This window comes from Poromitra crassiceps (genome assembly GCF_964638095.1).
Source record: "Poromitra crassiceps genome assembly, chromosome: 6".
NCBI classification, from domain to species: Eukaryota; Metazoa; Chordata; class Actinopteri; order Beryciformes; family Melamphaidae; genus Poromitra; species Poromitra crassiceps.
In genome coordinates this window covers 16,543,514-16,687,692 of record NC_139627.1, presented here as the reverse complement: position 1 = coordinate 16,687,692, position 144,179 = coordinate 16,543,514, and the positions used below count along the sequence as shown (strand labels likewise).

The following is a 144,179-nucleotide window of genomic DNA, read 5'->3' as shown; positions in this document are numbered from 1 at the left end:
CAAGGACCCATAATTTAGTCCGCATTAGACCCATGGACCCCTAACTTGATGCCATTTTGTCTCTGAAAACTCAAATCTGAGATTTTGTCCAGAATTCCCTGTCTGTATTGTAGATCGAGACATAAAAGTGATCAAAACAGTCGTTCCTCGAGGATGTAGATCTCTACCTGCTTTGTGCGAACTTCTTGTAAACTACATTGTTGAAGTTGAACAATCCATCAATTTGCTGAGGACCCCCTGGAACCCCCTCGAGGATCCCTGGTGGTCCCCCGACCCCACGTTGAGAACCTCTGTTCAGTCAGGCAGTGTGACCTATCACCTACAGAGCTCCAGCTAAACATTTGACTTCATATTCTGCAAACAGGTAATGTCACATACTGGCAGCTTTACAAGATCTGTAACCCAGAGGAATTTGAATCAGATGGGTCTTGGCTTGATGTGAGCTACTTGCACACAAGAAAGAGGGGTTATTTTATTTTAGTTAGGTTTAGTTTAGTTTATTGCACATAAGAAAAAAACAATATGGAATAGATGAAAAAAATATATATATATATTATAGAGATCGGGAAGTGAAAACAATAACTTAAAGAATGTGCAGGAGCAAAAAATGGCTTATTGGGAGGCCGTCCTATAATGAAAAACATTCAGCATAAAAAACTAAAGTGATACAAACAAATACATGACACAGCTAACAACAAAACAATTTTACGGTGTTAAAAAGAATGGTTAATATAATAAGGGAGTGATTATGACAGTGGCTTTAACAGTGACTCCTATCCCCTTCAGTTGCTCCTTCCCAACATGGCTGCCACAGAGCTCAGTTCGCACTGTGTGTGGAACGCGGGCCTGTTGGCTCTGAGATGACCCGGGCCATGCACATCTCATCCACCATCCCACTGCTATCAGATCAGTGTCACAGGCAGCTGCAGCTGTGAGCTGGACAAACCATCCCACTGCTATCAGATCAGTGTCACAGGCAGCTGCAGCTGTGAGCTGGACCAAACCCAAACCTGGACTGAGAAGCTCTCTGAGGAGAAAGGAAGGCGATGGAATCACACCGTCCATGTGACTGAGGTCCATGTCTGCGCTGGAGGCAGTGTGGCGGAGGCAGCGGAACAGATTTAGTGGGTAATGGTTTCTGGCAACGACGGGGCCCTTAGTCCTGTTCATCGGAGCTTCAACATCCCTCCGGGGGATTCATTGGCAGTTAGAGTTAGAGGAGCGATCGTTTCTCTTGTCTGGATGTGTGCATGTCGTTAAAGGGGAAAAGTTATGCTTTACGCACTGTACTCCAAGATCTAGGCTACTCTATGTCCACTCAGCAAAACAGCGTTCTTGTGTACTGCTAATAGTTCAACGCAGAATGTGAGATAACCAAATTGGATCCTTTCAAATCAATAAATGCCATCAGAAGCTGCATCTGTACTCACGCTGTCTCGTAGCCACAAACGAGCTGGCAAAATGTTCTGTACATTACAGTGATAGACCCTTTTCACGGGGGGCATTTTGTGTCAAAAAGGCAGAATAAACAGGTGCAAGCAAAACACTAATGAGGGTTTCCAAATTCCAATCATGGAAGTTGGAAACCCTCATTAGTGTTTTGCTTGCGCCTGTGTTTACCCTGCCTTTTCGACACAAAATGGCCCCCGTGGGAAGGGTCTATTGTCAGGTAATAGGCCACAGACCGCCCCCCAATTGGAGAAAGGATGCTGCTACAGAGAAGGGTAAAAAAGGGGGGAGGAGAGAGAGAGAGGGGGGTCTTCTCCGGGGGGATAGGGTGTTTCACTTTGAAGTGTGTGGAGGGGACCCCCCCCACACCCCCACCCCCTCCCCCCTCACCACCAATCCTCAAGTCGATTTGCCTTTCTTTTCGGTGATGTTTGCTCATTAGGTTTTCATGGGCTGTTTGGGTGGATGCTGCTGTAGGATCTCTGAGCCCAGGAGAACTCCACACTCCTTTGAACCCCATCTTGAGGTTTTGCTATTGAGATCCCTTCTTCTGTCTGTGTTCTTGAAGCCTGATAAAGACCTCGTTTGTTGCCATTATTTAGTTCACATAACGAGCCTCGCAGCTCGTTTGCCCACATGAGCTGCGTCTTCAAATCGGCCTTGACAGAGGACTCCTGCCTCCTCGCATTCTGTTCACATTATGTCACACTAATGACAACCAAGAGATCGCTTAAGTCACCTCATTTTTTAACGATACTACGCAGACGTTTCGTTTTCTCTAGAACAACTGCGTCTGTCGGGAGTCGTGTCAGAGGAATATCGGATATTGTCTTGACGCTTTCCCTTTCAATGACTGTCTTCGTTCAGTTGAATATCCATCAACAGTGCTGGTATAACGAGACTCAAAAACGTCCAAAGATACTAGACCACTACACAATTAGAGCCTACATGTTTCCCCCAGAAACCACATTAACATAACTGATTTGTTTTCTAGGCCTGTTTTCTTGACTATTTTTGTCAGAATGACTTATTGTAAACGTTGTTTGAATGTAAGTATGCAGTGGATTATGAATTTGCACTAGGCCTATAGAGACAAGAAACATTGTGAATGGGGAGTTTGCTCTACAGTCATGGCAGCTGATTGAGTCCATCTGATGCAGCTCTGTTTGAGCCGATACACAAGAATCTACCTGGACTACCTCCGTAATGAGATGCATTAAAACCGAGTGGCACAGAAATCCAATACAGCCAGCCATCATCTCCACCCATCCACCGTCGTCAACTAGGCCATAAACTGGGCTACATGTGCTGGAGTCTTTTGTCTCTGTCAGCTAGGAAATCTTATCGTTTTACTTCTGAGACTTGTCAACAGATGGAAAATTGATGTCTCATCAGATGATGTTCTTTTTTTGTTTTGAGCGCGATTCCATCGATTTCCCCACACTGCCAACCCGTCCTTTCTCTTTAGCGAGTGTGCCCTTCCTGCCACGCTGCTTGTCACTTATTTCAATATGGCTGCTTCATGGCTAGATGATAAAGCCATTATCTAACCTATTCAAAAACTGTCACACATGGCGGGTAGCAATTAATTTTCTCCAGTGACTACGCCTCAGCCGCTCCGCCTGGACCCAGATTAAATTTCTTTGTCAATTTTTATTTGAAAATGTATATTTCACAAACGGGTGTGCCATTCAAATTGGCACGCGGAGGAGCTGTGCTCAGAATCCATTTGATTCCCCTCAGCGGGGCCCCCGAGCTGTCAGCCGGTGAGTCGGTGGGATGCTGACTGTGGATGGTGACAAACTGCAGCGGATGACAGCTGGAAGATGATGGGGAGGGATCGCGCTGCACTGTTGGCAGAAGGCAATGTGGCGTTATAAAAGAGCGCCATCGCTTAATTCCACATACATGTAGATGTGTGTGTGTGTGTGTGTGTGTGTGAGAGAGCATGGTTCACGGCTCAATTATAGATGATGGAGGCATGGGCAGTGTAGGAAATTTAAAAAGTATTTTGGGGGCAAATTTTGGCACACTGCTAATCCGTGGAGAGGGGATGACATGTGGCAAACGACCACGGGTCGGATTCGAACCCGGGTCGGCCGCGCGAAAGACTGAGCCCTCGTCGCACGTGGTCCACCAGGTGAGCCACCAGGACGCCCGTAATTTGTGGTCTTGAATGCATATAAAAACTGTATACAAAATATGAAAATTCAATTATACTTCAATAATAAAAAAATCTATTTGCATTTTTTGGCAGTTTGAAAAAGGAGAGGTAAAGTGGGAGGCGTTATCTCAGGAGATTGATCTTACACAAAATAGCCAGATAGAAATGAGCTTGCAGCACTGTGACAACCAACCCCGGTCTCCCCTACTACAGTATGTACAGTATCTTGTCCCTATTCTTGTTGTGGTGCTGTCGTACAAACGCCACAGAGCCCAGTCCATAGCAAATGGTCTCAGATGAGTTACTTCACATTCTCACATTGCTCGGTGGAGGAAAAGTTCTTGATCTTCCCCAAAATCCTCTGAGTCCACGCATCGACAAAGCTGGTGGGGAGAAAACATTTTTCTCTATGAAATATGCATGGTGTGTTCAGCGCAAAAAATATGTCTCCACTATCTAACTGTGAACTGCATTCCAGGATCCTTCTTTTATGAAAAATGCATGTGTTGTGATGTGTTGTGATGCCGGAGAACTTCATCAGCGCAGTAAACTTCAGTTCGATTAGGCAGAAATCAAAGGCTGGATCTTCAGTGAGGAATAATTGTGCAGAGTGAGAGTTCTTCCCGTATCGCAGAGCTCAGAACGCGGATACCGAAAACAAGGCTACCACACACAGTAAAGCTAATAAATCACACTCTGTGTAATAACTATGGGATTGGCTCTGAAAATACATAAATAAATCTATGATTACAACACAAGGGGAGGAGTTCAAATTTCTAAATGAGGTTCAGAAAGTAAAAAAAAAAAAAACATAATATAAATTTAGATAGAGAGGCATCTGGGTGCTGGACTGTCTGTCTTTCCTTGGGAAGTGTAGATTTATAACAGAGGTAGATCCTGCGAAGGCCTTGTCCTCCACTTCACAGACACCTATTAATCACCTACACCCGGATTAAAGATGGCTGAATGGCTGTAATTAATAACCATAAACCTCTGATCATTTTAAGCCCAGACACCCTATTTCTCGGGGGGGAAGATTGGACACTGATGGACAACCCCACCTTAAAGGAATAGTTCACCCCAAAATGTTCACCCTCGTGCCAAATGAAGCGCAGGTGAAATGTGTTAGTCCATATAAGACACAGGGGGGTTGCCGGCACAACTTCGTAACAGCCTTCCCCAAAACAACTGAAGTAGATGCGGCGCTGTTCTTTAGAGTTCCAATTTCTTACAAAACAAACAAACAAAAAACAGCCAAACAATCACAAAGTGAATAAAAAGAGAAAAGACATATACACCATTATTTGTTGCAAATAAATCAGGTGTAGATTTGCACTAAATTATGGTGTAAAATATAGGTATTTTCTTTAACTCTGAAGAACAGGTCCCCACTGACTTCAGTTGTTTTTGAGAAGGCTGCTATGGAGTTGTGCTGGTAACCTCCCATGTGTTATATGGACAAACTTCACCTGTGTTTCAACTGGCATGAGGGGGAGGAGATGTTGATTTTTATTTATTTTTTCATTTTGCTTTGATTAATGATCAATTGGCTATTCTCTTCCTCTTTCTGGGCTTTGCTTCTTTGTCGGTTTCTCAGCTTCTGACGCACTTTCTGATACAAACACACTGCTGGGATTAGCCTTTCTACTGTTAGTCAAATGCATTTACAGCCCGCCACCTGTGGGCGGCGCTGCCAGCAATTGAACACACACATGTCCTCCACCACTGATCACAGGACTCAGACGAGTATGACAATTAGGACAATGGACTAGACAGAATGAGGCCCTGTGAGTATTCACTTACACAGCCCTCGCTTCCAACACACACACACACACACACACACACACACACACACACACACACAATCCACTAACCTCCAATCCGCTTCATGTATATCTAACATTTCAGATATCCACAACATCATTCTTCAGAGGACAAATAAATTACATAATTTGCCATCCATGTGTATGTGGTTTCTCAATTACAGATATCTTAAATTGAGTTTTAACCAGTCATAATTCAATTGTTGATATCTGAAAGTGGAATTACAACTAGTCATAATCCAGTTGCAGACATATGCAATGTGAATTGTATAGGTTATTGATGAGAAATGAATGATGAGAAATGAATGAATTATTCATGAGAAAGCTCGTACACATGAATGGCAAAAGTGATGTCATTTGTCTTAGGAAGAATGATAATTGCGGATATCTGAAATGACAATTGTGGATAGGAAGAATGTCATTGTGGATATTTCAAATGTTCTTTTTTTACTAGGAAAAATTACGTTACAGATATCTGGAATGAAAACTCTGACTAGTCACAATGTAATTTACGACTATTCAAAATGATGTTGTTAATTAATCCAGTGTTAATTCCGGATAGGCAGACTTAAATGTTAAAACAGCTTGCCATCATCTGACTCCCTTCCAGCAGGTTGTGAACACTGCAGCTCCTTCTGAGATGACACCCATCTATCCGTTATTGATCATCCTCCCAAAAACAGTACATTCAAATAGTGTAAAGTAGAGCACAATGGAACACCAATCCACCAAACCTCCACAAAGGTCCCTCCATAGAGAGCCAAAGTGAACGTCACTTCCTGCTTCAGCACTGTACCAGAGATTTTCATCTGCCATTTATTTTCCCATAGACATTTCGTAAAATGCGTATAAAAATAGTTTTACTTGTTCAAACCAAACGTTTCAGATATATTTAGAAACAGGAGAGACCACATAACATTTCACTCAGACCAAAACGCAAAAGGATTCCGAATTTAAAGAAAATATTTTTTTCTATGTTGTTTTTATAAGTTTTGGTCTGAGTGAAATGTTCTATGGTCCCTCCCAATTCTAAATATAGCTGAACCATTTGGTTTGACCAAGTAAAACTAGTTTTATAAGCATTTTATGAAATGTCTATGGGAAAATAAATGGCGGATGAAAATCTCTGGTACAGTGCTGAAGCAGGAAGTGACGTTCACTTTGGCTCTCTATGCACAGAACAGCTGTAGACATGAGTTATTTGACATGGCAGCATGTGTCTGAGGCAGATGACATGTTGTTGCTCTAATGCATATTAATGATGGCGGGGCTTCAGGGTTCAACTTCCATTCTGCAAGGACAATAACAAAAGCCCTTTTTGCTGTGGAATGTGAAAGCTGACAAAATATTCATGCAGATAGGCTACATTTTTGTTTGCAACCCTAGTCGTCTCGTTCCAGCTTTGTGTTGTTTTTGCTCTCGCCTGTTGGAAATATCATGCACGTTATTAATATGCTTTCTGTCTCATCCCGAGACATTCATTTGGCCCGCTGCCAGCTTTGGCAGCAATCACTGGAATGATCGGGCTTAATGTAGCCAAGAGATCAGTAGAGCACGGTGAAAAGCATTGCACACACTCGCCCTCCTTCTCTCTCTCTCTCCCACACACACACACACACACGCACGCACATGCACACACACGCACACACACACACACACACACGCACGCACACACACACACTCACACATGGATCCAACAACATCTGTGACAGACTAAACAAAGGAGCAGAATGCTGGCTACACAAGTGTCAAAACTGGATCATCAACACGACACATAGCCGCACTGGGCTGTTACCCGGATGTTTGCTTTCAGTTCAATAGCTATAGGAACAATTGGCGTCCTCCATTGGTGTTATGTTGTCTGTCTCAGTTCTCAGAGTCTGCTCTCTTATTACTCTCAGCCCTCAAACGCAGCTGTGATTTGATGGTAGGCGGCTGACACAGTGAAAAGAGCCATAGGGCAGTGCTGCTGTGAAAAGAGCCTAGGGCAGTGCTCTTGTAGGCATCATAATATTTTTCTTAATCAAATATTTAATTGATTTACATTTTTACGTACAACAAGAAAAACATAACCACAAACAAATTTACAAAGAACACAAAATACATACATACATACATACAGTACATACATGCATACATACATACATGCATACATACTGTACATAAACACAAACAAACTCACTCAGGATAACCCCCCTCCCCACAGGACACCCCCACCCATATCCTGGCCTGTCAGTCACTGGTCTGAGCCGTGAATAAAGATTCAACAAGTGCTTACCTTCTCTATATGTTTTCCACATGGAGAAATATCCATTTGTCTGCCTGCAGAAACTCTCAGCTGGTATGAGTCGTTCAGGCTCTCGATGCGATTCTCTGTGGATGTGTACATACAGGGGAAAAAAGAAAAAAAAAAACATTAACAGCCACTCTCAAAGTCATCCTCAAGCAACATCTGTTCACTTCTGTGTCCAGAATGTCCAGAATGACATGTAATGCTTTATTCTTCTGAAGTGCCTGGAATGAACTGCAGAGCTCTCAGTGCAGGAAAACATGAAGAAAAGGTAAAGGCTGCCCATCTGCATATTACTGACCTTGTAATCAGGCACGTGCACAGAACATTAGAGGGGCAGGGGCTCAAATTCATAAAAGGGCACTACAGCCGCCGTCCGGAGGGCGGCGGCGGAAATTTGAGGCAATTTGAAGGCCAATTTAGGGGTATAACTCATTTTAAATATTCAGATTTTAACCAGATTTAGAGGAATATCTCATTTTAGGATGAGACTTGTCACGGAAAAATAACTCCATAACTGAATAATATTAGTATATAAAAGTTGCATGCTGTTGCAATACTGTTGTGAAATCATTTAAGCATCAATATTTATTTGCTCCTTTTCGCCCTTTAGGTTGTTGTACTACAACAGATAGCAACACAGGCAGAAACATTGAACGATACTGAGTGAGGCTTGTAATATACCATGCATGTTAACCATAATTCTAAAAAGCAAGACAGAAGATTTAGATAAGGTGTATTAGATTTATTTTTATTTTTTGCTGATTCAACAACACAACATCCCTTTCCAATAGTGTAAAGTAAAAAATATTTTCAAGAGCAACAATTCTGCATTTGTTCCCTATATTTTGGTTATTTATTTATTGGGTGGTTTATTTATTTATGTATTTATTTATTCATTCATTTTTGGGTTCATTTTTGGGTTGGTGCCTTCAGGGGCGGTTTAGAAAAACACTGCTCCATGCAGAGGCCTATTACAAATGGTGCATTCAAGGCCAAGAGAGCTCGGAAAAGGCATTTCTCTTTGAATGCTGCCTTCAGTGACGGCATGGAAAGGGCAATTTCCATACAAAGCACCATTAGAAATGCATTCATGGTCAGGAAAGGGCACTTTTTATTTTATTTTTTCCTGTGTCTGAGCTGTTTGTTTTGTTCATGTGTTGTTGGAATGAAAATGAAAAATTTATTATTAAAAAAAAAAAAAAAAAAAAAAAAAAAAAAAAGGGCACTTTTTACAGACTGAAAAAAAAGGCAGGGGCTCAAGCCCCCTTTCATGTCTATGTGTGCACGTGCCTGCTTGTAATGATACAAAGCGGGTTGAAAAAATGTGTTTGTACCGGACTATTATTATGCATGATGGCTGTGTGTCTAACTCATGTAATGTTAGAGATAAATATGAAATCATACACATATCAAGGGTCAAGGATGGAAAGATATTCGCAAAATAAAAATATTTGTGTGAGTTATTCTTTTGCCATATCGCCTATTTTGTGCAGCTTTACAATATCAAATTAGAGGAAGACACAATTCATATCCATGGGCAGTGTGTGTGCTCGCTCGCGTCATGTCATGGTGGAGATAGCGATCGATGGCCTTGGTATTTCTCCCTGGACCTATATCTGCAGGAGCAGTGTTTGCCCCACAAGGATGTTACTGTGCAGCCCGAGGGACCGCCCTGCACACAGACCTGCAGACATCACACAAGGTGAAAAGGTGGTGCTGATGCTGCGAGCTCCGCGCTCAGCCATGCCGCTCACGCTCAGCGCAGGGAGACAGAGGGACGGGCAAGGGGAAGGCCACCGGCTCCTTCAGCTCAACCCCCAAATGTCATCGAAGGGGCAACGCAATATCGCCATGGAAACCCGGCTTCAGCGATATTTGATTTTGATCAACAGCGAGGCTCTGATGAGATCTCGCTCTCTCCCCTGGTCTCTGCTCTCCAGCTGACTGGACTCCAGTCACTCCACAGATGGGAACCATCCAGTAGGGCATGGCAATATATCAACATTAAATCGATATCGTGATATGAGACTGGATATCGTTTTAGATTTTGGATATTGTAATATGGTGATATGACATAAGTGTTGTCTTTTCCTGCTTTTAAAGGCTGCATTACAGTAGAGTGATGTAAGTAATTTTATTATTTTATTTTTTTTATTATTATTTAGTAATGTAATTTTCTAAATTTATCGGTTTTAACTTGACAACAAAAACATTCTAAATTGAACCCCCGCTCACTTCCTGTTGCAGTGTTTGCTATGGACATAAGAGAAAAAAAAACATTCAAGTGCAGGACTGACCATTCCGTGAAAACCGTCTATACAGCTGAGCGGCGAAAACAAAAGTAACAATGTCGAGTGAATATTTCTGCAGTTTGCCAAATGCTGAGAAAAAGGAAGTGCTGTGGGGTTGCGCTCTGGTGAAAACCGTCTATATCCACATTATTATTGATCAAAATATCTAATTGCGTAAATATTTTGTGAAAGCAGTCATCCCTATAATATTGTCGCAATATCAATATTGAGGTATTTGGTTAAAAAAAATGGTGATATAGCAAGCCAAAGTGAACGCCACTTCCTGCCTTTCACTTTGTACCAGCGTCTGAAAAAATATGAATGGTGGTGTACGGTGAGAGACGATACCTTTTTGATCCCGTTTGAATTGTGCCACGGGAGTACACGTCACGTTTGTCAATGTAAAAGAAAGCTCTGCGAGTCGAGAAAGTCGCAGTTTGTGGTAAAACTGTGCCACTATAAGTTATAAATCGGAAAGACTACGCACAACCAGTCGCGTAAGTGACGTCTCTCCCGCCAGTCCATGTCGTCGTTGATGGTGTGACGTATAATGTGCGACACGAGGACGTAGTCGATTGACAAAACTAAACCTTACGTTTCAGTTTCAGGACAAACTGCGACTTTCTTGACATGTGTAATTATCTTTTAAATTGACCAAATTTAACATGTGTACCCCTGTGGCACAATTCAAACAGGATCAAAAAAGTAACGTCTATCTCCGTTCACCACCGTTCATAATTTTTCAGACGCTGGTACACAGAGAAAGGCAGGAAGTGACGTTCACTTTGGCTCTATTGATTTTGTCCGATATCGCCCAGTCCTAGCCTCCATACTGCAGCCAAGAGCACTCCATCTTAAGTCTTCACATCTTCTACATCCAACTCTCTCACACATTTCTCCAATATAATAATATCATATATTCATAGGTTCAGCTCGCCATAAAATGAACACAACACACAGAAACCCAGGGCAATTAGTTTCAGCGATCAGAAAAATGCTGCTTAATGGGATGATTTCCACAAAGGAGGAGGCCTCTTAAATAGGCGGCGATATAGAAAAACAACACAGCCGAGTCATGGACAACATGAAGATGACTGTATGTAACACTGCACACAGGCAACATGAAGCCTCCTGTCTAGACACACATTATTCGCCTGGACCTAAAACAGTGGAATCAATACCATTCCAGGGAGCCATAATGGCCCAATTACTGTTTGTAGGTTTGTCAATGCCACGTCTCTGAGGACGTCTAAAGGCCCCACACACACACACGCACGCACGCGCACACACGCACGCGCGCGCACACACGCACACACACACACACACACACACACACTGAGTGCATTCGGAATGCCTTACATTACATTTATAATTTGTGTGTGTGTGCGTGTGCGTGTGTGTGTGTACTAGCTCATATTTCTTCACTCTCTACCACGGTGACATTTAAGAGAAAAAGGTGAACTAGCTATTGTGTGTTCACTATATTGTCTAGATATTGTTGCACTGGACTTGAAGCAGTGATGCACAACAACTCCACAGCACATTTGCTATGCAGTCAGTTCTGTGTAAGATCATGACTATAAGAACTAAAGCTATAGTGAAAGTCAAGAGTTATTTTGTTAGTCAGGTCTATCGCAAGACAGTCTATCTCTTCGACAATCTTCGAATGCTCCAGAGGACAGTCTGTACTTCAGTCCATTAACATTTGGACAGAGGAAGTTGTCATCTTCCTAAGAAGGAAATGCTTCAGACCGGAAGAAGGTTGGTGGTATTCGTCAATTTGACCAATCATGAATCTCGGAAACATAAACGAAGTAGGTAGGTGATTAAAGGAAACGAGCGGACGACCGTCCCTCCTTATTTTGCCCGGACATCCTGCCTTATTTTTTGAGAGCTGCGAAGTACAGAAAGGTAGGTGGGAGTATTTGTAAATTGTGGGAGTCAACGCGTCTTTGAGAGACGAGCGTTTTGCCGATCAATTAAATACACTGTGTATAATCTGTCGATAATACACTGTGTTAACTGGGTCATTTTCAGTTCTTGAAGCGGATTCTGTCAATACAATCTGTGTTATTGATTTACTTAAATCATATAATCAGCAGCTATGGCGCACACACACACACACACACACACACACACAGACAGACACACACACACACACACACACACACACACACACACACACACACACACACACACACACACACGATACTAGTGCTCTCAAGCAATAACATTCTAAGTGTAATTTATCCCATTAGCTCTTACCATGCCTTGTTACTGTACGGCCTAATACGTTCTTGCAACTTTACCAGAGGGCACTGTGGTATTTGTGAATGTCATTCTAATAGTTGTTCTATAATGTATGAACTTGAGCCATTTGATTTTGCATAGCTTAATTAGTGTTGTGTGTGTGTGTGTGTGTGTGTGTGTGTGTGTGTGTGTGTGTGTGTGTGCACGTGTGCGTGTGCGTGCATGCATTTCTTTGTATTGGAGCTTTATTAGCCTCCATCCCTCATCATAGCTGTGCTCTCCACCTTCAGCAGGCCGTGAAGAATGGCCTCATAGAGAACTACATCAATCACCAGCAGCAGAGTAGGTAGCCACCTCCAACTGAGACGTGTTTGCTACAAAGAGGGAAGCTCTGTCTGTCTGTCCGTCCTTCTGTCTGCAATGCATCCATTTTTCTCCTCAACGGCTTGGCCAATCAATCTGAAACTCACTGCACATGGGCATTGAGCATTAAGGCATGGACTGACGAAGCCGATTTTCCATTTTCCCACATTTAAGCTGTTCATTAGCATTTTGGGCAAGTCTGCGTGGATTTGTGCAGACTTCCGGGGACGCGCGCGCCCCCCCGTGGATGTGCGCGCGTCCTGCACACAGTTGGGGCTTCAACCTTTTCACGTCACGTAACAATTTCTCAAAACGCCACTGAGTGACTGAAACACGTTGCTATAGCTAACATGTACAAGTCACGCTGATTTCAATGCTGAAATGTGTTTCCTGCTTAGTTGCTGAGAAAATTGTGTTTTTTCCCCATTAGCAAGCTAACTTGCTAGCTACCCCATTGTAATCTAGCTAGACTCACACAATGTTTTTTTTTTTTTTTTTTTTTTTTTTTACTTTTACTGCTCAGTTGCTCGCGCACATCGCCAGGTATGGACTCACTGTGGACTAGATAAGCGATGAGAGGGATGGAAACAGGAACAGGATGAAAGCAGTGAAACCATTATCCTCTAATTGGTCATAACGGAGTATCTCACCCGTATTTAGCGGATTGCGAGGGGGAGAGATCAGGCATCAGTCTCCCGCCCCGCTCCATGGCCGAGCCTGGTCTCTCTGGAGGTCTGCGTGACTCTGAGGGAGGAGGGGAAGAAGAGGCAAATTGAATAGACAGCGCTGTAAGAGGCTTCTTTTTGGGGCCATTAGTCAAAGGCGGGGACACTATCAAGGCTTTGATTACAATGGTGTCGAGTATTCCCCCGTGGGCCGCTCTGCTTCATTCATATTCTGCTCTTTAAACATCCCATTCATCAATTACCACCACTGCTGCAGCCCCATACACCGCTATTGTTCCTGTACATGCATACGCATGTGCACACACACACACACGCACACACACACACACACACACACACACACACACACACACACACACACACACACACACACACACACACACACACAGAGTTCTTACACAGGTACAGTTCAATCATTCTAGAGCGACTTGCTTCAAATGTGCAGCTAAATGCAGTTCAATTCATTACGCACAGGACATGCCACCTACAACACACTTACATGCAGACCATAGACAATTATGCAGCTACTCTGCAGGGCTTAATAGATACATACATACACCCACACACACAGCTAATGTTTGCTGTTGTCCTTTTCATCACAAACCAGTCTCTCTCCCCCTCTCTGTCTATCTGTCTGTCTCTCTTTCTGTCTGTCTGGCTGTCTCTCTTTCTGTCTGTCTGTCTCTCTTTCTATCGGCCTGTCTCTCTGCCTCTCTTTCTGCCTGTCTGTCTGTCTGTCTCTGTCTCTCTTTCTATCTGTCTGCCTCTCTGTCTGTCTGCCTCTCTTTCTGTCTGTCTGTCCGCCTCTCTTTCTGTCTGTCTGTTTGTCTCTCCCCCTCTCTGTCTGTCTGTCTCTGTCTCTCTTTCTATGTCTGTCTCTCTTTCTATCTGTCTGTCTCTGTCTGTCTCTCTTTCTGTCTGTCTGTCTCTCTGTCGGTCTGTCTATCTTTCTGTCTGTCTGTCTGTCTGTCTGTCTGTCTGTCTATCTTTCTGTCCGTCTGTCTGTCTGTCTGTCTCTCTTTCTGTCTGTCTGTCTCTCTTGCTCGAAAAGTAAAAGGCCGACGTTTTTGTTTCAAATTTACGTTGAGATTCTATCCGTGGATTGCAGAAACATACAATGCACTTTATTCTGGCGATTGGGTTGAAGGCAGGCTAAATGGATGGAGGGAGTGTGTGTGTGTGTGTGTGTGTGTGTGTGGGAGAGAGAGAGAGAGAGAGAGAGAGAGATATAACCTGTGTAGAGGAGAGAAAATCATCACCATTGTGTACAGTCTGGGTCCAGATGGGGAATAAAACATGTATGAGTCGCTCGCAGCTCCAGAAATAATTACAGTCATTTAGCAGGGCTACATACCGCATCTGACCCAGTCATCAGCTCTCACACACACACACACACACACACACACACACACACACACACACACACAGCATATATATAGTTCACATAAATAATAGACAGACACCTTCACGCACGCTGCATACCAAGCAGAAGGGGAAAAGACAATGACCAGCTACTATGTATTCGAGAGAGAGTAAAAAGAGACAAAATAGCCTACAGACTGAGTGAGTTATTGAAAAAGGGGAGACACAGGAAAACCTGGTTCCCTGCAGAGCAAAGGCTGTGCTGTCAGCTGAGACAGAGCTACACTTCCTCATCAAATGTCAACAGTATAAACATGTTAGAGAAGCACATTTTAAAAAGCGAATTACAGTAATAATAAAATGTGTTCTTAAAGCGCCATTCTGTAGTTTTCTTCTATCTCTTTGTATGTCCATCAGCCTTATTTTATAGTTTATGCTTGTCCTCTCTCTACTTTGCTTACCTTTCTGCAGTGTTTAGAACTGGTTCACAAATATTCTTGTCTCAACTTGTTTCAGTGAGAGAAAGAAGCTAGTCATGCCACTAATCAAGCTAGCAAGCGAAACACGTTTCGCTTCCTATACGTACTTCACAATAAAAGTATCCCGTTAGTCAGCGGAAAATTTTAATTTGAATGAGCTGTGCAGGCAAAAGAGTTAAAAGTTCCAGGCAACTTGGCAATGTGCCATCAAAATCTCTCCACCCTATAATTGGAGAGGGATCCGGCGAAGTGCAGGCCAGTTGAGCTGCGGGCTCGGCCACGTAGCTGTGTATGTGAGCCCGCGCAGCGGGTGAGGCCGAGCTGCATCTGCGAGCCCCTGAAGTGGACAAGACCCGGAGGGGAAACCAACGAGGGACGGTCGAAATGAGCGATGAGGAGGAGAACGGGAAGGAGGGCGAGGCTGCGCCGCAGCCGACCTGCGTATGTCGAGGGGAACCAATGAGGGACGGAATTAAGGCAATGACGAGGACGACAACGACGAGGCAAGAAAGGCGCGCGCCCTGTTTCTAGTGATTATAACGTTGTAAAAAAAGCAGAGGGGTCCTGATCACCTCCTGAAGGCGTATGAAGGCTTATTATATGGCTACTTACTAAATCAATAGGCAACTAGGAGAGGCGCTCCCGTTGTTAATTTGAAGCAACAAAATTTACCGACTTTGACTTCTTTCAAAGTCTTTTTTTCCTGATGCCTATCGCTGTAGGGCGCCAGCCGTCCGCGCCGCAGGCAGTCTGAACAGTCTAATCTGTTGACAAGTGCGCGGAAATGAAACTGACTTCCATGCTTCGCGTCACTTCTGCATCCGTGTGTGATCAGAACTGCGTGCATAGCAACAGTCTGTTATATAGCAATGGTATGATAAAACAGAAATGGACTGTTCTACAAAAATAATAGAGCGTAGAATGCCCTTATTGACGAATCAGAATCGAGTATTCAAAGCCTAGTAAAGCACAGTTCAGTCGGTGACAACTCTCGCCAGAGGGAGGCTGCTGGCTGCCATAGGAGGCCGTTATACAAGGACAACACCGGCCAAAGAAGACAGACTGTGCTCTCCCACTGCCAACTGCAAGGATAGAAACAGTCACCCAGGGCCGCTGCTGGCCATTTGGGTGCCCTAAGCGTAATTGTTTTGTGGTGCCCCCCCCCCCCCCCCCCCCGCAAAACTTTCAATAACTGTCAAACGAAAGACTGTAAAATCATTAATTATGAACGATACTAGTGTATCTCACATTACATTACATGTGGCAAACAAACAATTGTTAGAATTACTACATGTCAGCAAACAAGCGATTGTTAAACTGTACATGCAAGCAGGGGCGGACTGGGATCATTCAGGCCGGGCATTAGATACCAAGCAGGCCAGGCCGATACGGGCCGACGTGCGTGCCGAATGGCGGTGGCGAACAATTTGGGCTGTTTGAAGCCCAATTTGGGCCGTTTGAAGCCAGATTTGGGCTGTTTGAAGCCCGATTTGGGCCATTTGAAGCCCGATTTGGGTCGTTTGAAGCCAGATTTGGGCCAGTTGAAGCCAGATTTGGGCCGGTTGAAGACAGATTTGGGCCGTTTGAAGCCCGATTTGGGCCGTTTGAAGCCCGATTTGGGTCGTTTGAAGCCAGATTTGGGCCAGTTGAAGCCAGATTTGGGCCGGTTGAAGCCAGATTTGGGCCAGTTGAAGCCAGATTTGGGCCGGTTGAAGACAGATTTGGGCCGTTTGAAGCCCGATTTGGGCCGTTTGAAGCCAGATTTGGGCCAGTTGAAGCCAGATTTGGGCCGGTTGAAGACAGATTTGGGCCATTTGAAGCCCAATTTGGGCCGAGTCCAATTTTACAATGAGATGCACCCACTTTAACCCTGAATAAAGTAATGAAACCACTAGTAAACCAGTAGGCGGCGCCTGGCCTGCTGTTCAGTGAGTGGCCTGTTGGTGGGCACCAAAAAAAAAAAAAAAAAAAAATGTTTTTTTGGTGCCCTCAGTCACATGATGCCCTACGCAGTCTGCGTACTCTGCGTATAGGGTGCGGCGGCCCTGCAGTCACCTCATGCAAACCTGTAGAAATAGTATACAGTATTACAAGGAAACCAGAGTTGTGTGTCTGTGAAACGTTCCATCAAACCAGCTACTGACAAAAAAAATTGAGAAAAGCTTCAGGTACGAGTGGGGGGAAAATGTAAATACTGTAAATGAGGCATCATTGTTACTGATTGATTGATTGATTGATTTTTATTCAATGTGCCATGCACTTGACAGTGCCCAGACCTCATGGGCTTACAAGACACACAAAGTATACATTGTACAGTACAACATACGCCAACACCGCAGTAATAAAACTAAATCACAGCATGACATACACCACAGCAGCAAAGAAAAAAAAAACTACATAGTCACCTATGGGATGAATGCCAAAATGGACAATGTCTGCCAATGATTGACTATATGAGGTTATAAAGGTGCTGGGAATATTCAAGCCAAACGATGGGGGTACATTTCTTTCTCACGAGATAGCCCACCTGGGCGCAGGTATGAACTTGCTATAGGTTGACGAACGATTGTGCTATCAGTATTTAGTATATCAGTACTGTATCATATTTGCTGCTAAAATATGTATTTATTTATATGAAAATGTTGTGGATTATCACTGAAAGAGAGCGAAAAATCCGGAATGAAGCTCAAAGAGACACTTTCTGAAGTAATATGCTTTTTCTGTTCACTCCAATTGTGTTGACCTTATACTTTCCCAAATCCAAAGTTTATACCTAAGACATGGAAATGTGTAAACGTAGCCACAAGCTATTCATTCACCGTATGTGGAAGTCAAGATTGCATGCATTTTTCTATCCAGAGCTGTGAGGAGGCCATGCAGAAATTAAGTGGAATCTAATGCTCTGAGATTTAATTTCCACCTTTGGGGACATAATGAGTATATAAGTGGAAAATTCAGAGGTGAGAATTTGATTGCAGGCGCTCCAGTGACGGGGACATTTACATATGCATGGGTGTGTACAGGAATATAGAAGCCCAGGAGTGCCTTTGCCTCATGTGAAATTAGTATACATTATGTGTCACATCCCTCATTGGTTTTGCAAATTGGATTCTGCAGGAGCTGTGGCTGCAACTGGGTCTCTCTCTCCCTCTGTCTCTCTCTCACACACACACACACACACACACAGACACACATGGACACACGCATGCACACGCACACGCACGCACGCACACGCACGCACACACACACACACACACACACACACACACACACACACACACACACGTTTTGTTTCAGCTATTTTCAAAGAGAATAAAGGAGGTGAGTGTGTTTGTAAAATATATTATAACAACATGGCTGGAGGTGGCTGGTGGAATGAAGTAAGAGCATGCAGCTGTGTGTGTGTGTGTGTGTGTGTGTGTGTGTGTGCGTGTGCGTGTGCGAGACATGAGAATGTGTGTGTGTATGTGTGTGCTTGTGCGTGCGTGCGTGCATGTGCGAGTGAGACATGAGAGAGAATGTGTGTGTGTGTGTGTGTGTGTGCACGTGCGAGTGAGACATGAGAGAGAATGTGTGTGTGTGTGTGTGTGTGTGTGTGCTTGTGCACGTGTGAGTGAGACATGAGAGAGAATGTGTGTGTGTGTGTGTGTGTGTGTGTGTGCACGTGTGAGTGAGACATGAGAGAGAATGTGTGTGTGTGTGTGTGTATGTGCACGTGCGAGTGAGACATGAGAGAGAATGTGTGTGTGAGTGCGTGTGTGAGTGAGACATGAGAGAGAATGTGTGTGTGTGTGTGTGTGTGCTCGTGCGTGTGTGAGACATGATAATGTGTGTGTGCTCGTGTGTGTGTGAGACATGAGAGAGAATGTATGTGTGTGTGTGTGTGTGTGTGTGTGAGTGCGTGTGTGAGTGAGACATGAGAATGTGTGTGTGTGTGTGTGCTCGTGCGTGTGTGAGACATGATAATGTGTGTGTGCTCGTGTGTGTGTGAGACATGAGAGAGAATGTATGTGTGTGTGTGTGTGTGTGTGTGTGAGTGAGACATGAGAGAGAATGTGTGTGTGTGTGTGTGTGTGTGTGTGAGAGAGTGCGTGCGTGCATGCATGCATGTGTGAGTGAGACATGAGAGAATGTGTGTGTGTGTGTGTGTGTGTGTGTGTGCGTGTGCGTGTGTGTGTGTTGTGTGTGCGTGCGTGCGGGCGTGTGCAGCCAGGTCGCCACAATAAAATGTTGGCATTGCAATGTTTCTGCCATACATGTGATGGTGTAGTTGGCAGTCTAGCCCAGATGCCAAAATGCCATCAAACCGCAAACTGGTATGGAATTAAGTACTTTATTGGTAGGCCTATCTTTCTCATTTTCAGGGTACTATTAATTATTGGTAGTGGTATCATACTTTTTTTTAAGGTAGCCCGATGCTAGCCTGGGGTAAACCCAGCCACCACGTGACCTCTATGTGCTATCACTCACTTGTGACTGATAGCACATAGATGCAGCCTATGTGTGCCAAATCTGAGCATGCAAGCAGCCTCACGGATGGAGGTAGTGGGTAAAAAACAGATGTCTCATACTGTACTTGATCAGAATTTGTGCCTGTATCACAATAGCAACATTATAATAGATGGTCTAATTTGATCCCTGAAGCTGTGTGTGTGTGTGTGTGTGTGTGTGTGTGTGTGTGTGTGTGTGTGTGTGTGCACTCTTATTGAATAATGGCTGAAATGTCAGCAGGAAAGGAGCAGAAAGATGTAGAGCAGCAAAACTCTGTGCCTCAGCACTCCTCGATTAGGACTATTCTTTTCCTCATTATTTTCTTTTGCTCCTCCCCCTTTCTAACCACATCTCATTCAGTCTCATGCACGCCTCCTCTTCCTCGGTAAACGCTGATCTCGTCCTCTCTCCCTCCTGCTATACGGCAGTCCGATTGGCTATCCTCCTCTTCCTCTCTAGTTCTCTAATACCACTTTCAGACCAATGACCAGCGTCGGGCAAGGCTTACTTACTGGACCCATGTTCAACCCTTCTTCAATTCACAGCAAGTCAGTCAACACGGCTTCATCCCTGAAGTTCACAATTTCAGATGTATTTTATTCATGCATCAAAAAGGAGCATGCAGATTCATAGTTGAGAACAGTACACAACATAGGGCACATGAAAGGGAGACCCCAAAGAAGCAAGAAACGCTTATAGTAAGGGGACCCAAGACATCAAACAACAAACAGACAATACAGCGTAAGCACGTGTGTGTGTGTGTGTGTGTGTGTGTGTGTGTGTGTGTGTGTGTGTGTGTGTGTCTCTGGCTGTCTGTCTGTCTGTCTGTGTGTATGGTCATATAATTGTCACCCCCATGGAGGCTATATAAACCGATGTGTATAGAGTGCCGCAGGGATGAGGTATTTTTGTAGGCTTTATCCAGAAGTCGCTGCCATTTGGTTCTTCAGTGGAAAAGTCTATGGGGTTTTAGAATGGGGATTTCACTTAAATGCATAAAATAAGGTCTGTGGTTAACAAAAGTTTATGGGAACGCGAATTTGGGTTCACCATGATACTCTTCACAAACGTGAATAACTTTTATGGCTTTTGAAGCATTTTCTAAAAATCTAGTAAAAAAAAATGCATTTACGTTCCAAAAGTCATTAGTTATTCACGTTTGTGAAGAGTATCATGCTGAACCCAAATTCGCGTTCCCATAAACTTCCGTTAACCACAGCCCTTAATTTATGCTTTTAAGCGAAAAGCCCATGTTAATCGATTTTTCCTCTCACGAACCCAGAAGTATACTTCCGGACTCATTCCTGTGGTTCTCGATCATTATTGAGGTTGATATATGGTTGAACCCTGAAAAAATGATAAGGGCTTTTCAATGGATACTGGTACAATTGGGCATGATAAAAACATTTAAAAATAAATCCAGGAAAATCTTACTTCCAGAAAGGGGTCATTCATTTTCAAGATGGCATCACAGATGGGTGCCAGGAGATTAAAATGGCTATACCTCAATTATTATTCAACCTAGCAAGGTGGTTTTGGTGTCTAACTCTACTTTTTAGGGCTCAAGGAATGTAATTGAACCAGTGAAAATACCATCAGTTACATTATCATTACAAAATTAAACAAGAATTCTGAACTTGCACTCGCGTTGAACTGTTGCAATGTGTTCCAATGGTTTTTACAGAGGGAATTTTGGATACCACTAGGCATCTCGCTCGCTCGATTCCTAGGCTCGCCCGTCCTGCAGCTCACATTCACAGTTAAACCGCTGCATGGCTTTGCCCGCAGCTCAGCTGCTGCGTTGGGCAGCTGTTAGACCAGTAGCTCATGAACTGTACCTTCAGTAGTCATAGCCCTTTTCTCAGAAGGCTTCAGTGTCACTCGCTTGTGAGTGAATTTATGACATTACTGATGATGTCATTTATGACATCACTGATGATGTCACCATGCCTATGTATGACATCACTGATGACATCAGTCACGTATGATGTCATCAGTGACATCACTGAGTAATTCACTGATGATGTCATTTATGACATCACTGTGGGACAGGGACAGACAGAGAAACAGACAGAGCCCCAGCTCCCATACTGATGATGATTTGTATCACTCCATAAATCAGAAAATACTGTAAACAGTCATAAAATCACTGATGATGTCATAGACATTGTGACATCATCAGTGATGTCATAAATCCTTCCCTGCTGAGGTTATACATTGGACGACTCTTGGCCATGGGGATGGGAATGACTAAATGAGCAAACCCAGTCTTTAAGATAGGTGAGTGTGAAGATCTCTGGGAGCTTCAACATGAAGTTTTATGTGTTCCAGGTTAATAATGGCAGTACACTGACATTTGACATTGAGTTTGCTGTCCAAACTGTGCTGGAGCTTAAAAATGCCATCCAGGTAAAATATAAGATTGCAACGCAACACCAAGTCCTTGTTGTCAATGGAGGGGAGTGTATGGCTGCAGAGAGGCGAGTCTGCAGCTACAGCGCTGGCACTGACACCAACCCCATATTCCTATTCAACAAAGAGATGATCTTGTGTGACCGAGATCCAACAATCCCCAAAACCACCTTCTCGATTGAGAGTGAGATTCAGGTTAGGGTGGAAGAGTCTCTTATGATGCCAGCTGCCTTTCACACCGTTGCCTCGCGGACACAACTTGCTGTGGAAATGCATGAAGTTGCAGAGAAACTTTGCTCTTCCTGTGTATGTTTGGTTCATGATGAACACCTCCAACACCAAGGCTGGGCTGCTCTGATGGCTAATCTGGATGACTGCACCCTGTCTTATCAGAAGTTGCTCAGGAAATTTGACACTGCATACACAAATTACCAACACGACTTGGAGGGAATTAAATTGAAACTCTCAAAGCTAGGGACGGCAGTCTCTGTCATGGCCAAGATACCCATGCTGGAATGTTTGATAAGACATAGTTATAGCATTGAGAGGTCTAGCTCAACCCCAGGAAAGGACTCAGATGAGACAGAGGGGGAGAAAACCACAGACTCTGTGCTCTGCACTGCTGATATACAGAGGACCATTAAGTTACCTGCATCTTTCTCTGCTCTGGGTGCAGCCACATCTGAACTGATTGAAGAACCGGACACAAATGAAATGACTGACAATGGTGGGCTGAGGGCTGCCCTCCAGGAAGACGACACTCCAGAGCTGGCCAACCCTCCCTCCTTTAATGTCACACTACTAGACTGGATCAATGTACAAGACAGGCCCAATGATGTGGAATCAGTTGTGAGGAAATGTTTTGATTCCATCAACAGGCTTGACCCAAGCATCATCCAGCCCTTCCTGGCAGATTGTCGAGACACAATTGCCAAACTAGATGATCAAAACATGAAAGCTATGAAAGGACTTGAGGAAAAGATGTGTCTTCTAGACCAAACGATTGCAAGCTGTAAGAAGTTGGTGAATGAACAGAATGAACTTGCTCAGGGATTTTCGACCAATCAGAAGCGAGCTGAAAATCTGAAGGATACATCTGTTCTGCTTGACTTGTGTCTGAGTCACACTTGCCAGCTCACAGTCATGCTAGACAACCACAAGAAGCTGCTGGACAACAAAAATAAATGCACCACTGCCAAACAAGAACTTGCAAAAAACCTTCAAGTCCGACTCAAATGGTGCTGCGACGTAATGGTTCATGCAGACCAGCATGGAGAGCAGCTTCAGGCTCTACTCACGCTACTGACCGAGCTAATGGAGAGAGTGAGGGTTGTGGACGTCCTCAGCACTGTGCCCCAGATGTATTGTCTGGCAGTGGTGGAAGTCGTGAGGAGGAAGATGTTTATACGCCACTACAGAGAGTGGGCCTGTGCACTTGTGAAGGATGGGAAACAACTCTACGAGGTTGAAAAGTTCAAAAGGGAAACGTTTGGGAAACTCTTTAAAATGTCTTTCCTCAGAAATCACTTGTTTAGAGGACTTGATTCATGGCCTCCCACATCGTTTTGTACACAAAAGCCCAGAAGGTTTGACTATGAGCTTCCAGACATTTCACTTGATGACTTGCAGTACCTGAAGTCTTGTTGTCCTGCAGAGGTGCACCCTTTCCTCGTGGTTCCCACACTGTGTGACTTCGAGCCCTTAAATCAGCATGTAGAGATGCTTCACCATCTAGTCCAAGCTGCACAGAGTGCGGATGACATGTCTCAAACCATATATAGACAGAGTGCTCTGAGATCAAACGCGTTTACCCCACAGTCTGAACGTATACCTGTGACCACAACCCCTGTCTCTTCCAAAAAACCCTCCTCTCTCAGCCTTCATGGCTCCACCTGCCAGCCCCTACATGTACCCATCGCTGCCCCTTTAGAGGATTTGTCCCCAGGCATCATTGATGCACAAGCCTTTGAAATCACCAGCTACCTAAACATGGACGCAGTCCTTCAGCAGGGCTCCCTTGACCTCGAGTCTTTGTCAGAGAACCCACAATCTGCCGTTAATGTGATTGAAGAGACCTTGACATCCCCCAACCCCATCAGTGACCCTACTAGTCCTGAAATGATAGCAGAGTCACTGTATTACTCTGTCATGAATGCTATTGACAACAAGCGTGCGCAGGATACCAGAACACGAGAGAGGGGGAACTCAAAGATGGCTGTTCTGAAGCAGATTTTCGAGAAGTACCGATCTGCTGCAGATGAGTCCCAGTCCAACTTAAGAAGTGTCAAGGATGACCTCTACCACTTTAGAGGTCTGGTACTGAAGGAACATCGTGACTTTGGCTTTGCCCTCAAGGCCATGACCATTGAGGTACACAGCATTCTGGACAATATCCACCAATCCCATGAACTGGAGATGAGGGAGCAACACCAAAGTGAGCTCCTCTCCCCTCGACAATGCCTCCAGGAGCAGGTCCAAACCCTGACAGAGGAAAACCAGGTCAACCAGAATATTGTCAAAGATATGCAACATGCTATGCTGGAGCTGAAAGGGCTTCTGGAGCACAAAGAGAAAGAACTCATTCAGATCGAGAGGGAGCGATGGGTTGAGGCAGAGACTAGCCAGACAGAGAGGATTAAAAACCTGCACCTGAAGATCGACGATCAAGCTGAAGAAATCAAGACTCTCTCAACCTCCAGAGACTCCCTGACCAGCCAGCTTGAGAATTTGCGCTTTGAGATTGAACGTGGCCAGCAAAAGATCCGGCAGGATTTGGAAGGGGATGAGAATGTTGAGAGGAAACATACTGAGCAGCAGCAGAAACTCCAGTGGGACTTAGACCAGCAAGCGGCTGCTGTACGTGAAGAAAAAGAAGAGCAGTTCAGGAGTTTCAAGGAGCGGGAGCAAGATTTGAGGACTGTTATCTGCAATTTGCAGACAGAAAATGACCTGCTCTCTAACAGATTAGAGCTGGACAGACAAGCAGTCCAGAAAGGTTTAGTGGATAAATATGAGGCCTTGAAGGTTGCATTACCAGATGTCTTTGAAAAGTTAAAGCAACAAAAGGAGATGGAGAGGAGACTTTTAGACAAAATTAGAGAACTTGAAAATGAGCTTCACGGGAGACAATCCTCAAAAAGGGAGGAAGGGTTGTACCTGCATGCGGAGGGCCATGCAGAAGCCTCAGCACCTTTCTCTCTGGATTCTGCCCTCCAGGAGCTGCTGCAGCAGGAGAGGGCCTCCCTGCAGACCCAGATGGAGCTCCTGGAGAAAAGGAAAAATGAGGAGATGCAGAACCTCAAGACATCATTCATAGGCGAGCAGCAGACTAATTTCAACACTGTTCTTACCCGAGAGAAGCTGAAGAAGGAGCAGATCATCAATGAGCTCACAGAGAAGTTGCAGATAGTTACCCAGCAACAGGACAATGACAAAGCTCTGATAGAGACTCTCTCAGATGATCTAGCTTGCGTGATGCAGCAGAAGAATAACCTAGAGGAGGAGCTGAACCACCTGCACAGCACCGCCCTGGTTTCCTCCGGTTTCCTTACTCCTGCCTCCACAGCTCAAGAGGCCTCAGAAGCTGGAGACAGTGCACAACTGTTAGCTAGGGCCGTGTCTGTCGCAGGGGCCTGTTCCTCTGAGTCCCTATCTGAATCGTACAGACTGGTCTCTGTGGCAGCCATTCGTGATGATGAACATGTTGAGTCAGTAGTGGAGGCTAACATGGTGACAGTCCCTGATAACATCTTTATGTCAGAGGAGAAACAGCGAATACTCTTACTTGAGAGGAATTTACATATGAAGGAAGAAGAAAACAAGCGCCTCACTCAAAGACTGATGTCTCAAAGCATGTCATCTTTGTCATCACGCCATTCAGAGAAAATTGCCATCAGAGATTTCCAGGTAGGCGATTTGGTCCTCATCATTCTTGATGAAAGGCATGAGAGGCATGTGCTGTTCACGGTCGGTCCCACCCTCTACTTCCTCCACTCAGAGTGTCTCACTGCACTGGACCTCAAACCAGCATCAGGGACCTCAAGACAACCATGGGTTCTTGGGAAGGTGATGGAGAAGGAATATTGCCAGGCAAAAAAGGCACAGAACAGGTTCAAAGTTCCTTTGGGAACAAAGTTCTACAGAGTGAAAGCTGTTCCTGTTACATGTGACATCACTGATGATTTCACTGATTATGTCACTAATGATGTCACTGTTGACATTGTGACAACATAACTGTTACATCTGACATCACTGATGATGTCGCCAAAGGGGCCGCGGCAGACTCCTGAGCAAAAGGGGATGCTGCAGACTCAAAACGCAGAGCCAAAGGCGATTCTGCAGACTCAGAAGGCGGAGCCATAGGGGACTGTTGCAGACTCAGACGACGATCAGATTATGGATTGATAATCATGATTATTTTGATCAATATTGAGATCATGATTATTTAACATGATTACACTTTGACTTTGGGAACATCATGAATGAATTAATTTATTAAGACAGTTGTTAAAAATACAAATGAACAGATAAAATCCATACACTGGTATTAAAATTGTCGAGGAATAAAACACGATAAACTCCATGACTTGTTTCCATTTTGGTCCTCATTATGCATTTATTGAACTTAAAAAATAAATAAAATAAAATAACACTGGATTTCTTTGAACTGTTATCTTCTACCAATTGGAAGGTTTAAACATAAATGGAAGAAACGTCCATCTTTTGTTTTGTTGTTTTATTTTCTATTCTGTTTCCGGTGCTTGTTCCCGTTGTCAGGGGGGTCTGAAAAGTAGCTAAATATAGCGACAAAGTCGCCAAGTTGGCAACACTGCTAGTTAGTGTGACCTAGCAAGCTAACTTATCCTGAGTTCCCAAATTCCATACAAACCACATAAAAACACAAAGCTGCACCTTGTTAGCTCAATATAGTTGTAACTAAGAGTAAAAAAAAATCCAACCACAGATTTAACTACTACATCAACAAACTTTACATGTAGCTTTAGCTAATCGCTTCCTGCTAACATGAGTTCCTGTTGCCAAATCTCACGAGAGTGTGTTACTGAGACAGAGACAGGTCTTGAACAAGTTTAACTCATTGAGTGCCAGCCACTTTTGGAGAACGGACGCTCCCAGTGCCAGAGTTTTCAGAGCGTTTTCAGTGATTTCTCGAGGCCCACAGAATATTGTGTGATATTACTATGTAAACACCGAACACGCACAAAGAACGAGCTGGCTCTATTGTATCATCAGCAAAAAAAGTTTATTGATACCATTTTCCGTTCTTTAGTTATGAGCCGGAGAAGATAGGTCGTTTTGAGCAAATACAGGCGTTTCAAATTATTAGCTGAGATATTCCGCCTTTTGTGAAATGAAGCATTTCAAGCACATTCACTGAGTCTGAAGATAATATTTTCTGATGTAGTGACGTGGTGTAGTTGTGTGATGCCCTGCGTGCCCCACCCCCCTCCCCCCCCCCCTCCCCCCCTCAGCTGCAAACTCCTCCCCACACTAACACACAGCCAACACGCACCCACTCTATTTTCAGAGAGCTCCGTTTTTGTTCCCAGCACGATACGGAAATGCCAAACCGGACTGCAGGGGAAGGTTTGGCCCTTCGGCGTCGGGTGCTGCCTTTCTGGCGGCTAATCGTGTAGATAAACTATGCAGACAGACAGACAGAGGCAGAGGGGGGGCTCAGTTGTGTGCGCGGATTGACTGCTGTTCGCAGCCGTCAGCTGCAGACAGAGCAATCTATATGGCTCTGGCTGCAGCATGAGCGGTTTCTCTTTGATCACGGGGGTTTTTCCAGCTGTTTTCCGGACCTTTCTCTAATCTGGAGAGCACTGTCGCCACCTAATGAGTCCGTAAAATAGGTTATACACCTTCAATAGCTCCCATATTGGTACAGGAGATGCCTGAGGCTTTGATCCACGTCCCACCGTCAAAAAACGCATTTGACGTCGATCGACGTCCTTGGCACTCTACGTCACTATTTACTTTGACGTCGATCGACGTCCTTGGCACTCAATGAGTTAATTATCTCCTGATCTGTCTGTGTGAAAAATGCCATTTTATTGTCAGAATGTTCAGAAGATATATGGCTTCGGAAAACGGGCCCAATATTTACTTTGATGACTAAGGGAGCAAAATAATCTGTCATAATCTGAGATCACGTTCACTCCTCCCATTGACTCCAATAGACTCAGGATGTGCTGCAAGTCTCCTAAGTGGGCATGGCAGTGGAAAACCATGGCCAAAACCCACATGACGCAGAATACAGGAAGGGATTGAAAGATGGGGTGTCTCGCTTTGATATCCCATTGTCTCTGGTCTGGTCACTACTATGTGATGTCATAAATACTCTGATAATGTCATACCTACTGATGGGTGGTGATGTTATAAATCTCTGAAAATGTCATACCTACTGTTGATGTCATAGACATTGTAACATCATCAGTGATGTCATAAATCCTTCCCTGCTGAGGTTATACATCGGACGATTTTTGGTCATTGCCTTGGAAATGACTTAATGAGCAAACCCAGTCTTTAAGATAGGCGAGTGTGAAGATCTCTGGGAGCTTCAACATGAAGTTGTATGTGTTCCAGGTTAACAATGGCAGCACACTGTCATTTGACATTGAGTTTGCTGTCCAAACTGTGCAGGAGCTTAAAAATGCCATCCAGGTAAAATATAAGATTGCAACGCAACATCAAGTCCTTGTTGTCAATGGAGGGGAGTGTATGGCTGCAGAGAGGCGAGTCTGCAGCTACAGCGCTGGCACTGACACCAACCCCATATTCCTATTCAACAAAGAGATGATCTTGTGTGACCGAGATCCAACAATCCCCAAAACCACCTTCTCGATTGAGAGTGAGATTCAGGTTAGGGTGGAAGAGTCTCTTATGATGCCAGCTGCCTTTCACACCGTTGCCTCGCGGACACAACTTGCTGTGGAAATGCATGAAGTTGCAGAGAAACTTTGCTCTTCCTGTGTATGTTTGGTTCATGATGAACACCTCCAACACCAAGGCTGGGCTGCTCTGATGGCTAATCTGGATGACTGCACCCTGTCTTATCAGAAGTTGCTCAGGAAATTTGACACTGCATACACAAATTACCAACACGACTTGGAGGGAATTAAATTGAAACTCTCAAAGCTAGGGACCGCAGTCTCTGTCATGGCCAAGATACCCATGCTGGAATGTTTGATAAGACATAGTTATAGCATTGAGAGGTCTAGCTCAACCCCAGGAAAGGACTCAGATGAGACAGAGGGGGAGAAAACCACAGACTCTGTGCTCTGCACTGCTGATATACAGAGGACCATTAAGTTACCTGCATCTTTCTCTGCTCTGGGTGCAGCCACATCTGAACTGATTGAAGAACCGGACACAAATGAAATGACTGACAATGGTGGGCTGAGGGCTGCCCTCCAGGAAGACGACACTCCAGAGCTGGCCAACCCTCCCTCCTTTAATGTCACACTACTAGACTGGATCAATGTACAAGACAGGCCCAATGATGTGGAATCAGTTGTGAGGAAATGTTTTGATTCCATCAACAGGCTTGACCCAAGCATCATCCAGCCCTTCCTGGCAGATTGTCGAGACACAATTGCCAAACTAGATGATCAAAACATGAAAGCCATCAAGGGGCTTGAGGAAAGGATGTGTCTTCTAGACCAAATGATTGCAAGCTGTAAGAAGTTGGTGAATGAACAGAAAGAACATGCTCAGGCTGACTTGGGCCTGAGTCACACTAGCCAGCTAATGAAAATGCTGAACAACCATGAGAAGCTGCTGGACATCAAAAAGAAGTGCACAACTGCCAAACAAGAACTTGCAAAAAACCTTCAAGTCCGACTCAAATGGTGCTGCGACGTAATGGTTCATGCAGACCAGCATGGGGAGAAGCTTCAGGCTCTACTCAGGCTACTGACTGAGCTAATGAAGAGAGTGAGGGTTGTGGAGGTCCTCAGCACTGTGCCCCAGATGTATTGTCTGGCAGTGGTGGAAGTTGTCAGGAGGAAGATGTTTATACGCCACTACAGAGAGTGGGCCCGTGCACTTGTGAAGGATGGGAAACAACTCTACGAGGTTGAAAAGTTCAAAAGGGAAACATTTGGGAAACTCTTTAGAAAGTCTTTCCTCAGAAATCGCTTGTTTAGAGGACTTGATTCATGGCCTCCCACATCATTTTGTACACAAAAGCCCAGAAGGTTTGACTATGAGCTTCCAGACATTTCACTTGACAACCTGCAGTACCTGAAGTCTTGTTGTCCTGCAGAGGTGCACCCTTTCCTCGTGGTTCCCACACTATGTGACTTTGAGCCCTTAAATCAGCATCTAGTCCAAGCTACACAGAGTGGGGATGAGATGTCTCAAACCATATATAGCCAGAGTGATGAGAGATCAAATGCATTTATCCCACAGTCTGAAGGCATGCCAACCGCTGTCTCCAAAAAAACCTCGTGCCCCACCTGCCAGCCCCTAAATGTACCCATCCCCGGCCCATTAGAGGACCCAGACAGCATTGAAACCTTTGAAAAAATCAACTACCTAAACATGGACCCAGTCCTTCAGCAGGGCTCCCTTGACCTTGATTATTTGGCAGAAAACCCCAAATCTCAATTCATGTCTGCTGTTAATGAATTTGTGATTGAAGAAAACTTGACATCGCCCAACCCCATCAGTGACCCTACTAGTCCTGAAATGATAGCGGAGTCACTGTATTACTCTGTGATCAATGTTATTGACAAGCGTATGCAGGATACCAGAACACGAGAGAGGGGGAACTCAAAGATAGCTTTTCTGAAGCAGATTATCAAGAAGTACCGATCTGCTGCAGATGAGTCCCAGTCCAACTTAAGAAGTGTCAAGGATGACCTCTACCACTTTAGAGGTCTGGTACTGAAGGAACATCGTGACTTTGGCTTTGCCCTCAAGGCCATCACCATTGAGGTACGCAGCATTCTGGACAATATCCACCAATCCCATGAACTGGAGATGAGGGAGCAACACCAAAGTGAGTTCCTTTCCCCTCGACAAAGCCTCCAGGAGCAGGTCCAAACCCTGACAGAGGAAAACCAGGTCAACCAGAATATTGTCAAAGATATGCAACATGCTATGCTGGAGCTGAAAGGGCTTCTGGAGCACAAGGAGAAAGAACTCATTCAGATTGAGAGGGACCGGGAGCGATGGGTTGAGGCAGAGACTAGCCAGACAGAGAGGATTAAAAACCTGCACCTGAAGATCGATGATCAAGCTGAAGAAATCAAGACTCTCTCAACCTCCAGAGACTCCCTGACCAGCCAGCTTGAGAATTTGCGCTTTGAGATTGAACGTGGCCAGCGAAGGGAGTTGGAAGAGGTTGAGCATGTTGAGAGGAAACATACTGAGCAGCAGCAGAAACTCCAGTCAGACTTAGACCAGCAAGCGGCTGCTCTATGTGAAGAAAAGGAAGAGCAGTTCAGGAGTTTCCAGGAGCGGGAGCAAGATTTGAGGACTGTTATCTGCAATTTGGAGACAGAAAATGACCTGCTCTCTAACAGATTAGAGCTGGACAGACAAGCAGTCCAGAAAAGTTTAGATAAAGATGAGACCTTGAAGGTTGCATTACCAGATGTCTTTAAAGAGTTAAAGCAACAAAAGGAGGAGATGGAGAGGAGACTTTTAGACAAAATTAGAGAACTTGAAAATGAGCTTCACTGGAGACAATCCTCAAAAAGGGAGGAAGGGTTGTCCCTGCATGCTGATGGCCATGCAGCAGCCTCAGCACCTTTCTCTCTGGATTCTGCCCTCCAGGAGCTGCTGCAGCAGGAGAGGGCCTCCCTGCAGACACAGATGGAGCTCCTGGAGAAAAGGAAAAATGAGGAGATGCAGAACCTCAAGATATCACTCATAGGCGAGCAGCAGACTAATTTCAACACTGTTCTTACCCGAGAGAAGCTGAAGAAGGAGCAGATCATCAATGAGCTTACAGAGAAGTTGCAGAAAGTTACCCAGCAACAGGACAAGGACAAAGCTCTGATAGAGACTCTCTCAGCAGATCAAGCTAGCATTATGCAGGAGAAGAAGAACCTGGAGGAGGAGCTGCACTGCCTGCACAGCACCACCCTGGTTTCCTCCACTTTTTTCACTTCTGCCTCCACAGCTCAAGAGGCCTCAGAAGCTGGAGACAGTGTCCTACTGTTAGCTAGGTCCGTGCCTGTCGCAGGGGCCTCTTCCTCCGAGTCCCTATCTGAAATGTACAGACTGGTCTCTGTGGCAGCCATTCGTGATGATGAACATGTTGAGTCAGTAGTGGAGGCTAACATGGTGACAGTCCCTGATAACATCTTTATGTCAGAGGAGAAACAGCGAATACTCTTACTTGAGAGGAATTTACATATGAAGGAAGAAGAAAACAAGCGCCTCACTCAAAGACTGATGTCTCAAAGCATGTCGTCTTTGTCATCACGCCATTCAGAGAAAATTGCCATCAGAGATTTTCAGGTAGGCGATTTGGTCCTCATCATTCTTGATGAAAGGCATGAGAGGCATGTGCTGTTCACGGTCGGTCCCACCCTCTACTTCCTCCACTCAGAGTGTCTCACTGCACTGGACCTCAAACCAGCATCAGGGACCTCAAGACAACCATGGGTTCTTGGGAAGGTGATGGAGAAGGAATATTGCCAGGCAAAAAAGGCACCGAACAAGTTCAAAGTTTCTTTGGGAACAAAGTTCTACAGAGTGAAAGCTGTTCCTGTTACATGTGACATCACTGATGATCCCGCATATGATGTCACTGATTATGTCAATGGTGATTTCACTGATGATGTCACTGTTGACATTGTGACAACATAACTGCATCACTGATGATGATAGGAGATGCTGCAGACTTCTGCAGTAAAGTGGCTGCTGTAGACCCAGAAGGCGGAGGAGCGGGGTTCAATTCCCGGCAGTGATACTTCCGGCTTGGTAAGACGTTCCTACAGACCGTGTCTGCGGGTGGGACAGTGGGGTATGGGAGGCGGTAATGCAACATAAAGGATGCCAACTGCCGTAAAACACCACAGAGGAAGAAGAAGGCGGAGCCATAGGGTTATGTTGCAGCTCAACGGGCAAGGGGCAGGACAGACCAGATGCAGGACGTACAGGCAGGGTATCAACCAGAGCCTACACAGGGTCAGCAACACAAGTGTTCATAATGTCTTTCAGACTAGGCACAAGTTCTAGCAGCCATGGCTTGGAAGAACCAGAAGTGAGTGCCAGAGAAAAGGCTGCATTCTTCTACTCAATACTGGAGGTCTCTTGGCGGTAGGTAGTTAATCGCTCCCCTGCTTACAAAGGTTAATTCAGCTCCTTCTACATGACTGCTACATCCATGTTCGCCCAGGTCGTATTGTGACGATAGGATCCGTCAAGAGATTAAAGGTCAGTTCATGAGCTATTGAAAACAGCTGATAACTTATGATGAGGTCATGTTGCGCGGGGGAAAACGGTTAATTTCAACACCTTGCCGCCTTTCCATCGTTAAATTAAAAGAAAGCAACTTTAATAACTTCGGTATGTTTAGGCAAGTAAAATAGTGTAAACAAACTGGGTTAAGGTTAGCATTATGGTTTGGGTTGGGCTTAAACAACAACAAAAACGTTAAATGTGGCTTACGGTTGAAACGTAGACTTTGAACACGCTGGGGATCGAACATGGCCCTCGTGTGAAAGCAAAGTGTTTCCGCCCTTCATCCATCCCGACCACAACATCCTTACTGGCCACTAAATGTTGATATACATGTATATCTACAAATGTGACATGCAAGATATTTTTGGTTCACAAATGTGATATTACATTACATTACATTACTAATTTCTATGATATTCTACGTATCCGTGGTTTGCAGAAACAATGGCAACATTTTTATTCTGGTGCCCAGGCTGGGAGCAATGTGGAACATCTGCATCTATTCACCATATTGTTGTGTTACATCCCTGCTGCAGGTTGAGGTGGCGTGTGGGGCTGTGAGAGGCGTCAGGGGGTGTTGACTCACCACCCATGAGAACGCGTGTCGTCTCTCCTTTGGTCTTCCGGTCACTTCGGCCTGTGTCTCTGCGGTCGCCTTCTACATCTGACAAGCCCACACCAAAGCCTTGTTTCATCCTCTGCTCCTCAAGCCGGGAATAACACTTCAGGTAAAGGAGCATGCATGTGATGAACAGAGAGCGAGAGAGAGAGAGGCAGGCTCTATGGTGTTTTCTCACCCTGTGGGCAGTGAGGGAGATCAGAATAGAGAGATCAGATCTGAATAGTGTGTAGGTCATAAAAGATGGAAAGAATATCATTTTGCTGACCAGAAAACAACAAAAAGCTATGTTGAAGATTGAGACAAAAGTAGGCCCTATATCTGTGTAGTTTGTGCTTATCTTACATTTCTGCTTGTGGAGTGGCGTGTTTTGTATTGATTTCTGAAATTGGCAGTGTAATTACATGGTTTATTTTTTGGGCATTTTGCCTTCATTTCCATAGGACAGTAGGCAGACAGGAATGGTGGGGAGAGAGAGGGGACGACACATGGCAAAGGACCCCGGGCCGGACTCGAACCCGCGTCGGCCGCGCAAAGGACCGAGCCCCCGCCGCACGCGTGCCACCAGGTGAGCCACAGTGCAATTACATTGTTGGAAACAGAATAATTAATATGAATGAATAATAATTAATTAACAATCTATTGGGGTCTTTATTTCATGAGCAGTCTACCAGCTAGGGACCTGTTCAGAGAGCATACAGACGTCAATGTTACCAGGTAAACCGTAAGCTGGACTGCAGGTAAGTTTGGTGCCTTAGATGTTTAGCCTATACAGTATCACCTCCACTGCTAGTCTAGACATATAGTCAGGAAATTGGTATTTTTCAACCTGGACCCTATTTTCCTATCTTTTTTAGATTTGGTTACACACTAACAAACAAACTGGATCAAGTGAAATGTAAGGAAAAACATTTTATTTCTCTGTAGGGTCCTTTATATAATGTCAGACACTTACAATAACAATCAACCTGTCAGCATGCATTGAGCGCACATGCCCTATCAGATTACATTGCAGCCTGTTTTGTGACTGTCGGCTGAAACCCTCACTCAATAGGAAAAAAAAGATTCCCCATATGTCACGGGGTGTATTCACACTTAGCTCGTTTGGAGCAGTTGTTTCAAAACCGGGAGCGTCTCCCCGAAAGATCGGTTTGTGTGGGCATATGTGAACACAGCACTCGCACTCGGATGCGGAACAAAACAAGCAGGCCGAGATCACCAACGTAGCGTCGGAGTGGGTTTCGATCCGGCGATCTCTCGCACTGCAGGTGTAACCGAATGAATGTGAGTCCTCGTGAGTCCCGAGTGGTAGCGAGTAGCTTGGTTAAACTCACTCCCCCAGTATAAAGGCCCATTAATCAGCTCCGCCAAGGGAGCTAGCTCTCTTGGTGAAGTGGTTAGCGTGTCCGCCTTACAAGCCGAAGGTCGGCAGTTCGAATCCACCCCTGGGCAAGCCCTTAACATGGGTTGCTGCAAGTACTACCAACACAACGCAGTTACACAGGCATCCGCCATATCCAGTCGGAAAAAGCGCCAGTCAAGCGGACATGTTGGAGCCGAGTGTTACAGTTGTCCAGTCTTTATAGAAGCTCGCCCATGCACGCCAGAAGGGCCGGCTCAACTCAGTGGACTTCCGCAACCTCCACGTGCCACACACCACAGTGAGACCACACACCACAGTGAGACCACCCCCTCATGGTATCATGCTGTGCATCCCACGCCCCCAAAGGAACGCCTATGAAGAGCTGGAGCAGGACAATCCCGCCGCTGCCACCAATGTAGCGTCCGAGCGAGTTTCGATCTGGCAATCTCTTCCACTCCAGGCATCCGCCATATCCAGTCGGCTAAAGGGCCAGGCCCGCTAGTCAAGCGGACATGTTGGAGCCGAGTGTTACACCAAGAACACAAAACGATGGGAAAATACGGTTCAGGTTGAAAAACACAGAAGTTTCCTTTTATGTAAACAGTTCCTTTGAAGTTAACAGTACTTCTACTTGATTGAGACATCCTAGTAAGCTTTCCACCACTGGAAAGTTCCCACTTGGCCACTTGATAACCCCAATGACTGTCCGTGCTCTCACCACCTCTCTCCTCTAACCTCCAAGCTCAGATTTTACATCATGTTCTCGCGCTAACACAAGGGAGAGTTCAGAACAGACCAGGGGCCCTATCATCGTAAAAGCGGTCAATTAGTGCTTGCGCATTTCTCCCTGCCGCGCTAAATGCCTGTGCGCTCGGCGCAAAGCTCCAAATAGGCGCGTTTAAGTCAAGAATTATTCACAGGTGTGGCCTGGCAATGCCTGGGCGTTACATCAATCAAACCAATCAGATTCCCGTCTCGCATTCCCTTTAATACAGTTTGCGCGATGCATGCTGTAATTCTCTCTCTCCATGCGTAATTTGGACATCTCACAACAACCATCGCATCATATACCTGTTAAAAACATCTGATTTGCAGCTTTTAATTGATGCAATTCGGGTTCTTTGGTTGACTGAAAAATAGAAACGTGTTTGCAACGGGGAAACAGGGACATTTGATTGACAATAATATTGCAAGTAGGCTACAATGTCCAAGTTTTCTCAATTAATTTCCCATTAACCCCTCTTTGTAGCCTATTTGTTCCCGTTCGTCCACAGAAAACCCGGGTCTGGTTTGGGATAATTAATTTCAATAGAATTTATTAATTTTCTCTATCACTGAGAGCGAGGGCATGTGAGTGACATAGCCGATGGATTCATCATAGTCAGATGGATTCATCTGACACATGAATCCATCTGTCAGATGGATAGCTGACAGATGAATGAATGTAGGCTACTCAAAGGGGGGAAATAATTGTAGACTAATATTATAGTAGGCTATTAATTATAGCATTGGTGATTAATTAATCTGGGCGATGCAGTATGATGTGCGTGTGTGTGTGTGTGTGTGTGTGTGTGTGTGTGTGTGTGTGTGTGTGTGTGCGTGCGTGCGTGAGGTTTCGGAGATAGAGAGAGAGAGAGAGAGAGAGCGAGAGAGGGAGAGAGAGAGGGGGTAGATAAACAATATCAACAGCATGTTTGTGGCTAGTTTTTCAGTGAATAATAGTTGATTGCCTCATTGAATAATCTGCTGTTCTGCAATTTTTCAGCAGCAGAATTTGATGTCCTGGCGTTTATATTTTAATTGGACATCCGTGCGTAATGACGTATCCAAGAATTTCCCCTGCACTGCACTGCACTGCACTGCACTGCAATGCACTGCACTGCACTGCGCAGCGAGGAGAATAATGGTGCGCTCAAGCGCAGTGGGTATTTTGACCTGCTTTTCAGAGGTCTAACCGCAAAGAGTTGTGCGCATAGGGGCGTTCGCAAACGTGAGGATTTAGCGCAGCCACGCCCGGTTTAGTGTACGAGGAATCAGCGTGACACAACAAATCACCGCAAAACACCGTGGCAGTTAACTAGTAGGCTATTAGTTGTGCCAAACAAACGTTAATATCTCAAAAACTATACATGACATTGCTTATATTTTGACATTCTGAGTGAGAGCAGAAGTAGCCCAAGAGTTTGATATATGCATGTCGTGTTAAAGTTGTGTAAACTGTCACAGTTTTTTAAATGTACACCGCACAGCTGGGGCTAGAGTGAGCACTCAAAGCTAGCTCCATAGGGTCCCATTGAAGTTTCCACCCGGAAACGCGGTTTGTTTACCAAAATGCTATTTGGCTGATCCCTCGCATACGGCACACCCACAGCTGTGCTGAGGCAGAAAATCCAGCGTAAAAGTGCCTGCTATAGCGGCCAGAGCGCAAAATGGCAGTCTGCGCTCGTCCACGAGAGCATAGACACGGCGTTACGGTGCACAAACAAGGGCGCAAGCGCAAAAATCAGGTAGCGCTTGACGACGATAGGGCCCCCGGTGTATTGGAAATATAACCACCTTAACAGGTACGTATACAGCATCAAACATTAAAGCTACTAAGTGCAAAGCAATGTCCAAGATATCACCTCTTTCTAATAAGCTGTGAGATGGTGGATCTAGTCTGGTTAAGCTCATTAACCCCGCCCCCCCCTCACCCTAAAATACAATAAAAAGTTAATAGATGCCCTCTGGTAAAAATGCCTCTGCTTTAACAAAGGCATATAAATGAACTTATCAATATATTAATGTTCATTTAATTTTTCTTCATCTGTCATAAATCTTACAGTGGATCTATTACACTGAGCGGCGAGGAATTATTGCAGAGAGGTTGAACATGATCAAGAGGGGCAATGTTGATATTAAATCCAGGCCTTTGCTTTTTGTGTGCTAACGAGTTGGAGTGAAATGATCTCTTAATTCTATTGAAAGCTGGATTCCCGGGCTCGTTAGGCAAGTTAATAAATGGAGCCCATTAATCATCTGACAGCAACGGTGTGGAAAAGCGCCGCTCTGGCACAAGCTGCGGCGGTATTAATTAGTATTTAATTATAAACCCCGGCCATAAATATCAATAAAAGTGGAGGATTCATCTTTTGCATAATATATTCTCTTGGGAGCAGCAGGTAAAGAGAGGAGAAAGGACATCGAGGAAGAGAAGGAGTCACATTCTAACCCCAAGGGCAGCCATCTAGTATTTCATTAAAGGACATACTCATAAATGTGTGCACTCTGAAAAACCAGGGTACCAAAACAAATGCACCACATGAATCTCTGGCCGTGCTTAAGTGTTAACAAGGTATTGCTTCTATCTAATAAGTGTTCAGATCTTTGAAGTTAGTATTCACATCTGGAAAGGGGACAGTGGGGAGATGAGACTTACCATCACCACCACCACTTGTTAATGCCAATCAACAAGCAGAGAGGCCCGCTCTGTTGCTAGGAGACTGGGGGAAATATATTCCAGCCCAGGGAGACTCTGATTGGCCTGCCATCACTGCCCCCCCTGGTGTAGCTGACCATGGGTTTAATCACTCGTCATATGACTGAAAATAACCATCTCTGATTCAAATAAATTGCACAAATTGCACGAAACGGCTGTTGGGAGCTACAATTGTAAATCTTGATCAACCGGATGTTGAAGTGAGGAATCCAATTTTGGGGGGTGCAATGTCATAAAACACACAGCAGATAAAGATAGACATTCATAATTCAAGTCAAACTTTTCTGCTATGCTCCGTAACGCATCAAAACTGATCAAACTGAATTGATCAATCTTTTTTGAATTTGTGAATTTATTTATTTTTGAACAGAGACAATGTACAAAGAACATTAACCTTGTAGAGAGATGTAATGTACTAGGTTGTTAGCAAAATGCTATTTTCCGCCCGTAGTCCCTGGGCATTAAAATCAAGAGTACACAGACACAATCATTAAACATTAAAATAGTAGAAAAATGCAAATAATCAATACGAATATACAAACACAATCATCCTCAACATCCAACCCTGCAACAGCCCCCCCCCCCCCCAACAACACTAATTTACAAATGCGTGCAACCTTTTTGTGTGAATAACCAATGTTAATGCTGAACGTAACAAGAAGAAATATTAAAATAACTATTGCTTATTGAAATGGAAATCACCCAATGTCCTGCAACCTACAGTACTGTTACAGTTAGTTCAAGTCATGTTAAATGCAAATGTTTCCACATGGGGGTCTCTCATGCTGTGCCTAAAAACACGAATTTTGTTGTGGCCTTTCAGAAAATACCTAATAATTTCTCTCACTGTTGACATTTATGAAAGCTTTATGGACAGCAATTGTTCCTGCTGGTGACATTTTGGATTCCCTTTAAAGCTGTGAAATGGGAGCTTTTCTACTTTGTGGGCCACGGACCCCAAAATGAACATGACAGCAGCTCCCATCAACCAAGCCTCTTCGGCACAGATGAAAAAGGGGGATGAGAGCAGGAAGGGGAGAGAATCAAAGAGAGTGGTGGTGCTTTCATCCTTAAAGAAAAGGTCATAAATATCCTGATACACAGCGATGCATATCGAAAGATATTTAGGAGGATGGGGAGAGACTCTCAGGTCTTGTTTAATTCCACAGGTTTGAAATGCGGGGGGAAGGGGAGGGCGCTTCCTCTTTGAAGTGTACGAAGAAATATTGAAAAGTTGAAATGTTTCTTTTGTTGCTTTAAGTTTTCAGTCACAAGTGCATTAGAGGTTTCTTATAGAGCTGCAACCATTAATCGATGAGTTTCGTCGTAATTAATCGCCAAATATTTTGAGAATCGATTAATCCGTTTGAGTTTTTGGTGTGTGTGAAAATTATCTGAATTCTGATTCCAGCTTCTTAAATTTGAATATTTGATGGTTTCTTTACTCCTCTATGACCGTAAACTGAATATCTTTGGGTGGTGTACAAAACAAGACATTTGAGGATGTCATCTTGGGCTTTGGGAAACACTGATTGACATTTTTCACAATTTTTTGCATTTTGAAAGAAACAACTACTCGATTAATCAAGAAAATAATTGACAGATTAATCGACAATTAAAATAATCGTTCATTGTAGCCCAAGTTTCTTCACCTTTGCACAAAGGCACGTTATGAGGATTGGATATACCTGTTCTTTATGTTGAATAAATCTGCTTTTTGCCAAGAAGTTATCAGTTAAATTATTCTAATCTTGTGTGCATGTGTTTAAATCTGTCATACTACATTTCTTATCATGTTCTTGGCTGTCCTTTGACAAATGATTTTAAGTCTCCTCTCTCTCTCATACGGTATAAAGACAGGCAGACAGCAAGAGCCAATATCTGATGAAGGGCACCCGCATAAAAGTCACACTTCTAGCTTTACATAGGCTAATACAATATTTATGTATAGATTTATGTCCGTCTACGGTGTTTTGGGGTGATGGGGACAGGATGGCACAAATGGCTTCCAAACTCTTAATACGCAACTGCCATAGATACAGTTGGTCTGTGTGGGAAGGGCCACAAAATGTTACTATGGCTGGCGCGCGCGAGTGGCGTAAAAAAAACCATATATCTCAATGGGCTGACTCACCAAAGGTTGGTGCTGCGGCTCTACACTACAGGATTGGGGATTCTCGAGCGGGTCCATAGACGTCAGATGTGTGTTTACTGCGGTGGTTGAATAAAAGTTAGCTAAATGCTAACTATACTGAATGGGGAGAACGGGAGGATTTACCCCACCCTGACCACGCCCCCAGCCAGCTACCCCAGCGTCTATGACGGGATATTGACCTGTATCTATACCAACTACCACCAAACAATGCAGTAACATGATTACAGAACACTGCCAGCACTGAGGATTGTAATGTGATGTGGATGTGTAGTTAAAAGCTGCTTGGGCTCTAGCCAGAAGGTGTTGCTGGGCAGGTGGACAGAGGCACCTCCCTGCAGTCAGCCCACTGCGCCTTCATTTACATGCTGGATCAGATTATCATTACATTATGTATTCCAAGGACAGGCCTGAGCGTGATGGATGATTGGTGCAGTCTAGTAATCTTCAGCAAGGTGCTTTGTCCAACCTCGTATTTCTTCCTAGAACCTTAAGGTGATGATGATCTACGGCTCTGCCTCTCCAGGGTCAGAGTTTGTCAGAGTCCATCTCTCTATTCAGGGCTACTGTACAGACTCGGGAATACTGTGGGCTTCTCTGTTGTTTTTACACTTTTGTAAGATCACACGTCGCTCAATCCAGATTGGGTGTTGCTGAAAAACCAACCCAGTCGCCAGAATAAAATGTAGGCAGTTTATGTTTCTGCAAACCACGGCTTACGGCGAGGCGACGTTCAACGTTTGTGAACACAAAATGAGCTGCATATCTTCCAACGTACATTTGAAAATGTCGGTTTTAAAATGTCACAGATTTTCCAGTCAATCTGAAAACATTACACAACTGAAACAACTTGGTTAAGGTTTGGGTTAGGCTTAAATAACGATAATGTTAAATGTGACTCACGGTTGAAATGTAGACTGTGGAAACCCTGGGGATCGAACACGGCTCTCTACAGTATGAAAGGCAAGGGCTTACGCCCTCCATCCACCCTGGCCACTAGTGATGCGCGGGTCAGAGTTTTTTAAGGCCCGCCCCAACCCAACCCGTCATTGGAGCCAGCCCGCCCCGCCCAGCCCGTTAAAATATCTGAAAATTCCAAACCCAGCCCAACCCAGCAGCCCACAACAGCCAATTTAATGTAATATGTCTCCGGACTCAGGAGGAGCACGGAGCTTCCAAGGTGTGCAAAGTAGCTAATAACTCTGCCTCTCTCCCCCCTCTCTCTCTCTCTCTCTCACACACACACACACACACACACACACAGACACTCACATGCTGCCTGCGCAACAACAGTTGTAGCCTAGGCCTGCTCTGGATGAGTTGCGCTGCTGCTTTCATGTCGGTCTTTCTTCAATTAATCCATGGTCTTCAGCGCGACCGACTACGCTTCCCCAAAGTGCGGATGGCGTGGACGCAGTGTTTCAAATGGAGGTAGCAGGTAGAGGTAGGCACTAGGCAGGCTACAGAAACAGTTATTATTCTTCCCCATTTATTTAAATTACCTCATGCGCTCTCAATTGGCCATGTTGCAGTAGTAGGTTACGTAGTAGTGCAGCAGGTGCGCACACGGCTTGCAGATACGGCTAGACTTGCTGTCTGATTTATTTTAATTACTTCATGCGCACTCAATTGTTCACAGCCTACTGACGTTGCAGTAAAGTTGACAAATAGATCACAGTCGAGTCCACAACAGAAAATCTGCGGTGGCATTAGTTTTATGGACACTTCAAATAATAATTACAGCGAATAATCCTTCCAAAATGTTTGTTTTGAGAGCACATAGGCTACCTCATTGAAGCGTTTCTTTACTCCATGTAGGCTATAGAGAGTGCAGCAGGAGTCTGTCTGATTGTGTGTACCTACGTGTGAGAGAGAGTTCACGTCTTTAAGGTTAATTACTCTGCGTGTTTCACTGCTCTAAATTATTTAATAATGGTGCTTTGTCACGTTCTGAGCCTGCCCCGCCCGCACCCGCGATATTTTCATAATTTGCCAACCCAGCCCGCCTGCGGGGCGGCCCAGCCCGCGGGACCCAGCGGGTTCTGGGTGACCCGCGCATCACTACTGGCCACACAATGCCCTTATAGCCAGTTTGGCCACCATGCTATTTCAATAGCAGACTCGATGACATGTATAACGTTGATGTGATGACATCTCTAGAAATGTTGATATGCAACATATTTTGGTGAACAAATTATAAATGATGAGGGAAGCCACTGTATAATGCAAAAAATACTTTTTAATTTGGCTTAAAAATGTGCACCCTTTACAGCGTTTTGTAGGCTTTCAAACACAAAACAGGCTTGATATACGTGCAGACCACTTGCAACGCCTTTCGAGTATAAACTCTTCCTCAGGCAGCATTGCATATTTTTAAGGCATTAAAAAAGTATTTTTTGCATTATACAGTGGCTTCCTTGGACAGTGGCCTTTTTGGGAGCCCTATTAACTTACATTAACTAACAAATGTTGACATCCTCCTTGGTTTGCAGAAATGTAAACTGCCAACGTTTTACTCAGGCAACCAGGCTGTGCAAAATAACAAGAATATTGATTGTAGGAAAGAAAGGCTGTCCTGTTCCACAGCACAGAGCCTGTGAAATCAAAGCATTATAAGCACTTGGAAATGTGAAAAGTTCATAGGTTGCTGAGTACAAAATACCAAAGCTTTTACACATGTAGGAAGCACAAACAATAGACTACTGTAGCCTATAAATTGATTGGATGACATCTAAGGATGAATTGGGGATGTGGGGGGGAGGAGGGGGAGAGAGAGAGAGATGCAAGTTAAATATAGTGGTAAATATTGGCTAGGGCTTGTCTGTGGCGGCGGTGTCTGTGGCGGTGGCAGTCACGATTGTGATGTCATCAGTGATGATGTCATCAGGGATGTCACTTGGGCAATTGTGATGTCATCAGTGATGTCACTTGAGCAATTCTGAGCAATTGTATGTCACTCAACTCGGGCGGTGTCAGTCACGATTGTAATGGTGGGAGTATAAATTAGGGAGAAGAGGACAAGTGTCGCATCATCTCCAGAGTAAGTGATGGGAGTATAAAGCCTGGATTATGCTTGACGCTTTGGCCGGCCGCACGGAAATGAGAGACACGGAATCCTGACGAGGAAACGTGTGGAGCTTTTATACTCTGTGTGGGTTTCTGCTCGCGGAATAGACCCTTCTCGCGGGGGCCATTTTGTGTCGAAAAGGCAGAATAAACACAGGTGCAAGCAACACACTAATGAGGGTTTCCAAATACCAATCATGGAAGTTGGAAACTCTCATTAGTGTTTTGCTTGCACCTGTGTTTCCCCTGCCTTTTCGACACAAAATGGCCCCCGTGAGAAGGGTCCATTGAGCGCGAGTCTTGAAAACTCCACTTTGTCCGCCCAGCCGCGTCCGCATAGTTACAAAATTCGGGGTGCGCATGGCCGGTCGAAAACCGTCCGCACGGAGCCTTGCGGAGGGGCGTGTCTGCTGATTTGACGTCACTTTTCCGCGCGGACACGCGTTCCTCGCTGATGCGGAAAGCATAATGAGACCTTAAGTAGGGAGAAGAGGACAAGTGGCGCATCATCTCCAGAGTCTCCACCCTAGGAATCCTAGTAATTGTAAAGTTGCAAATTCAGTTTAAATCTTTAATGTGTGTGAAAGAGGAGTGTAAATGACAATAATGTGTTTAATGTGTTTAAAGATCTGCCAGATCCCTGATAAAGGATCAAAGCAACTGTTGCAACACAACAAAACGCGAGGCTGCAAAGGCCTGTTAACACATGGCTTTTATAACATTTCCTACATCATTTCCTGCCAAGAAAGGAAGTGGGAAGGAGCCAGTCACCCACCATGACTCTGCTTAGCGGAATGAATACTCGTCTGCCTCGTGCATCTAAAGTGCTTTTTTCCATCAGGAGCCGGGGTGAGAAGGCCTCCAAAAACCCGATATTTGATATTCAGCTTGGTCAAATACGATTTGTGACCTCCCACAAGCCGGAGATGCATTTAATTTGTCAGTGAGCTCTTCAAACGCAGCGTGGAAGATTGTCTCTCTGAATGCCGGGATTTGATGCTGCTCTGCTCAACAGATGTCCGGACGGAGCGATCGTCATGTGTGATGCATGGATGATGGAGTCTACTGGCATCACCGGCCGGCCCACCCAGGACATGTGTGATAACGCTGATAGGATTGATCTCCACAGTGCCAGTTACACAGATGGGCTTACAGAAATAATCTTCTGCCTGGATACAGGATACACTCCGATTGACGTAGATACTGTTCTGTTCTGGTTGTGTCTGTGTGTGTGTGTGTGTGTGTGTGTGTGTTAAAAATGTCGTCCCAAAACAAAATGGCTCGAAGTAACAAATGGCATCTAGGTCTAAGTGGAGAGATGGCAGCCTGATCGCCCGAATAAAATGTTGGCAATTTACGTTTCTGCAAACCATGGATATACAACAGCATGAGTGAATACTGGATTCTGATTGGCTAGCAACAGTGGTAAATAGGCCAACAATCTACAGTTCGGCTCCAACCGCAGTATCACTCCGCTCCCTGATGAATGAAGAACACCTGTGCTGACTCCGCCCACTGTTAGCCTGTCAGTCTACAAATCTCTAACAAGGAAATGTCCGATTTCGTAGTAACGTCACCAAAACGGGCTGCTTTAGATAACTGTTTAAATAACTGTACTTTTACAGGCAATGTATCAATAACTGTGAATCCCGTTAAGGAATAGGTTAGTTGTTTTTTGGCTCAAAGGCAACTAAATGTTTAGTGCAATCATTGATCTTGTGTATGGAACTATATTCTGTGGCGGAAGGATAAATGTATTCTGAAACCAGTAATGATTGTAAATAAATGAATTGAATGTTACAATTGTGTATTTTTTATATTATGTGGTAGCTATTGTAGAAAAGAAATTTACCACTCGGCTTCGCCTCGTGCCACAACCCTGTACCAGTGGTAAATGTGGCCACAACCCCCTTCCTCTCGTGGTAAATTTCTTAAATATACATTGAATGTCAACATTTGTGAACCAAAATACGTTTCCTATCACATGTCTAGAAACGTGTATAATCAACGTTGTACACATCATAAGAGTCTGCTATTGAAAGAGCATGGTGGCAGTAAGGGCAGGGCGGGCGGGGTGGACGGAGGTACAGAATGTTTTGGACACCTCTCTGGAGCTTGACTGCAAAACCTTTTCAGAAACTCAATGATGTGTCGTGTGCCAGTTTTTGTCTTGAGTATGGATAGACTCACAGATTTATGTCCATAAGGAAGTCATAATTTCTCCCACTGCTTATTTGACTTCCCGGGAAGATGGTGATGGAGTTGGAAGCTTTCCTTATCGCTCTTCCGGTCTCTCATTGTCAGCAGCAGGCAGGAAGCTCTGGGAAAAGGACGTTTTGTTAATGAAACAAAGCAGCAGTGAAGGATGGATATATGGTCTTATAGCTAAAGATAAGTGTGTTGTCTTTAGTTGACTGATTTGCTGTCAAGTTATTTGATGCACTGGAACACATTTTCAGTGGTGGAATGTAACAAAGTAATAATACTTGGTTACGTATTTTGTGGGACTATCTGTATTGCAGCAAGCAACAAAAACAAGATAGCAGCCATTATGTAAAACAACTTGGCTTATGTTTAGGAAACTAAAAAACAGCTTGGTTAAGGTTAGGGGGAGGCGAACCGGGTCTCTCAGGACGAGACAGTCGAGGACATTACTACCCGCTCCGCCAATCCCACACCTTTGCCCTTATGTGTCACTGGGCTATTTCAATATCAGAATGTCATTACGTAAACGACAGCCAGAGGTCGCAGCTACTTCCTGGGTACAGCCCCCGACTCTGGCGTGACGCGTGCACTTACTCACACGCCAGCAAGAGGTTGCATTCGTAAACATGGGTCTTTTTTTCTGATTTTTACCATTTTCTCCATAGTTGTGCTTAGCCAACTTCCCCCCTGCTGCCCTGGTCTCTGCTCCACTCTCTGCCGATCTGGGGAGAGGCGAAGACTAGCACCATGCTTCCTCCGACACATGCGCAGTTGCCAGCCGCTTCTTTTCACCCCACAGCGGGGAGCTTCATCGGCAGGACATAGCACGTGGGAGGATCACGCTATTCCCACCAGTTCCCTTCCGCCCCAAACAGGCGACCAGAGGAGGCGCTAGTGTAGCAACAAGGACACATACCCCCAATCTGGCTTCCCACCCACAGACGCAGCCAATCGTGCCTGTATGGATACCCGACCAAGCCGGGGGTAACACGGGGGCACGAACCTGCGACCCTCGTGTTGGTAGGCAGGAAATCTACCGCTACACTACCCGGACGCCCAAACATTTTAACCCGCTTGAAAATCGACCAATGTTGTGGTTTTCCTTGTGAGGACGGCTTGCAACAATGAATTGTGAGTCCAATCATCCTCCTATAGACCAAATCAGCGGGGATGTTTAAATTTACTTCCGGTTACCCCTGGTTCCGGTTACCTCCGCACAAACTGACGTGTTGAAGACAAAAACAGACAAATAAGACAAAAATGGTTTGTTCGTGTTGTGTTGTTGGGTGTCCAGTGATCATAAAGAGCGGGTCAAGATTTGGATTATTCAGAATTGCCTCTGCAAAGGACAAACATGAGCAAAGAGAACTCTGGATTCGGCGGCACAGGCTTACTACAGCTACAACATCCGGGTTCCGAGCTGTATCCGAGCGGCGTCAGTAGCCTCTGTCTGTAACCTAACATTAACGAGTCTGCAAAAAAACAGCGAGTTTGACAGTTATAAACAAACGTTATTAGCTAGCTAACACTACATAAAACAAACACAGAAGAAAGGCTAGATACGTCAGACAAGCATGTTTACCAACCGTTTGAACATTTAAATTGAAAGTAGTCGGCCGAAAACAACGAGAGTTTGACAGCATTTATTTGACAACACGCAAATTTAAACCTGCCGCCTTCCCGAAGTGGTACCCGGAAGTAAATGTTGTTTACATGGTGACGTCACGCTGATTTGGTCTACCCTCGTTGTCTTTCTCTCACTAGATACAGTAGAGAAACTGCACGTCCAGACACAATATCATTAAGATTTTGTTTGATTTAAGATTTGTCTTGTTTGAAACATATTCATGAATCTTCATGAATCTAATCTAATGGGAATGCTACGGCAAAATTATGAAAATACGATGTCCTGCGCCACAAAGTGAAATACTTTGTATAAACAGCGGTGCCTCAGGAGGTCCCTGAAGATCATCAAAGACACAAACCATCCCCACAACAGCCTGTTCTCCCTGTTACCCTCAGGGAGAAGATACAGGGTTCCGAAAGCACGCACAAATCGCTTGAGGAACAGTTTCTTCCCGCAGGCCACGAGACTCCTTAACATACACAAATAGTGTAGTAGCCGTACTGTACCGTACTGTAGCTGCTACCATTACGTATGTCTAATGTTTAATTGTATGTTTAATAAGGAATATGCTATTTGCACCTGTATGTCAAATACGCCGAATTTAAAACGCCGAGTTTAATTGTATGTTTAATAAGGAATATGCTATTTGCACCTGTATGTCAAATACGCCGAATTTAAAATGTTTAAGCACGTCTAAAGTATGCACACGACATGTGCACCTACAGTATGTGCAGTGAATATGCCACTGTCTCTGACTTGTCTTATCACTATACTGCCTTATTGCTTGTTGTGTCTCTTGTTGTTTTTGCACTCATATGCCCTGTTATATTTGTACTATGTTGTAAACGGAGTCCACAGCACAATAATTTCACACGTGATACTTGTACCATGGAGTGACAATAAAAATCTTGAATCTTGAATGATCTCTGCCGATATAGTTAGAGGAACTGAACGTAACGCCATACACAGCAGGAACAAGGATATAAAGCCTAAAAACAACAACAACAACAAAGTATCCCTGGAGTAAGAAGTGCCATCCCTTCTGATTCGGTCTGGACATTCCTCTTTCTATTCACAATAATTTATGCAAATGTTTCTGTGGCGTTCTGCAAGAATATTGGTATTCATCGAGGAAGGATGAGAGAGCAGACGGCCTGCCCACTTCCCACTTTGAGAATTTATCCTTTGGGAATTTATCTATTCTTCCATCCTATTTCCAGACACAGCAGATCCCTCCCTTGACCTAAATCCAGTGTTGTCATCATACTCACATTTCCACAGATATCAAGTCCCTCGCTCACACCATTTCCACAAATTTCAAATCCGGTAGATCTAGGATGAAATAGGTCCCATGTTCAAACCCCATGCTGTGCCCCTCCCCCCGAAACACATACAGGATCACAAATTCATTTCTAAAAGTATTGATTTTGTCCAATATGGCATCAGAGCCAGAAGTGCCAGGGGTAATTTTGTCTTCAGTAGAACTTAAATCAAGTTTTCCGACTTACCAAAGAAAAAGCAGGTTTCGAATCTGTAGCCTATTGTAGGTAGAGAGATAACAGTGAAACTATGATCAAAACAGTCATTCTCCTACATTCTCTAATAGACCCTTCTCACGGGGGCCATTTTGTTTTTGAAAAGGCAGGGTAAACACAGGTGCAAGCAAAACACTAATGAGGGTTTCCAACTGCCACGATTGGAATTTGGAAAACCTCATTAGTGTTTTGCTTGCACCTGTGTTTATTCTGCCTTTTCGACACAAAATGGCCCCTGTGAAAAGGGTAGGACTATATTTATTCACTTAAAGTAGCCTAAATGAAGTTTAACAATGCTGAAGTTGAACAATTCATCCCTGGAGGTCCCCAGACCCCATGTTGAGAACCACTCACCTAGACACAGCCGGATGTCCGCTCCCGGCTTATTACAAACTCTGTCATTGGCTCCGACCATGTCAATCAGAGCGGCTTCCGCTCCCTCCTCCCTGTGTGTCACTGTAAATAGTGCCCTGCCGCCTCAGTGAAAACAACAACGCTAACTAGCTAGCAAGCTAACGGCCGAAACCTACACGCTAGATCAGGGGTGCCCAAATTATTTCCCATGAAGGGCCAAAACTCAATCTGGCTGGAGGGCCGAGGGCCAAAAATAAACGTTGTGGAATTACATTAAAATGTATTGTGTTTTATAGAAAATTAACATTCTAAATCTAAAATAACATTTCAATATAATAATCTACTTTTTATCTGTTTGGTAATTGTAATAATTTGCAATTGGTTATATATATTTAAAAAAACATCTGCATTTGTGGGGAGCTTAAACATTTAATCAATAAACACCCAGTTAAAAACAGTTGTATTTTCCACCTTTGTAATCAAGAGAGAAATTTGACTTAATTCACAACTTGAAAAATCCTCAAGGTACTTTGAAAATCAGTTTCGTAGTGGCGACGTATATTGTACTCTTTCAAAACAGCCACTCTCTGTCTGCAAATGAGACAAACCGCTGTTGAATTTACTAAGGTAAAAAAATACTCGTCTTGCACCGTCCTAAACTTTCTTTTGTCAGTGTGCCACTGCCGTGGTGATGATCTGTCCATCTTGCTGAGCTGGTGTAAAGCCAGTGACTGGGGAGGGATCAAATATCAGAGCTCACCCCCCAACCAGGTGATTCAGCCAACCAATCAGGAGCAATCAATCCTCAGATAGCAATGCCTCACACCCGTGTGATAAGAGTCGGGGAGAGAGAATACCAGCTGCACAAAATTAACGTTAATCGTAGATAAAAGAGTCCCGACATCTCCATTCAGGATAATGCATAATTGGGCACGTCGGGCAACTGCCCGGTGGCCTGGCCTGCAAAAAAAAAAGAAAAAAAAATTCACCCCCAAATCCGTGGCGGGCCAAACTTGGCCCGCGGGCCCCAAATTGGGCACCACTGCGCTAGATCATTGCTACATGCTGAAAACGGCAAGTTTGATTGTTGAAAACTATTTTCCAAGGGCACTGCCGCTAAGCGCTGCCCATCGCAATCCCACTATGGAGACCTGGGTGCCAGACTCCTCGGACGTTAAGGAGGCTGGCCAGCGAGACTACTACCTGGGTAACATGGCTAGAGTAACTTTCCAGGTATTACAGGGTGCCTGGGTAACATGACTAGAGTAACTTTCCAGGTACATTACAGGGTGCCTGGGTAACATGACTAGAGTAACTTTCCAGGTACATTACAGGGTGCCTGGGTAACATGACTAGAGTAACTTTCCAGGTACATTACAGGGTGCCTGGGTAACAGGGCTAGAGTAACTTTCCAGGTACATTACAGGGTGCCTGGGTAACATGGCTAGAGTAACTTTCCAGGTACATTACAGGGTGTCTGGGTAACATGGCTAGAGTAACTTTCCAGGTACATTACAGGGTGTCTGGGTAACAGGGCTAGAGTAACTTTCCAGGTACATTGCAGGGTGCCTGGGTAACAGGGCTAGAGTAACTTTCCAGGTACATTACAGGGTGTCTGGGTAACATGGCTAGAGTAACTTTCCAGGTACATTACAGGGTGTCTGGGTAACATGGCTAGAGTAACTTTCCAGGAACATTACAGGGTGCCTGGGTAACATGACTAGAGTAACTTTCCAGGTACATTACAGGGTGCCTGGGTAACATGACTAGAGTAACTTTCCAGGTACATTACAGGGTGCCTGGGTAACAGGGCTAGAGTAACTTTCCAGGTACATTACAGGGTGCCTGGGTAACATGGCTAGAGTAACTTTCCAGGTACATTACAGGGTGCCTGGGTAACATGGCTAGAGTAACTTTCCAGGTACATTACAGGGTGCCTGGGTAACAGGGCTAGAGTAACTTTCCAGGTACATTACAGGGTGCCTGGGTAACAGGGCTAGAGTAACTTTCCAGGTACATTACAGGGTGTCTGGGTAACAGGGCTAGAGTAACTTTCCAGGAACATTAAAGGGTGTCTGGGTAACATGACTAGAGTAACTTTCCAGGTACATTACAGGGTGTCTGGGTAACAGGGCTAGAGTAACTTTCCAGGTACATTACAGGGTGTCTGGGTAACATGGCTAGAGTAACTTTCCAGGTACATTACAGGGTGCCTGGGTAACATGGCTAGAGTAACTTTCCAGGTACATTACAGGGTGTCTGGGTAACATGACTAGAGTAACTTTCCAGGTACATTACAGGGTGCCTGGGTAACATGGCTAGAGTAACTTTCCAGGTACATTACAGGGTGTCTGGGTAACACGACTAGAGTAACTTTCCAGGTACATTACAGGGTGCCTGGGTAACATGACTAGAGTAACTTTCCAGGTACATTACAGGGTGCCTGGGTAACATGGCTAGAGTAACTTTCCAGGTACATTACAGGGTGTCTGGGTAACACGACTAGAGTAACTTTCCAGGTACATTACAGGGTGCCTGGGTAACATGACTAGAGTAACTTTCCAGGTACATTACAGGGTGCCTGGGTAACATGACTAGAGTAACTTTCCAGGTACATTACAGGGTGCCTGGGTAACATGGCTAGAGTAACTTTCCAGGTACATTACAGGGTGCCTGGGTAACATGGCTAGAGTAACTTTCCAGGTACATTACAGGGTGCCTGGGTAACAGGGCTAGAGTAACTTTCCAGGTACATTACAGGGTGCCTGGGTAACATGGCTAGAGTAACTTTCCAGGTACATTACAGGGTGCCTGGGTAACAGGGCTAGAGTAACTTTCCAGGTACATTACAGGGTGACTCAATGAAAAAGACTTGCAAGAACAGGCTTTTGGTGTTCTCATCAAGGAGTAGGCCAAGCAAGATCAAGTATAGACTTCATCGTCTCAAAAAACTAATTTTAATCAAAACAAAAAGTTGAATCATTAACAAGTTTATAAAACAGTGATTTAGTTACATAAATAAATTCATATTTGTGTATCAAATCTGAATTTCAACTTCATGAGCATGTTGACATGGTTGTACAATCATTCACCTTTAATATAATAAATAAAATTAAGCATATTTTTCCGTTTCTAAATGAAGGAGCTAATAACAGACCCCTAATGAGGGCGGGAACAAGAGACACAAGACAATGAGTTCTCACTGAAAAACACATAAAGTAGCTTTTAAAGCACAGATAATACAGAGCCATTAAAAGAAATTAAAATGAAAGACACTAAGGTTGTAACCAAAATCGGTTGGCTTTTTTCATTTTAATGAACAAAGTTTGGTAGTTAGAACTCCCATTTGGTTATTTTAAAGCATTAAGACAAGGCAAGAAAGAAGGCTGTTCTTGTGTGAGGAATTCTAGAGAAAAACACAAAAAGTAAAACAATCGAAAAAGGAGAAAAAAAAAACATAAAACGCGTAAAAAACTGGAACAGTCGAGACCGATTTAGCAACTTTCTGTCCTGCACAAAGTGGGCATGTCAGCAGAAGAGGCATGTACATGTTTCTTGGGTAATTTTTTTTAGTTTTTTGTTGTGGGAGGAGACGTGAGGCATGGTCAGCCCAGACGTTACTCCACCTCAACCTAACTTTGTGCCCATTAGTAGAGTCTAGTAGAGGATGCTCTGCAGTTTTGTAAGCAATGGGCCCCAAAGCTTCCAAGAAGTATCTTTCTTACTGGTGCCCAATGCACCTTTGAGTTCACTGGAGAATACATATATGTCACATGACTATACAAAATACACGTCCGACTCAGTTCCCTGTCTTGCCATTGGCCGGTTTCTGCGGTGCAGCTCATTGGATGCACCTGCACAGTCCCTGTCTTGCCATTGGCCGGTTTCTGCGGTGCAGCTCATTGGATGCACCTGCACAGTCCACAAACCAGCCGGCACGTCCGGCCATGCCCCTGATGCGACGCAAGGCCAACGTCTGAAATCTTCTGATATGTTTTTTTTCTTGTTTGTTCAAAAGAAAAGAAAAAAAAAAGGTACTGCAGCTTCAAGTATTTTGCATCACATAGAATATTCTGTCATAAATTAGTTAATGTATACATTTGTTTCAATATTCAGACATATACTATGATATATACAGTACAATAAAATGTTTTTTTTTGCCTTAGTTTTTTTGTTGTTGAAATCCCTGAGAATGTATGTTGACAGTCGCTAAGTTTCCACAAGCGCGAGCACTATGACAGTTTGTATTGTGTTTCTGTAAGACTGCGTCTTCAACGTAAGCATACTGGATGTTCTGTTGACGTGAGAAGTCTGCATGAACAACACTGCAGAGCCAAAACAATCAGCCGGGAGATGGCGATAAGAGAATCACTGTTAAGAGAGAGTCACTGTTGAGAGAATAAAAACAAATCTGAAATATTGACTCAGAAACTGAATTCCGAATTGTTGACACACACTTGAACTCGGTGGAGTAGATGGGTGAGGAGTAAAGCTGGATAAGAGGTACTTGTCACGTCAGATGGAGTTGGTTCCATTTGGTTGAAGCCGTTTCTCGTCTCTTTGAGGCTGTGAGCGTTAGCAGAGGGGAAAGAAGTGCAAGGTGGACGTTTCGCCACTGGACAACATTAGACTCAGTGTAAACCAAAAGAGTTTGTTTTTCTCTCACTTTCATACATAGGAAAGGAAACACAAAAACCTCCACGATGGGACAATTTTCTCTCTTTTTTTGCAAACTAAATAAACTTTTTATACATGTCAATACAAAATGTGGCTTTTACTGTCATTTTACAGTCATTTTACATTTTCTTAAATTGTTTCTTCCATTTTAACTGTCATTCTTTTCTAAGAGAAAATGTATCCTAAAAACATATTTCACGTCTTATTCCTATGATCTTGTCCAGTTCAGGTCAAACCTGTGACTCTTCCAAAGCTAGAATCTGCCAATTCAAGCATCTGTGATGTGTTCATGTGACACTTTATAACACTGATAATGCATAGGAGAGTGATGTCCATTCATCACTGTCAATCTCCAATTCATTATCAATGAATATCACTGTAACACCACACATTAAGAGTCTTAACTCTAAACTGTTTAGCTTCAGGAGAACTTGTTCATACTCACAAAATTACACCCAACAGTTTGAAATAAAAGGAATTCGATTTGTGGGGGTTTTAGGGTGGATTTTCGCTTCAAGTTAAAAAGGAGTAAAAAAAGGAGACTCAAGTAAGAGGGCGTATTTGTCCGCCGATTGTTTTCTCAACCAAACCTCTCTCGAACAAGCATCATGAGTTTCTTCTTGCCCTTGTAGATCTGTTTCAGGTTGTCTATGAACTGTGTGAACTGGATGTGTCCGTCGTGCGCCATGAGGAACGTTTCTCTGGCTTTGCTGAGGAACTCGATGAACTCGCTGTAGTGGCGCGGGCTGATGTGCGTTAGCCGAGAATGCGTAGTGTTGATGTAGGCCCCGATGGTGGCGTCCAATAGCTGCCTGAGGGGAGCCTTGTCCAGAGACATCAGCTTCCCGGAGTTCCTGCGACTGTGCAGCGCCACCATGCCCGGGTTTGTCAACGTGCACCGCCGCAAAATGTCCGACAGCACGGTGGCGCATTTCACACTCTTCACCACCAGGGGGATGACGGCGGCCAGCTCGGTTTTCCCCAGCGAGTGGCTGAGAGCGCACGCCCAGAGTACGTCGTTGATGGCCGGGTGGGTGTCTTGGTTGTAGCTGAGGTTCAGGTGGGCCATGGCTAACTTCGCTAAATTGTACGACCGCATAGGATAACCATGGTGCTCCATGTAGCGCGCTATAGTAAACAGCTGCGTGTAACTCATCCCTGTCGCCGCGGCGTCCAGTACAATTTGATAGGCCGTCTCGAAGGCGATAGGGGCCTTCTCGCAGAGTGTCAGGGCGGAGAGGGCACAGTTTTGGGGGTCCTTCATGGCACACTGTAGGGCAAGAGTGCGGGCCGAGTGGGCCAGGTTATCCTGCTGATGGCAGTCCAGGTGCAGGCGGACGATGGTGCTGTTGGACATGACGGTGGTAGCCACGATGCTGGTGGCTTCGGTGGGGGTGAAGAGGGTGAACCAGCTCTGCATGATGCTGTCCAGTGCATACACACCTAGCCGAGGAGGAAAAGAAACAACCGTTATTATTATTATTATTTTGCATGTTTTTACCGGGGGGTTCCTATCTGGAGGAAACCCCAGGGGAGCACAGGAAGAACATGCAAACTCCACACAGTTAAAAATCTTGCATTCTGTACCAAGCAGAAATGAATGGACAGATTTAATTGACTCAATACTGTATATACGATGGAGAGAATAACATTCAGACTAAGAACTCAAACTGATGGCACGTATAAATGAGTTTGCATGTGGGTGTGTACGATGGATATGTAAATATACCGTAGGTACATGTAGATTTCATTTGTTGCTTATGAGAAAGATCCTCCCCTTGCATTTTTGTTTGTTTTGTTTTGATTTATTTGTTTTCTCTTTATCTTCTAAATGAGAGTTCTGTACTCGATTGACATACATGTCTCAATTGTCTGTGTCCTACAACAAAGTAAATTACATATTACTTCTAGATTTGAGAAAATAGATGACAAATAACTATTCTTTAATGCTGACAAATGAAATGCTAATTTTAGACGCTATAGATCATATCAGTGGTCCTCAAACCATTTCATTTCAAGGACCCCGAAACTGACCCCCATTTGATAAGATTTGAGCTTTTAGATGTTTTATTACAGAAAGTGTATGAAACCATGACCAAAATAGTCATATGTTCGGTCATTGTGTTGGCTGTGGATAGCATTATAGTTCAAATACATTATATCCCTTTTTGCTGGGGACCCCCTGGAACCCCCTCAAGGACATGAAACAGATCCATCGTGTCTCACTTAATCTAAGTGGATGTCCAGTTACACCAAAGTCATTTACACAAGTCACACAATGATGCACAGGGTTACACAAGTCAGTTACACCAAAGTCATTTACACAAGTCACACAATGATGCACAGGGTTACACAAGTCAGTTACACCAAAGTCATTTACACAAGTCACACAATGATGCACAGGGTTACACAAGTCAGTTCCACCAAAGTCATTTGGTTCAAAACCACAGCTTCATCTTTGGTCTTAGCCTTCATTTGACATCCAAGGCAATATCCAAAAGAGCAGCTTTTCATTTTAGAAGTGTCTCCAAGATCAAAACAATCCCTCTTCTGTTCCACTTTCATCTTTATCTTCCAACTACAAAATATTACAGCAGTGGACTATGCCTGCCCCCACTCAATTATCAGAAACATTCAACTTTGTCAGAACTCGGCCAACAAAACCCCTTAACCCATTGATACCTGATGCAGCATTTGTGTGTGTATCCCTTTAAGACCGCGGTTCGTGGTCTTAAAGGGATACGCACACAAATGAGGGATATACACACAAATGCTGCATCAGGTATCAATGGGTTAAAGCAGAAACGTGTCACCGCAATGGCCTCCAGCCTTTCACTGGATCACAGTATTGGAACAAAATGATTGCAAATTCCGGTGGTCTGGCCCCGCCCACACAGCGTCACAGATTGACGTGTTCTCTGCGAAGCCGCTCTCTGCTCTCTGCTCACAGAATGGAGGAGTCCTCGTCATTCATCTGGGAGAAGAGTTTCTCCCTCCAGAGCTCACTCCCTCTGGCACCAGCTTCCTGTCCACTTCAGGGAGTCAGCCATTGTGGCTCAGTATTCAAGTCCAAACGTAAGACTCACTTCATCAGCGTAGCCTGCAATCTTCTGTAATGACTAGCTTTCCACTCATTCCTTTCCCTCTTCCTCCCCTCCCTTTGAGGGCCCTCTGAAATCCAATGTGTAGGTCTTGTGAGGTTTGCCCTGGTGTTTCTCAGGGAATCTCTCACATCTCCCACCTTATACAGATCCTTTCCAAAAAATTTGAATATCATGGAAAGACCATGGATGACCGTGGGCTTCAGCGGATTGTCGAGCAAAGACGATTCAAAAATGTGCCGGAGATTCAGAGGGAGTGGACTGAGGCTGGAGTCAGTCATAACTGAGAAGTAACTGCTGATTTTCTTCACATTATTCTAATTTCTTGAAATACTGTTTTGGGGGTTTTCTGGAGCTGTAGGCCAAAATTATGAAAGATGAAACAAAGGCTAGAAATATTTCACTTTGTGTGTAATGAATCTATAATCTATGAAAGTTTCCCTTTTTGAAAGGAATTATGGAAAAAACTAACTTTTCCATGATATTCTAATTTTTTGGACAGGATCTGTATATCTTGTAACTGTGATACGTAATTTAGTTTTTTTGATTGATTTCAAGTGAATTGTTCGGACCTGTAAGAAGTGCTTTGTAAATTAATTTGATTATATATGATTAGTCTTAAATGACTGATGTAACCAATGACAAAGTGGTCTCATAGAAGGTTAACCCACCAACTTCAGTAGCACAAGTGACCAGCCATCGCACCATCTCTCTTCTCCGCCAGTTCAAGGTAGACAGGGTCATTCTCATCACCTATGGGAGACGAAAGATCAGCTGATAGAACAGTGCGCTTGACATAGACTGCATAGGATAGATTGTGTGTGTGTGTGTGTGTGTGTGTGTGTGTGTGTGTGTGTGTGTGTGTGTGTGTGTGTGTGTACCTGAAGGCCCAGCTCCAGGGAGACTTTGAGCAGTGTGATGTCTGGCAGGCTGTCCATGAGTGTGGCGATTTTGAAGGCATCCTGGGCCAGTTTGAAGATATGGGATGAGGAGTGGATGTTCTTCTGGATGGACTCTAACACTGTTTCTAGCTTACGGGCATCACCTGGTAATACAACAAACGAACCAATGAGAGAGCAGCAGAGTCACTCCCCATCTTCCGGTGGAGGCTGAACTCATCTTTCTACTAAATGATTTCCCTTCTCTATTTACATTCCAAATAATCCCTTCTTCTTCTCTCCTTAAACTGGTTTTATGCTTACGCGGAATCACCTGCGCCGAGGGGTCGCCGCAGCTGGCCGTCCTATCGGCGCAGCTCGGCAGAGGGGGTGCGCAGCTCCTCGAAAATGTGATTCCGCGGCATCAACGCGGACGTGACGTGACCAGCACGAGAGCTATGATTGGCTGTTGCCTTGGGCCTCGCGCGTATCCGCTGACATACTTGTTGTGAGGAATGAGGAAACACCATTTCCTCATTTAACAGTGCTTGTCCCTCATCTAGCAAAGCCTTCTGCAGGCTCACCGGAATTAGTTTTGAAATGGGAGGACAATAAAATGTCCCCCCACCGACATGATTGCAAGTTCTTGGTCAACAACACGATAGCGTCATTATGTAATGGACATGAGTGCACCACAAGCCACCTAGTGTTTCAGAGGTATACTGCAGCCGAGTTACGTTCGAGTATGCACTCGAGCATGTCTCGCTGTCGCCGCTAGTCGGCGGCAAGGCTCCAAGTCGAGGCTGCGCAGAACCCTGTCAGCGCCTTTAGCTCCTCTACTATTTAGCAAGTACAGGGTTGCTTGATGGCCACACAGCAATATTGGCATTACAGCCCTGGTGTTTGCACTGCCAACTTCTAAGTCACTCTGGAAAGGAGTGTCAGCTATCTGCTTCAAATGCAAATGCAATGTAAATGTTAACTGTTATGTAAATGTGACATTTTGCACTGTGATAATAGATGGAGTGAGAGGAAGCAGCTTATGGAAAGACACAGACCTGCAACCATGAGTCAATGTGTGCCTACCTTTAGCAGCGGTGAGCATGGTGGAGGCCAGTTCACATTGCTGGGACTCGATGTGGCTGAGAGTGAACCAGCGCGGGTAGCGGTTGGGCACCACTGATACTATATGGTGAGGCCTGGACAAGTCACCGGAGGGGGCAGTGGACTCTAGGACCGGTAACCTGAACACGGGACAGAAGGAAACTGTTATTATTTCACCCAGGTACAGATCTCTGCACTCACATACTGAAAGATACCCATGAATACAGTCATCAGAGTGCAGTGTTCTTTTTATAGATACCCATACAGTCATCAGAGTGCAGTGTTCTTTTTATAGATACCCATACAGTCATCAGAGTGCAGTGTTCTTTTTATAGATACCCATACAGTCATCAGAGTGCAGTGTTCTTTTTATAGATACCCATACAGTCATCAGAGTGGTGTTCTTTTTATAGATACCCATACAGTCATCAGAGTGGTGTTCTTTTTATAGATACCCATACAGTCATCAGAGTGCAGTGTTCTTTTTATAGATACCCATACAGTCATCAGAGTGCAGTGTTCTTTTTATAGATACCCATACAGTCATCAGAGTGCAGTGCTCTTTTTATAGATACCCATACAGTCATCAGAGTGCAGTGTTCTTTTTATAGATACCCATACAGTCATCAGAGTGCAGTGTTCTTTTTATAGATACCCATACAGTCATCAGAGTGCAGTGTTCTTTTTATAGATACCCATACAGTCATCAGAGTGCAGTGTTCTTTTTATAGATACCCATACAGTCATCAGAGTGCAGTGTTCTTTTTATAGATACCCATACAGTCATCAGAGTGCAGTGTTCTTTTTATAGATACCCATACAGTCATCAGAGTGCAGTGTTCTTTTTATAGATACCCATACAGTCATCAGAGTGCAGTGTTCTTTTTATAGATACCCATACAGTCATCAGAGTGCAGTGTTCTTTTTATAGATACCCATACAGTCATCAGAGTGCTGTGTTCTTTTTATAGATACCCATACAGTCATCAGAGTGCGGTGTTCTTTTTATAGACCCAAATCAATGGTTTTCCTTTGTGTGCCTCCACATCTAAACACAGGTGAATCTTCGCCTTAGGCCATTTGTGCCGAGAATAACGATGGTGTCAGAAAGAACGACTCGATACCTTTTTCCTCCCGAACTACACACACAGATCCGGCTGCAATACAGCTGCTGTGACTTTCAACATCTTTCACCAGTTCAATTTCCCCGATTTGTAATTCTTACATGATGTGTAGTTCTTGCAAAGAACTTTTAAAAGATTTACATGTCATAAAAATCAAAGGGGTTTAATTCGGGCGAGAGGAAATAAAGTTTCATAACACCCTCGGCGGTCAGGGAGAAAACTAACACCACATATTTATTATTCACACATTTTTATAAAACTCCTTTTCAGCAGCGTTGAATTATTTAGCAAGGATTCCAGCGAAAGGAGGCTTTGTGATTAAACATGTGCCCCAGATAGCTCCTAAATCTGCTTCTCTCTCCATTTCTCTCTCTCGTCCTCTCTCTCTCTCGCACACACACACACACACACACACACACACACACACACACACACACACACACGCAAACAAAGTCACACAAACCAAAAATATGAGACTCAGAGGAGAAGCTAGTTAAAGTTAAAAGCGTTCTCTGATCCAGGGCAGTAACTCCTCAGTGTGGGGTAAATGACTGTCTCCCTCTCACCCGCTCTCTGTTTCCTCCTCTCACCACCACATTCCTCCCGCGACAAAGAAGAGGAGATTTGTTGATGCGAGGTTGGGGCACTAATGGCTCAGTTATACTCCATTTTCATACGTAAATAAATGTGTCCGTTCCAAACGGTGTAGTTGTCACTGCCCACATACTTCCATGCGTCTTTGACGTTGGTATCATGTTAAGCAATACATTCACCAGTGGACAGTAGAGAGTCAAATGTGTGTGTGTGTGTGTGTGTGTGTGTGTGTGTGTGTGTGTGTGTGTGAGTGTGTGTGGTTTTTGTCCGTTTCATGCGTATCCGTAAGCTTTCAGAGGGCGGACAGAAAACGCACGAAATGAACGCAGAGTACGGACAGAAGGCTCTGCCCGTCTCCGTCTTTAACGTACAGTATAATTGGGCCTGAACTCACCTCATGGCCCTCAGTGCAATCTTGTACGCCAGTTGGGCGTCGTGAGGTAGCAGGGAGGTGAAGAGATACTTGGCAAAGGTGTGCATGGGGATGCTTTCTCTGTAGAGCAACTCCCCCAGACCACTGTAAGGACCAGCTAGAGGAAACACAGAAACACAGACCACTGTATGGAACAGCTAGAAGAAACACACAGACACATACTTCGGTCTAAAAGTGACCAAGCCATTTAGTTTAGCCGATAGACCGACTGTTTATTGGATGAGCTGTGAATGGCTGGCGATATAAATAGCACAACCGCTGGAAACCCTTTGATGACTGACGTCAGTGCTTCCGACAGGCTGAAATCTGACTTTTTTTAATGGTTAATTATTTTAAATCGTCTTTACATTGTGTCCAATGGAACCCAAATAATGACCCAAAAGAAAGCACTCCTAGTATAGGATCAGAGACGATCCGTTTCCAACATTTAGTGCACGAGCGTCAAGTCAACCAGAATGTAAAAGTAGCTTTCAAAATAAAACCCGTATTGTAACGTTAACCTTAATATTAATTTTGAGTAATGCTTTACAGCCACAGTTTCACGCCATATGTAATCGTAACATCAGAACTAGTATTTTGCGGTTTCGTTCATTGAAATACCTCTTTTCCCCCTAAAACGTGCATCAATGAGGCCATTTACTTTTAATTAAATGACATTGTTTTGAAAGTTCGGAAGTTTAGGAGGTGAGGACTGACTATCGCATGGAAACATTCAACCATCCATGCTGGTTCCTGTGTCTGTGGATACTGTAAGGAGGTGAGGACTGACTATCACATGGAAACATTCAACCATCCATATGGTCTGAAGCAACAGAACTGAAGCTGATCATCACTTCCTCCATGTGTGTGCATCAGAGCTTGCCAGTGACTCTGCATTCACTGCATGCATGTAAATAACAAGCATGTGTCTGTACGCATGTTCTGAGTTTCCTTATACTTCTGAGGAGCAAAACCTCACAAGGGTAGAAGGGTGAAGAAAATCATCCAGCGTGAGTAGATTTTGTCTTCATGGGGCTAGTTTAGGACTAGCATTTAGAATTAGGTTTAAGGTTAGAATTAGGAGTAGGTTTAGATTAGGGTTACGGTTATTTTAGGGTTCGGATGTGGGAATACGGTTAGAATTAGAATTAGGTTTAGGTGGAGAGGGTTATGGTTAGGGTCATGGGTTAGGGAGTAAATGCACTCAATGAAGGTCCTCACAAGTGCAGCAATACAAACGTGTGTACATCGACATTTCACACATTTCACTCACCCTCTAGCAGGAAAGCGGCTTGCTTGCGGAAGATCTTCACCAGCATGTCGTTTAACTCCACTTCCTGAAGCTTGGCCAATAGCTGCTCTTCGTTGCGACACACTTTCTCCTGGGCGTACAGGCCGTCGGGCATCACTCTCTGCTGCCCTAAGCCAATCAGAGCCGTCTCTACGGCGAGCGACGCAAACGTTTCGCCCTCCTCCAGGAAGTGCTGCGCTGGGAAGAGGGGATGCTCCGCCCTCTTCACTGGGCCCAGGGAGCCTGGGGGAGCAGTGAGAAGGATGGGGATGACAAAAGGTAGCAGAGAGGATGCGGGGCAAGAGAGAACGAGAGAGAAACGAGAAGAAAATTGTCCCTTTGGGCTGTGGATTGATCCGAGTATTGATAAATCTATTGATCTATTTGTTCTGTCTGGTGTTCTTTTCCAGGGTGTGTATTCTCCTGACGATGATAATCATGTATTTTAATGGCTTAATGATGCCTGGGCAGGCCACACAGTTCATCCCAGGAGGGTTAACAGTCCCCAATGAAGCCGCACATGCACGAACACGCACGCACGCACACACACACACACACACACACACACACACACACACACACACACACACACACACACACAGGGGTAAAAACACTGCAATCTTCTTCTTATAATTAGAGAAGTGTCCGTGTGTGTGTGTGAGTGAGCAGAATTTTTTCCATGCCGTTTTACGTGCGATCGGGCTGAAACTTTCAGGGGCTGTAAAGAGCACCCGTGCGGGTGACCTGACGGAGACAGATTTTTTAATTAGGTGATTGCCCTGATTACCTAATGATGTGGTGTCAGTGATGATGTCATCAGTGATGTCATTCTTCCTGGCTGAGGCTAATTAGTTCAGTGATGCTGTCATCAGTGATGATGTCATGTTCCAGACTAGGGGGGGCCCTAACTCACAGGGGGGTCCCTCCACGGGTCCGCTAGTGCCATTAGTCTTAATTGAATATTTTCACGACTCTTAGTTCTTCTCTCAGAGTTCCCACACATTCTCATGGATCAAATTTAAAAACATTTCCATGACTTTTCAAGGATCCATAATAGAATTTCCATGTAATGTGAGGTGGTGACTCTGAATCAATACCAGAAATTATTACTACACTGGACAAATAGGACACACCTCTTTATATTGGATTTTAGTGCTTTAGAATAGACATCACTGGATCACATTACATGGAAGCTATGGAAATAAAACATGAATCTTCCATAAACATATGAATATAAAATACTATTTGTCCAGTGCAGCAATACATTTCTGGTAGGCTATTGATTTGGAGTCACTGCCTCACATTACACGGAAGCTATTGGAAAAAAAAAACATTTTCCCTACAAATATAAAATACAAGAAGCACTAAAATCCAATATAAAAACAATGTGACAAATAGTGAAGAACACAAGAATTCCAGAACTTTTCCAAAACTCTCAAGGATTTTACTAATTCCTTTCCAGGTTTTCCACAATCCGTTAAGCGGAGTACCTTCAATCCAGCATGAACAGCTCATTGTTTACCTACTTTAGACTGGTGACTAAATACAATTGAGGGTGTGAAGTGGCTGTCCTTTCTCCTAGCCATGTGAAATCGGTCTTACTGAGCTCCCTGCATATTTAATGTGTTTTAATTGGAGTGTTTTTCCTGCTGCATTTCTTATTCATGAGCTGTTATTGGAGGATGACTGGAGGCCAATCAGCACGTCCGTGTCATCACTGCTGATTGGAACCTGCGGGCCGTGGCTGTACCAGAAACATGCAATCACTGCAGTCAGTGCAGTGTAGCTGCTCCAGTCAGAAGCACACTCAGAGGTGTGTGTGTGTGTGTGTGTGTGTGTGTGTGTGTGCGCGAGTGTACCTGAGAAGTCTGTGAAGGCTGTGCCCCCCTCCTCGCCGCCCCGCCCCGTCTCCATGAGGGTGCTGAACAGCGTGCCGATGGGGTCCAGCGGGTGGCCCACCCAGCCCTCCAGGTTGGTGACTGACGTCATGCCTTTATGGAGCAGCTCTAGAGAGGCACACACGCATGCATGCACACACACACACACACACACACACACACACACACACACACACACACACACACACACACACACACACACACACACACACACACACAGTAAATATACAAATACATAGTAAATCCAGAACTTGCTTACATGTATGTTTGACTTTCTGCAGGTTTTAAAGGTTTAATGTCCTTAAAAGTAATAACAATAATAACACAAAAAAGGCCAACGAACATTACCAAATATTTTTAAATGACATTCTCAGCATTATAATGCAGGTTTGGGCTGGGGTTTAAAATTAGTCCTAAGATTTGAAATAGGCCAAAAGCTCTGTAGCTTCATAGTGCAATAAATAAATAGCGTGCCAAAGTCACGCCCTCTTCCGGGTTCGGCAGGGAACCTAAGGGATTTCACTCCCCATTCATTTTTCCATAGACGTTTCGGAAAATCCTCATAAAAACATGGTCAAACCAAGCGATTTAGCTATATTCAGAATGAGGAGAGAATGTAGAACATTTCACTCAGACCAAAACTAACAAACAAACAAAAAGTGATCTCCCTCCTGATTTTGTTGTTGTGTTCGTTTGTGTTTACCAGGTGAAATGTTCTATGGTCTCCCCTGACTCGCTTGGTTTGACCAAGTAAAACTCTTTTTATAAGGATTTTTCTAAATGTCTATGGGAAAATGAATGGGGAACGAAATCTCTTAGGTCCCATGCCGAAGTCAGAAGAGGGCGTTCCTTAGTATGCAGTATAAATACATAAATGAATGAATGAATAAATGAATGAATAAAAATAAAGAAATAAATAATACTGTACCAATTTCAATTCTTGATAACTCTGTTAGTTTGAATATTTTGAAGTTTTTTATCCTTACATGTTTTTGTGGACCCATACACAGAAAAGCTACAGAACAAAAACAAAACAAAACAGAGGTGAGATGATAAAAGAAAAGGACGAATAACAACATAAGGTAGCACTACTTTCTCTATGGTTCAGAGCTATAAAGCAGCACTGCTCTGCATTACAGCATCAGACCAATGAGCAGAGACAAGGCCCACCTTTCTTGTGAGTGCGAAAGAACTCCAGCTGTTTCTGCTGTTGCCGCCGCAGTGTGTTGACGATAGCGATGGCTAGTCGGAGCGCCTCCTTGGGGTAACCGTGTGACCTCAGCGCATCGACCCGGGCACACGCAGTCGGGACATGCTCTGTGGGGGCAACGCAAGAAAAATAGCTCCGTACATTTCAATTCCTCCTTGCAATTTATTTCCCTTATTCATTTGACAAGTCTCTCCTCGGCCGCTCCGTCCCCCCTCTCACCGTGCCACAGGGGCCACCCTCTGGTGTCGAAGAGCGAGCTGTCGTGGTTGTCGTGGTGACAGTAGTTGATGTAGAGGTCTTGGGTGATGATGTGCTGCAGGTGGGAGTCCTGCCAGTGCAGGTCGCAGGCCTCGATCGCCCGCGTGAACACTGTCCGGTGAGGCCGCGCCAGAGAGTCTGGGAGAGAGAGAGAGAGAAGCACACCCAAGTCAGATAGTGTGCGGGTGTATGTAACTTTTTTATATTTAACACATTCACTGCCAGCCGTTTTTTCAATACTGTAGGTAGCTTCTGCCAAGTTTTTTTTTTGAGGATTCTGGCTCATCTTTCAAGAGCCGAGGATTCTTTTCTGTTAGGATTTTGTGAACACAAAATATCTCAAAAGAACTAATAGAATGTGTGCTTTCTCTGTCTAAAAGAGTTAGTTTGTAGAGTTAGTAGTTATTTAGGCATTAGCAGTTGAATACAGCATGGTTTCAGCGTCTGAAAATTTAAGCTGAGATAAATGGCTTTTTGTGAAATTCGATAGAACAGTCACTTTAACCATTTATTTTTGGCGTAAGACGTCAGACATCTAAACAATAGTTTTGAACAGTAATTTCCTCCATAGCAGCAGGAAACCCCCCTCTCCTTCAAACTCCTCCCTCCGTGTGTGTTCTCCTCCCTCCGTGGCTGCAGCGGTACAAGCGAGGCTCTGCCTGTCTGTGCTGCTTGGCTGCTGGCGGCCGCTCTTTGGGCGAGTCTGCATGGGGCTCGTTCGTTTCGGTTGTGAGCTCAGCTGGAATGAAGCTGCGTGCGATTGTGGGCTTTCTGCCGGTGTTTCAAAGTGTGTTGCACCCATAATCTATTATGCAAATTTGCAATCCCCCACCGCCAGCTCCCAGCGCGAAAGCGAAAGCGTTTTCGCCAATCCATTTTACAGTATGAGAATGGTTTCCTCGCGCGTTCCCCTGCAGTTTTGGCTCGGCTTTTTCTAGTCTGGAGAGCACTGTCGCCACTTAGTGGGTTGGTGGAATGGGTTGTACACGTTTGGTGGCTCTCATATTTTTATAGGAGATGTAAAAGGGTTAGATCAACGTCCCACCGTCAATTTTTTTTTTTTTTTTTTTTTGACGAGTTGACTCGCCATTGGCAGTCAACCGTTGGTTTCTGCTTGACGAGTTGACTCGCCAATGGCAGTGAACGTGTTAAAATATATATTTTTAATATATATATTTTTCTATTTTCTATTTATTTGTTTTATATATATTTTTATATTTGTAATAGCGTCTTATCTTATAATTCATAACTTATTATATGTTTTTGTCATGATCTTTGCCTATTTTATTTTGCCATTTATTTTGAAGGACATGAGTCTACCTACACCTGTCATATGAAATGTGCTATATAAATAAACTTGACGTTGTGTGTGTGTGTGTGTGTGTGTGTGTGTGTGTGTGTGTGTGTGTGTGCAAATGTCCACCGCCTTGTAGCAGATGCAAAAAACGTCAATACAACAATTCAGTGCCATTACTGATAAAAAAACACACAGTGTGTTTTCTACCTGAGCAGGCTACCATCTCACACAAAACAGTGCTCCTACTGCCTAATAGAAATGTTAAGGCGGCGTCTATTTTTTCTAATTTAGCGCAGGCACAGACAGGGGCAGAGGCCAGTAATAGCTGGAGGACCTCTACTGTGTTATTGGGATCATTCTATTAGCTACACGCAGGGGCGCCGTATAGGGGGGGAAAGGTAGGACGATTCTAAGGGCCCTTGAAGCTGACAGGGGCCCTGTCAGCTTCAAGGGCCCTAAAAGCTTGGACACTAGGCAATTTTTTGCAGTATTAAATTATTAACCTATTGTAATGAATATACTATTTTATTCAATGTACTAGTAAAACGAATTGCTTCTTTTTGGCAAAAAATAAAAAATCCTCTTGCATACACACCCCCCTTCGATTTTCAAGAAATGGTTTCTCCCTGCCCAACACTGACAGGAAAAATAGGCACGCCTCCCATCCAGGCAGCGTGGGGCAGCAGCAACACTACGCAGTACGCGCTGAGATCAGATGAGAGGAGAGAGCAGAGAGGAGACGCAACCAGCAACATGCCAAAAGCAAAGTCAGGTTCCAAAAAGAGAAAGGATAGGCAAGAAAGAGAGCAGAGAGAAAAAAGAGCACAACAGTGCCTCACGCAGTTTTATAGGAAGGCAGGTGAGTGAGCTGGACTGGTGCAGCTGTCTGCCTGTCTCTGTGTGAGGCGAGGCAGATAGCCTACGCTACGTGAATCACTCTGTTAACCTAGAGAACTGTCTAGTGACAGACTAGACTCTAGTCTGTCTGGCGCCATCTGAACATTTATTCAACTTTTCTTAACTACTGGAAATTACCCTGTTAGACCTTAGTGAAATATGCTTACTTCACAGAGTGTTTACATTTCCCTCCTGTCCTGTCTAGCAAACATTTAATCAATGCAAACAATTGTTTGCAAGCCGTTCATATAAATCAGTTGTCCCTGCCTGGCTCTTGCCTAACACAACAGATGCAGAATCAGACACAGCCCCCCCCCCCCCCCCACACCGGCACCTTCCAATGAACCAGTCCTCCTAACTGATGAAGGAGGTGAGACACACACACACAGGAGCAGTATTGTGTTGAATGACATGGTAGTTGGCACAATTGCAGTGGGTCTGTGGGGATTTATTTGTAATACTAATAATAATAATAATAATAATAGTAATAAAAAAATAAGAAGGATCAACACAATTTATTTGTCCACATAATGACCATTATATGAAAGGAAAAGCAGCCCACAAATGACAGCCAATGAGAAAAGGAGAACATAATGATATTAAGACTGAATAATGATATCACAACAGTCTCATGCTAAACACTCCTGTTGGACTCCACATGTGTATCAATATTATTTCTAGTCATTAGTTGATAGTATTTCTTTGTTCCCTCTGGTGTATTCAGAGCAGAGAGAGAGTATGATGATTCAACAGGGATGGTGGTGAGATGAAGGTGGGTGAGAAAAGGAGCAAATATTGATGGTTAAGACTGAATAATGACAACACTACAGTGTTATCCTAATATAATTTAAAATGCGATATTATCCTCTAAATCAGCTTCAAACAGCCCAAATTTTTCGCCGGCGCCCTTCGGACGCCGGCATCAGTGGGGCCCATGCTATGTCCTGTCATGGGGCCCAAAATCCCTGGCGGCGCCCCTGGCTACACGAAAGCTAATAAGAGCAACTCGCAGGCACAGAGATTGCGGGCGAACGAGACTTGATTAAAAGAAAGAGGGGGAGGGCGGAGAGAGAGAGAGAGAGAGAGAGAGAGAGAGAGAGAGAGAGAGAGAGAGAGAGAAGGCCAAAGAAGTGGAGTTGAAGAAGAGGAGAGGCAGCAGGAGAGAGTGGAGACAACAGGAAGGGAGCAGATCAAGAGATGCAAGGATGGCAAGTGTTGTCTTTTCCTGGTTTTAAAGGCTGCATTACAGTAAAGTGATGTCATTTTCTTACCACACTGTTCTAGCTGTTTTATTATTTGTCTTTACCCACTTAGTCATTATATCCACATTACCGATGATTATTTATCAAAAACCTCATTGTGTAAATATGTTGTGAAAGCACCAACAGTCAGGGAAGGAAACCCTGTGTTTGCATCTTATTTTGATCAGTCTTGTGTTGTTTGTGACATCTCACATGTAGCTTTGACTTATAACTGAACCTTTAGTCCACTTTGTAGAAAAGACAGAGAGATTTATAGAGAGATATATAGAGAGATACTGTATATAGAGATATATAGAGAGATATATAGAGAGAGATTTATAGAGATATATAGAGAGAGATATATAGAGAGATATACTGTATATAGAGAGATTTATAGAGATAGAGAGATATATATAGAGAGATATATATAGAGATATATAGTGTATCGCCATTAATCCTAAAAATACAAAGATATGATTTGTGGCCCACATGGCCCAGCCCAAGAAGATGATGTGTGGCCCTGTGAGAAGGGGAGATTGAAGGAGTTTGGAGGTAAAACAGTGTGTGTGTGTGTGTGTGTGTGTGTGTGTGTGTGTTTTTGGCCATGGGTGTCGTCTCACCTGGGCTGCCCGGGGGGCCCTGGGGCAGCGCGTTGGTCAGGTTGGTCAGCTCGTTGCCATGGTTACCGTCCTCCAAGGGGCAGACGTCCACGCCGTTCCACCTACGGAGCTGCCGGAGCCAAAAGCCCTTCTGCTCCGGCTTACAGTGAGGGTTCAACACAATGCACATCCACAGGGCCCCTGCACGCACACACACACACAGAAAGGCTTACAGTGAGGGTTCAACACAATGCACATCCACAGGGCCCCTGCACACACACACACACATAAAGACTTACAGTGAGGGTTCAACACAATGCACATCCACAGGGCCCCTGCACACAGACACACACACAGAAAGGCTTACAGTGAGGGTTCAACACAATGCACATCCACAGGGCCCCTGCACACACAGACACACAGAAAGGCTTACAGTGAGGGTTCAACACAATGCACATCCACAGGGCCCCTGCACACACACACACACAGAAAGACTTACAGTGAGGGTTCAACACAATGCACATCCACAGGGCCCCTGCACACACACACACACAGAAAGACTTACAGTGAGGGTTCAACACAATGCACATCCACAGGGCCCCTGCACACACAGACACACAGAAAGACTTACAGTGAGGGTTCAACACAATGCACATCCACAGGGCCCCTGCACACAGACACACACACAGAAAGGCTTACAGTGAGGGTTCAACACAATGCACATCCACAGGGCCCCTGCACACACACACACACAGAAAGGCTTACAGTGAGGGTTCAACACAATGCACATCCACAGGGCCCCTGCACACACACACACACAGAAAGGCTTACAGTGAGGGTTCAACACAATGCACATCCACAGGGCCCCTGCACACACACACACACAGAAAGGCTTACAGTGAGGGTTCAACACAATGCACATCCACAGGGCCCCTGCACACACACACACACAGAAAGACTTACAGTGAGGGTTCAACACAATGCACATCCACAGGGCCCCTGCACACACACACACAGAAAGACTTACAGTGAGGGTTCAACACAATGCACATCCACAGGGCCCCTGCACACACACACACACACACACACACACACACACACACACACACACACAGAAAGGCTTACAGTGAGGGTTCAACACAATGCACATCCACAGGGCCCCTGCACACACACACACACAGAAAGACTTACAGTGAGGGTTCAACACAATGCACATCCACAGGGCCCCTGCACACACACACACACAGAAAGGCTTACAGTGAGGGTTCAACACAATGCACATCCACAGGGCCCCTGCACACACAGACACACAGAAAGACTTACAGTGAGGGTTCAACACAATGCACATCCACAGGGCCCCTGCACACACACACACACAGACAGGCTTACAGTGAGGGTTCAACACAATGCACATCCACAGGGCCCCTGCACACACACACACACAGAAAGGCTTACAGTGAGGGTTCAACACAATGCACATCCACAGGGCCCCTGCACACACAGACACACAGAAAGACTTACAGTGAGGGTTCAACACAATGCACATCCACAGGGCCCCTGCACACACACACACACAGACAGGCTTACAGTGAGGGTTCAACACAATGCACATCCACAGGGCCCCTGCACACACACACACACAGAAAGGCTTACAGTGAGGGTTCAACACAATGCACATCCACAGGGCCCCTGCACACACACACACACAGAAAGGCTTACAGTGAGGGTTCAACACAATGCACATCCACAGGGCCCCTGCACACAGACAGGCTTACAGTGAGGGTTCAACACAATGCACATCCACAGGGCCCCTGCACACAGACACACAGAAAAACACCCACATAAGTTTCTCTTTTTCTCTCCAGGGTTCCCACACCCACGTCCATTTAAAGTCTATTTTCAAAAGCTTTCAAGGCCTTGACCCTCCCCCCCCCCGGCCCCAAATTGGGATTGTCCTCTTGAACAGATTCATTTTCCTGATACATTTTCATCAGTTGACGCAGCCTGAGCCAGCCTGGATGACAAAATGACACTAAAGTTTCCTTTCTCTGGGTGGTACTTTTTAAACTTGACACTGCCAGATGGTTTGCCAAATCCCACCGCGGCCCATAGCTGCCTCTGGACGCTGATTGGTCTCAACCACAACCGATAGACTGGAGTGTAGCAAGGTGGATTTGTTGTGTGATCGCGATCTCGTGCGAGTCCAGCTGCCTCGCGAGGTGAGAAAGTATTCCCACGGATGAACACAAGAACATTCTACAATCTACATCAATGATGCAGTGTGATTTCCCTGATCGTTGACAGGAGAGGGAACAGAGTTGTTGTGATTTTTGAAGACAAGAGAGGAAACAATCGCCAATTATGGGGGCGCGCAACGATAAAAAAACAAATAACTCCTGCTCGCAGAGAGTAATAAGGTAGGAAACACATAATGAACAGTTCAACAATGGTCACAGTTATGCCAACAAAAGGAGAGGTAATCAACTGTTATTATTTAAACCCAAATAAATAGATATGGCAATAGAGAATGGTTTCATTATATAAGAATGAGAGGCAGTGGCATAGCGCTGAATACAGTTCTCGCACACACAGACATAAACATAATATCTCTTATAATAACAGTTTGGTTCCCCGGTCTGTCAAACTGCTAAATCAGTCTGGGTTCGAGGTAGGGACTATACTTTGAGGCACTGCAGCCACCTTTGTTTTTTCCCATTCTGGTAATGTACGTATTCTTATAACATCTGATGTCATACGTGTTGTAGCACTTTTGTTGCACTGTTGTTCGTTTAAATGTGTGTTGTTGTTTTTTTGTATTTATGAGAAACGGTGTCTCGGGACGCAGGACAAATTTCTGAATCTAATCTAATCGAATAATCTATTATTCCACTTTTTGCCTTGAGAATAAAGCAGGACTTAAACACGGGCACAGGCCTACTGAAGTCACCTGCAGCACTGGCGAAGCACGGACACAAAGAGAGGGGGATGTAAAAACAAAAGGAGAAGAAGAGAGGAGGGAGGAGAGTGAGCAGTGAATAGGGAAAAGCGGAGAGAAGGAAGACGAATGACACACAAAAAAACAGACAGGAAGAGACGTGAAGAGGTGAAGTGAGAGAAGAGGAAGAGATGGGGGAGGGGACGGGAGAGGAGAGGCTTTCTCCTCCGTCTCTTTGTTAGAGCTGCATCAAGGACAACAACCAGGAGAAGAGGGGAGGGAGAGACCGAGAGGGAGAGAGAGAGAGAGAGAGAGAGAGAGAGAGGGAGAGAGAGGGAGAGAGAGAGAGAGAGAGAGAGAGGGAGGGAGAGAGAGAGAGAGGGAGAGAGAGAGGGAGGGAGAGAGAGAGAGAGAGAGAGGGAGAGAGAGAGAGAGAGAGAGAGAGAGAGAGAGAGAGAGAGAGAGAGAGAGAGAGGGAGAGAGAGAGAGAGAGAGGGAGAGAGAGAGAGAGAGAGAGAGAGAGAGGGAGAGAGAGAGAGAGAGAGGGAGGGAGAGAGAGAGAGAGAGAGAGAGAGAGAGAGGGGGAGAGAGAGAGAGAGAGAGAGGGAGAGAGAGAGAGGGAGGGAGAGAGAGAGAGAGAGAGAGAGAGACCGAGAGGGAGAGAGAGAGAGAGAGGGAGAGAGAGAGGGAGAGAGAGAGAGAGAGAGAGAGCAATACTTTGCAAATTTCAGAACCAACGGCAGAGCTCTGTGCATTTCCTGCTCGCGCATGTGTAAATTCAGTTAAAGTCAGCTAGCGCTGTGAATGGATCTGCTGGTGATGTTTCTCCCTTCCACCACCCCCTCGCTTCTCCTGTTCTCCTGTCCAAACCCTCACGTCACCAGGCTCTCTCAGTCCAAACACCAGCATACCGTTTTACTTCGTCGAACCAAACGGTTCAGCTAACGCTATAATCGGGAGAGACCATAGAACATTTCACTCCGACCAAAACTTAAGGAATTACTCAGATTTACAGTGAATGTCAGGACTTGGACCTGGATTCCTCAAGAACACAGCTAATTTCCAATATATATTGATTTTCAGCAGAAAAAAGTGGAAAAAGTGTTGAGTATCTCTTTAATACTTCTGTTTGCTGGGACCTGACTTCACTCCCTTGATGGAGGTGATGTGGGCAGGAAAAACCTGGGACTTCAGGTGCTCTTCTGAATTCCTAGTGAACAGGCCTGTGTGGGCCCGAGGCTTCCAGCCTGAGCTAACAGAAGATTCACCCTTTCCATCACCTCCTATAACACAGCTTTATACACAGCTTTTAATTCATAGTGTATATTCCTGTTGCATTCATTTTTAATACGGCGTGTAATTTACGTCATACTTATTTATGACTTATAACTGACTATTTATTATGGTTGCTGTCTGTAAAAAAAAATGGTAACTCTGTTTCAAAATACTATCCAAAATAAAGTTTGCTGTTCTTGTTTGTTTATTGGACCGACTGGTATCCATAGAGACGTTCAGGGCGCTACTTGAGGATGCATTGTGACTGTGACTGTACCTGCTATAAGTAGCCCTCTTATTTGCCTGCATCTGTGATTTTTATGTGATTTTTTTTATTGTTGTTTTATAAGTGCCAAAATTGTGTAATTATAATTATAATTGTATTTGTTGTATTTCTGTAAACAGGGCGTCCTTGAAAAAGAGAACCTGCTCTCAAGGATCCTCCCTGGAGATTTAAAAAATAAATAAATAACAATATTTTTAGTATTATACATGTTATACTATACATATTATGATTAGTTTTATACATATTATTATACATATTATTACTGAGAGGAAGAGGATCAAGGAGAGGTGTATGCAAAACAAATATCAGTTCGCAGCAGCAGCTTCTTTGTTGAAGGAGACAAAAGCAGTCTCTGGATGAAGCCCTAAAATGAAGACTATGTTTCAAACAGCCCTCCCTTCTTCCTGAGGCTCCAAGTCACATTCATTAAAGCAGGACTGGCTGTTCGTAGCTGTATCCCCCTCCACTCCGTTACAGACACACACTAGATAAGATGCTGTTTAGATTTGTTTTTCAAGCTAGACCAGGGGTGCCCAACCTTTTTTGACCCAAGATCTACTTTTCAAGTAGAGATCTACCAGTTCAGTTTCAACATCGCAAACGCACAACACATCGTTTCAAACGATTACGATTCAGAGGGCTACGATTCGATTCGATTACGATTATCGATGCATCTCGGCTGTTAAATCAATGCATCACTTTTTTCCCCCCAATACATGATTTATTTTTTCTCACTTTCTTTTTTCTCACTGTGTGGCTACTTTTAAATTAAAAGTGCATTTGGAATTGCATTGTATTATGATCCATAATTAAAATAAACAACTGCATGTACTTCCATTATATTTTATTTGATTATAAAAAAAAAATAAAAAAAAATAAAACGAAATAATAATCGATTTTTGACACCCCTCGCAATCGACCTGGGGTCAGTCCGCGGTCGACCAGTAGACCGCGATCGACTGGTTGGGCACCCATGAGCTAGACGGACAGCTTTGTCCTATTGGCCATACGGAGTGAAAGTGGTGCAGGAGAACACCCTGGCTACACGTGCATACTTAACTAGCTTCTACTACTCATGCCTCCCTACCAGGCATTCCTCTGGCAGGCTGATTGCATTAATGATCTCCTTTTCCCAAGCACCTTCCCTTCTTATTCGTCTATTTTTAACCTGCACTCAAATTAATTGAAATAGTGTGAGTGTTGAATATTACCAGGTAACTGAACAGTTTTTACAACACTGACAAATTAGTGAATTGTATTTTGAACAAATGGATACCGATTCAGTTATTTTAAAATCTAATTGTGTGTGTGTGTGTGTGTGTGTGTGTGTGTGTGTGTGTGTGTGTGTGTGTGTGTGTGTGTGTGCGTGCGTGCGTGGTTACCTAGTTCATCCCAAAGTTGCCTGTACTTGTCAGTCATGGTGGTCCCCTGTTGCCTCCACAGTGCCAGGCGAGGGTCGCCCATGAACTGCTCTGTGATCAGTGTTAACATGCGGGCTCCGTTGGAGTCCCTCATCTTCAGCATCTCCCTCACCTGGACACACAGGAGACACTGGGTGAAGGAGCTGATTGGCCAGACGGCTAGTAGACAACAGTACAGCGGTCACAATTTGGGACGCACGATATGGATTTCTTTCAGCCGACACGATAACCGATAATTACCTGCTTCTCATGGCCGATACCGATAAGACAACTGATCATTTCACATTTTTGCATTTTAACAAGAAGTTCATAACCTGCAGTTTATGCACACGGTGAGGGTATAAGAAAGGCTATAAAAAGAAATAGAGTCCGCACACTGCTCGACTTGCTCCCAGTTGATTTATTTTTAACGTTTCGGTCAACAAGGACCTTCTTCAGAAAAAGAATATATATAAGAAAGGCTAACATGTTTTGAGCAAAGATGGATGATTTAATATTCCATAACTCTGACCATAACCTAACCAAATCTAACTGACATCACTCTTGTTAACACAACAAAAACAAAGAACAGTTCTGACTCTTCAAATGTTCATTTACTTTTTCTAGTACATAAAACAAAAATCACAAACATACTTTGGCTTTTATAGAGTATTTTGCCCAAGAATTAAAATGAAATGCTTCGTCATAATCTGTCAGATCAGAAATGTCAATGTATTAAATACAGGTTATTAGTAGTAAAGTACATTAAACACAATGACAAAAGGCATAGAGTAGACTGGTCCCGATGTAATTTTATGCTTAAAGGTATCGAAACGAACAACTAAACAACTTGTTTTGTATAGCCGATATTATCGGCTTTAATACTGCAGATACTGATAATAGCCGATAAATATAAGTTTCATAATATTATAATATTATAATAATAATTATAATATTAATTCCTAATATCGTCCGATAATTTATCGGCTCAGATATATATCGTGAATCCCTAGTCACAATTGAATATGATGTTTGTAATGTGATGATTTACCCCCTTTACATGTCGTGAAAGGCTATATAAAATAGCATTGCATCTTGCGTAATGATTTCCAGAAGATTCTCTCCGGCTGAGGAGCGGGCATTTAGGCGTGGTTCATTTGTATTGTGTGCCATTACCTTGCTGAAGAGTAAGTTGAGCTGCTTCCCCGAGCCATGGTACCCGCCCTGTGAGAGAAAGAGCTTGACCTGTTCCTGAACCTGCTCCTCGTCCAGATGCCAGCAGTTCTCATCGTCCACACTGGCCCCTGCCGTCGGGTCCGGAGCTCCTGCAACAACAGACAGACAACAGTCGCTAAGTTAGATCAGCGACCGCTTCCCAACCTTCTCCGACTCATCATGGCCCACTTGAAAATCTCACAAATATTAATGAATTAAGTCAACGGTACGGAGGCCAAATAATGTGTTCTTAGAGCACTTTTTACTTGAATGATAAAAGGAGCTGTCCATCAGCACCACACAGAAGTCAGAAAGGCTGAGAGGCTGCAATAGGCTAATTAACAAATAATGTATTACAAATTAAATAGCGGTATCATATCATTCAACGATGGAGAAATGCATTCTTATACATAATAATAATACCAAACAAATCATACAAACATCTGCATCATGTACAAGAACAAAGCTCATTGCTTGCTGTGTTTTGCATTCATGCATTAATGCAGTGCTGGTTAAGTTTAAAAATCGATCAATAACAGAAAATGTGCAAAATAGGCAAAAAATAATTGGCCTACATGCCAAAGAATACATTATACATTTAAACACTCAACACGCATCGCAGGGGAGGAGTGGATCCATAAGTCTCAAGTGAAATGAGCCCCACTAAAAGCCACAAATTACCACAAAATGTACCAGAAAATAGTACCACAGTGTCCCCCAACTACTAAAATGTACCACAAACTACTCCAAAACACCACAATGTATGTACCTCGTAATATACTTTTGCCGGAAAATCTCTCCTCAGACAGTGTGTTAAGGACACCGCACTAGTGATGTTTAGATGGTACTGTAATATTTTCTTTTCATACTTTCTTGTATTCTTTGTTGTTCATGTTGATGCAGTTAAAGAGCACCATGATCTGAGCGTTGTAATTCTCAGTGTTCGGGCATCCTTACTGTTTCAGCGCCCTCGGTGACCATTCCGACACTAAAATACAGTGTGAAACCACGTTTGCATGGTTAAATACATTGAAAGAATTAGCAGAAATGTACAGTAGGTGTGTTAACTTGATCATTCTTGCAGCGAGTCAAAAGTCAATTAATGACCAATTATGCCCTTACTCTGATAATATAATCAGACTAAAGGCATCTACATGACAGTTTGCTTTAATCAGATTAATTGGATTATGAGTGTAGGCCTGCATGTAAATGAGGAAACATATACACTCTGTACCACTAGGAAAACTGTTAAGTACCACCACAAAGTTGAACCCAAATCCATGAAAGTCTACCACAAAGTCTATGCCGAATTTTTACAATGTATTGCATAGCCAAGTACAAGACATCGCAAAAGTTACCTCAAAGTCCCCAGAAGCATAACACAATAGAGCACCCAAAGGACAATGAATTGTATCGGTTATACCAAAGTACCACAAAAGCAATACAATCTACTATAATGTGTCTAACAATGTACACAACATGTCTGTGTACAAAAAACAATTGGCAATAACCCCCCAAAGTAGGCTACCCCGAAACATATTCACAATAAACTGTACCCTAAAGAACCACATAGTAAGGAATACCCCTATGTTAGTCCCCCCCCCCCCCCCAATAGAGTAACCCTAACCAAAGTACATTAAAGTACCACAAAGTATCCAATAATGTTCACCAGAGTGCAGCACAAAGTGGACCAAAAAAGTACCTAAAAGTTACTCAAATTACCACAAACTACCCCAAAGTAAGAGTACCACAACACAGCCCGAAAGCTTTCCGAGTTCCACTTCCAACATACTGCAGTGGCAAATGAACCCTTAAGTACCCTTATGCAACACACAGTACCTCCAAAGTGTGCCTCAAAGGCACCCTGAAGTGTACCACAATATAGTCTGAAGTTCTATCATACCATGAATGCTTTGGCTGCTGTATTCTTGCTAAATGTTCACAGACAGACTGTTTGGCTGAGTCATATCTGTAATCAGGGCTGTTTTTCTGACGTGGCGACAGAGAGAGCACTAGCATTCATTTCTCTCTCTCTCTCTCTCTCAACAATACCCACGTTTTCCAAATGTAAAAGATGGTGTGAAAATGTAAAAGTAAACACATACTGTTGAATTGTCTTTAACAATCTGCACCTTGCCTGAAAGGAGTGTACTGCTCTTTAGCTGGGGCGCGGGGTTCACTTCAGTGTTGTCACTGAGCAGTCTCAAGTCCAAAAGGTCATCAGTCTGCTCTAGGAGGTCTCTGGCCTTATTTGTCTTAGCTCAGACGTCGATTATTATGCATGTGAGTCTGAGGGAGAGCTCAAACATCACATCAGGATCATGTTCTTCACAGGAAAGCGTTTTTGTGTGTGTGGATCTTCTGTTGTATTTCACATAGTGTTACGTGTGTTTTCTTCTATTCTGTCCTATTTCCTCTGCTGCCAATGGACGGGATGCTGATAGCATCAGAACGGTGGAAGATGCAGTCAGGAGACAGGTGTGCAGTCCAGTCCACATAAAAATGAAGGTCAATTTCTAAAATGGATGTGATCCAAGCAAGCACCCCCCCCCCCCCCGCCACACACACACACACACACACACACACACACACACACACACACACACACACACACACACACACACACACACACACACACACACACACACACACACACACACACACACACACACACACACACACACAAGGTGAAAACAATAGCAGCCAACAATGTCGCGGCTGGTAAAAATATGATTTAGGGCTGATATGCTCTCTGCATCATTGAAAATATCATGATAAAAACATGGAGAGAAGACACGCAATCAATCTGTGCATGTAAGATGAAAAAGCAAGGGGCCGGCTTACATACTTTTACTATAATAATGGGTATTTGAACATGTAATAGGTACTTTGTGGTATACTTTGGGTGACTTTACGGTATTCCCTACAGCTTTTTCAGGATACTTTGCGCTCCACACTGTGGTCCTTAATGGTACTCTGTGGTACACTATAATGTTCTTTGTGGATCTTAATGGGTTTCTGCAGAAACCCACCAAAGCAATGTTGCAAAAACATACACACAAGCACACACACACACACGCACGCACGCTGCGCTCAACTCAGATTTGGCCTGTATGTGTGTATATATATACAGTGTATATATATATATATATATATATATATATATATATATATATATATATATATATATATATATATATATATATATATGTGTACTGTAAGTGTGTGTTGCAGCCTGATCAATGTGCTTTTCTTCTGTTTTCCCGAAATAGTTTGTTTTTCATGAGTTCTCTGCAGGATGACAGCTCGCAGCCGGAGTTTCACTGGTGCGAGACAGAGGCGATCTAAAGGCGCTTTTCCAGCGCACGCATGGTACCGCATGGTACCGGCTCATCTCGCCTTTTTGGGTTTTCTGAGGCGAGCTGAGGCCATCCTCTCTTTAGTACCACCTCCGTTGATCTAGACTCCCGGCGAGCTGAAGCGATACCAAAAGCTGACATGAAAACACTGAAGACTACTGATTGGTCAGAGACAAGCGTCTTGCGCTAACGGTAGCTACCGGTTTAGCTTACCCTCTTGCGTGTAGGATTTCCCAAACTGTCTTTTAGCAGTGTTTTTCTCATGCTGCCTTCAGCCTCTTCTGAGATAAAATGGCTCTCCTTGCTCAGCCGTAAGAGACGAGGCTGAGCCTGAACACCTCCTCCCGCTGTCTTGACGCACGCACACTCATTTAGAATAACCATATAGAAACAGCCCATCTTCTCGCTGATGGTCCCATTTACTGATGTAGGTCATATAGAGGCATGAGTATTTCATAAGCAGTTTAAAAGTTCCATGTAAGGGCTTTAATTGTGTTACATGTATGGACAAGCAGGATAAAAGGCAGCCTCTGAGGCTGTCTCCTTGCTGTGTGACCATTTTACAGTTTCATGCGGCGTCGCTATGACAACCTGTTGTGGGGGGTGGGCAGTGGGCACATTGAGGGGGTACTGTGCGCAGTGGAAAACCAACAGGTACTACCAAAAGTGAGTAGAGTCGAGGCGAAACTATGCACTCGAAAAGAGACTAAACCAGGGGTGGCCAAACTACGGCCCGTGGGCCAACTGCGGCCCGCTGCCCGTTTTTAAGTGGCCCCCCATGAATTTAGCTTTTTTTTTTTTTGCTAAAAACTTTTTTCCGTTTTTAGCAAATACTAATACTAATGTTATGTTAACACGTTGAGTGCCAATGACGAGATATCTCGGCTTACAGGATCCAACCGTTGAGTGCCAAGGACGAGATATCTCGGCTTACATAAACATTTTTTTTTTTTGACGGTGGGACATCGATCAACCCCTTTTACGTCTCCTATACCAATATTGGAGGAAGAGAATGTGTATAATCTATTTTACCGACCAGCTGGTGGCGACAGTGCTCTCCAGACAGAGAGAAAGCCGAGCAAAAAACAGCCGCGGGTCCGCGGGAGAAAGCCATTCTAATTTTCAAGGAAACAGCTGGGCGAAAACGCTTTCGATTTCACACACACACACACACACACACACACACACACACACACACACACACACACACACACACACGCGCACACACACACACTCGAGTACCTTTGAGCATAAATAAGACCAGAATCGCAAAAGCTTCTTCAAAGCTCTCAGCCGACACCTCAAGAAACGAACGAGCCCGTTTTACAGTAATCCAGACTGCCCGAGAGCGGCCGCGGAGCCAGTAGGAGCCAGCAGCAGCAGCACAGACGGAGGGAGGAGTTTGGAGACACACACACACACACACACACACACACACACACACACACACACACACACACAATACAGTATACAGACTTGCCCAAGGGCACCCATAATCACAGGCACGTGAGGTGGTTCTAAAATTTATCTCAAAACTCTCTGAAAATCTCTGAAACCATGCTGTACTCAACGGCTAATATCTACATAACTACTAACTCTACAAACTAACTCTTTTAGACAGAGAAAGCACACATTCTATTAGTTCTTTTTAGATGATTGGTGTTCACGAAGTCTTAACAGAAAAGAATCCTCGGCTCTTGTAAAATGAGCCAGAATCCTCAAAAAAAAAAACTGGCAGAACCTACCTACAGCATTGAAAAAAGGGCTGGCAGTCAATGTGTTAACACATTCACTGCCAGACGTTTTTTTTTTACTGTAGTTAGCTTCTGCCAGAGGGGTTTTTTGAGGATTCTGGCTCATCTTTCAAGACCCGAGGATTCTTTTCTGCTAAGATTTTGTGAACACACAATATCTCAAAAGAACTAATAGAATGTGTGCTTTCTCTGTCTAAAAGAGTTAGTTTGTAGAGTTAGTAGTTATGTAAGCATTAGCAGTTGAATACAGCATGGTTTCAGCGTCAGAAAAATTATTCAGAGATAAACGGCTTTTTGTGAAATTCGATAGAACAGTCACTTTAACCATTCATTTTTGGCATCAGTAAGACGTCAGACATCTAAACAATAGTTTTGAACAGTAATTTCCTCCATAACAGCAGGAAACCCCCCTCTGCTTCCAACTCCTCCCTCCGTGGGCGTTCTTCTTGGCTGCAGCGGCCGTCACAAGCTTGTCACCAGTCTCACTGCTTTGCTGCTGCTGCTGCCTGTCTGCGCGGCCGCTGTTTGAGGAAGTCTGGATGGACTCGCTCGCTTCTTGGAGTTTTGGTTGAGAGCTTTGATGAAGCTTTTGCGATTCTGGTCATATTTATGCTGCGTGTTTCAAAGTGTGTTCCACCTGTAATCTATTATGCAAATTTGCAATCCCGCATCGCCAGCAATCAGCGCGAAAACGAAAGCGTTTTCCCCCATCCATTTTCATGAGAATGGCTGCTTTTTGCTTGCCTTCCTCTAGTCAGGAGAGCACTGTCGCCACTTAGTGGCTCGGTGGAATGGGTTGTAAACGTTCGGTGGCTCCAATAATTATATAAGAGATGTAAAAGGGTTAGATGCACATCCCACGGTCAAAAAAAAAAAAATCATTTTTTTGACGGAGTAATACGTCAGTGGCAGTCAACCGTTGGATTTTTTTTGACGGAGTAATACGTCGTTGGCAGTGAACGTGTTAAATTATCTCTGTCTTAACCTGTTGGCACAGGAAAAGAACATTTGAAAACATACAGAAATACCCATTGTAATAGGTGAGCACATCATATATTTATTTAGGTAGAAATTAAATTTTTGATGGCACAAGGGTTTTCTGGTCCCAATTTCTTTTGCCGCGAAAACTGCCACGCTTAATATTGTTTGGCCCGCAACCAAAAAAGTTTGGCCAACCCTGGACTAAACACACAGGTACCGACATTTATCTTTTCCCTATGTTTCTGTGTACTTCAGTGTGTCCATGTACTCCCATGCAAACGCATGCGAGTTCTGAGCCACAGACTTTGCCATACAGCACAAACAAACTCCAGGCTCCGCCCCTCGTCTCCTTTCCCCCACCCTTTCCCTCCCCTCCCACTCACCGTGGACCTGGTTGATCTGGGAGTTCTGCGACAGGATCTCGTCCGCTAGCTTCTGTGCGGTCGGCAGCACCTCGGTGTGGTGCACGGTGATCAGGTACTGCACAAACTTCTGCAGCTGGTCTCTGTTCATCTGGAAGAGAGTCTCCGAGATGGGCAGGCGCAGTTTGACCTGCTCGGGCTTCCGTACCCGGTACAGCGACAGCGCCACTACGTGGGCGCAGTAGAAGATGTCCTTGTTGCCGCAGCCGCACGTCACCGCCGTGATCTTGCAGCGGTCGAAGCTGACGCTCACGCTGCAGAGCAGCTCGGCCTCCGACGACGTGGCCGGTTCCCTCACCGTGCCGCTGAGGTGGAAGCCTGGAGGAGGAGGAGCGGAGAAGAGACAACAGCGCTCAATCATCTGACACAATGACTCACTAGTTGGGTTTCCATCCAAAAGGTATTGCAAATTTTTAAAGAATTTTCAGAAAGTCTGCAAAATAAAATGTGAAACAGTTTCCATTCGCTGCTATTGTGCGAATTCTAGAGCTGTCAATCACCTCGTGTCAAACACATCTAACGTTATTCATCTAAAGTTTCTTGATGATCTACAAGTAGACAAAGGTACCATAACGCCATTTCTGGATTACGAGGTGCGACTCGGCAAGCATAACGTTATAATCCACGGAGCAGATAGTAAGTGAATACAATTTCATTCAATTCTAGAAGTGAGTTGCCTTAAAGTTAATATCCCAGTCTTCTGTTTACCCCGGCGGGTATTGTGCTGCGTATTTACCATGGCATTATTTACCGTGTGTAGCCCTATTGTGTATAGGCGACACGCCACGGGCATGTCATGTTTTGCAGTGATCAAGGCAAACTGTGTGGTTTTTGAATGGAGAGACAACGGAATATCGCTTCATCTGTTTCCACCACACGTATCACATTTTCCTTTTATCAATACACCCGACTTTTCCGCCTCCCTCAAGCGTGAAAACTTTGTTGCGAGATTTTGAGGTTTTCGCAAATTTCCACTCAGTTTTTTTCATTCGCAAATTGAAATTTCGCATAAAAACAGGTGGATGGAAAACCCGACTACTGTTGTTGTGACACTCATAATCAATAAGCAGCTACTGTAGGACCGAGTAGCTAAAGAGATCCAACAGATCAGTTTAGATGACAAACACAAGAAGCTAGAAGCTTCTCTAGCTGGAAGATAGAGCATGTGTCATCAAGCAGTTGGACTGTCGTACATACAGTATTTCAAAATGCTGCGAAAATTACTATAGTGCGATTAAGCAATAATGCGACTAAAGATGAGAATATTCTACGTCTCGTCTTAATTCGAGAAAATGATCTTTACATGGCAGTGTCTTATTCAGAGTATAGGACGAGTCAGCGTGACGTCACTTGCCACCCAGAAATGCGGAACCCCTCCGGCAGTTAATAGTATGAGTTGTGCCAAACAAACGTTAACATCTCAAAAACTATACATCACTATACATCATCGCTTATATTTTGACATCCTGAGTGAGAGGAGAAGTAGCTCAAGAGTTTGATGTATAATACATGCATGTCGTGTTAAAGGTGTGTGAACTGTCGCAGTTTTTAAAATGTAAACAGAGTTAACTGGCTAGAGTCAGCCACTTAGCCTCGCGCCACTTGGGCTCCATAGGGTTCCATTGCCGTTGCCACCCAGTGACGCGGTTTGTTTACCAAAATGCTGCTCGGCTGATCCCTCGTATTGTTTTATATCAATTATTTAGAAATATATAGATATTGGGTTAATATCGGAATATTGCAGTAAATGTAGTCACTGACTGACAGATGACGGACAAATAAATCATGTTACACCAAAGAGCCTTTTCTGGGTCAAAGCATGTGTTTTGATGAGTGTAAAGAGCCTTTTCGGGGTCAAAGCATGTGTTTTGATGAGTGTAAAGAGCCTTTTCTGGGTCAAAGCATGTGTTTTGATGAGTATAAAGAGCCTTTTCGGGGTCAAAGCATGTGTTTTGATGAGTATAAAGAGCCTTTTCGGGGTCAAAGCATGTGTTTTGATGAGTGTAAAGAGCCTTTTCGGGGTCAAAGCATGTGTTTTGATGAGTGTAAAGAGCCTTTTCTGGGTCAAAGCATGTGTTTTGATGAGTGTAAAATCAATCATTCGGGGAGTTGACAGCCCTTTTTACAGTCGTGCAAAACACAGCTGATCACATTCACCTCCAAAAGAACTGTGCAGCGGGCAACAAGCTAACAGCAGATCCAAACATCACAAGCATCAGTCAGTGATCAGCTAGAGTCAGATGATATGCTACAAAAGCTGCAGCTTCAGCTACTGAATATGGCTGCTGCTCAGTTCTCATGGTAGCAGTTTGCAACACGGCAGCAGAAGTTGTGAAGTCAGCTATTGTATGTCGGTGAGACAAGTCACCCACCAGTCATTTCCAGTTAGTCTGGAATGACATCTCTAGGCCCAGGCGTGGGAGTGATCATTCATTTAAGCAGCCCAGCGATGCGATAGCCTAGCAGATCTCATGTGCTGAAGCAGGTTCTGCAATAAGACCCATATCTGAAGAGACGAGCGTTATGGGAGAAAGAACACGCGGAAAAACAGGGGTCACCGACAAGAGAGGAAAGAAACGGAGTGAAAGGAAAAAATCAGAGCGACACAGATAGATATAGAGAAATTGTGATTGCTTTTCACAACCACGAGTCCACATCCTGTCTTACACACACACACACACACACACACACACACACACACACACGAGGCTCTCCCTTGCGTGGCCCTGCCCCAGTCATGCCTGGCCCACAGCTGAACTACTGACGTAAGGGAAAGACCGAGAGACAGAGGGAGGGAGAGAGACAGGGCGAGAGTCATTGAGTGAGTAGGGGAAGGGGAGAGAGAGAGAGAGCGGCCAAACAGAGTAGGAGGGCCACCGGGCTGCTGGAAAAAAATGGAATGCCCTCCTCAGCTGAGTGCCGTGTGGGTGTGTGTGTGTTTATATACGTACGTGCGTGCGTGTGTGTGTGTGTGTGTGTTTATATACGTACGTGCGTGCGTGTGTGTGTGTGTGTTTATATACGTACGTGCGTGCGTGCGTGTGTGTGTGTGTGTGTGTTTATATACGTGCGTGCGTGCGTGCGTGTGTGTGTGTTTATATACGTACGTGCGTGCGTGCGTGCGTGTGTGCGTGCGTGTGTGTGCGCACGTGCAAGAGTATATGCTTGGCAGCGTGCCAAAGCCCTGAGCTCAGCATTCTGTAATGCACTTCCTCTCTCTGTCTCTCCGCTCCACGGTTTGCATAATACCGCAGCAACCAAACTTAACTCCTTCACTGCCGGCACAACACAATACACTGGCCTGCTGGGAACCAAGCTTAAAAACGCCCCACTGCCAATTAAGAGTGGGGGTGGTGAACTTTAAGCCATGTCAAGGCAGGGCAAGTTTATTATTTTGTATAGCACATTTCATGCACATTAAATAATGTGCTAATTCCACTACTGGAGAGACTGAAATCAGGCGGGGGGGGAAATGCGTACATATATCGTATCGGCAATCCAATATCGTGCATCCCTACTCTTTAAGGCAAAACAGCGAGGAGTTTTTTGTTTTGTTTCTGTGGTCCGAAGCGAGGCTTGGACCTTGGCCGGTGAAAGAGCAGCAGATCCCTGCAGAGTTCAGGCTAGTAAGGAGGACCCTTCTTCACTTCCAGAGGCTGTCTGCTACACCGCCCGACTCAAACTGTGGCTGCAAGTCTGTCTGCTACACCGCCCGACTCAAACTGTGGCTGCAAGTCTGTCTGCTACACCGCCCGACTCAAACTGTGGCTGCAAGTCTGTCTGCTACACCGCCCGACTCAAACTGTGGCTGCAAGTCGTTCTCAGCGCTGTGGCCAAAACCTTCAGTTAACAGGGAGCCCCCCCCCCCCGTCCATTACACACACTAGTCCTCCATTCATCCAGGCCTCCAAAGCTGGCCAGTGAAGCGTGAGTGAGGGCTTCTCAGCCTAGGTGTGTGTGTGTGTGTGTGTGTGTGTGCCTTTCTGATGACAATGGGGAACCTAATCTGTGGCCCGCGGAGACACAGTGACAGAGGTACCTTTGGGGGCTGAGGAAGGAGAAGCAAGCGGCCAATCAACAGATATGAAGCGCTGATTACCATCTGTGCTTAATGACTGGTTCCCGTTACACTCACACGCTACACAGTGTCGAGACCGGCTCAGCACAGGCAGGCACAGCGTTCAGCACAGTGTTCGGCACAGTGTTCGGCACAGCGTTCGGCACAGCGTTCGGCACAGCGTTCAGCACAGCGTTCAGCACAGCGTTCAGCACAGTGTTCAGCACAGCGTTCAGCACAGCGTTCAGCACAGCCCACTGCTCGTGTGTGCTCGTAGTCTAGCTCGCCATCTCAAGAAAGACGGGGGCCGAGGAGGGAATTTTTTTCTGGCTATTGATTAGACCATCCGTCGCCATGGTAACGGATACCCCGAAAAACATCCAGTGCAACAATGTGACACAAAATCAGTGAACCCCCCCCCCCCACCCCCGGCATCTGTTATGAACGGGGCAGCCAATCATGTAAAAGCCCACTGAGGCACCTCTGCCAGTTAGCCAATAGGGACAGAGGTTCCAGAGATGAAAATACAATGTATGACGGGAAAGGCGAGTTGTAGAGAGAGAGAGAGAGAGAGAGAGAGAGAGAGAGAGAGAGAGAGAGAGAGAGAGAGAGAGAGAGAGAGAGAGACACAGAGAGAGTACAAGTAAGGAGCTAGAAGATGCTCTGCCACAAAGCTCAAAATTAGGTCAATGAGGATTTGAGTTAACTGGGTCAATCTGCGGCCCTCTTAAGCAATCTCCAACCGCTATGAACATACCAATTAACACTCCTTGATTTGTGTGTGTGCGCGCTCGTGCGTGCGTGCGTGCGTGCATGCGTGGGCAGGCACACGCCACTTAACAGAAAGGTCATACCTGGCAGCACTTCTAACTTCAATGTTTAGGCTATCAGTTTAGTCTTAAAATGGCTTCAGTTGTAACTATGGGGAAAATAGACTAGAGCCACTCTATACTGTCCAACACTTGAACAAGATCAATAGTAGAAGCAGTCTATAAGCCAGTCATGTAAGTTAATGTCTCTTTGGTACATCTAGAAATAGCAGTGAAACTGCACTGAAACACTACAGGCAGGAAGGGAGCGTTCACAAACTGCACTGAAACACTACAGGCAGGAAGGGAGCGTTCACAAACTGCACTGAAACACTGCAGGCAGGAAGGGAGCGTTCACAAACTGCACTGAAACACTGCAGGCAGGAAGGGAGCGTTCACAAACTGCACTGAAACACTACAGGCAGGAAGGGAGCGTTCACAAACTGCACTGAAACACTACAGGCAGGAAGGGAGCGTTCACAAACTGCACTGAAACACTACAGGCAGGAAGGGAGCGTTCACAAACTGCACTGAAACACTACAGGCAGGAAGGGAGCGTTCACAAACTGCACTGAAACACTGCAGGCAGGAAGGGAGCATTCACAAACTGCACTGAAACACTACAGGCAGGAAGGGAGCGTTCACAAACTGCACTGAAACACTACAGGCAGGAAGGGAGCGTTCACAAACTGCACTGAAACACTACAGGCAGGAAGGGAGCGTTCACAAACTGCACTGAAACACTGCAGGCAGGAAGGGAGCGTTCACAAACTGCACTGAAACACTGCAGGCAGGAAGGGAGCGTTCACAAACTGCACTGAAACACTACAGGCAGGAAGGGAGCGTTCACAAACTGCACTGAAACACTACAGGCAGGAAGGGAGCGTTCACAAACTGCACTGAAACACTGCAGGCAGGAAGGGAGCGTTCACAAACTGCACTGAAACACTGCAGGCAGGAAGGGAGCGTTCACAAACTGCACTGAAACACTGCAGGCAGGAAGGGAGCGTTCACAAACTGCACTGAAACACTACAGGCAGGAAGGGAGCGTTCACAAACTGCACTGAAACACTACAGGCAGGAAGGGAGCGTTCACAAACTGCACTGAAACACTACAGGCAGGAAGGCATCGTTCACAAACTGCACTGAAACACTACAGGCAGGAAGGCATCGTTCACAAACTGCACTGAAACACTACAGGCAGGAAGGGAGCGTTCACAAACTGCACTGAAACACTACAGGCAGGAAGGGAGCGTTCACAAACTGCACTGAAACACTACAGGCAGGAAGGCATCGTTCACAAACTGCACTGAAACACTACAGGCAGGAAGGCATCGTTCACAAACTGCACTGAAACACTGCAGGCAGGAAGGCATCGTTCACAAACTGCACTGAAACACTGCAGGCAGGAAGGCATCGTTCACAAACTGCACTGAAACACTACAGGCAGGAAGGGAGCGTTCACAAACTGCACTGAAACACTACAGGCAGGAAGGGACCCTAACCCTACCGTTCACAAGCAACTCCTTGAGGCCACCCCTACAACAGATGAGAGAATGCAAATGGTCGTGTCACTCAGACAACCAAACGACTGCGGCGGACCCCATTGAAGCCACTGTTTTATGGTGTCCATTTTGCTGCCCAATAAAGGGACCTGGTCTGAAATGTTGTGTCTAATTATCCTGTCATTGAGGCTCCGACGAGGCCTGCCAGGTCTGCAAGCAGCACCGGGGGAGGAGGCCTGCCAGGTCTGCAGGCAGCACCGGGGGAGGAGGCCGGCCCCTCCATGGGAAGAGGCACCGCACTCAAGAGAACGGCTCTATCTGCCAATGTGAGAGAGCTGGGGCTGTTTAACAGTGCCAGCTCACCAGGGGAAACCTCCCAGTGCTCGTTATCACCACGGATGGTGCCGGCAACGCTTCTCTCTATTATTAATCAAATATATTTAAGTGATAACGACTCAAGGCTGTGGAAGAGTTCAAGTTCTTACACGACTGACCAGCGACCACATAAGGAAAAACAGAAACTTTAGGGCTAAACCGCAATGTCTGACTGCATTATCCCATACCACAGAGTTGGGACATTTAGTGCAAATGCCATTATACGTAACAGCTGTTGATTATTGCTTTATTGTCCCTTTTTTTTTGCCAGTGAAGATTACCACTTTCATGATGGCATCCAAAAATGGTCATTAAAACGATTTTTTCGTTATCTACTGTATGTTCCTACTGTGAGCCACACTGAGTAGCTTAATTATAAATATTGAATTAGTACTAGCCTACTACTACTACTCCAGGCTTGCCTAATTCTTATATATATATATATATATATATATATATATATATATATATATATATATAAGCATATATATATATATATATCCCCCCCCCCCCCCGATTTTATTTACCCCATTTTTATCCCCCATTAGTGATAATTTTAATCTATTTATCCTGGTTGCTGCTCCACCCTCTGCCGATCTGGGGAGAGCCGAAGCTGGCTCCATGCTTCCTCCGAGACATGGGCAGTAGTCAGCCGCTTCTTTTCACCTGACAGGAGAAGCTTCACTGGTAGGACATAGCACGTGGGAGGATCACGCTATTCCAACGAGTTCCCCTCCCTCCAAACAGGCGCCCCTAACGACCAGAGGAGGCAGCACTTCAGCGACCAGGATATTGCATGTTTTGGTGAAGGGGTTCCTATGTGAAGGAAACCCCCGGGAGGCACGGGGAGAACATGCAAACTCCACACAGAAAGGCCCTTTTGACGACCCCACCCGGGCGGTGGACACTCGAGGGCATGCGGACGGGCACGCACACTTTCAGCGCTCACAGCGTCGCAGGTGGGAATCGAACCCAGGACCTTTTAGCTGTGAGGCGAGAGCGCTTACCACTGCGCCACCGTGCCCCCCTGGGCTTTCCTAATTCTGATTATGAATGGTCACATTTTTAACTAAATCTGCTTGAAAAACAGCTTGCATCTCAACCAGGCCTAGGTATCAGTTATATCTGTAGTCTACACCGCCTGCATCTCAACCAGGCCTAGCTATCAGTTATATGTGTAGTCTACACCACCTGCATCTCAACCAGGCCTAGCTATCTGTTATATCTGTAGTCTACACCGCCTGCATCTCAACCAGGCCTAGCTATCAGTTATATCTGTAGTCTACACCACCTGCATCTCAACCAGGCCTAGCTATCAGTTATATGTGTAGTCTACACCACCTGCATCTCAACCAGGCCTAGCTATCTGTTATATCTGTAGTCTACACCACCTGCATCTCAACCAGGCCTAGCTATCAGTTATATCTGTAGTCTACACCACCTGCATCTCAACCAGGCCTAGCTATCTGTTATATCTGTAGTCTACACCACCTGCATCTCAACCAGGCCTAGCTATCAGTTATATCTGTAGTCTACACCGCCTGCATCTCAACCAGGCCTAGCTATCAGTTATATCTGTAGTCTACACCACCTGCATCTCAACCAGGCCTAGCTATCAGTTATATCTGTAGTCTACACCACCTGCATCTCAACCAGGCCTAGCTATCAGTTATATCTGTAGTCTACACCGCCTGCATCTCAACCAGGCCTAGCTATCAGTTATATCTGTAGTCTACACCACCTGCATCTCAACCAGGCCTAGCTATCTGTTATATCTGTAGTCTACACCGCCTGCATCTCAACCAGGCCTAGCTATCTGTTATATCTGTAGTCTACACCGCCTGCATCTCAACCAGGCCTAGCTATCTGTTATATCTGTAGTCTACACCACCTGCATCTCAACCAGGCCTAGCTATCTGTTATATCTGTAGTCTACACCACCTGCATCTCAACCAGGCCTAGCTATCAGTTATATCTGTAGTCTACACCACCTGCATCTCAACCAGGCCTAGCTATCAGTTATATCTGTAGTCTACACCGCCTGCATCTCAACCAGGCCTAGCTATCAGTTATATCTGTAGTCTACACCACCTGCATCTCAACCAGGCCTAGCTATCAGTTATATGTGTAGTCTACACCGCCTGCATCTCAACCAGGCCTAGCTATCAGTTATATATGTAGTCTACACCACCTGCATCTCAACCAGGCCTAGCTATCAGTTATATGTGTAGTCTACACCGCCTGCATCTCAACCAGGCCTAGCTATCAGTTATATCTGTAGTCTACACCACCTGCATCTCAACCAGGCCTAGCTATCAGTTATATGTGTAGTCTACACCACCTGCATCTCAACCAGGCCTAGCTATCAGTTATATCTGTAGTCTACACCACCTGCATCTCAACCAGGCCTAGCTATCAGTTATATCTGTAGTCTACACCACCTGCATCTCAACCAGGCCTAGCTATCAGTTATATCTGTAGTCTACACCACCTGCATCTCAACCAGGCCTAGCTATCAGTTATATCTGTAGTCTACACCGCCTGCATCTCAACCAGGCCTAGCTATCAGTTATATCTGTAGTCTACACCACCTGCATCTCAACCAGGCCTAGCTATCAGTTATATCTGTAGTCTACACCACCTGCATCTCAACCAGGCCTAGCTATCAGTTATATCTGTAGTCTACACCACCTGCATCTCAACCAGGCCTAGCTATCAGTTATATCTGTAGTCTACACCGCCTGCATCTCAACCAGGCCTAGCTATCAGTTATATCTGTAGTCTACACCGCCTGCATCTCAACCAGGCCTAGCTATCAGTTATATCTGTAGTCTACACCGCCTGCATCTCAACCAGGCCTAGCTATCTGTTATATCTGTAGTCTACACCACCTGCATCTCAACCAGGCCTAGCTATCTGTTATATCTGTAGTCTACACCACCTGCATCTCAACCAGGCCTAGCTATCAGTTATATCTGTAGTCTACACCACCTGCATCTCAACCAGGCCTAGCTATCAGTTATATCTGTAGTCTACACCGCCTGCATCTCAACCAGGCCTAGCTATCAGTTATATCTGTAGTCTACACCACCTGCATCTCAACCAGGCCTAGCTATCAGTTATATGTGTAGTCTACACCGCCTGCATCTCAACCAGGCCTAGCTATCAGTTATATCTGTAGTCTACACCACCTGCATCTCAACCAGGCCTAGCTATCAGTTATATGTGTAGTCTACACCACCTGCATCTCAACCAGGCCTAGCTATCAGTTATATCTGTAGTCTACACCACCTGCATCTCAACCAGGCCTAGCTATCAGTTATATCTGTAGTCTACACCGCCTGCATCTCAACCAGGCCTAGCTATCAGTTATATCTGTAGTCTACACCGCCTGCATCTCAACCAGGCCTAGCTATCAGTTATATATGTAGTCTACACCACCTGCATCTCAACCAGGCCTAGCTATCAGTTATATCTGTAGTCTACACCACCTGCATCTCAACCAGGCCTAGCTATCAGTTATATGTGTAGTCTACACCACCTGCATCTCAACCAGGCCTAGCTATCAGTTATATCTGTAGTCTACACCACCTGCATCTCAACCAGGCCTAGCTATCAGTTATATCTGTAGTCTACACCGCCTGCATCTCAACCAGGCCTAGCTATCAGTTATATCTGTAGTCTACACCGCCTGCATCTCAACCAGGCCTAGCTATCAGTTATATCTGTAGTCTACACCACCTGCATCTCAACCAGGACTAGCTATCAGTTATATCTGTAGTCTACACCACCTGCATCTCAACCAGGCCTAGCTATCTGTTATATCTCTAGTCTACACCACCTGCATCTCAACCAGGCCTAGCTATCAGTTATATCTGTAGTCTACACCGCCTGCATCTCAACCAGGCCTAGCTATCTGTTATATCTGTAGTCTACACCACCTGCATCTCAACCAGGCCTAGCTATCAGTTATATGTGTAGTCTACACCACCTGCATCTCAACCAGGCCTAGACAGAGGGTCAAAAAGAGGCCAAAGTTATTTAAGTTATCAATGAATCAGAGAGCAGCAATGTGCAACCCAAATATGCCTCATTCAATTCCACACTACACATGAACACATACTAGTGAACTGGAGACAGCACCACATGCAATAGCTTTAACACTGGCCAAATCCAATCGTACGTTCCTTTATCGCAAAATAACTGGGATGTGGAGGCTAAATGACGTCACATCCGTTTTGTTAGCATTCCATTCGCAGAAAAGTTGAGCTGGGAAGTTCACTGTTCACTGGTCAGATCCACTCGCTAGCCATTGTTAGCAATAAGTAAGGGATAATGTATATTGAGGCGGTGATTACTGGGGAAATAATGACCGGCAGGTGATGATTGAGCCCGACGCGCAGCGGAGGGCTTAATCATCACCTGAAGGTCATTATTTCCAGTAATCACCGCCTCAATATACATTATCCCACTTAGAACACGGCCTACAACTAAATCATTCAATAATCTGACAAAAATAATTATTCAAATAGATTTTTTAATAGCGTTTTCAACGACAAAGCGGTTTCATTCATAATTGGCACACAAGACACCACAGCTGCAACTGGTTGGCCTAATTAGTAGTGTCTTGCTGACAAAAGGCTCTTATCAACTGATTAATCCAGGTGTGGCAGAGCAGCGGTCGGTTGTCGAGAAATAATGACCGGTGAATCTTGTTGATTGACCAATCAGAATCGAGTATTCAAGAGAGCCGTGTTCTAACAGTTGATAACAAGGCATTTCGTGGCATTTTGCGCATACAAACACTGCAGCCTCATGTCCACACAGATAGAAGTAGGCCATGCTGTGTGTACAGCTGATTTAATGAGACACAAACAAGACAGAAGTGCTAAATAGCATTTATACGATTATAACTACTGTTGTTGCACGGAGCAGCCATTTTGGATTTTTTTAGGTCGGGGCTGCTGAGACTCCTATGAGTTTGGAATGGGAAATACCAGCTCTAGTGACGTCACCGTCCCAGCTCATGAACTTTGAACCGTAAGATTACCAGTTCCCAGTTATAAAGGAATGCACGACAAGCCCCGACCTCCATTTCTGAAAAAATCAAGTCAATGCGGAAGTACCAAAAACTGCAGTTCCTTGAATGGCCACTCAAGGCTGCCTGCAAAAGCGAGAAAATCAACTTTACAGCAGGAATAAACATGCTTACAGCCTGGTTCAAGAAATGGTTTTGTCCTCTATAGCTAATTCCACCATTTATGACAACTGTACGGGGAGGGGGGGGTTTTAGATAACCTACCAGTTTATACAGTCTATGGCTGTGTGTCCACTTGGCTTCTCTTCCTAAGCTCCAGCGTCTTATTTCAGTTGTTTCCAATGAGGAGAGAGCGTCTATTTTCAGGCGTTTTTGTGCACCGGCTCCCAGCGTTTCCAGCTGAAAATATCTGAACTTTTCAGAAAGGCGCTGGTGTCGGGCGCTCCTTTTCAGGCAACTAATCATATGGAGAAACTATCACAACAGAGACAGAAGGGCTCAACTGGGTCCAAGCAGATTGGCTAGACACTTAATATTTCCGGTGAGTGTTGTGCTTTGATCACGCTACGTGTGTTGTTAGCTGTTAGCTATCAAGCTAGCTACCGCTGCTGAGCTAACGTTGTTTTCAATGTGCTTCCTTTGCATACTGTGTGCTCGGATGGCCACATCACACAGGCAGACAAACACACACACACACACACACACACACACACACGTACGTACGTTTCTGCACAGTTCCTTGAGCAAACAGCTTTCTCCACAGAGCGCCGGGGAGAGGAACACACACACAGGGTCTCATCAGCATTTCCTACATGCATGTCTCTTGCCTGAGACGAGAGGCGGCCATGAGTCTGAGGTTTGGCAACGAGCAGCTTGGAGAAGGACAGAAGAGGACTTCCCCCTCCCTCTCTTCTGGCATTTGAAAGCATCTTCCCCCGTGTGCTCGGTGCAAGTCATTAGTTTAGCCTCTGAGGACCACCAGGGGGCCGGCCGGCCCGAGACGCCTCTCCTCTCCCAGACGCATCTCGTTCCCACCGCTAACATGAAGCGCACCACTTCCAGATAAATACTCACTGGTTGTGCTGGTATGGGTTATGGAGTAGCCGGTAGAAAGATCGATAATTCGAAATTCCACATTGATATCAGCTTTATTTGACCAATATGAGTTAAAATACAGGCTAGTGGAAATGTTTTCTGGTTGACTGTAGTTCATTTGTTAAAATGCTGTTTTCTAACAGTATTCTAGAAATCATTTTGGTTAAAGAGCAACAAGAAGAGACCATTTGCACCTGGCGTTAACATGTGTTTTCTGTGATCAGATTGCAATCAGATTGTGTTTTATCACTTGAAAGTACAGGTGTAAACACCCCCAAAACGCATTGAAGAAGGATTGCAATCTGATCGGCTAAACCACCTCCGGAGGTGGTCAGGGATGCATTGTGTACACATTGAACACAAGTGTAAATGCAATGTGTCCTCTCAATCTGGATACAGCAACTTCATGCAGATTGAGAGGACAACCATTTCTGCAATCTGATTGCAATCAGATTGCAGAAAATGCATGTTAACGCCAGGTGTAAATGGAATCGAAGTGATACATTCGAGGTACTGTACTTCTATCTGCTATAGATAGAAGCTTTGTGCAAAGACAACAGAAAGTCAGATCCTCAATGTTCAAAATTGCAAGGGTTTGATATCCAGCACTGTCATAAGCCAAGATACTGACCAAAATAACCAGTAACAAGGGGGGAGTGTGGGGGTGGCAGAGACAGTATGTCTAACCTTCTTCTCCAGATGTGTGTGTGTAGATTTGAGACTGTTATCACTGGTGGTAGGTAGCCCACTAACCCAGTCAAATAGTCATGCTTTTCACTCACTTGGCTCGGCCATCTGTGGTCAGATGATCTTTTCACAGGTGCTGAATAGACTATATTTGTCAGTATGATGGAGAGACAGAGCGAGCCAAGCGGGAGAAGGTTGTTGAGGGAGATGTAACGGTGAGGACAGCAGCTCTGAGGCTAAATGACAGAGCGCTGGATGCTCTGACGTTGGGAGCATAGCTGTGGGAGGTGGGAAGAGCCAGCATCACTTAGGCTGGCTAGAGGTGGGAACAAATGCAGTGGTTGCAGGCTGAGGCTCGGGTGGATGTGGGTGAGGTTAACATCAGCGTATCCTGGAGGTTTCTGGTGGATGTGGGTGAAGTTAACATCAGCGTATCCTGAACGTTTCCTTAGCTCCCTGTGGGAGTGTGGCGGTGCAGCTGATACACACACGCATGATACACACACGCATGATACACACACGCATTATACACACACGCATTATACACACATGCATGATACTTGCTTTACAATGATAAATAAAATGCATGTCTTGTCTTCCCACATAATATATATTCTGCATACAGGTCACATATGGCAGAATACTGCTCAATTAAATACAATGGCCCATCTACACAAACATCACTTACAGGGGAGTTACCTATCCATTCACTTCAATAGAACTGTCCCCAAAAGTCTAGCCCCAATGCAAAATGTGAACGTTGTGGTGAGTTATGTCTCTTCCTTCTATAGCACACAGCGAGGAAGCAAATTGTTGCATTTCTGATCAACTATGTCATATATCATGTTATTTATGAGGGCTTTAAAACATCAATGACAGATGAATAGATCTGGGGGTAAAAGTATTATTATTATTATTATTTTTGACCTCATGACCTCAGTGATCTTCAATGGTAGTTACGGGCATGATAAGAAGGCCTGCAGGACACAGGGAAAGTCCTGTCCTCTACTCTGCATCTGTCCAAACATACAACCCCCCGTCTCTCTCACACACACACACACACACACACACACACACACACACACACACACACACACACACACACGCTGTAGTTGAAGCCAGCAGGGGGTTCTCTTCATGAGAAACACTGGTGTGACCTTTCACCTCTGAACTCCTAACAGGTGCTTCCCCGAGGGCATTAAACAGCCTGACCATGCCGTGTGTGTGTGTGTGTGTGTGTGTGTGTGTGAGCGAGTGGCTACTGTTGACTTTTTGCTAATCATTATTGTCTGAAGGCAAGTATGGGGATTTCAGTTAAATGCATGAAATAAGGTCTGTGGTTAACAAAGGTTTATGAAACAGAGAAGTTTGTGTTCAGCAAGATCATCTTCACAAAGGAGGAGCACTTTGATGACTTTTGAAACGTAAGTGAATTTTTTTAAATGTTTCAAAAGTCATAAAAGTGCTCCTCATTTGTGAAGATTGTCTTGCTGAACACAAACTTCGCTGCTAAAGCATCATCAGGGAGGAGGGGCTTAACGTCACAGGGCACACTTCTAGCAGGAGGGAATACCATACTTTGCTAAAGCATCATCAGGGAGGAGGGGCTTAACATCACAGGGCACACTTCTAGCAGGAGGGAATACCATACTTTGCTAAAGCATCATCAGGGAGGAGGGGCTTAACATCACAGGGCACACCTCTAGCAGGAGGGAATACCATACTTTGCTAAAGCATCATCAGGGAGGAGGGGCTTAACATCACAGGGCACACCTCTAGCAGGAGGGAATACCATAGACCAGAACTGCAACGCGTCATCGCACTGCACCGCGCCCCTTTTTGGGGGAATGCGGAAATCCTCTTTGACTCAGGCTGAACGGACATGACGACAGTCCAGTCAACCTTAATTTATTCATATATCTCGACCGTTCAGGTTCGGGCAAGGTCGCAAAATAATTAGTAGACATGTTTATCAAACCAAAAAAACACTTGAACCCGAAATTAATGAATTGGTATTTTGTCTATGCTAGCTAAAAACACGGCAAAAATACCATCACAACAACGCTATTCATTCTTTCTATCCCCCAAAAAGGGGCACGGCCTTGACGCTTTGGATGTGCAGTTCTGGTCTATACTTTGCTAAAGCATCATCAGGGAGGAGGGGCTTAACATCACAAGGCACACCTCTAGCAGGAGGGAATACCATACTTTGCTAAAGCATCATCAGGGAGGAGGGGCTTAACATCACAAGGCACACCTCTAGCAGGAGGGAATACCATACTTTGCTAAAGCATCATCAGGGAGGAGGGGCTTAACATCACAAGGCACACCTCTAGCAGGAGGGAATACCATACTTTGCTAAAGCATCATCAGGGAGGAGGGGCTTAACATCACAAGGCACACCTCTAGCAGGAGGGAATACCATACTTTGCTAAAGCATCATCAGGGAGGAGGGGCTTAACATCACAAGGCACACCTCTAGCAGGAGGGAATACCATACTTTGCTAAAGCATCATCAGGGAGGAGGGGCTTAACATCACAGGGCACACCTCTAGCAGGAGGGAATACCATACTTTGCTAAAGCATCATCAGGGAGGAGGGGCTTAACATCACAGGGCACACCTCTAGCAGGAGGGAATACCATACTTTGCTAAAGCATCATGAGGGAGGAGGGGCTTAACATCATCACAGGGCACACCTCTAGCAGGAGGGAATACCATACTTTGCTAAAGCATCATGAGGGAGGAGGGGCTTAACATCATCACAAGGCACACCTCTAGCAGGAGGGAATACCATACTTTGCTAAAGCATCATCAGGGAGGAGGGGCCCCCGCGCCGTCAAAACAGGATGCAGGTCACACCTCGTCACGGCTTAGCGTCAAACCAGAATAACATAGCGTCAACCTCCCACTCTATTTGGGCGAAACAGAGAATACGTCTTGCTCAACATTTCTGTGGATACAGTCACTCTTCTTGGCCACAGGTCTGACTGGACTGGAAACAATCGGCTCTCTGTCGCCTCGCTTGCCTCCTCATCGCTCACCATCTCCCTCCTCCTAATCACTCCGCCTATTCCCGTTTGGTTTTTGTTTTGCCAACACCTACAACCAACCGTGCCTTTTCCTCTCTCGCCCTCCGGTTCCTTTGGCAAAGTCATTTGTCACGGTGCCACCTTGCATATCCAATTCCTATCATCTGGCAGCATGAATGATGGCTTCACACACACACACACACACACACACACACACACACACACACACACACACACACACACACACACACACACACACACACACACACACACACACACACACACACACACACACAGAAATATTTAGGGGATAGAATGATGCTAATGATTATACCACCGGTCATAGCATTAGACACTGCGTTCCATAGATGCTGCTTAAGCTCTCACTCCCGTACCAAACACTAGGCTGGGCAATATAGCGATATATCGATATTGTTATACGAAACTAGATTGTGATGTCACTTTCTGACCTTACCAGACCGTTCTTTTATTATTTGTCTTTACTCACTTAGTCATTATATCCACATTACTGATGATCATGATCAAAAACCTCATTGTGTAAATATGTTGTGAAAGCACCAACAGTCAGGGAAGGAAACCCTGTGTTTGCATCTTATTTTGATCAGTCTTGTTTTAATCAAAGTGCTTGTGACATCTCACATGTGGCTTTGACAGAGATATATAGAGAGATATATATAGAGATATATTGTGTATCTCCATTCATCTCACTCACACACACACACACACACTCTCACACATGTGCAGGCATGCACATACGAAAGCTAATGTGTGTGTGAGCATGCGGCCGAGGGGTGTGTGTGGGTGTGTGGGTGTGTGTGTGGGGGGGGAGGGTCGGAGGGGACGCCCCCTGCTGGCCTGGTGTGTGACATCAGCAGGCCAGCTCAGCGTTTCCTCTCCCCTCTGCTTTACTCAGCCCTGCTCACCCCCTCCCAGCTTAAAGACCCAGGCAATACGCTCATGTGCCACGCATTCCACAGAGCGCCGCAGAGATGACCTCTTTTTCTAGGCCAACCATCGCGCTGGTTCCCTCATCTGTCAAGTCAATGGGATTTGTGTACGGGGACTTTGGTTCGATGCCGGAAATAACGTTGCATTCGATTATAACTCGGAGGTCGGAAATTCCCACTTGCTACTAGGAAAACAGATTTTTTTTTTTTAAATGGCGCGTCAACTCAGAGTTCCTACTCGCAAACTTGGGTGTGATTTCTAAGCCCCTAGTTCCTCCCAGCTCATCGTTTGACGTCATTTCAACATGGCCACCCACCTCGTATATGGTGGAAAGAATAAGACTGTATGAATTTAAACACGTTATTTTCTTTTAAATGATTTTCAACAATAGTACACTTTCAGACCAATCAGCATACCAATACAGTAGGTGGTTAAACCCATACAACTAAACGTTAAGGTTTCCAACTTCCCACTTCCCACCTCCGACCATAAAGGAATGCAGCATCATGGTCTGTCACTGTGGTTAACAAAGGTTTACTGTATGAAACTGTCAAAAATCATGAAATGGTGTTCATTTGTGAAGATGAACACCATTTAAAGGTGGCAGTTTCATGAACTTTTGTTAACCACAGACCTTATTTTAGGGCATCTGATCTAACCAAAATCCCCATCCTAAAATAACTTCCGGGTTTTAGGACTCACTCCTGCAGGGCTCTATATGGATCACATAAATCGAGTGATATTATTCGTCGTCACAGATGAAAACAATGAGTCGACTTGTAGCTGCATGCCAGGCGCAGCCTTTTGTGCCGAGACAAACCAGATCGGTTTGTAGGGCCTGTGTGAGCATGTGTCATCCCCGGGGTGTGTGTGCGTGTGTGTGTGTGTGTGTGCGTGTGTGTGTGTGTGTGTGTGTGTGTGTGTGTGTGTGTGTGGGTGTGTGTGTGTGCGTGTGCGTGTGTGTGTGTGTGTGTGGGTGACAGTTTGAGAGAGGGGAGCAGTCTGTCTGTAAGCGTGTGTGGATATCTCCATTGCATAGTTGAGCTTTTAACGGCCACATATGAAGAGCCTCGTTTCGCGGTGACGTGTCTAAATAAGTCGTTGATGGGCAAAGGTTTTGTTGTGTATGTATGTGTGTGTGTGTGTGTGTGTGTGTGTGTGTGTGTGTGTGTGTGTGTGTGTGTGTGTGTGTGTGTGACTGTGTATGTAGCAACAAGGTTGTGGAGTTTATCTGGACATCTCTGGACAATGAGCACATTGGATAGTTTCAAGATGATGAAGTTTTTATCATCGGACAAGGGGCGTTTTTTTATGATACTATTGACGTAATCAAACTATTCAACCATAATTATCATCGGAAGAATCGATTCATCTTCCTCCATCATTACAAAGAATCACAGGAGGAAATAATAATCTAGCTTTATTTGGTTATCCTGTCCATATTCTTGAATAGCTCTGAAACATCTATATAGCCTCAGGGCAATTAATCTGCCCGAATTAAAAAATCTGGCTCCGTCAGGTCACCCGCACGGGTGCCCTTTACACACCCTGAAGGTTTCAGCCCGATCGCACGTAAAACGATATCGCTCTGGCCAAACACAGAACTTAAAACAGTGGACAGAGCCCACATACTCAATTTTATATATAGATAGATAGATAGATGGGTAAAAGTATAATACAGTATAATAGTAGCCTATAAAGGCATCATACACCATCCAGCTATAGACTAGGTTTCCTAGTCTTGTTACACAACAAGGACTTATACAGCCTCTTATAAGCAAATCAGGCTCAATTAAATTCTATTTCCACGGCACTGATCCAACAGCAGTGATATATCTATTCATACGTACGAGGCAGTGAGTCTGCTGAAGGGAGGGCAGGGCGTGCTGCTAGAGTCACAACCGAGAAGCAGATCATTAGCCTGTTCTTAGCCTGTTCTTAGCCTGTTGTTAGCCCGTTGTTAGCCTGTTGTTAGCCTGTTGTTAGCCTGTTCTTAGCCTGTTGTTAGCCTGTTGTTAGCCCGTTGTTAGCCCGTTCTTAGCCCGTTCTTAGCCTGTTGTTAGCCTGTTGTTAGCCTGTTGTTAGCCTGTTGTTAGCCCGTTGTTAGCCCGTTCTTAGCCTGTTGTTAGCCTGTTGTTAGCCTGTTGTTAGCCTGTTGTTAGCCTATTCTTAGCGATGGAGAAGTGGCTGCAAAGGTAGACCATAGGGAGAGAGAGGAGAGTGAAACAGGATCCAGAGAGGAGGCCATCCCAGAGGGAAAAGTTAGGCCTAAAGCAGGAGGCAGAAGCCACTGATTATAGGTCCGGTGTGACTGGACGGGGGAAACACACACGTCCATTCACAGTCAATGGGTTCACATTGTGTCACTCGCGCACACACACACGCGCACACACACACACACACACACACACACACACACACACACACACACACACACACACACAGAGGCTGTGAATTTAGTCTGTCAATGTAAACAGTACACTATGGTCAGTCCTCGGGCCTCACATTATGTAGGTTAAGCTGGCATGTATAGACAGAGCAGATGGCAGCAGCAGTGTTATCTGGCAGAGCAGGTTCACACACAGCAGGGCACACACACACACACACACACACGATGTTGGTGTCTCTACTGTCAGACTGGCATAAGCCTACGTAGTTGTCAGGCTGGGTGATATGGACAAAATCAAATATCACAATATTTTTATTTGGCCAAATAACCTTTGATATTGCGACAATATTGTGCTTTCACAAAATATGATTTACACAATGAGATTTTGGATAAATAATGATCAGTAATGTTATGATTTGAATTTTGATGATTAATGTTATGGTTATAGACTAAGGAGGAGCGGAAAGGAGATAAGAGGAGGGGAGAGGAGGAGAGGATGAGAGAGGAGAGGAGAGGAGAGGAGGATGGGAGGGGAGCGGAGCGGAGGGGAGGGGAGAGGAGGAGAGGATGAGACAGGAGGAGGATGGGAGGGGAGCGGAGCGGAGGGGAGGGGAGAGGAGGAGAGGATGAGACAGGAGAGGAGGATGGGAGGGGAGCGGAGCGGAGGGGAGGGGAGAGGAGGAGAGGATGAGACAGGAGAGGAGGATGGGAGGGGAGCGGAGGAGAAAAGAGGAGAGGAGAGGATGAGAGAGGAGAGGAGAGGAGGATGGGAGGGGAGCGGAGGGGAGAAGAGGAGAGGATGAGAGAGGAGAGGAGAGGAGAGGATAGGAGAGGATGAGAGAGGAGAGGAGAGGAGAGGAGAGGATGAGAGAGGAGAGGAGAGGAGAGGAGAGGAGAGGAGAGGAGAGGAGAGGAGAGGAGAGAAGAGGAGAGGAGAGGATGAGAGAGGAGAGGAGAGGAGAGGATAGGAGAGGATGAGAGAGGAGAGGAGAGGAGAGGAGAGGAGAGGAGAGGAGAGGAGTGTTATAGCTGTGAGCCGGGGGAGCAGCATCTGATGGATAGCACCTTTAAGTTACCATTAAAGGTAAGCATTGCTCATAAGCAGCTTGTGATGAACACTCAGACTGGGAGAGGTGAGGTGTCTGCTCTACATAAAGAGTCAAGACAATCACTCTGCACCACTCACACACACGTGCATGTGTGTGAGCGCGCACACACACGCGCGCACACACACGCGCGCGCACGCGCATGCATGCACACGTGAGCATGCTGTGGCAACTCTGATTCAATCCAAGACACATAAAACAGTTTTACACGCCGAAGCGTTGTTTTATTCACCAAAATGAAAACTCTTCCCTTATCGGGGTATGTCCATGAAATATATATAACTAAAGTAGGCTGGGTTAGCCTGGGGCCAGTGAGGGGGTTTGCTCCCCACCACGTAGCCAGGGCTCCGTTCCTCGTTTAAGTGCTCCCGTAACGTGCCTGTGGACGAGAGGAGAGAGGGTCTGTCAGGCAACATCATTTTATGACACGAGAATGTTTAGGGAGAGGAGTGGAAATCTGACTTACCGCCCGACAGCAAGGAGCGCTTCCACCTGGAGGAAAACCGGCCACACAGTGAGCTTCAGAGCGGCGTCTGTTTTTCTAGGGCCACTGATTGGGGATTTGTTCCAGCCGGGCGCTCTGTTCCTAACAGCGCCCGGCTGCTAGCGGTCCCACTGATTCAGGACATACTTGGGGAAGTACCTATCAGTGATGACGCGTCCCAGACAGCGTTTCTGTTGGGATCCCCCTGCTCTGACGTCACTGTGGTGGCTGGCTGTCCTCCTGCTCTCACCTGTCAGGGGGTAGGCTGACGAGACTCCACACATCCTCCCCCTAAGCTCACTGCCAGTGCGGGGAGCTTCCCTTTCCCCTGCTTCATCTCGGCGTGACATGGCGTCTGCGTGTGGTATCTCTCTTCCTGGTTTGTGTTCCACTTTGAACTTATAGTTCTGAAGTTCCAAGAACCACCGCGTTACCCGCTCATTTTTATCCTTGTTCGTCGCCATCCATTTTAGGGGGGCGTGGTCCGTGATGAGGGTGAATACCCTGCCCCATAGGTAGTAGCGTAGGTAGTGAATGGCCCACTTCACCGCCAGGCATTCCTTCTCTACGGTTGAGTAGTTTCTCTCATGTTTAAGCAATTTTCTACTTATAAAGGTAACGGGGTGTTCATCCCCATCTATTACCTGCGCCAGCACTGCTCCTATTCCTGTTCCTGAGGCGTCTGTGTGTAGGATGAATGGCTTAGCGAAGTCTGGGGCTATCAGCACCGGCTCTCGGCAGAGCGCCTCCTTTAGGGCACAGAATGCGGCGTTTGTTTCCTCCGTCCATTTGACATGGTGGGGCAGCTTCTGGCGCGTTAAGTCATACAACGGGGCTGCTATGGTGGCAAAATTTTTTACAAATTTTAAATAATATGCAATCAGGCCCAGGAAGGATTTTACTTGTTTTTTCGTCCTGGGCTGGGGCCAATTTTGTATCCTCTCCACTTTGGTTATTTGGGGTTTTACGCACCCCCGGCCTATGGTGTATCCCAGGTAGTTTGTCTCTGTCCATGCCAATTTACATTTCTTGGCGTTGGCGGTGAGTCCGGCTCGGCGGAGGGCTCCCAGCACCGCTTCCAGCTGTGTCATGTGCTGCTCCCAGCTGCTGCTGTGTATGACGATATCGTCTAGATATGCCGCCGCATAAGCGCGATGGGGCCGGAGGACTCTGTCCATCAGTCGCTGAAATGTGGCCGGGGCGCCGTGTACTCCAAAGGGGAGGACGCGGTATTGAAATAGGCCGTCGGGGGTCGCGAATGCTGTTTTGGCTCTCGCCCGTCTGGTTAGGGGTACCTGCCAATAGCCTTTGGTGAGGTCCAGGGTGCTCACGAATCGAGCGGGCCCCAGCCGCTCGATTAATTCATCTACCCTTGGCATCGGGTATGCGTCAAAAGTGGATATTTCATTCAGTTTTCTAAAATCATTGCAAAACCGAAGCGTCCCGTCTGGCTTCGGCACAATGACAATGGGGCTGGACCAGGGGCTGTGGGACTCTTCTATTACGCCCAACTCGAGCATTTTCTTCACTTCGCCCCGGATGGCTTCTCTCCGGGCCTCGGGGATGCGGTAGGGCCGCTGTCGCACCACTTTTCCCGGCGTCGTCTCAATGTCGTGTTGGATAGCGTGTGTCCGTCCTGGCAGCTCGGAGAAAACATCATGACTCCTTCCTAGGAGTTCCTTGAGATCTTGTAGTTGCTCTGGCCCCAGGTCCTGTCCGATGTCCACGGGGATCGTCTGCGGTGGCCTGGGTTGTGCGAGGGTGAGGAGGGCTAGGGGGCCGGGTCTCTCGGCGTCGTGCCATGGCTTCAGAATGTTTATGTGGTATATCTGGTGGCCTTTCCTCCTCCCCGGCTGACAGACCCGGTAATTCACTGGCCCGACCTTCTCGGTTACTTCAAATGGTCCCTGCCATTTTGCCAGGAATTTGCAGTCATGGCTGGGCACCAGCACCAGGACCTTCTCTCCTACCTGGAACTGCCGGGGTTTGGCTCCCCTGTTATAGGTGCGCGCCTGGGCTGCCTGGGCTTCCTCCATGTGACTCCGTACCAGTGGCCAGACCTTTTTGGCTCTCTCCTGGAGCCGCTCCACATGTTCGATAACATTCCGGAGGGGGGAGGGCTGGCTTTCCCAGGCCTCCTTGGCCAGGTCGAGTAGGCCACGGGGGTTTCGGCCGTAGAGGAGTTCGAACGGTGAGTATCCGGTGGAGGCCTGTGGCACCTCCCGTATGGCGAACAGCACGTATGGGAGGAGTTGGTCCCAATCTTTTCCGTCCACGTCAATCAGTTTTTTTAGCATCTTTTTCAGGGTTTGGTTGAATCTCTCGACAAGTCCATCGGTCTGGGGGTGATAAACAGAAGTTCTGATACGGGTGATTTTCAGCCATTTGTATAACGCCGTCATTACTCTGGACATAAAACAGGACCCTTGGTCTGTGAGTACCTGCTCCGCTATTCCCACTCTGCTAAATAGCAGGAACAGTTCTCGAGCGACATTTTTGGCATTAGCGGTGCGTAAAGGTATTGCCTCAGGGTAACGAGTAGCATAATCCACTATTACCAGTATGTATCGGTGTCCTCGGCTGGACTTCGGGAGAGGCCCCACGATATCCATGGCCAGCCTGGAGAACGGGACCTCGATGATTGGCAGTGGAATCAGTGGGTTCCGGTACATTGGCCGGGGGGCCGTTTTCTGGCACTCGCCACAACAACGACAGAACAGTTCAATGGCTTTCTTTATGCCGGGCCAATAGAATCTGCGTAGCACTCTATCATACGTTTTTTGGACCCCTAAGTGGGCCCCCAGTTGGTGAGTGTGGGCCAAATACAACACTCTGGATACGTATGTTTTTGGTACTAACAATTGTTCTATTAAATCCCCCCCCGGAGTTTTGGCGACTCGATACAACAACCCATGTTTAACAATAAACTGTGGAAAGTTTTGTCTCACCCCGGAACAGTGCTGGCCATCGATGCCAGCGACGGCGCGGCGGCCGGCTTCCAAATTCGGATCGGCCCACTGGGCCGAGGCAAACTCTCCGCGGCCCGGAGGTCCAGGGTCGTCCGGGAGCGGAAACTCCGCGAAAGGGTCCTCGTCGAGAGGAGGCGTGTCCGACTCGGCTGGCCGGGTTGGACCGTCTTCCGCGGCTGATGTTTCGGACTGCGGTCCGTCTGATCCCGGCCGGAAGGCTGGGCAGGCCAGGCGCGGCCGGGCCATCCTTTTTCCCCTCGGTTTCTCTCGTCGGGGCTTCTCCGGCCGACGACCGTGACTCCAGTACCGGCTGAATAGGGGGCAGTCGGTGCCTATCAGGAGCGGGACCGGGAGGTTGGGCACCACGCCGGCGGCTACTTTTACGTCGCCTTTCGGGGTCTGGACCCGTATATAACTGACCGGATAGCTCTTCACGTCCCCGTGGACGCACGTCACCGGCATTGTCTCCGTAGTGAGGACCTCCACGAGGTCAGCCCGCACGAGCGTCACCACACTACCGGAGTCTAGGAGGGCGTGGGTGTCGATGCGGCCCACCCGGACCGGCAGTGTCGCCTGCTGGCTAGGGGCTCCTCCGGTGTGGAGGGAGGGCCGTGGTTCGTCTCCGGCGGCGGAAGGCATCGACACATCCCGGTCGGGGCAGGACCAGGAGAGGTGGTCCTCTTGTCCGCAGACATAGCACCTCCTCAGCTGCCGACTCACTCGGTCGGCCTGGGCACGAGGGTCCCTCTGGGTCGGGGGCTGTAGCGGCGGTGGCCGGCGTCGGCTGTCTCGGCTGGGTCTGTCGGCTATGGCGGGCTTTCGGAGGGGCTCGTTCTGCGTGTGGCGCATCATGTCGGCGCTGACTTGGTGGTTCTCTAGCAAGGCCACCAATGCGTTCAGCGATGAGGGGCTCACCTGGGCAGCATATTTTCGGGCGTCGGGCGGCAAGGAGCGGATACATCTGTCTATTACGAGGCGTTCTATCCACGGGGGCTCCCCGGTGGAGGTGAGCCAACTCTGGGTGAGCCTCAGCAAATCGGCGACTTGGGAGCGGGGCGGTTGGTCCGGGGTGTACCTCCAGCCATGGTACCTTTGTGCGCGAGCAGGAAGGCTGTAGCCGTAACTGGCGAGGATGGCGGTGCGCAGCTTCACAAAGTCGCGGGCCTCTCCCATGGACATGTCCCGGCAAACCCTCTGTGCCTGGCCCGTGAGGAAGGGCGCGATGATGCCTCCCCAGTGGGCTGCGGGCCATCCCTCTCGCACCGCCGTTCTTTCGAAGAGCTCCATGTATGCCTCGATATCATCGTCGGGGGTCTGCTTAGTGAGGACATCTCCTGGAGCCCGGGAAGTCGAGCCGTCTTTCTCTATTTTTTTTATCAGTTCGTGTACTGCCTGCTGTAGGTCAGTTTGGCTTTGGATTAGGGCCACCAGAGCCTGTGCTTGCTCCATGGTGCGTGCGGTTGGCGTTGAATCAGAGTGCCTGCATTCTCCACCACTTGTGGCAACTCTGATTCAATCCAAGACACATAAAACAGTTTTACACGCCGAAGCGTTGTTTTATTCACCAAAATGAAAACTCTTCCCTTATCGGGGTATGTCCATGAAATATATATAACTAAAGTAGGCTGGGTTAGCCTGGGGCCAGTGAGGGGGTTTGCTCCCCACCACGTAGCCAGGGCTCCGTTCCTCGTTTAAGTGCTCCCGTAACGTGCCTGTGGACGAGAGGAGAGAGGGTCTGTCAGGCAACATCATTTTATGACACGAGAATGTTTAGGGAGAGGAGTGGAAATCTGACTTACCGCCCGACAGCAAGGAGCGCTTCCACCTGGAGGAAAACCGGCCACACAGTGAGCTTCAGAGCGGCGTCTGTTTTTCTAGGGCCACTGATTGGGGATTTGTTCCAGCCGGGCGCTCTGTTCCTAACAGCGCCCGGCTGCTAGCGGTCCCACTGATTCAGGACATACTTGGGGAAGTACCTATCAGTGATGACGCGTCCCAGACAGCGTTTCTGTTCGGATCCCCCTGCTCTGACGTCACTGTGGTGGCTGGCTGTCCTCCTGCTCTCACCTGTCAGGGGGTAGGCTGACGAGACTCCACAATGCACACACACACACACACACACACCCACACGTGAGCATGCACACACACAGACACACACACACACACACACACACACACACGTGAGCATGCACACACACAGACACACACACACACACACACACACACACACGTGAGCATGCACACACAGACACACAGTCGTCAAGCTGACGTTCGAGTGTATAGGACCAGCTGCCGGCGGCAAGGCTGCAAGTCGAGGCAGACGCATGAGTACGTTTCAGCCTTAATGGCGTAGACATGGTCGACTTCAGATGGTCTCCAGCAGCCTGACGTGTTGCTCTGAGCAGTTAGTTCCACCACTCATTTGCTGGAGTGCTCTGTTTGCAGAGCTGCTGAGGTCTGGGGGGGCACTGGAGAGATGCGACGCGGCCCGGGACTCCCACGGGCCGACGAACGAACCAGAGCAGGCTTCGACTTGCTACGAGAGTCCGGGGACGAAGGCGCTTCCCTAGACATCCCCGATACGAAGCGGCAACATCGTGGGCTCAGCAGCTGGCGCTGTCGCCTCACAGCAAGAAGGTCGTGGGTTCGAATCTCCACCCTGGTCCTTTCGGTGGGGAGTTTGCACGTGCTCCATGTGTTTGTTTGGGTTTCCTCCTGCAGTCCAAACTAAGACATGCGGTGTTTGTGTAGTAAGAGTCAAATGTGTAGTATGCACATGATGTATGTTGTGTGTAGATATAATGTGTAGTATGCACATGATGTATGTTGTGTGTAGATATAATGTGTAGTATGCACATGATGTATGTTGTGTGTAGATATAATGTGTAGTATGCACATGATGTATGTTGTGTGTAGATATAATGTGTAGTATGCACATGATGTACAGTATGTTGTGTGTAGATATAATGTGTAGTATGCACATGATGTATGTTGTGTGTAGATATAATGTGTAGTATGCACATGATGTATGTTGTGTGTAGATATAATGTGTAGTATGCACATGATGTATGTTGTGTGTAGATATAATGTGTAGTATGCACATGATGTATGTTGTGTGTAGATATAATGTGTAGTATGCACATGATGTATGTTGTGTGTAGATATAATGTGTAGTATGCACATGATGTATGTTGTGTGTAGATATAATGTGTAGTATGCACATGATGTATGTAGGGATTGGTATCGAGTTTCGATACTTACTTGGCACCGAAATGGAAACATCGATACTAAGGGGTATCGAAGCCTCCCTTGTCAATCGATACCAATTTTCGATACCAAAACAAAACAGCGCCATTGAGCCTATAAGCATGCGACATGCTTGCACGCCGCGCTCTAATACGGCTGGTGATTGGCTGTCATGTAGAGGCATGCAGGAAACGTTACGCCCACTTTAGCCGGTGTGTTTGTTGTGACTGTGAGCCAGGCGTGCGGTGCGGATATAGTATACAAGAAGTTAGCCACTCAAGCTACTCCTATCCTGGAGTACCATATGGCGAAGATGATGAAAAGCAGGAAAAGAAACAGAAACAACACGGACTGGTTTCCACAGATAAGAGAAATAATTGAGAGGTGGGTCAGCTTACCGCAAGTTAGCGGTTATCAGATCCCTCAGTCTGACAAATCCATGCATCTGGCTGTGAGTTGTAGCTAGCAGATCGTTTAATTAATTGCCGCCGTAACGTTATGCGCAAGCGGGCATTGTGTATTTTTAGCAACTCGTTAACAAACGCTGATGTCATGATAGTTTGTTGAATGTAAATGCGATTCATTTATATTGATTGGCTAGTCAGTGAATGCGTGAAGTGGAGCTGTCTCGTCAGATTTGACAAGAATGACGTTCTGTTGCAGCAGTGAGCATTAAACACTGATCTGCAACACTAGCGTTAATGTTTAATTAATTAGCGTTAACGTTATGTGCAAACGTTATCGCCCATTATGTATTTTTAGCAACTCGTTAACAAACGCTGATGTCATGATAGTTTGTTGAATATAAATGGGATTCACTTTGTGCCATTGGCTATATTGATAGGCTAGTCAATGCTCAACTAGTCTTCCATGCATGAAGTGGATCCATCTCATCAGTTTGGGCAAGAATAGAGTTCTGTTGCATCAGTGAGCATTAAACCCTGATTTGCAACTCTCTGTTTTGCACTGAAAACTATTCCACTGATTTATTTGTTTTACATTTCTTTCCTTTGTAGTACTTCCAATATTTTTTGTAGGGACGGCAATACGTTTAGAGAACTTAAAGTTATGTTAAATACAGTAGGTTTTATTTTTTTCTGCTGTAAAACTTAAGATGGGGGGGAAACTAAAGATTTGTAAAATAATTTCAATGTGTAATGCTGTTTTATTTTTGTTAAAATGGATTTTTCTAAAAATTGGTATCGAAAAAAGTATCGTTCAGGAACCGGTATCGAAATCCAAGTATCGAAACGGTATCGGTATCGAAAAATTTTGAACGATACCCATCCCTAGATGTATGTTGTGTGTAGATATAATGTGTAGTATGCACATGATGTATGTTGTGTGTAGATATAATGTGTAGTATGCACATGATGTATGTTGTGTGTAGATATAATGTGTAGTATGCACATGATGTATGTTGTGTGTAGATATAATGTGTAGTATGCACATGATGTATGTTGTGTGTAGATATAATGTGTAGTATGCACATGATATATGTTGTGTGTAGATATAATGTGTAGTATGCACATGATGTATGTTGTGTGTAGATATAATGTGTAGTATGCACATGATGTATGTTGTGTGTAGATATAATGTGTAGTATGCACATGATGTATGTTGTGTGTAGATATAATGTGTAGTATGCACATGATGTATGTTGTGTGTAGATATAATGTGTAGTATGCACATGATGTATGTTGTGTGTAGATATAATGTGTAGTATGCACATGATGTATGTTGTGTGTAGATATAATGTGTAGTATGCACATGATGTACAGTATGTTGTGTGTAGATATAATGTGTAGTATGCACATGATGTATGTTGTGTGTAGATATAATGTGTAGTATGCACATGATGTATGTTGTGTGTAGATATAATGTGTAGTATGCACATGATGTATGTTGTGTGTAGATATAATGTGTAGTATGCACATGATGTATGTTGTGTGTAGATATAATGTGTAGTATGCACATGATGTATGTTGTGTGTAGATATAATGTGTAGTATGCACATGATATATGTTGTGTGTAGATATAATGTGTAGTATGCACATGATGTATGTTGTGTGTAGATATAATGTGTAGTATGCACATGATGTATGTTGTGTGTAGATATAATGTGTAGTATGCACATGATGTATGTTGTGTGTAGATATAATGTGTAGTATGCACATGATGTATGTTGTGTGTAGATATAATGTGTAGTATGCACATGATGTATGTTGTGTGTAGATATAATGTGTAGTATGCACATGATGTACAGTATGTTGTGTGTAGATATAATGTGTAGTATGCACATGATGTATGTTGTGTGTAGATATAATGTGTAGTATGCACATGATGTACAGTATGTTGTGTGTAGATATAATGTGTAGTATGCACATGATGTATGTTGTGTGTAGATATAATGTGTAGTATGCACATGATGTATGTTGTGTGTAGATATAATGTGTAGTATGCACATGATGTATGTTGTGTGTAGATATAATGTGTAGTATGCACATGATGTATGTTGTGTGTAGATATAATGTGTAGTATGCACATGATGTATGTTGTGTGTAGATATAATGTGTAGTATGCACATGATGTATGTTGTGTGTAGATATAATGTGTAGTATGCACATGATGTATGTTGTGTGTAGATATAATGTGTAGTATGCACATGATGTATGTTGTGTGTAGATATAATGTGTAGTATGCACATGATGTATGTTGTGTGTAGATATAATGTGTAGTATGCACATGATGTATGTTGTGTGTAGATATAATGTGTAGTATGCACATGATGTATGTTGTGTGTAGATATAATGTGTAGTATGCACATGATGTATGTTGTGTGTAGATATAATGTGTAGTATGCACATGATGTATGTTGTGTGTAGATATAATGTGTAGTATGCACATGATGTATGTTGTGTGTAGATATAATGTGTAGTATGCACATGATGTATGTTGTGTGTAGATATAAGACTGTGAAGATCCTATGTGAAGGCCTTTGAGACATGCTCGTGTGATAAGGGGCTATAAACAGAACTGAAGCCTTTGTGTCCACGGGCGTGTGTGTGTGTGTGTGTGTGTGTGTGTGTGTGTGTGTGTGTGTGTGTGTGTGTGTGTGTGTGTGTGTGTGTGTGTGTGTGTACTCGAGAGGAGGTTGCACAGGGTCGGCACAGATAAGAACAAAAATACAAATGTATGGAGCCAATGGAGGGCAGACCTCCTCCGTCCTCTTCCCTCCTTCTCTCTGCTCTCCTCTTCCCTCCTCTGTCCTCCGCTCTGCTCTCCTCTTCCCTCCTTCTCTCTGCTCTCCTCTTCCCTCCTCCCTCCTTCTCTCTGCTCTCCTCTTCCCTCCTTCTCTCTGCTCTCCTCTTCCCTCCTTCTCTCTGCTCTCCTCTTTCCTCTTCCCTCCTTCTCTCTGCTCTCCTCTTCCCTCCTTCTCTCTGCTCTCCTCTTCCCTCCTCCCTCCTTCTCTCTGCTCTCCTCTTCCCTCCTTCTCTCTGCTCTCCTCTTTCCTCTTCCCTCCTTCTCTCTGCTCTCCTCTTCCCTCCTTCTCTCTGCTCTCCTCTTCCCTCCTCCCTCCTTCTCTCTGCTCTCCTCTTCCCTCCTTCTCTCTGCTCTCCTCTTCCCTCCTTCTCTCTGCTCTCCTCTTTCCTCCTCCCTCCTTCTCTCTGCTCTCCTCTTTCCTCTTCCCTCCTTCTCTCTGCTCTCCTCTTCCCTCCTTCTCTCTGCTCTCCTCTTCCCTCCTCCCTCCTTCTCTCTGCTCTCCTCTTCCCTCCTTCTCTCTGCTCTCCTCTTCCCTCCTTCTCTCTGCTCTCCTCTTTCCTCCTTCTCTCTGCTCTCCTCTTCCCTCCTTCTCTCTGCTCTCCTCTTCCCTCCTCCCTCCTTCTCTCTGCTCTCCTCTTCCCTCCTTCTCTCTGCTCTCCTCTTTCCTCTTCCCTCCTTCTCTCTGCTCTCCTCTTCCCTCCTTCTCTCTGCTCTCCTCTTCCCTCCTCCCTCCTTCTCTCTGCTCTCCTCTTCCCTCCTTCTCTCTGCTCTCCTCTTTCCTCCTCCCTCCTTCTCTCTGCTCTCCTCTTTCCTCCTTCTCTCTGCTCTCCTCTTTCGTCCTCCCTCCTTCTCTCTGCTTTCCTCCTCCCTCCTTCTCTCTGCTTTCCTCCTCCCTCCTTCTCTCTGCTCTCCTCCTCCCTCCTTCTCTCTGCTCTCCTCTTTCCTCCTCCCTCCTTCTCTCTGCTTTCCTCCTCCCTCCTTCTCTCTGCTCTCCTCTTTCCTCCTCCCTCCTTCTCTCTGCTCTTCTCCCTCCTTCTCTCTGCTCTCCTCTTTCCTCTTCCCTCCTTCTCTCTGCTCTCCTCTTCCCTCCTCCCTCCTTCTCTCTGCTCTCCTCTTCCCTCCTTCTCTCTGCTCTCCTCCTCCTCTCTGCTCTCCTCTTTCCTCTTCCCCCCTTCTCTCTGCTCTCCTCCCTCCTTCTCTCTGCTCTCCTCTTCCCTCCTCCCTCCTTCTCTCTGCTCTCCTCCTCCCTCCTTCTCTCTGCTCTCCTCTTCCCTCCTTCTCTCTGCTCTCCTCTTTCCTCCTCCCTCCTTCTCTCTGCTCTCCTCTTTCCTCTTCCCTCCTTCTCTCTGCTCTCCTCCTCCCTCCTTCTCTCTGCTCTCCTCTTCCCTCCTTCTCTCTGCTCTCCTCTTTCCTCTTCCCTCCTTCTCTCTGCTCTCCTCTTCCCTCCTTCTCTCTGCTCTCCTCTTTCCTCCTCCCTCCTTCTCTCTGCTCTCCTCTTTCCTCCTCCCTCCTTCTCTCTGCTCTCCTCTTTCCTCCTCCCTCCTTCTCTCTGCTCTCCTCTTCCCCTCCTCCGCTCTGCCCCACAGTTGAAGGTTAAAGATAAAGGGATACGGGAGAAGAATACAGATCAGCCAGATGTGGGCGGCTGTGGAAAGACTGTTAAACAACTGTGCAGGCCCGCCGAGAGCCATTAACCAAATACTACCACACACACACACACACACACACACACACACACACACACACACACACACACACACACACACACACACACACACACACACCGTACACGTTGACTGACAATATTACGACTTAACCCAGGCTGTAAAGGTCTTACTATGCTGAGGAAAACACAACTATTGTGCGAAGCAAAGCCGATTCAAAGAGAGAGACACAGAGTACACATGTATACAAGCTCCTTCCAACCATAGAAAGCAAACTGAATACAGCTACATTCTTTGGAGGGTCTGACACTGACCTGGAAAATACCTGGGCAGAACTCCAAGCCTTCAACCGGCAACAACAGGAAAACTAAGCCAGAGTTAGCTGTGAAACACTCAACACCTCCACCTCCACACTATCCTGAAACACTCAACACCTCCACCTCCACACTATCCTGAAACACTCAACACCTCCACACTATCCTGAAACACTCAACACCTCCACACTATCCTGAAACACTCAACACCTCCACACTATCCTGAAACACTCAACACCTCCACACTATCCTGAAACACTCAACACCTTCACCTCCACACTATCCTGAAACACTCAACACCTTCACCTCCACACTATCCTGAAACACTCAACACCTTCACCTCCACACTATCCTGAAACACTCAACACCTTCACCTCCACACTATCCTGAAACACTCAACACCTTCACCTCCACACTATCCTGAAACACTCAACACCTTCACCTCCACACTATCCTGAAACACTCAACACCTTCACCTCCACACTATCCTGAAACACTCAACACCTTCACCTCCACACTATCCTGAAACACTCAACACCTCCACACTATCCTGAAACACTCAACACCTCCACACTATCCTGAAACACTCAACACCTCCACACTATCCTGAAACACTCAACACCTCCACACTATCCTGAAACACTCAACACCTCCACACTATCCTGAAACACTCAACACCTTCACCTCCACACTATCCTGAAACACTCAACACCTCCACACTATCCTGAAACACTCAACACCTCCACACTATCCTGAAACACTCAACACCTTCACCTCCACACTATCCTGAAACACTCAACACCTCCACACTATCCTGAAACACTCAACACCTTCACCTCCACACTATCCTGAAACACTCAACACCTCCACCTCCACACTATCCTGAAACACTCAACACCTCCACCTCCACACTATCCTGAAACACTCAACACCTTCACCTCCGCACTATCCTGAAACACTCAACACCTCCACCTCCGCACTATCCTGAAACACTCAACACCTCCACCTCCACACTATCCTGAAACACTCAACACCTCCACCTCCACACTATCCTGAAACACTCAACACCTCCACACTATCCTGAAACACTCAACACCTCCACACTATCCTGAAACACTCAACACCTCCACACTATCCTGAAACACTCAACACCTTCACCTCCACACTATCCTGAAACACTCAACACCTCCACCTCCGCACTATCCTGAAACACTCAACACCTCCACCTCCACACTATCCTGAAACACTCAACACCTTCACCTCCACACTATCCTGAAACACTCAACACCTTCACCTCCACACTATCCTGAAACACTCAACACCTCCACCTCCGCACTATCCTGAAACACTCAACACCTCCACCTCCGCACTATCCTGAAACACTCAACACCTCCACCTCCGCACTATCCTGAAACACTCAACACCTTCACCTCCGCACTATCCTGAAACACTCAACACCTCCACACTATCCTGAAACACTCAACACCTCCACCTCCACACTATCCTGAAACACTCAACACCTCCACCTCCGCACTATCCTGAAACACTCAACACCTCCACCTCCGCACTATCCTGAAACACTCAACACCTTCACCTCCACACTATCCTGAAACACTCAACACCTCCACACTATCCTGAAACACTCAACACCTCCACACTATCCTGAAACACTCAACACCTTCACCTCCACACTATCCTGAAACACTCAACACCTCCACCTCCGCACTATCCTGAAACACTCAACACCTTCACCTCCACACTATCCTGAAACACTCAACACCTTCACCTCCACACTATCCTGAAACACTCAACACCTCCACCTCCGCACTATCCTGAAACACTCAACACCTCCACCTCCGCACTATCCTGAAACACTCAACACCTCCACCTCCGCACTATCCTGAAACACTCAACACCTTCACCTCCGCACTATCCTGAAACACTCAACACCTCCACACTATCCTGAAACACTCAACACCTCCACCTCCACACTATCCTGAAACACTCAACACCTTCACCTCCACACTATCCTGAAACACTCAACACCTCCACACTATCCTGAAACACTCAACACCTTCACCTCCACACTATCCTGAAACACTCAACACCTTCACCTCCACACTATCCTGAAACACTCAACACCTCCACCTCCACACTATCCTGAAACACTCAACACCTCCACCTCCACACTATCCTGAAACACTCAACACCTCCACCTCCACACTATCCTGAAACACTCAACACCTCCACCTCCACACTATCCCATGATGATATGATCGATTTGTCACTGGAAGGTGTTTTGCCGATTTTCAACCCGCTTTGTATCATTATAATCTCTGTAATATAAGCAGATGGACAGTGTTTACCGTCTCTATACGTTTGCTGCACCAAGAAATTCCCCTTCGTCTGCTTGCAGAAACTCTGCCCCCGCCAGCTGGTATGGGTCATTAATGCTCGTTAAGGCTCTCACCATGGATGTGCGCAGACAGAAAATAAAATATGCGTTCTGCAGAGCACTTGGCGCAGGAAAACATGAAGGAAGTGAAGGTGAACATACATATTGTAATGATACAAAGCGGGTTGAACATCGGCAACGCCTCCCTTTAATTTAAAGAGCGCAGCCAGTCGCTGTAGTGAAACCGCGTTCTTAGCCTCTTAAGCCCGTGCCACACACACAACATGCAGGCTGTGAAACTCAGCGGAGTGTTCATGTCAAAGCACACAAGCCATGATGTAGCTCCAATAAAAACTGATCATGTAGAGCAGAAGCATATTGAGCTGCCATGCATTCACTATTATTAATGCTGATCAACAACCTAAAAGGCTGAGCGCAGTGTGTGTGTGTGTGTGTGTGTGTGTCCGCGCGTGCGTGTGTGTGCGTACGTGTGTGCGTGTGTGCGCATGCGTGCGTGCGTGTGTGTGTTCCAGAGCCTTGCATCATTCAGTAGGTGTGTGTTGATTCATTGATTCTTCATAAACTTGCAGATGAGATAGCTAGCCAGCATTAATCAGAGTATACAAGGGCCTGAGGCACACGTTAGGTCTTTGATATGCTCAGCAGCTCATGATACAAGCCTGGTTCAATATCATGTACTATGCTGGCTTTCACATACTGTATTATCCTCAATATCTATACTACTAGGGCTGCACAATATATATACTTGAGTCTCTGTATCGTCATCATGTTGTGCGCGTGCGCAATAGTCACATGACAGGGACGTGGAATGCCAAGTAGGGTACGGCAAATTGGGGCGTCTGAGCGTGGAGACCCAGGTTCAGTTCCCGGCAGCGATACCTGCGGCTTGGTCAGACATTCATAGACACAACTGGCCGTGTCTGCGTGTGGGAAGCCGGTGGGGTATAAGAACTGGTCTAGCGCCTCCTCTGGTCGGGCGGTGTAATGGTAGCGGGGGGCCTGTTTGGGGGGGGGGAGGGGAACTCACTTCCTACTACATCACCCGCACAGGTTACCCACTAGGCCACCTTCTAAAAAATGCAAGGCTTGATGGAGTTATTCAAGTCATTTGGTGAAAATAAAAAATCTCCATAATCACAATATACGTATATCGCAGAAACAAAAATCAGTTTTGCAGCCCCAATCTATTCACCACGCCCACTTTTTCTCTCTTCCGCGTTCGACGCAAACATATTTGTTCTTCCGGTTCAGCGCTAGTTGGCAGTGATTTTTACTGTAGTTCACGCGGTGCGAGCCCTTTAAGACCAGTGCATCTATGGGTAATGCCTACTGTGGCTAATATTAGCCGCTAGTTAGTTATGTTATATGGCAGTAAAATGCCACTGAATGACCAAATTGATATAACTTTTAACCATTTCGAGTAACACTGTTTCCATACGTATCACCAGCGTTAGTTTGTCATTTATAACGTGGCTATATTCATAACGTTTTCTATCTCGGATGCGTTATTTCGAATCCCACATAGGTTACGCTGGCGCAAAACATGTGGGTTTCAGGACGAAACAGTCTCGAGCCACTAACGTCATCTTTAGAGCACAATATTCCTGGAATGCAAGTTTAACTAAACAGTTACATGTCCTCTGCATTCTACATAAAATTAAGATATTACGGGTTGTTTTATTTTGTATGTTACATACTTATTGGCCAAGATATGTTAGTTTATGGGGGAGTAATTCTGCCAGCTTAGGAGGGGAGTGTGGGCGGCCATTTTGCCTGCGGGGTTTTGGGCAAGTCTAAAAAATAAAGGTCGAAGAAATAATCTACATCCGGTTCTAAAACGGAAATACTATTACGAAATGACGTAATATGCGGAAGCGTCCATGTGTGGGCAAAGAATAAGGTGAATACTGCGTTTCAGCTCTGTGATGCACACTCTGATTATATTCAACAACAATATATATATTTTTTTTAAGTGTGGACAAAGATTGTCTGTAGCTCATATCCGAGTTCTCCATAACAGACACTGAAGACACAAGTAGTAAAAGACAGACATCAGCCTCTGTGTGCTGTGGTCTGGAGCATCAGCCTTTCCACGCCTGTGTACTGAAGCAGTTAACCATCAGAAGACTTGGAGCTGCTTACTTGACTGCAATGCCTATAGCTGCTACTGTAGCACCTAGCGCTAGCAGCCGGGCTAATCACAAAGCAGGAGTGTGTAACGACGACTGCAGAAGGAGTAACGCCTTCCTGAGGACACGGCAACAAAGTGTTTTCCCTTTGGGGACATCATTTTGCAGTTGAAAAAAGCGAATAAATCACAATATATCGCAATATTTCGAAAATCGCAATAATATGGTATCGTAACTTAAGCCTCGTGATAATATCGTATCGTGGGGACTCTGGCGATTCCCACAACTATTACTCACCATTGTGCCAATTCAAGTAATAAGAGTGTTGTAAGCAGGAGAGGTCAGGGCAGTAGAGTCTGGACTGCGTGTGACTCCAGCATGTGACAGAGAGGCATGAAAGCGCAGTGAGGTTTCACTGTGTGGTGACACAGCGCCACACTGCCGCCAGCGCCAGAACCTAACACCAAGCATTTGACCGTCCAGACTGACGGACCTCTTACGTATCACATGACCAAGTGTGAGGAAAAAGCTACAGATACGCAACACGGGCGTACTAGCCATGCTGCCAGTCTCTGCTGACTCCAGTGACCGCATACTATCACTCCCCGTCCATCCAGGTCCCCGGGCCCACCGAGGCTCAAATGATGCTCTTCTGTGTGTACAAATACGTCCGCGATGTTGATATACAGCCATTTGTGGAACGCTCTGGGTTTTAATCGGTATGGATGTACACGCACAGGCGTCACGTGCGCACGCGCGCACGCACGCACACACACACACACACACACACACACTCCTAGACACACTCCTAGACAGACAGTCTCAGACACACACGTCCGTAAACCCAATCCTGAAATATTACATGTCCAAATTGTCCCATTCCCTAAGTGGTGGTCTTCTACTCAGACTCACTCACCTCCTTCAAAACCCAACTCAAATCCCACCTCTTCAAAACAGCCTACAATATCTGACTTCTACCTCTAACTACCATTCCATCTCTGCAATCTATTGATTTGTATTTGTTTTCGTTCTTGTTATTTAGTTCTGTTTACTGTATTACTTTCTATGTATTGTAAAGCGTCTTTGAGTTCCCCAGAAAAGCGCTATATAAAACTTATGTATTATTATTATTATTATTACATTAAAGATGGAGAGGGACAGAGCCTTCTGTCCGTACTCTGCGTTCCTTTTAGTGCGCTTTCTGTCCGTCATCTGAAAGCTTACGGATAGGCATGAAACGGAGCAGAACCACACACACACACACACTCATGCATTTGACTCTCTACTGCCCACTGGTGAACGTATTGTGTAACATGACACCAACGTGAGAGACACATGGAAGTATGTGGGCAGTGACGATTACACCGTTTGAAACGGACACATTTATTTTCATATGAAAATGGAGTAGACTATTTAGGATGCATTACGAGTTACAGAGTGTGGGCCAACATAATATAACTCTGGCTAATAACAAGATATGTATGATGCTAATGCAAAACATTGTACTAAATATAAGGATTCTTTTTAAACATGTTTTCAAGTTATTCCATAAATTGGTACTTCCTGATACTGTCCTTCCATTTGTAAGAGTTGTTCACACTGTTTTCTTAGGGGACGTTACATCCAAGTTATTATTAGTAGGTTGAGTTTTACAACAGTACGTTTTTACTCATGTACGAGCCCATCAGCCTATGAATAGATACAGTAAAGTTAATTAATCCAAATGGTCTGATATCAGCACCTTTGCCATAGCATGATAACTCCCTCATCACCGTGCCCATCTTCAAAAATCCTATTAAACCCTGGCTCAGCACTTAGGTAAGAGGGGGGGGGGGGGGGGGGGGGGCATCAATAGCAGACACTGCATACTAATAGGATTGACGTTTGAACGACCTTTGACCTAATAAAGCAGAAACAGACTGTGTCAACAAGGGCTTATGCAAAGAGGGAGCAGAGGGAATTCAAAGTGAAGGACAGGGCCTAGGTATGAACTTGACCTACTGTAATATGTGAGCAGCTAGATGCTAAAATGATAATTAAAAAATGTGTCTGCATGCAACTAATCTCTCAATATATCGTTTCAGCATTGTCATTGCAATGTACGCTTCCGCAATAGTCACGTCGCAGGACGTGCAATGTCAAGTACGAATAAGGCAAATTAACTCAAAGACGTCACGGTCATGCTATAACTTTTTTGCTGGTTGATATTTAGTCATTTTTCCATTACAGTTACTTAGCACTTAGCACACTAGCATCCTGCCAAATCACTCTGGCTGCAGCTAAATACACTTGCTACTGTCACCCATGCAGGTTACCCGCTAGGGCCAAGGCTTGATGTCATTGATTGAAGTAATTTGGTGAAAATGTCTTGTATTTTTTCATATCGCAATATATATTGCATAAACAAAATATATATTGTAATGTCCCCAATTCCCCAATGTCGTGCAGCCCACTCTCAAGACAGATTTTCGATTTGCATGAAAATCTGTCGCATCATCATGGTCGATGAAGATTGGGATAATAGCGCTCCTAATAATAGTGCTCCTAAGAAAAGCGCGAGTGGTCTGTCAAATTAGCATAAAGGGGCACGGCCGGGCGAGTTGAGTTCTGGTTCCGGTTATTCAGGTATTGAAACAAGCTTGCTGCCAGAGGTAAAGATATTTTTTTTTAAGTGATGAATTCCCAGATTGGCATGCAACAAACATATTGAGCTCAGTTCACACCAACAAAACTGTTCTAGAACAAAGATGCAGCGGTCTGAACACACTATTTAAGGTAGCCAGAGTGGCAGAGCATTGCAAGTAGTTGCAAATTCCAACTTGTGGCGTTGCAAGTCATTGGTGTGAACTGGGCATTACAGCCAACGGGCAACAAAAATTAAGCCAATGCCGAAGTGCCTTAAACCTGCATTGTTTCGAATGGCCTGCAGGAGGCGACTCCATTGGCTACAAAAATAAGTAATGGTACGGAAATGAATGGGGAAATGACGCTACTTCTCACTTGAATTATGAACTCAGTAAACACTTTCCTACTGAGTGTATGGTCTCAATCGCCAGTTTCAAGTCTTCCTCAATACTGCATGATGTTCATTTAGTCAATGATGGTCCCATTTAGAGTCAAATAGACGATAAAGCAGACTACGTTTTGGGGCGCGATTGACAAGTCGCCTGTCCAGTGATCGTGCAGCTCGGTGATCGCGGACCAATAGCAGGCGGCTCTGTGGGGAACGCCTGGTCTGACGCTAGCTGCTCCAGCTCCAAATAACCAAGATGGTGACGGTCAAAATGCCAAACTCGAGGCTTCAAAACAGGCGTCCACAAAGTAATGGGTGACGTCACGGAGGCTACATACATATACCATCTTTGCACGTGTTTTTTCCATGTGTTGTTTCCAATACATAGAAACACTGTATTTGCATTTGCTCGAGGAAATTTTTTAGGTAAGTTTATACTTTATACTTTTTTGTTTCCCATTTTGAAAAGCAAGGACACTCTCCTTGCTTTGACAGTGCAGAGGGACAGACAGACTGCAGCTTCTCCGAAATGAACATATTCAGCACAAACACACACAAACACCGAAGCCTATACTCTCGCCGACACATCCTGACACGCTGATGCGTATGAGCGGCGATAGGGAGGTCTTCGCGTGCGTCATGTCTACGATGAAACGCTGCGGTATCTGCCACGCAGCCGAGTGGTCTTCAAGGCCAGAGATACGCCTCCTCTGATGTCCTTCACATTGGCAATGGAGGAGGGAGAGGCTCTTGACCTTTGGAGTGTCACACTGAAGATAAACAGCCATGGCACAGCAGATACATTGGCTCTCAGAAATGTATATGATGATGAAGCCGTTAATGTCATATAAAATGTCTATGATGATGAAGCCGTTAATGTCATATAAAATGCCTATGATGACGCAGTTAATGTCATGTTTTTGAGAGGGAGAAAAGTTAAAGGAATGAAGGACCCTCTTCCCCTACTGATCCAAGTACTGGGACAAAGCTATGTAGTCATATGCTAACTGTCAATCACATCTTCCTGGTAAAGTTCAGTGGTTCTGCTATCTTGTATTTATTGTCAATATTAATATCAAGGCCAAAATATCCCCAAACTCCAAATTGTTGTTAAAACCAACCAAGCCCCAACCGTCGGTTTGAAAAAATGAAGCCGATGCAGGACCAAAAACTGCAGTTCCTCGAATGGCCACCCAAGGCTGGCTGCCAAAGTGAGTAAATCCCCACAGACCCCCATGTTAAAATGAGAAAATAAAAATACAGTCGAAATAAACATGTTGACCCTATAGCCAATTTCACAGCATGGCACTGTACAATCTCAAAAAACAATCTCAAATTTATAATTTGAGATTGTTTTTTGTTTTGCTCCATCTTCTGCTATTGATGTGATCACTGCGCTGCATATTGCACTAAGTCAAATTCCTCATTCGTAACCTGATTACTCACTATGGCTATTAAAAATGAAATCTTGAATCTTGAAAATACGATAAAACAGGCTACGCTTTGGGGTGTGATTGACAGGTCACCTGTCCAGTGATCGTGCAGCTCGCAGATCATGGACCAATAGCAGGCGCCCCCCCCCCCCCCCCGATAAGACCTTCTGTTTGCTTCCTTATTACTAGTTATTAGCTCAGTTATATCCCCAGAAATCTGGGTGCTTTTTGACCACAAGTTCAAACTGAATTTGGCAAAAGGCTTGTTTGTACTCCCTCTCTGTATGAAACTCAGTGCAAAATCATTTAGAGCTGGACTCCCTTGGAGAATGAAGGATCTTCAAGCAGATTCAATAAGGAGTAGCAACAGCCCATGCCTGGTTTAGTGAACATCTAAGACCATACTTAGGCTTTTGAGCGATCATATTATGATGAAGGACTTTGAACACATGTGATTTTTTTAGTGTGCACTTGCTCATCTAATTTGCAACATTTGACCCTTAACATGTCATTGCTTTCTTGGCTAGATCTCAACTGGTTTATTGGATGAGATTATTTGATTGAATATAGCTTTTGAAATTTGATTGCATGGATTTATTTATTTTTATTTTTAGAAACACCACATTGGGTGGCGTCCTTTGGCACAGTGGTCTAAAGTGCGTACCACATGTAACTGTGATGTCCTGGGTTCAAATCCGGCCCGAGACCTTTGTCTCCCCCGCCTCTCCCCAATCTTTCCTGTCTCTTGTCACTATAAAACTAGCCTATCTAATTAAGGCAAAAATGCCTAAAAAATATGAAAAATAAAACTATATTTTTTCGAATGTAGTTGCAGCAACATTTCAGTTATTCTTTAGTTGTGGGAAGGTGGAAAAACACATTTTGCCTAGAAAACATGGCTTCCCCTGATTATTGTGAGGTTTTGTTGCTGATATAGAGAAAATGTAAGTTACATTAACGTTCTACATCAGTTGCAGAGTTGCAGGATCAAGAGAGCCCTCCTGTGAGGTGTGCAGCGAGCAGCCTCTGGTGTGTGTGTGCACCAGGGGTTCCACTAGACCTTTTACAGCCAATGTAGCAGGTTATATATAGCCTCCATTTAAACAAACAAAAAACACAAAAGTCTCTGCATCCTAGGCCGTCAAATTAAATAATAAATAATTAGCTAAATGAAGAAGCAGTTAGGTCTAAAGAAATAATAAGAACAGACTGGTCCGTCTGAATTCATTCAGTCTCGTTTGTCATATTCCGTTTATTTGCAGCGACGTCATTGAATAACATGATATGACTTATTTTATCGTTACAGTCTACAAGCGGCTAACAGAGTCCTCCACATCGACTTGTCCCCTACAGAAAACACAGAGCCTCTTGAACTTAGCGTTAGAAAATAAATAAATCTTTGCCAATATATGAGAATATAAGGCTATGATTCTGCCAGGACAGCGGCTGGTGTGTGTGTGTGTGTGTGTGTGTGTGTGTGTGTGTGAGGTGTGTGTGTGTCCCTTGGCTCCTCAGTGAGTACACAAAGCTCAGACGAACCACTGCTGACACTCGTGCATTTAAAAGTGGGCGGAGACAGATGGGTCATGCAGCAACTAACGTTTGCAGATTGCATTACGATTCAAATTAACCATAACGAGATTAGTCCTAAAGGCTTTCCAAAGGTGGCCCAAACCCAGTGAACCCACAACAAGGTGGCCCAAACCCAGTGAACCCACAACAAGGTGGCCCAAACCCAGTGAACCCACAACAAGGTGGCCCAAACCCAGTGAACCCACAACAAGGTGGCCCAAACCCAGTGAACCCACAACAAGGTGGCCCAAACCCAGTGAACCCACAACAAGGTGGCCCAAACCCAGTGAACCCACAAACAACAAGAGTGACAGTCTGGAATACAAACAAAGATAACCAGGTATGCCGTGTGTAGCCTAATGAGTACATTAGGTACATGGAACAAAGACGTCTTCATTCAAGTTACTCACACAAGCAGGTCTTTTTAGGTGTGAATTAGTAGGGGTGCTCCAAAAAAATCGATTCTTGAAAGGATCGCGATTCTTAATGCCACGATTGCTGGATCGATTCCAAACTCCCAAGAATCGATTCTTCTTCGTATTGTAAAAAAAAAAAACAGTTTTTTTACAGTGCACCTGAACGCAACATGCAAGATACCGGCTGAATAAGTGTCCAAATGTTCATGTCATTTGTGTACTGTACTGCCACGGTGCCACCACCTCTTGCACTTAAAGGAGAATTTCGGTTTTTCCCCCGTATCTTCCCCCTTCTGGTTCCTCTGAAGAAGTGTGGTTTCACAGAGGGGGAAGATGGGCACTGTGACCCCATCCGGGGCAGATCAACGTTGACTGTGTTGTTGTTAGCTTAGCTTCTAGCTATTAGCTAAATAATTATATTTACAACCATAATGAACCGTGATCTGACAGAAAAAGTGTAATTTAGAGAGCGTGTGCAGCATGCCCCGCACTCGCCGCAGGCTCTCGTTCTAGCCTGTTTGAGGAGACTACTCGGAGCTCAAAATCTTCCGTGGGCATCCGAATGAAGCCAAACATATTTCGGTGAGTAAAACATCATATTTTAAGCTGGAAATGAGGACCGTGGTGTAAAAAAACAAAATTCTCCTTTAAGAACTCTGGTTAATGTATTCCCCCCAAAATCTATAAATCCTCCTCAAAGTCTACAGATCCCCCCCAGCCTATAAATCCATCTTATCTGAAGAACATAAGGGGGGAACTCCCCCCTAGTTTGCTAAATGAATTTAGGCCCTGACTGTAATACTTCAGAAGTTGAATTTGAAGTTCAGCATTAATACATTTGTCATTTTTTGTCTTAGATTTACCTTTGTGTGTTATCGCAATATAAAACTACATCATTGAGAATCGATTCTAGATTCTGGAATTGAGCATCGTTGGAATCGAGAATCGATTCTGGAATCGGATCGTGACCCCAGGAATCGGAATCGGATCGGGGCTTAGCCGGATCGGAGCACCCCTATGAATTAGTGTAACTCAAGGCCCATTTAACAGTTGTTCACCAACCAGCAATCCTGATCCTCGTCCCAAACCTTTTGTATTCAAGGAGAAATAAAAAGACGCTCTTGTCTAGCTTCCTCTTGGAGGTGACAGGAAACTGAGAAGACACAAAATGAACATGAAAATGGGAACAATGTAACAAAGTCACAATAGGACTGCTGGCTGTTTGATATGCATTGCTTAGTAGACCTACTTAAAAGCTCAAAGAATTCGCTCCAAGTCCATAAAATATAGCCTACACCCGGGAATAAAATTCCATTCCAGTGCAATACCTTGACATTATTAAATCTGGTGGTATTAGTCACTGCTCACATTGCTGCTGGTGCAGGAAGAGGCTGGCACAGGTGTCAAAACCTCCACTATGGTTTCAGTGGGGTACAAAATGTAAACAAGCAGATATGCTGCAGCTCTGAAGATCTATTCTCAACTCATTTCATAAGATTCCATGGTGAAATAGTCGATGAATTTAACATGAGACTAAAACAGAAGACTAAAACAGTGCATACTTACTAAGAGTGACTGAGTCTGCACCCCAGCAAAGATGTTCCAATAATAACAAATATGTCAACCAGAAGAGTGCGAGGCTGGTTACTTGATCACATCTTCCCAACTTCATAATCTCATATTTAGCTACTTTATATTCTCCTGGAGCTATCACTGGGCTCTGGGCAGAGACACACTCTATGCTGGTGTAGTTGGGGAGCTTCAATAAAACAATAAGATAAAGCAAAGATAGACAAACATAAATTTAGTGACGCCCCCTAACCAACTGCCATAGCATCTGATCAGTGGAGAAATAAAGTTTCCAAATGAGCTCCGGAGGCGTTGAAAGGGGGAAATGCAAATACACAAGTATAATAGGTTTGTCAAAATCACAGCGTGATTTTCAATGGACTACATTTCACCTTCGAGCCAGCTAGGCAGAATAGGGTTTAGCTAAATGCCCTCTTCACGCATTCCCATTCATACAGCCAGCGGATTTAAAGTCCCTTTGTAGCCTTCTGTCTGTGTAGCCCGATCATTTCATCCTTTGTTGTGAAACCCTGTCACCAAGCAGCGAAGCTTTATCTCGTTAACGTTAGTGCTATTTATTTACATAAACGACTACCAACACTGCTGACGTGGGTGTTTTCTCCATGATTTAACGGTATTGCCACAGGATGTTTTTATTTGCCGTGTCGTTATTTCGGTGGGTCGCATAACTCACCGACTTGCAGGACGTTGTCCACGCAGCCGCTCTCCAGCAGAGCGATGCCTCGGCGGAAAGGCAGCCGCGTCTCGTCGCTGCTCTCTCCGCTAGACCCCCCGCTCTCCTCGCCGGGGCCGCCGGTGTTGAACGACGAGTACATACAGATCTCCCGTTCGCTCCTGGGGAAAGACCAGTAGACGATCCGCCTCTGGACGGGCTCCGGGATCCGCTCGAAGCGCTCCTCGACCCTCTGAAATGGCCACTTCTCCGCCACTCTCCTCGCCGCGATGTCCAGCAGAGACTCCGGACTGTGGGCTCTGCTCGACCCGGCACACGGCGTGCCCCCGGCCCGCTGGCCCTGTCTACATGTTGCGTTATATCCCGGTCGACAGCAGAGCCGTTTGGCTGGGGGCTGCTGCACGCGCTCCGCCATGATAGCTCCGCTTTAACATCGACAAGAGGAAGTCAACGCACCATATGAACAGAACGGGATGAGGAAGGGAAAAGGTTACCCTCGGCTAGAGTGCTGCCCGTGTATGGGCAAAGCATCCTTTTATGGAAATGTAGGGCGGGGTTTCGCACGGTTTTGTCAAACCCCTTTGTTGACAAATTAAGAAATGGGCGTGGCCTGTCCGTCTCGCTCTGGGTCGAGTTCAGCCCCGGCAAAACGTTTCATCAAACGGAAACGGTGGTGCGTTGAAAGGAAACCTGCGAGGAAATATGACGTTGGTTAAACCCGGAACCCGTAGCAAAACAGTTCACCCCGTTTTCAGATTGAACACAACCCTGTTCTAAATCAGGAATGGACGGTGGAATTCCCGAACGTCGCTAATCCTTTGTAAGAACACGTTCGAGAAGGGGAGAGATGGACGTAATTTATTATCTTCCCACATTACTGTTCATACTTTATGGAGGGCTGATTGAAGCAAAGTGCACGGTCTGCTGTTTAACTAGTAAAACCGGGCGGAACACGGTCGTCTGGGTGGTGATTGTAGGCCTGTCAACAGAGGGGCCTCGTGGTTTGTTTGGAAGGGGAGGGAGCAGCGAGCACAGAGACGCCCTCTGTGACGTTTAAAGGGCCACTGGACTGGAATGTGCAAGCGTTCAAAGGAAAGAGGAATAGAAACAAATGAATCAGAATCAGCTTTATTGGCCAAGTGTGCACATAATGTACAAGGAATTTGACTGGTTTGCTTTGCTCTCAAAGTACTCACATAGGCCCTACAGGGGGGAAAGAAAGGTATGCACTTTCAAAACAGGCAAGGCAAAATGTTACATTTAGACAGTAGCAAAACATTTACAGGAACTAAAAGTGTGGTGTAAAATATACAATTTAAATATGTATATATGAAAGAATGTACATGTGCAGTAGGCTATATATTGTAACGTGTTTGGGTAATCCAGGTATTACCTGTAATGTGATGTGCAACCTAAGTGTCTGGACTGTAGCTAGGAACTAATGTGTGTGGGTGTGTTCCTAGGGGAAACGGGGTATATAGGAGCAGCGGCCGGGGTGCCGGGGGAGTCAAGCTATAGAGTGAGCGAGACCGGTTGTTATGTGTAGAGCTAGCGGTGTGAAGCTAGCTGCTAGGAGCTAAAGAAGCCTGTGAATAAAGACCCTGTACCAACTACAACTCTCCGTTCCTTGGCGTATGAGCGATACGCTACATTGGTGTCAGCAAGTGAAGCGGTAGCGCCTCTGTTTCGGTCGAGAGGGGAGAGAGTGAGGAGGAACGGCGGAGAAAAGTTGGAGATCAAAGGCTCGAGCGACCTAGCTGTAGCGAGCTAGCTGGGAGAGCTAGCTGCTACGAGCGCCACGTGTGATGGCGCGTCTAGAAGAAAGCCTGTCGGCGAACGGGAGAGAAGAGGGGCTGACGACAGAGATCAGCTCGATGCTGGCGGGCATGGAAGCCAGTGTGTTGAAAGAAGTCAGACGGCTGTTGGAGACGATACCAGCCTGGGCAGAGGGGCTTATGGAGCTGCTACGAGAGGTCGCGCAGCACGGAGAGAAGCGGACGGAGGAGCCACAAAATAGACTGTGTTGGAGCTGTGGAGAACGGGGCCACGTGGCGAGGTGGTGCCGAGGCGAGCCCGGGAGACGGACCGGGTATGAGGGACAACGACCTGGACAGCAGGGAGCCTGCTGGGCATGCGGCGCGATCGGACATTTAGCCAGAGAATGTCAAGAGGCTGTCGGGGATTGGAGGACAGCGGGAGAGGAGAGACAGGTGAGGCTTTGTTGGGCTTGCCAGTCGCCTGAACATTTAGCTAGAGACTGCACTAAGAGTGTGAACGCTGGAAGAGACACACAGCCGGGGGAGCAGCCCGAGCAACAAGCAGTGGAGCAGCCTGAGCAACAAGCGGCGGAGCAGCGGAGCAGTATAGAGCCGATTGTTCTGGGCAGGAGAGTGACTGTTGAGCCGGCCCAGGCTAGCTGCTCTGCATGCCAGCCAGTGGTGGGGGAGATCGCCATCAGCGACGAGACCATCAGGATAATGGGAATCGTTTTGAACAGCCAGAGGGAGGTGAGCGACATCATCTGCAGAGCTGTAACAGTCGGGGGAGCGGCGCTCGTGTCCCCGGGGGAGCGAGAGGGGTCAACGCTGGAGGAGTCGGCCCAGCCAAGCCGCTGCACAGCCCCCACGGCTGCGCTGCAGAAAGTCGAGGTGGAGATCGACGCCGATGGTGTCCGCCCTGCTGTCCTCAACACGCCGCACCCTGGGGGAGCGGGACGGGAGGACAAGCGAGTGCAAGCGGTGGAGCCGACAGACGAGGAGAGGCACATCACGCATGTCAACGGGGGTGAGTGGAGACGCAGACAGATGGAGGATGCGGATATCGGTCCGGTGTATGCGTGGGTGGCGGCCGGATGCCGGCCCCCTGTGGAGGAGATTCACACATGTTCCGGGGCCACGAGGGGACTGTGGAACATGTTTTCGGACCTGCATCTGGGTGGAGATGGGGTTTTAGAGAGAAAGGGGCACGGGAAAAGCGGGACCCAGTGGGTTGTACCCGGTTGCCTGCGAGAATTGGCACTGAAGGGGGCGCACGATGGCCCATACGGTGATCGTGGGCCCGAAGAGACACTCAGCCTCCTCCGTAGACATTTCTACTGGGGCAAACAAAAGGAGGACGTGCGGAGATACTGCAGTGCATGTGTGGACTGTGGAACACGGGGGGAAGACCGAGGAGAGTCACCCTGCGGAGGGCTAACCCCACTGGGGTTTGAGCAGGACTAATGTGCTTCAGATGGGACAGAAGCTGTAAAAGGGGGGATGGAAATAGTGGTTGAAGTGAAGTGGGATAATGTGAATAAGAAAAAAGGTTTAAATGAAGGTAATGGAAAAAGAATGATGTAAATGTTGGGGTTGTTGTCGAACTGAAATTATATGTGGGTTGAATTGAAGATGAGTGCAAAGAGAAAAGAGGGAATTTAAATGTTGGGGAAAAGGGTGCTAATGGGAAGTAACTAAATGATGATGGGAATGTGAATTGAAATGTGGGTTGAATTTAAGGAATGGGAAAAGAGGGAAGGAATGAAAAGAAATGCAAATTGGGGGAATACAAAATGTTGTGGGGTGGTGTGTTTTGGTACAGGGGGATATGTGTGGGTTGTGGGTGTCGACGTGGGCGTCGAGCTAATGTTGGGTGAGGAGTATGTAATGTGATGTGCAACCTAAGTGTCTGGACTGTAGCTAGGAACTAATGTGTGTGGGTGTGTTCCTAGGGGAAACGGGGTATATAGGAGCAGCGGCCGGGGTGCCGGGGGAGTCAAGCTATAGAGTGAGCGAGACCGGTTGTTATGTGTAGAGCTAGCGGTGTGAAGCTAGCTGCTAGGAGCTAAAGAAGCCTGTGAATAAAGACCCTGTACCAACTACAACTCTCCGTTCCTTGGCGTATAAGCGATACGCTACAATATATAAGCCACACAAACAAAGGCTTAAATACAGATTTTTCCAGTCATATGCCGTTCAATGTGAAAGAGGCTTTTGAGTCAGGTATTGCAGTTATTTCCCAGAATAAAAAAATTCTGGTGTTCACACAAACACGATTTGATGTAGGCTACGTTTTTAATTTAGCCTACGTCAAATCGTGTGTGTGTGTGTGTGTGTGTGTGTGTGTGTGTGTGTGTGTGTGTGTACAGTTATTCCACAGTAAGCGTAAGCTAAGTGTTCAAGTGGCTTGTTTAATTGAATGGAAAGAACCAAAATGTCTTACTCCAACTGTACATGCTTGCTGCTGATATATTTGTAGGGGTAACAGTAAATTAAGTAACTGTAAAATCTAGCTCTATTATGTACTTGGCCTAAGATTTAGAGAAAAAGAGCATTGTTAATTGTGATTTTCCCCATAGAGAGTTCAATATAATTATAAACACTGTAAAAAAAGTAAGACTTTGATGTGTTACATTGGTATTGCTCGTACTGTACAAGCTATCCAACTAGCCAGTAATGCTACCTAACAAGCTGCAGAATAACCAGGCTAACACAATAATTGACCTTTTTCACAGCAACCATTTTTTAAATATTTTTTGGGGGGGCATTATCTGGGTGGGGGGAGAGAGAGAGGGGATGACATGCGGCAAAGGATCACGAGTCAGACCCGAACCCGGGGTGGCTGCGCCAAGGACCAAGCCCCTGTGGCACGCACCCCACCAGATTAATCACCGGGACACGTGTATACTTTTCCCAACCGGGTTTAGATGAAACCACGCCCCAAACTTATTTGATTGGTCGCTGCAGCTGCTTCTTCCTGAAAACGTGTGGCAAGTAAAACATCTTTGGTTAAGATTAGGGTTGTCGGGAGTTCATCTCTGGTTGTGCTTGGGCTTGTGGCTTAATGCGTATGGTGCTTGATTCCTGGTCAAACCACACACATTTTTAACAAGCATTTTTCTTATTTTAAAACGGGGTTAGGCAAGTACAACAATTTGGTTAGGGTACTTTGCATATGGTCGTGGTTAAATAAGAAAACCCTAATCTTAACCACATCTTTTTTTACTTGCCGCATGTTTTCAGGAAGAAGCAGTTGCGGCGACCAATCAAATGAGTTCGGGCGTGGTTTCATCTAAACCCGGTTGGGAAAAGTATACACGCCACCGGGATGCCCCCACAGCAGCCATTTATATGTGTCATAGCAGGGTAAACACAGGGGGAACTAATAACATTAAATAATGTCTTGGGCTATTTTCAATAATGAAGACTACTTAACAGCTAACGCCCAGTCCAGGTCATATCACAGTGCACGCCCCCTTTCTTTGAGGTTGTATAACCCATGCATTGTTATAGGCTCGCCCCCTTTCACTGATGCTGTCTCCTCATCCATTCACAGTTTACCATGCTGCATGTGGCAATAACCAATCAGCCGAAGTGATTCCTTTCCAGCTGATCCCCAATCACCTAATCAGCGTAGTATATCAGAGCCCATGTTTTACTCTGTTTGCTATGTGCCATGTGTCATTAGGCTCGTTTGAGATGAGCAAATTCTGCGCAGATTCGACCAGCGCCTTGCTTGCCCCGTTGCATGATGGTTAGAAAGTTGTCCGACTTGCTCCGTCCTGCCCGACTGCGTGAGTCACGTGACTCTCGCGAGAGCGAGGCGGGCGCAGATTTGGAGCGAGGCGCCGCAGTTGCTCCCCACCAACTGCGTCCGACTGCGGATGACAGAGGATGACGAGAAACGCATCAAGCTGAGCGCCCATTGGTTCAACACAGGTGCATCACAGACCCACAGTGAAGTGTAGAAACTTCAATTTTATATCTATTCCAAGCTGTCACTCCATATTTTACATAAATACCACCTGGAATGCCTACATTAAAATAAAAATAAGGAATCTGAAGGGCTGTGTTATTTGAGCAGTGAGTGTGGGTGGCGCTAATGCATGTTTTAATTTGTTTACAAACCGCTGTTAAACAAAACTGTAGAAGAAGAAAAGCAGCAGGAAGTGTGCCGTCGGGGGTGTTCGACTTGTTGACGCCTCGCCTGACTGTGCTCGCCTGCTCTCGCCTGCTTTCCAGGCGAGGCGGCAGTCATCTCAAACGAGCCTATTCTCAGTTGCTGATCATCATCGCTGAAGCAGTTTTTGCCCCACCTCCTCCCCTGACCACCACCATCGTCATGACTCCTGAAGAATTCCCTATGGGGGATTTCCTATCCTATTCTTCACTGACGACGCCCTCTCATCATCTCAGGAGAGCGTCATCATATCATGGAGTCATACGCCAAAATTAATTTGTTGTATCATTAAAGCTTGTTCAACTTTCTACTAGTCTCATTATTGAATGATGCTTCCATTCTATTGAGGCGTTCCAGTGAGTTCCAATAGAGACGCTGCATGAAATAGGCCACGCCCATCACGGGGGAAAAGCTCAGTTCATTTCCACACACTAGCATCATTTTCCTTTAATTAAACATAGCTAAAAGCTGTTGTGTGGTGGGCTGCGCAGACAACAAATGTAAAAAATCACCAGTTAAAGTTTTTTTGTACTCCCGAGGAAAACAAAGAAGCCATTGAGAATTGGCGAGAAGAAAAATGTGGATGTTGCTGTCAATGAAGTAAGTTGGAGTGTTCATCTTCCGTATATACGATCTTTTTGTGCAAAACCCGACCATGCACGCGGCATAGGAGAACGCTAGGATTGGACAGGAGTTTGTGTTTTCCCCCGTTTTTGGCATGGTTTATGAATGATGACGCGCTCCGCAGTGTCTCTATGAAGCAGCATGCACTTAAAGTGGAATGGAGCCATCATTCATCTTATGATTAGTTGCATCTGGGTTTACCCTGTTGCGACGAGTCAAAATGGCTACTAGGAGGTCTAATGTAGTTTAAATGGTTAATTGGACAATGTTAACCACGCTATCTTGGATACATTTGAGCATTATTTTAATGTTTGTTAATTACGGTAACATTACCCTAAACAGTTGCATAGTTAACTAGAGAGATTTGATGAAGATGCACCTATGCCATTTTGAAGAGCAGACACAGTTAGCACTAGCCTATAATTGATGTAATTCAGAAGGAAGTTAAGTAAAATACTTAAGTCAAATCTGTAAATCTGAAATTACTCCGTTCAAAAATATACAACTTCACAATAAAGCAGAGTAGAAGAAGAAGAAGAGAAATTTGTTATTTTGGAAATACCTTGGGTAAGTTACTTACACCTGAATAATCAGAGGCATAATAGAACATTTAAGATTGACATAAATGAAAATATTAGGGCAGGTTTTAACATAGAGGACAGGGGGACTCATCTAGTCTCAGTGGTATGTCATAGCCTAAGGGGAAGGCCAAATTGATTGAAAAATGTGATGTAACTAATTGCAACTGAAGTAGAGATGGCTGTCATTTGTGGGCGGTGAATGTAATGTAATTTCACTTCACACATATTAATGTAAATATGTAGTTCAGGTTTCCGTATTTTGTTGGTCTAGTTCAGTCTTTATGTCAAGATTTTGTGTGTGTGTGTGTGTGTGTGTGTGTGTGTGTGTGTGTGTGTGTGTGTGTGTGTGTGTGTGTGTGTGTGTGTGTGTGTGTGTCTGTCTGTCTGTCTGTCTGTGTGTGTCTCTCTCTCTCTCTCTCTCACACACACACACACACACACACACACACACACACACACACACACTGGCCAATCATATTTAATCTCTCTTATTAGACATGATTTGAAAGAGATGTTGCATTGATAGATTTGGGAGATGAGCTATTTGGCATTCATTGACTGCAATATCACCATTACAATGAGTTAAAAGTCTCTAGTTTTTTCTTCCCATTTCTAGTTATAGTGCCACCTGCTGGTGGTGCTGTCACACAGAGGCACCGACAACCTCATTCTAGCACACTTGCTCCATGCTGTGTAAATGATTTGGGCCCCCTGGTTGAGAATCTTTACTATTGTCTCATTTCACCCCACAGACAGCAATGACTGTTCTCCAAGCACACGCATGCACGCGCGCACACACACACACACACACACACACACACACACACACACACACACACACACACACACACACACACACACACACACACACACAAACACAGTTGCAGTTGCATTCCAAGTTGCAGGTGCATAATGACAAAAACGGCATTTTCCAAGGTAAAGCCAGTAAAAGCAGCCAGCAGCTGTAATGTAATCCAATCATTTGAGTGTCTAATATCATACATACTCCCAAATTGTCTAATAACATACAGTATATATATACTCACAAAGTGTCTAATAACACACTCTCTGTCTAATCAAACTTAGTAGCAGAATATTTGTAAGAATACCCAACTTAATTTCCTTGGTTTTATTCTGTATGCAAAATCCATTATGCAGATTTGATTATATACCCTTAAGCCTTAATAATAATCAAATATGTTTGCCAAACTTTTGAGTGACCAAGGTGACTTTTATCTCTACCTGACTTTATTGTCCCTTATAGTCAGCATTTCTCTGTTCAGACCCCATTCACATCATTTCTATAGCTGGACTCTTCTCCCCGCACACACACACACACACACACACACACACACACACACACACACACACACACACACACACACACACACACACACACACACACACACACACACACACACACACACACACACACACACACACATGAAAGTATCCTTTCATGCTGGGCTCATTTGCATTCTGATCAGTATGCATGAAATTTCCTTGCTGAACTTTAATACCCTAACTGCTGCATAATACACTTTAATGAGCATAAAAGTGAGCATGACAATTAAAACTCACATTAATCACTAAACGCTGAGGGGGGAGGGAGAGAGAGAGAGGGAGAGAGAGAGAGGATAGGGGAAGAGAAAGGGACTGAAGAGGAAAATTAAGGAAGGAGGGGGCCACGACATAAGAAAACAGGCAGAGTGAGTGATAGAAGAGACAGAGAGAACGAGAGAGAGAGAGAATGAGAGATATAGGGAGGGAGAGAGGGGGAGAGAGGGAGGGAGAGAGGGGAGAGGGAGGAAGAGAGAGAGGGAGGAGAGAGAGAGCGAGAGGGAGGGAAAGAGATAGAGGGGAGAGAGAGAGAGAGGAAGAAGAAAGAGAGAGAGAAGGGGAGAGGGAGGAAGAGAGAGAGGAGAGGGAGAGAGAGGGAAGAGAGAGAGAGAGGGAGGGAGTATAGGTGAGAGCACTTAGTTAAGTTAAGTGCAGGGAGTGTGATGAGGGCGGGGCTGGCAGAGGCGTCGCCATGGGAACGGGAGATGAATGATGTGTTTGCATCAGAAGCGGACCAGCCAGTCGCCACAATAAAATGTTGGCATTTCAGGGATATGTAGAATATCAACGTCCATTTTAAACAAAATGACGGCAAATTAATGTCTTTCACACCTAAGAGCCGTGTTCGCGTTCCAGCGTGTTCAAAATCGACATTTCTTGCCCTTGTAGTTGTGTGTTACGTCCGCTAAACCCCCGCTAAACCCCCGCCTCCGGTCTAGCAGAGGCGGGGGTTTAGCGGGGCACCAGGCTTTTCCTGGTGAGTGGCCGCCGGGCTGGTGGCATCCCTTCTCCCCGTAGCGTAACCCCCGTCCCCCGCGCAGCGCATGCATCTAAATAACAACATATTGATAATATCCATTCTCCTGCCCGATGGTCACATTTGCCCATGTTAGGTCATATAGAGGCAGCAGTATTTCATAACCAGTTTAAAAGTTCCGTGTATGGATTTAATTTTAACGTTATACGTTATAGCCTACTTCTCCTGGTATGGTCGCAGTAACTAGTACTGACTGAGCACCAAAGTCACACCGGCTAAAGTCACGTCCTCTCCTGCATTCAACATACAACCAAGGGATTTCATCCACCATTCATTTTCCATCTACAGTTTGTTAACATTTCCGTGTGTAACATTAGGCGGGCGCTATGGGCGGAGGGCAGGTATGCGGTCGCTATGACGACCAGTTGTGGGCGGAGGCGAGTAGACTTGTGGTGGAAGCAAACAGTCTATCAGGTCGAGACGACTAATGGCTCAATTCCACCACATTTAACAGCCCTGCACAGCTCGTCCCCACTCGGCTCTAATCGTTTCGGCTCGATGGACATTTTGCTTCCACCGCGGATCATCTGCCCCCACCCACCCCCGCCCCCGCATATCTGTCCTTCGCTTATAGCCGAAGTAGGCTATAACATAACGTTACAATTAAATCCATCCACAGAACTTTTAAACTGTTTATGAAATACTGGTGCCTCTAAATGACCTATAGTGTACATGGGCGAATGTGACAATCGGCCAGGAGAATGGATATCACTTTGTAGTTAGTCAAACTCAGACATGCGCTGCGCTGCGCGCGGACGGAAGAGGCGCAACAGAGTGAGGCCTGCCCTGTACCCCGCGGCCTCTCAGGCAAGACCGCGGCTTCACCAAACACCCGCTGCGGCCTAGCGGAGCGCTGCAGCTCAACTAACTACAGGAGCTTGCTGAGCAGCGGACTTTTTTCACTCTGAAAACAATTGAAACCACCGCCACGACTTTATTTCACCAGAGGCGAAGGCAGCAACACAAAGACTGATGGAAATAACATAACAGAAGAGAATGTAAGCCCACTAAACTGGTATGCAGCGCATTGACAGTCAGTAGATAGAGTAAACATGATTCTGCCTGGCCAATCAGTCGTCTACAATGTTTTCACGTCACCGTATGAACCCGGGTTCACAGAATAGAACCTCGACGAAGCAGGTACGAAAAGTAGCACGACTCGACCCCAATACAACCCGGGCTGGGACAGTTTAAACCGGTGGGATGAGACAATTTATCGAGTCGAGCGGAGCGGGATCGCGCTACTACCTGCGGTGGAAATGAGCCATAAGGCCAAGTAAGAGTAGAGCCGTACTGTGCTGTTATACAGTATGTGGTGGAAATGAGCCAATAGTGTTTCCTGTCTCTACCACATGCTTTTGTTGATTTCCTCTTGTCTGTTTGTTACTTCTCTTTTTTAATGTGCCTCTTATGACTCTTGGCTGTGTGGGGTTGTACCCTACGGTCAGTCCTTAAGTATGCACAATGTAAGTTTTACTAACTTTTTATTGGTGGGGTGGTGCCCCATGGTCAGTCCCTGTGTATGCACAAGTTAGGTTTCCACAAATATTGTTTGTTGGCAAACTTATATGATGACGACCTAATGATGGACCTGTTTTTAGCTTTAAAATGTTGTTATTTATATACATGTCCTGTTTTGTACCTTTTGGCCTTTGGCTGCAATAAAGTTTGATTGATTGATTGATTGATAATGTGCAAAAAAAATACTTCATACAAATATTAAACCTATTTTCTCATATTCTTCCTTCTCTCCCTGTCACTCTGCCTCTCTCTCCCTGTCACTCTGCCTCTCTCTCCCTGTCACTCTGCCTCTCTCTCCCTGTCACTCTGCCTCTCTCTCCCTGTCATTCTGCCTCTCTCTCCCTGTCACTCTGCCTCTCTCTCCCTGTCATTCTGCCTCTCTCTCCCTGTCATTCTGCCCCTCTCTCCCTGTCACTCTGCCTCTCTCTCCCCGTCACTCTGCCTCTCTCTCCCTGTCATTCTGCCTCTCTCTCTCTATCACTCTGCCTCTCTCTCCCTGTCACTCTGCCTCTCTCTCCCTGTCATTCTGCCTCTCTCTCCCTGTCACTCTGCCTCTCTCTCCCTGTCACTCTGCCTCTCTCTCCCTGTCATTCTGCCTCTCTCTCCCTGTCATTCTGTCTCTCTCCCTGTCACTCCGCCTCTCTCTATCACTCTGCCTCTCTCCCTGTCACTCTGCCTTTCTCTCCCTGTCACTCTCTCTCCCTGCATGTCACTCTGCCTCTCTCTCCCTGTCATTCTGCCTCTCTCTCTCTATCACTCTGCCTCTCTCTCCCTGTCACTCTGCCCCTCTCTCCCTGTCACTCTGCCTCTCTCTCCCTGTCATTCTGCCTCTCGCTCAATGTCATTCTGCCTCTCTCTCCCTGTCATTCTGCCTCTCTCTCCCTCTCATTCTGCCCCTCTCACCCTGTCATTCTGCCTCTCTCTCCCTGTCACTCTGCCTCTCTCTCCCTGTCACTCTGCCTCTCTCTCCCTGTCATTCTGCCTCTCTCTCCCTGTCATTCTGTCTCTCTCCCTGTCACTCCGCCTCTCTCTATCACTCTGCCTCTCTCCCTGTCACTCTGCCTTTCTCTCCCTGTCACTCTCTCTCCCTGCATGTCACTCTGCCTTTCTCTCCCTGTCACTCTCTCTCCCTGCATGTCACTCTGCCTTTCTCTCTCTGTCACTCTCTCTCCCTGCATGTCACTCTGCCTCTCTCTCCCTGTCACTCTGCCTTTCTCAGCTGTCACTCTCTCTCCCTGTCACTCTGCCTTTCTCTCCCTGTCACTCTCTCTCCCTGTCACTCTGCCTCTCTCCCTGTCACTCTCTCTCCCTGCATGTCACTCTGCCTTTCTCTCCCTGTCACTCTCTCTCCCTGCATGTCACTCTGCCTCTCTCTCCCTGTCACTCTCCCTGTCACTCTGCCTCTCTCCCTGTCACTCTCTCTCCCTGTCACTCTGCCTCTCTCCCTGTCACTCTCTCTCCCTGCATGTCACTCTGCCTCTCTCTCCCTGTCACTCTCCCTGTCACTCTGCCTCTCTCTCCCGATCTGGAGTGTGAATGGACCACATGGGAGCAGGGGGGGAGGAGGGAGCACTATGATGATTCAAGGGTGAAAAGGGTCCCGGTAACATGCCAGGCATTATAGATTTCTATTGTGTCCGTTTCAATGAATATTATTATGTTGTACATTTTGTTTTTGCCAAGACTCCAGAGTAGGAGTAGGCTACTTTGTAACAGAGTTGTTTGAACCCTAACAGGGATACATACATCTTATACTTCTAATAAACTCTTATTTCATTTTCGCTTCGATATAACACTTTGATATGCTTGGATTAGTGGCCATTTTAAAATAATCTAACAGACAGAATGTGTCTCATCTGATGTTTTTCGCCATTCAGTCAAAAATATAGTTGCATCCATGTGTCAGAGAGGGCACACTATCTCATGCCTTCTGGTTTTGCCCTTCACTAACGGGATTCTGGGCCAAAATATTTGACTGGTACTCTAAGGCCTACAAAATAACCCTGCAGCCGGAGGCGGAACTCGCCATCTTCGGCCGCTCGGAGTCCTCTCTGAACTTCCCTACAGCTGTGCAACACTCTCTGACAGTGGGGACAACTGTCGCCAAAAGACTCATCCTGAAGGAATGGAAGTCCTCCTCTTCACCTTCTTTTTGAGTGTGGCTGATGGACATGGTTTCTGTTATACAGATGGAGAGACTCAGGTTCCTGAGAACCAACTCGCTTAGAAAGTTCTTAACTATTTGGGATGATTAGTGAGCAGTGACTAGGGTTGGGGGTGATGGACAGCTTGCCTGGTCGGTTTCCTGTGGAGCCCTTGGGTGGGGTCCTATGCGTAATATCCTTCACAAGCACATAAGCACCTTTTGTGGCTGGTAGCACCACGTTAACAAGATGGGTTAGGGTTAGGGTTAGATGTATGTATTTTATTTTTATTTTCCTGTGTCTGAGCTTGTTTGTCTTGTTCGTTTATTGTTCCATTAAAAAAAGAAAAAAAAAAAGAAAAAAAAAAATATATATATATAGTTGCATCTCTCTGGGGTACATGACTATAATTTCATACTCAAAATGTGACCATTAGAACAATTTCCGGTAACGCTTTAGAATACAGCCTGCAAATAAGCATGTAGTTAGAGTATAACAACGGGGTTTAGGGCTGTAGTTATAATCTAACTACGGGGTTTAAGGAGTGAATTATAAGATCTGTACTTATAGTACAGATCTTACAGAGTTGTTGTTATAATCTTACAGAGTATAACAACGGGGTTTAAGGAGTGTAAACCC

At 45.5% G+C, this 144,179-nt stretch overlaps 2 protein-coding genes and 2 pseudogenes across 4 annotated transcripts in view; 3 read left to right on the top strand and 1 right to left on the bottom strand.

The window, feature by feature from the left end:
• The window catches only part of LOC310777752 (uncharacterized protein), a gene marked incomplete at both ends in the record, with an annotated part of 4,397 nt that extends 3,462 nt beyond the window's left edge, over window positions 1-935 (top strand). Inside the window, one exon of the mRNA XM_083638115.1 lies at window positions 787-935. Within this exon, the coding sequence (XP_083494241.1) occupies window positions 787-935 (149 nt within the window). The remainder of the gene's footprint in view (window positions 1-786) is intronic.
• Window positions 936-21,961: 21,026 nt separating this feature from the next.
• On the top strand, window positions 21,962-26,296 carry LOC310777751 (RB1-inducible coiled-coil protein 1 pseudogene; annotated as a pseudogene). Its single transcript has one exon. The product of its transcript is annotated as an RB1-inducible coiled-coil protein 1 pseudogene (transcript).
• A 2,352-nt stretch (window positions 26,297-28,648) lies between these two features.
• LOC310777750 (RB1-inducible coiled-coil protein 1 pseudogene) lies at window positions 28,649-35,989 on the top strand (annotated as a pseudogene). The gene is made up of 2 exons: window positions 28,649-32,816; window positions 35,787-35,989. The product of its transcript is annotated as an RB1-inducible coiled-coil protein 1 pseudogene (transcript).
• A 16,963-nt stretch (window positions 35,990-52,952) lies between these two features.
• Window positions 52,953-130,771, bottom strand: LOC310778903 (zinc finger SWIM domain-containing protein 6-like; the record flags this gene model as incomplete). Its single annotated transcript, XM_083639368.1, has 14 exons — window positions 52,953-56,024; window positions 58,354-58,435; window positions 58,564-58,727; window positions 59,647-59,804; window positions 61,777-61,912; window positions 63,068-63,313; window positions 64,945-65,091; window positions 66,154-66,300; window positions 66,413-66,589; window positions 70,507-70,686; window positions 76,364-76,514; window positions 77,558-77,706; window positions 84,074-84,430; window positions 130,357-130,771. The coding sequence occupies 14 exons, from the start codon at window positions 130,769-130,771 to the stop codon at window positions 55,162-55,164; spliced, it is 3,372 nt and encodes a 1,123-aa protein (XP_083495494.1). The 3' UTR covers window positions 52,953-55,161.
• Window positions 130,772-144,179: the final 13,408 nt, after the last annotated feature.